Source organism: Octopus sinensis, linkage group LG1, assembly GCF_006345805.1.
Source record: "Octopus sinensis linkage group LG1, ASM634580v1, whole genome shotgun sequence".
In the NCBI taxonomy this organism is placed as follows: domain Eukaryota; kingdom Metazoa; phylum Mollusca; class Cephalopoda; order Octopoda; family Octopodidae; genus Octopus; species Octopus sinensis.
The window spans coordinates 153,690,145-153,802,644 of NC_042997.1; the positions used below are offsets into that span (position 1 = coordinate 153,690,145).

Sequence of the window (112,500 nt, forward strand, 5' to 3'; positions counted from 1 at the left end):
TATATACGCACGCGAATATACACTCGCGTGCAGAAGAAAGAAAGAAAGAAAGATGTTTGTGAAGATATAAACCTACTCCAACAAAGTATATATAAAGTATATATGAACACGTATGTTTGTATTCGTGCGGCTATCTGTGTATGTGCGTGCAATGCATTTAAACATTTAGATACTTGTTTATATTAAAAGTGGATAACCATTCAACAGTAGCTAAGGTTTTTTTGAACAAGTGTATTTCTCGTTCATTTGCTCTTTTCTCTTTCCAACTCTAGAGATGTCAATGTAGACGTTTACCTTAAATACATATGACAAAAGTGCTTAGGTTGATAGCAAAATGTCAGCAAAATATTTATTGCGTTTATGTTGAGAGCAAATCGAGTGCTTATGTTTGGTTTTGTTTTCGTTTTTATCATCAATCTTTATCTCCATAAGCCTTTATTATTATTCTTCAGCTAATATTAAAGGAATGAGCGGTAAAATAAATAAATGAATGAAAAAAAATACACTATACAGAAACAGAGACAGATGCCTACATGAAAGTAGCCTTTTGACATTTGCGTCATTAAAGTGTTTTATCGAGTTTCATCGTGGAAAATAAGTTCATCTATCCTTGAACTGCAATTTGTGGATTGTAAGCTTCTTATAAAAAGACAGCTTCAGATTCTTGATATAGCTATGTTATAAAGAGGAAACCTGGTATGAGCAAATGATATCTCCATTATATGTCACAGAACTGTGAAAGGTTAGCGTAGCGGTCACTCATGAGTTAGTATGACTTGTTTGTTCCTTCTCGAGCCATGCCTGGCTCATAAGGGCCGGTTTCCCGGTTCCATTGGCGTATAGGTTCCCCACCTGGACGGGACGCCAGTCCGTCGCAGGTGAGCTGCAAGATGCAGGAGGAAAGAGTGAGAGAAAGTTGTGGCGAAAGAGTCAGCAGAAGTTCGCCATTACCTTCTGCCAGAGCCGCGTGGAGCTTAGGTGTTTCGCTCATAAACACACACATCGGCCGGTCTGAGATTCGAACCTGGGATCCCTCGACCGCGAGTCCGCTGCTCAAACCACTAGGCCATGAGCCTCCACAGTTAGTATGACTTGGTAACTTGCATCCCGCTTCTGCTATTTGTTTTCGGTACCTATGTAATTTACGAGAAGACATTGGTACCGTGTTGATCCTCCCACCTTTGGTACATCAGAACATTGAGTATACAATTGGAAGGAGAGAGAGCTGCACCAAAAGTTGGTTGGTACTTATATTCAGCTAAGTAAAGTGGCATGAAATGTTGTGTCTTGTTTAAGGACAAAACATAGAGAAAGGTCTATCTGTAGGCGAAAGGTCAAAGTGAGAATTTGCGCTTTGTCCACCGTGAAATCGATAAATAAGTACCAAACAATATTTTGGATTTTATACGATAGACTCTTTAATGCAGGGGTGTGCAACAGTTTACATTGGGGGAGGGAGCCACTTTCAAGCATTGGAACAAAAATTAGGGCTAGTCACCATCAAAAATATGTGATTCAATGGCAGCTAGTATACTGGGTCACGAATATATTGTGAATACATTTTTAAACAATAAAGACAAATAAAATTAAATTTAGTTTTATTAATGTGAGACTTGGTATTTTGTGTTTTCGCACAATTTATCAACGTCCGCTCTTACTGATGGGCTGGCAATTGGAAGCTGACCGGTCAGATGTTCATCTGTGAGCTGACTTCGGTATCTCTTTCTTGTAAATTTCATTCTTGAGAACTTCTCACAATATTTGCTCCCAAAAAGGGATGTCATTTTCCTAGCATATTGCTCCAAATTTGGATGCTTTCCACATACATAATTTTTGCAGAAAGTTACCAAGCCATTGCTATCATATGCGCTTTTCAAGTCCATATCAGACTGCAAATCTATTGGCTCCACTTAACACCAATCAAGACTCTCCTCAGGTGCCATGTCAAATGACTGAGAAAATAGCTTGAACTCAGTTTCACATTTCCTGAAATCAGCAAATTTGCTTGTAAATTCAGCACACAACTTGCCGACGTTTTCAGCATATTTGAAACAATCCGAATCTGGCATTTCTGCTTTTCTGACAGCTAAACTGGGAAAATGAGTGAGTGCTGTTCTACTCAGCTCAGACTGAAAAAGTTGTAGTTTCTTTTCAAAAGAACAAATGTGTTCAAATGTCTTGTTCACCAGCTGACTTTTACCTTGCAGTTTAACATTTAAATCTGAAAGATGTTGTGTGATGTCAGGAAAGCAGTGTCATTTAACCAGTCATCATCATTTAAATAAGCAGCATCTTGCTGCTTATTTATCATGAATGATCCAATCTCCTTTCTTAGATTCCAAAATCTTTTCTGAGTAGCAGCTCTACTTAACCAACACACTGCAGAGAAGTGCACAACATCAGGATAACCCGAGTCAAGTTCTTCTGAGAAGGACTTAAATTGTCGATGATTTAGTCCTCGAGCACGAATGTAGTTCACACATTGAACAACACTTGTCATAACACCAGTAAAGTCAAGAACTTTTGTGCACAATCTTTCCTGTTGTATAATGCAGTGATTCACCACAATCTCTTGTGAACCGATGGTATCCAAAAATTTCTTAGTGAATCCATTAGTTCCACCTGTCATTGAGGGTTCCCCATCAATTGTCAGGCCACACAGTTTAGAAGGGTCAAGTTGAGACTTCTCCATCAACTTTAAGATTTGATCACTAATGGCTTGTCCAATGGTCGTTGAAGACATACTGGCCATGTTCAAAAATTCTTCACTTATTTCAAAATTGTCAGTAACTCCTCGTACAAACACAACCAATTGTACAATGTCACATCTGTACTTTCATCAAGAGCCAAACTATATGCTGCACACTTATTTATCCTCTCCTTTAAAGTCTCTTCGATATTTTCTGCAAGTTGATTTATTCTTTGCGACACAGTAAAACGAGACAGACTGGTTTGCTGCAATAAATGTTTCTTTTCGAGACATGCAAAATCAGTAAATATGAACCCTCCATCACTGAAGGGTTTTTCCTTTTCTGCTATTGATTCATAAATTTCGAATTTAAGCTTTGTTACAAGCCAGAGTCTTTCTTATAATATGTAGATACTCCTTGTTGCTTTTTAATTAACTTGGTCATCTGTTGTAGTTTGTCCACTAATGTACCATATATGGTTGAATATTTCGTTGTATAATGACGTTTAATGTTGTATTCCTTCACTACGGCTATTGTAGTTTCGTAGATTACACATACAACACCTTTGTTGAGCTGAACAACCAAATATTTGTTGCTCCAGTGATTGTTGAATATTTCCCCTCACCATCAATTTTCTGTTTTTTAGCAGCAGACATCTTTACCTGCATAAAATATGAAAAATATTAAAACGGTTTGAATTATCATAAAGGTGAAAGGGAAGGGATCAAAGAGCCCTTCCCTTTCACCTTTATGAATTTGAATTGATGGTTTGTCTTCTAGCAACTACAAGAAATGAATAATAAATTCAAAACAAAGTCTCTTTGTGTAGCACGCTTGAAAGTCAGAAATGAGGCGTTCTTGACATTTTGTAAGGTCGAATCGAAAACTGTAAAATTGGTCTTACGGCTACGAAAAAATTTCGAAACTAGCGTACGAGGTAAAAAAAAATAATAAAACGGTTAGCAAGGACTACACTGACTGGCCTGGCGAGTTGTGGCCCGCGGGGCGTCTGTTGCACATCCCTGCTTTAATGCTGTATCCCAGTGTGGCCGTAGTTCAAAGACTGGAATCAATAAAAGGATAAAAAAAAAACACCTTTAATAATTATTGATAATACACAAAGAATGAATGCAGGGCATGATATTTTTTCGCTGACGCAGACAAATACTAGCTTTATGGGAAAACAAAAATTAAATGCTACAGAATATAAAACAGAAAAATATTCGTCTTTCACCTACAAAATAGCATTAACTCCTCCTTTTAACCCAACATCGACAGAATAATGGAATTTAAAACCTCTATAGCCTCGGGGCTGACAAAATAGAAAACATACATTAAAAAAAAATCTGAAAGAAGCACTCTCATCGTCAAGGAGCTAAAACTACAACAATATTGTTAAACTCAAAACAATCTAGGGAAAGTTGATTCAAAACTTCGACAAAAATTCAGATAAAATAGCATAGTACGCACCCATCACTCTTCCATGCACACCCTCGAAAATTTTAGAAGGGCTCCTTGACACCACTAACCCCTGCAAACACACGTCACCAAATCACAGAACCTCTACTCCCAGCCACCACTCTACTAAAAAACCTGATATAGAAAATAGATAACGATTTCAACAGTAGCGAGAAAACACACACGCACACACCATTTTAACTACCATCGGCATCAGCATCAGCAAATTTTTCGAGTCCATCGCCCGTTATCTATTTACGCGCAAAACACTTAAGACATCCTGAAGCGCAACATAAAACGTTAGTTAAAAAATTGTGTCGGGTCGTCAAACCTGCGTAGCGTTCAAACATCTGCAAATTCCTGAACGTAGTACAACAAGGATGCATGTTCTGGACCATAATGTACCCTTCTTTTTAAGATAACAGAGCGTAGTTGGAGATTTGGCTGCTATTCCTTACAGTTTGGACGATGGCATAAACCCTCGCATCTAAACTGTTTCCTTATTTGTGTAGTGCTGATGCTTTGATTTATTTGAAGAGAAACAGGCTGCTATATGATTATTAGATGTGTGTGTGTGTGTGTGTGTGTGTGTGTGTGTGTGTGTGTGTGTGTGTGTGTGTGTGTGTGTGTGTGTTTTAGTCTCTGGGTTATACTTCTTTGTCACTCTATACCCATAAATCAGAAGGTGGAAATGATCTTAGGGAAATCATCTTAAAACACTTCATTCATCAAAAAGAAAACCTCGACATGAGACTGGAAAAGGAAACTTGTGTCATCAAGCCACAGAACAATAATTTTATCCGGTAAAATATTTACATCAAACTTGCATCTATACTTCTGGAATTGTAAAATCTCTATAGAATATAAATTTAAATTTCTGGTTATCGCCATTGACAGGAAGCTATAATAAAGTTGAACAACAGTTTCAAGCGCTACCGAAAATTGCAAACAAATTGGAAATGAAAGGAACAACCACTAATTTCATAGTACGAATCCGAGGCATCTTTGAGTATAAACTTGTCTATTGAGATTCATACAGCATTCTTCGGTCAAATCAAACTAATCCAAAGGAAAGCACTCAAGATAATCATAGTTGATAGATCTACAGCTTCTAAAAACACTTGCCATAAACAACACACATTACAGTAAATAGCTACAGCAACGTCACTTTATACACTACACAAAAGATAAAAATCCTTTAGAATTCAGACTGTCATCGCGCCATGAAAGTCGTTGTTGTTATTACTTAGCTTCAGGTCAATTTGCAAGATCAGACATACGATCAAAAGCATTCTTACCATCACCATATCGATTACGAAAGGGAAGAGGTCTCTCGCATGCCCTGCGACGAACCGGTATCGCGGAGTAAATAGGGCGGCGAGCTGGCAGAAACGTTAGCACGCCGGGAGAAATGCTTAGCGATATTTCGTCTGCCGCTACGTTCTGAGTTCAAATTACACCGAGGTCGACTTTGCCTTTCATCCTTTCGGGGTCGATAGATTAAGTACCAGTTACGCACTGGGGTCGATATAATCGACTTAATACGTTTGTCTGTCCTTGTTTGTCCCTCTCTGTGTTTAGCCCCTTGTGGGTAGTAAAGAAATAGCTATCGCGGAGTAAACCGAGAATAATGGTTGTCATAAACAATGTAGTATTCCCGGTTGAGGCTAATGAAATTGGAAAGTCCATTAAAACAATGAATGCTCACTTGTCTCCAATTGCGCACCAATAGCTGTATTTGTGATGCGGATGTGACTCTCCCATCTGCAATCAATCATATTCTAGGAGCAGTGTATTCTAATCTCAGTCACTTATCCACCAAAGAAACCGGATTGAGCTCCGGCTTTATAAGTTCTAGGGCTCATGACACACCAGTCTAGCTCTACATTCTCCAATGTGTCCTTCCCGTTTTAAATGATATAGAGAATGGTTTGATGGGGCTTTTGCAAATATTTTTAGCAGACCGAGCAAGCACGCGGCGGCTCTTCGATCAATTTATTGCATTATGAGGTTCATCGTTAGATAAAGACCAATCTTTCCATGTTTTCATGTCTACATCCCCCCCACTCTACATACTGGACCTTAATTTCCTGTTTCCTGTGATTAAGACAGAAAGAATTTTAAGATAATCAAACGAGAAACTTCAAGATACTTAACACATATAGCGCGACAGGCCACGATCGTGGCCCAGGTAGATGCATTTAATTTATGGGCGTTTGTTTGGGATCTAATATCACTCAAACGCTCCGATACCCCACAGAATGCAAGAGGACTAATAGTTCAACTAATGAATTTTTAGATGATGTAAAACTTGCCACCATTATATACTAAGAAGATATTTTAACTATCTTTCTTGTTTTTATCTTCAAACTTACAAAGTTTGACAAGTTTTAAAATTCATAACTTTATCTGTTTAATGTGATCGTCTCTATTATCGGTCGATCGGCTATAAGTAGCAGCCAAACATCTCTCAAATCAAACTCCACCGTTTCAAACGAGAAAAGTGCAAAAGTGCAAAAGTGCACGCGTGGACTTATGTGTATGTATTTCGGCATTTCGATGATCAGCAACCTTAAGTTTTACAAAATTTTAAAATTTATCAAGTTTTCGATTTTCCGATTTAACGAGATAGCATTTAAGTTCTCGCACAATCTGTTAAAAGTAGCAGCCAAATCTCCCTTAAATCAAACCTCACCGTCTGTCTGAAACAAGGAAAGACACACTGGATTATGTCATCCTAGATTCCTCTAAATAGACGGGATGGCCATGGCTGAAATACTTTTCATCATAGATTTAGTGCACCAGACTAGACGTAGTACCAAACAATGGCAACCAAGAATTTTTTTTTATTTATTTCTCTTTTATAGAAATTAATTTCTATGAGGTAAAAGTTAGATATACTAAAAATATAACATTTTGACAATTTTCTTGATTCTAAGTTTTACCGAAAACTAAAAGTTATACTGGGGTTTTACAACTCAAAGTGATTATAGATTTATGAGGATACCCCTTGCCAGAATTTGAAAATTATTTCCAAAAGCCCAAATAAATATTGGGTTGTCAGATCATTAAATTAACACTAAATTTTTTTCCATGGTCTCATGGTGGATTTTTTGTTTCGTTTTTTTTTTCTTTTTTTTTTGTAGCTCTGTTCTTCCTCTACAACAGTAGTTCTCAACCGGGTTCCATATAAAATTTTGTGGGTCCATGCAACAAAACAAAAAAACTGGGAATCCACAATCATATTTTAAGGGCCCATGAAGAAATTTTTCATTTGGTGTATTGGTATGTATTGCAAGAAACAGCTAGGTTTCTTCTCTAACAGTTTACCTAGTTCGAGCTACACAAGTTAATGAGTGAAAAATAAAATAGGAATTTTGAAAGAAGTTTCTATAAAACTAGTTTCGAAACATTGAATGGTTATGGGAAGGGGGTCGTAGATAAAAGAAAAAAAAATTGAGAACTCTTCTACAACATTTGTTCGTTGTTTTCGAAATTTGCCTTTTTTCAGACGTGCGACGAATGCGTAAAAAGAAAAGAAAACAAATTTATTTGACAACCTGATACATTTCGATCGCGAACCAACAAGGTAGCCTGCATGATCACTACCTACAAGAAATAGGAGCTAAATTATATTCAAATCACTATATAATATTGAAAAGTAAAGGATGCGTTTGAGAATGTAGCAAGTGATTGCTGATATTCTTCTGGAGTTTCTTTTGTACGTATACAAGTGTTTCAGCTTTAGAAGAAGACTTGGGGCCGAGAGTGTATATCTATTTCTTTATTACCCACAAGGGGCTAAACATAGAGGGGACAAACAAGGACAGACATAGGTATTAAGTCAATTACATCGACCCCGGTGCGTAACTGGTACTTAATCTATCGATCCCAAAAGGATGAAAGGCAAATTGACCTCGGCGGAATTTGAACTCAGAACGTAGAGGCAGACGAAGTACCTATTTCTTTACTACCCACAAGGAGCTAAACATAGAGGGGACAAACAAGGACAGACATAGGTATTAAGTCGATTACATCGACCCCAGTGCGTAACTGGTACTTAATTTATCGACCCCGAAAGGATGAAAGGCAAAGTCGACCTCGGCGGAATTTGAACTCACAACGTAACGGCAGACGAAATACGGCTACGCATTTCGCCCGGCGTGCTAACGATTCTGCCAGCTCGCCGCCTAAGCCGAGAGAGCATATCATTAGCTGATTCATTGAGTGACTGAACGATTAATCAAATAATCGATTGGTTAATTGGTTAAACTTTAACGAATTGACTTGTAATTTAAAAAAAATGAAATAGAACGAGTACATATGTTAATTATTGGCATAAGGGACCTCTCGAGATACCGTACAACCTGTTTCATCATATGAATTCCTATCAAGAATCTTACAAACTAAATGCAAAAACAAATTTACTTGTAAGTACACTTTCTATAGTATAGCATTGCAGGGAGATTTTTTTTTCTTTTCAAGTCTGTTTTGTGCAACCCAAAAATCTTCAGCCTGTCACTGCTGAAATGCATGTTATAGATTCGCCATCACGGCCCTAGATATACGCCTTTCACCAGAACAGACCTTGACTTAAATAACACCAACACCAACAACAATAGCGGCGTCTTTGAATCCCAGTTGTAATTGCTATCATTTTACAACGAAGCCACTTTTCTGATTTATTCTTTTACTTGTTTCAGTCATTTGACTTGGGCCATGCTTAATCACCAGCATTAGTCGAATAAATCGACCCCGGGACTTATTCTTTGTAAGCCTCTTCCGCAGAACCGCTAAGTTACGGAGATGTAAACAAACCAAAATCGGTTGTCAAGCGATGTGAGGAGGGGACAGACACAGACACACACAAATATATATACACAACGGGTTTCTTTCATTTTCCGTCTGCTAAATCCACTCACAAGGCTTTGGTCGGCCCGTGGCTATAGTAGAAGACACTTGCCCAAAGTGCCACGCAGTGGGACAGAACCCAAAACCATGTGATTGAGAAGCAAGCTTCTTATCACACAGCCATGCTGCGCCTATTTGAAAGAAATATTTTATTCTTTAAATTCTGTTTGAATTTCTGATGGGATGGTACTTTTTGGTGGGTGGTTGTTTGTGAGACTATTTCACTTAGCGGATCTCTCTCTCTCTCTCTCTCTCTCTCTCTCTCTCTCTCTCACTTCTTGTGTGCGGTTGTATTAAAACATCGCCTATACACAATTTTATTACAGCTCCTTTTCTATCTTCTTATTACTTAGCATTTGCACAAAAATATGGCAAATTTAGTCAGATCTAGCTGAATCTTGGTTAGCATCAAAAATGGCTAGTGTTTCTTCTTTCACTTAATTCTCAGTGTTTTTTCTCTTTTTTTCTTTTTTTTTTTTTTTTTGAGGTGGGGAGAAATTTCAGAGTGAAAAATAGCTTTCTATTTTTATTTTATTTTTAATATATTCTATACATAAGTATAAAAATATAAATTTTGAATTTCCTATTTTTTATATATTTATAAAAATATATAAAATTATTTCAGAACTTGTGATAAACCTTGCAACGTTGGCTAAGCTGTGACAACTGTATAGCATTCTAGTATACGTTTTATTATATTTGTTCAAGCAGCTAAGTAAACCTTGTTTATGTGTGTCTAAATATATGTGTGTGTATGTATGTATGTGTACATATAACAACATAGGTACAGGAGCCAACGAAGGAATATTTGTGTTGTTGTATGACTTACTAGCAGTAACTGCTAACACCCCCCCCCCCATAACAAAGGCAGTGAGCTGACAGATTCGTTAGCACGCCGGGCGAAATGCTTAACGGTATTTCGTCTGCCGTTACGTTGTGAGTTCAAATTCCGCCGAGGTCGACTTTGCCTTTCATCCTTTCGGGGTCGATAAATTAAGTACCAGTTACGCACTGAGGTCGATGTAATCGACTTAATACCTATGTCTGTCCTTGTTTGTCCCCTCTGTGTTTAGCCCCTTGTGGGTAATAAAGAAATAGGTATTTCGTCTGCCTCTACGTTCTGAGTTCAAATTCCGCCGTGGTCGATTTTGCCTTTAATCCTTTCGGGGTCGATAAATAAAGTACCAGTTACGCACTGGGGCCGATGTAATCAACTTAATCCCTTTGTCTGTCCTTGCTTGTCCCCTCTATGTTTAGCCAATAACAGAAATAAGTAACTGCTAAATCTCCCTCAAATTTGAATCTACTGTCTTAAATAGAAAGGGACACCTTGCAAAATGTAGTCATTGATGTTCGAAAAGATAGCAACGTCCCTGCAGAAATGTCTTTCATCATAGGTCTACTCGATAATGATACGCCTTGAGTAAACAAGAACAACTGGCAAGCCTGTGGGTAAGATTCTGTGTGATTACTCGACAAGATATATTTACCTAGGGTGAAAGGAAAATGGTCACCGCTAGAATGCCTTCTACTAATGGTCTGCTTACTTAAGGCTGACCTCGATTAAACAAGATCAAATAAGACATAAAAATATATGTGTGTGTGTTATGGAAACAATTAATACTAAAAGACAGAAGACAACAAAAGGGACAAGTTTTTACAAATGATATAATAGTTTAATGCCTAAAAGGTAGTTTTGGACGCAGGTCCTTCCCCAGACGAAACATAGAAGAAACACAAAGGACAGCGGATGAGACAAAGGAACTGGAGGAAGAAAGCGGGCGAGGAGGTTAGAAACCAAATGAGAATGCGGTTCTATGGGAGAGTTAAGAAGGGGAAAGGGCGATGGCGTGTGCAAATATATAGGAGTGTCGAAGCACTAAGATGGTCGTAGATGGGGGTCTGTGTACGTGGATTTTTTTAGGTTATGTGTGAAGACGTACGTGTGGGAATGTAGTGGCGTAGAATAGCCATGATGGAGTTGGTTGGCATGTAAGTCTACTCGTAGTGTGCAAGGAAAACGTGGATGTGTAGATGAGGCAGCGGGTGTGAGTGTGGCGTGAAACGGACGATAAGTGGAATGTAGAAAGCGGCGAGCTGGCAGAAACTTTAGCACGCCGGGCAAAATGCGTAGCCGTATTTCGTCTGCCGTTACGTTCTGAGTTCAAATTCCGCCGAGGTCGACTTTGCCTTTCATCCTTTCGGGGGTCGATTAAATAAGTTCCAGATACGCACTGGGGTCGATACAATCGACTTAATCCGTTTGTCTGTCCTTGTTTGTCCCCTCTGTGTGTAGCCCCTTGTGGGCAGTAAAGAAATAAGAAGGTCTGTGTGTACCCTTGAGATAATATCTAAGTTCAAATTTAATATATAAGCCCTTGATCAAAACATCTAATAATGTCCATTAAGACTTAGGAGCTGCTGCTCCTAATTCAAGCTCAGCTTACAATAGCATATTCATTCTTTTAATGAAAACGAAATCAGTATTTCAAACCGTGTACAAACTTTTTAAATATATGATATATAAAAGGGAAATTTTAAAAACGACAGCATGTCAAGAGTATACAGTAATCCCTCGCCATATCGCTGTTCACCTATCGCGGGTTTTTTTGGAATGTAACACTCGCGATAGTCGAGGGATTACAGTACTTTATATGTATGTGTGTGCGTATTTTGTATGCATTCATGTGTGTATACACACCTGTGTTTATATATATATATATATATATATATATATATAATATATATATATATATATATATAGATAGATAGATAGATAGATAGATAGATAGATAGATAGATAGATAGATAGATAGATAGATAGATAGATAGATAGATAAAAATGGTAAGACAGCAAAAGAAAGAGAGAGACATCGATATTATGTAAATAGAGGAATTTATCTGTAAATGTTAATATGTGACAATTATTCGGTAGCCATGATAAAACTCCGAGTTTCGGATGCCGTTATATATATATATGTGTGTGTGTGTGTGTATGTGTGTGTGTGTGTGTGTGTGTGTGTGGTGTGTGTGTGTGTGTGAGTGTGAGATTGAGTGAGCGAAAGATTAAAGAAAGACTGGAGGAAAAGAAAACTGAGTTTGGCGTGACAAACTGACAACGTTTCTGTAACTCATGCTAACATTCCCATTCTTCAGCTACTCTATCATAAAATTCCCTTCTCTCTCTCTCTCTCTCTCTCTATATATATATATATATATTATATATATATATATATATACACTTTCTTGACTCGGCATTATTTCACAGCAAAGTGTCTTTGGATCCAGGATGTTTTGATGCATTATTTTGGGCCGCATTAGGATCTGCCCTGTCAAATAATTTGGTTAAAGATTCCTTGAGAAATGGCATCATTGCTTCAAGAGAAACAAACATGATTCTTTGAGATATAAACGCACATGCAAATACACATCACACACACACACAACATATCTTCTACACTTGATAGTTTTCATAAACAATCCAATATTCCTGGTTGAGGCTAATGAAATTGGAAAGTCCATTAAAACAATGAATGCTCACTCAACTCCACTTATATACCCATAGTTGTATCTATGGTGCGAATGTGTCATTTCCATCTGCTATTAATCAGATTCAAAACTAATTCCTCGAAGCCCCGTATGTCTTAATAAGGTAGGCGTGTAATCGTTAAGTATAACTACACATCCATGAACAATGGAATTAAAATCGTTAATAAAAGCTTGACATCTGTTTAAAATCATAAAGACTGAATAGCAGTGTTTGAAGACGTTAGGTTGAAGTTCATTATATATCCAATTATTATGTAATTAAGTGGATGATACAATATTTAATGTGGTTGACTGAAAATAATTTTTAATCAACTGAAATTATGATTTTGAAAAATTCAATAGCTACCAGAGAATTACTCTCAAAAGTGGTAAGGGAAAAAATTCATGAAATTCAGTTCATCAAAATATAGAGATATGCAAGCGTGTTATGATATATCTGATCTGTGGTCGCTATAGTTACAACTGCGAACATGTTTCTCTCTTATTACATCTCCATGATTAAGCAAAGTCAACACAAAAATGCCAAACCCGAAAAATGTTAAGGGAAACTACCAAACCCGAAAGTGGCAAGGGAAAAAATTCATGTAATTCCCATTTATCAAAACTTAGAGATATGCAAACGTTTGATGATGTGTCTGATCTATGGTCGCTATAGTTACAACTGTGAGCGGGTTTCGCTTTTATCAGGTATAACCCATAGCTATATATAGGACAAATCAGACTCACTCATCGTCACTACAACTCTGTTTAATTTTTGTCTAATTGTAATGTAAAGGTTAACTCCCTTGCCCCTATTGGGATTAGTTTTCATTACTGCTCGTGGCTTTCTTTTATTTTTCAGTTATAATTTTACTTGATTAATAAGTAATTTCAGGTCAGTACATTAAATATAGTAGCCTACATTTAAGTATATATTCTTTGTGCAGAAGGCATTGTTGGGAAATTTTCCAGTGATACGATGCAGTACTTAAAAGACAGCTTCGACTAATCTTATACTTCTATGTCAATCCTTCCGTTTAATATAGATGCTATCATTGTCACAGTTGATGTAAAAATTACCAATAGTTTTCAATTCTTGTGCTCACAGTACCAAGCGTTTCGACAACAGCTGGGACCAGCTCAACCTCTTCCATTGCACACAAATGTTTAATCTCCTATGCCAGTAATTCTTATCTTTCAGTTTTCTTCAATTCTTTGTCACAAACCACATTGTCAGCTGGACAGGCAACATCTTGAATCAAACTCTATTTATTGACATGGTTAATCACCACTATATCTGGTTTGCAGTGTTCAATTTCATATTCACATTATAGCATAAATTCCCATAAAATCATGGCGGAATCATTTTCTGTGATTCCTTCAGGCTTGTGCACATACCACAGGCTAATACTATATTTTCCACCTAATCCCATGTCCCCAGCCAGTGCCCAAAGTTTGTATTCTTTCTGTTAAACTTTGGGCACTGGCTGGGGACATGCCATATAGTTTCTCTTTTTTCTCGCATATCCTACACTTTTCTGTTATACTTGAGCTGTCAATCTTGTGCTTAACAAAATTTGTTCCCGGGGCTTGCTCTTGTGCTGTACAAATTAAAGCTTCTGGTTAGTAGTAGTAGTAGTAGTAGTAGTAGTAGTAGTAGTAGTAGTAGTAATGGTAGTAGTAGTAGTAGTAGTAGTAGTAGTAGTAGTATCCTTATTATTATTATTATTATTATTATTATTATTATTATTATTATACACAACAGATTAGATTGTTGGAAAAGAAAAGAATCCTAACATCGAGCCACAAGAAGTTGCCTTAGATGCCAAAAACCCTCCTATCGGATTACAGTAACCTTAGATGCCAAGAACTCTCCTAAGTATCCTAGCTGTCCCTAATAACATTGTTTTCTGCTGCTGTACTAAACTAGATTTTATGTCTATTTCCTCTGTCCATCTGTTCAAATCTTTAGGGATAGTTCCCAATGCACCTATAAATATTGGGATACATTTTACACGCACTTTCCATAGTGTCTGTAATTCAATAATTAAGTCCTGATACTTTGCCATTTTTTCTATACTTCTGATATTAATTTTTTCGTCATTTAGGACTGTAAAGTCAATTATCTATTCTCTTTATCTACTACTACTACTACTACTACTACAATTGATCAGGCTTTCTAGCTTCTATTACTCTGTCAGTCTGAAAATGAAAGTCCCACAACATCTTGTACTTCTTACTTTCTAGTACTTTACTAGGTTCATGTTCATACCATTTATCAGTATGTTCAAATCCTAGCTCTGTCAAGACCATACTTGTTGCAAAGCGTCCAATGAACAATCCTTGCTATATTGTCGTGGCGTCTCTTATATTCCTTCTGGGCTAGTGGCGTACATTGGCTGGTAATATGCCATACGGTTTCACCATTTTGTCCACAGATTCTGCACTTACCACTTTTTGATGTGTTGTCTACTCTATATTTTATGTAGTTTGTTCTTAGTGCTTGCTCTTGGGCAGCACAGCTTAGAGCCTCCGTTTCCGGTTTTAAATTACTTTTAGTCATCCACAACCATCTTTTTTCTCTGTCTGTCTTATCTTCAACATCCCATGCATTCTTTTCTTTACCCACCTATTTTCAGTTTCATTCGTTTTCAATTTTGGTATAGTGCTTTATTTTTGCAATCTTTCATCCTACACAAGCCTTTCCTTCTTACTTGCGGTTCTGTGGCATTCTTTACATACCATGCTATACTGTTTTTTTTTTCTGCTTGGGCTTCATCTTTACCATAAAGTTTGAGGTCATCCATGAATAATAAATGGTTGACTTCTTGTTGGCGGCTTTTGAATACATACCCAGCTTTTGCTTTCCTCAGAATCAGTGTCATTGGTATCAAGCACAGTACAAAGATCGGTGGGGACAGGCAGTCCCCTTGGAATATGTCCCTCCTAATTTTTACTGTCTTTAAACCTCTTCCGTATGCTGTCAAGTCCGTCCTCCAATTTGCCATACTTTTTCCAAGCAATCGCTCAACATTCGATGCAATCCCATACAGATTCATACACTCCATAATCCAAGAATGAGGGATCATATCGTACGCCTTACGATAGTCGATCCATGACATAGCTAAGTTACTTTTGCTCCTCTTGCAGTCTCTGAGTATCAGGAGTTGTTCCTTGGTACCTCTGCACTTACGCTTGCAACCCTCCTGCTCATGTGGCAGGACTCCATTTTTTTCTAGATGTTCGTACATTGACTCTGCGAGTATTCCTGTCAATAACTTCCACATAAGTGGCAAACTGGATATCGGCCTGTAATTGTCTACCGTATTGCCTTTTTCGATGTTTTTCAAGCGCAGCACTGTCCTACCCAATGTTTTTGGTGAATAGATCATATTCTACAGGTCTATAAATAGATTCGGCAGATGGTGGAGAGGTCAGCCATAGAGACAAAAGGATCTTTGCACCTCTTCGGTTCAGCAGAGGTCAAATGTGTTTACTATCACCAGTGGCCGCTGACAGCGCTACCTTGAAAAGAAGCAATTCAACCTGTTCTGGTCCATCGTTCTTTGGTTGGTTTTGTTATGGTTTCGTTTTTACAGTATTTACTTTTATCATCATCATCATCATCATCATCATCATCATCATCATTATCATCATCATCATTATTATTATTATTATTATTATTATTATTATTATTATTATTATTGAATGTTACCACTCAGTCTCAAAATATTTTCTTTACACCGCTCTGACCTTGCCATATAACTATTAAACTATTGTTTTGAAAGAGTTCGTTCCTATTTACTTGGTGCTATGTATTGCCAATTGGAAATGCTTAGCAACACGTAAATAAAGAACGAACTCTTTCTAAAAGATAGTTTAATACTTATATGACAAGATTATAGAGGTGTAACAAAATGTGGAATTTCAACAACAATGCCAATAATTGTAATCTTAAAAATTGAAGACGCAGTGATTGTGTTTAAAATATAATCGAAAAGAAATAATTGAAATGCATTATAGTCTACTCACAGTACGTGAGATTCGAAAAATGTGTGATATATTCTTTTTTTATCGAAACTGTTTTTGCCTGAAGGTCGCAGTTGCATGAATCTTCAATCATAAAACACAATCTCAGTTTCATTTTTAATTAAAGCAAAAAAAAAACCCAGACAAACTGTATCTTCTACAAAATGTATTGAGCACTCTTCTCTCATTCGTGCGACATAAACCAGCGTACCTGTGTGTGTGTGTGTGTGTGTGTGTGGTGTGTGTGTGTGTTGAGTCTATGTATCTTGAGACAATCACTTTTTTTTTCGAATTGTGCTGCTCTATAGTGAAGTCAACGAACAGATTAATGTTTACAGAGGATAAAAGTTGTTTGTTATTGCTTTTGGTTTGCTAGTTTGACTGATTTATTTTGTTGTTTCGTTATCATGTTGGGATTCTTTTAATTGGATTCACTTGTTGTTCAGACTCTTGCCATCCGGCAGGCAATTGATCAAAGATGTTCTAGTTGTTCTTATCCAATCGTTCCGCATATCTACGACTACACTGTCCAATGTGTCCTTCTTTTTAAAAAACGTTTCATGGTGTATTTGAAAGCTATTTAGCTGCTATTTCTTGCAGGATGAGCGTCCACGTCGATACTCTGTCTTCAGTTTCCAGGTTAGATGACGCTTTTGTTAATGGAATAATGTCTTTGGAATATACCTCGAGTGATTCGGTATTGATACACGATTAGTCACTGCACAAATAACATTGGAATTAGTATGGTGGCAATAACTCGCCTTTTCTGTCCTCTTCTGACTGAGAATTTTTAATTAATTTCTTTGATAAGCAAATCAAATCTGAGTTGACAAGAAACTTTATGAGTCAATGATAGATGAAATAGTATTTGTTATACATTGAACATTAGTGACGGATTAGCAGAATCATTAAAACTTCGGCAGGTGAGTGGGGAGAGATCATCGTCATCATCCGGTGATACTGCTTGTACGGATTCCTGTGACTCTCCATCGCCACCCAATTCTATTATTTATATTTGAATTAGGAGCTTCACTTATAATGCAGTTACTCCCTTGATGGAGCTTTGTGATCTTGACCAATTGATCTAGGATTTTTCCGCTGAGCACCAATGTAAAAAGTGTCGTTGACTCAGTTGACCTCCGCTGCCTTTTCCCCATCTGCCAATCTACAGTCCCATGACTTTGCCATATTCTTGGTAGGATAGCTGAACGGATGCCATGCCTTGTCAAAGAACAGCCCGTAACTACGTAAGGCACGGTAGTCACTCCGTGGGGTATTTTCAAAATGCCTTCATACCCAAGGGGAAGAGACGTCCTTACAAACTGAGCTAAAATCCCACTGAGGACGACTTTGCCTTTCATTCCTATAGTCTTGAATCTAGTCTAAGTTGACTGGAAAGTTACCAATGGTGAATAAAATTAAGAGATCCAGGAATAGATTTGTTGACCGACAACAGTATTATAGAAGGCTTTGCTACAAAATTATTGGCACAATAGTTGACCAACTAAAAGCAAGATGTTCCTCCTTAGAAGAGCTTAAATTCATGGAAGCTTTCATGACAATTCGTTTACAGAGTGAACTAAATGTTATATATTCAATGGAAGACTTTTAAAAATAAAGTGTATGTAATTTAATGCATTATATTTACATCAATGACCTTATCAAAGCTATGCCACAACTCATCAATTTGATTTTGACATTTCCTTCCACTACTACCTTTGTATTGAAGAGAATTAAAACTTACTAAAGAACTACAACCGGGGCAAAGAGACTTTCAGGTTTAGCTCTTATGTAAATTGAAAAACATTTACTCCAACAACAATTAAAGCAGGTGTTTTGATGAGAATTTAATAAATATAGAGTGGTTGTATACTGTCAACTTAACGTGACTGTCGCGTTAAGTTGACAGTATACAGCCACTCTATCGCTCCACCACCGCACATATCTCTATGAGATATTTAGAAATTTAATATTAATAAATATATTTTTGCCGCTAAAAGTTACGGCTGAAAATAGATTTTTACCGCTATCCGCGGGTGCCTCGGGAAAAAAATAAGTTGACAATACCCAGATAGGATGTTGACGAATGTCCTAAAATTTGAGCGACATGCGTGCTAATTTGTGGATGTGCATAAACTACAATCACGTACACACACACACACACACGCACACACATCTTGCTGTATATATACACAGATATATATAAATATATATGTACTATTGCGTGACACCTTGGGCAAGTGTCTTCTGCTATAGACTCGGGCCGACCAAAGACTTGTGAGTATATCTGGTTGACGTAAACCGTAAGAAGCCCGTCTTATATATGTATATATATAATTATAGTATATTCTGTTAAGAACGTAGTAGAATACAGTATAAAGCTCACTCGTTCACTTTCACATTTAAACTGTGCTTTCCAGTAGTATATGTATTTCCAGGTTTGCGTTTGGGAATCTGTCGTGTGTGAATAGATAATTGAAAAAATTGGAGTCAACAAGAAGGGTACGGTTGGACATTTATTTTTTAATCACTACAATTGTTTGCACGCAACGTAGTTCTCCAGATGTGCAGGTACTTAATTAAGAAACTATTTCCCTGCATTATGAGGTCTAGTTGTGTTTCCTCAGGTGATATGTAAATATTGTCTCTGTAAATTTAAAATCCTCGGCTTCAAGAACATTCTATCTCTCTGTCGTGGCCTTAATTTAGTAGTAGTCACAAAGCCTATCAGGGTATGTTGTTGGTGAAGGGCCGTTGGCAAACTGCTTTGAATGCGTAAATGTAGTGGGATGGTGATTCTCATACTCTTAAAGTGGTTGCCGCTTTAAAGAGATTGGTATTTTATTTCTTTGTACTGTTGATTTGTTCTTCATGGTTGGTTACACATGATTCTCCTTGAATATTGAATGAATACATTCACCAATTTCATCCACACTGATTCCATACATATAAGAGTTGCCAATTGGAATTGCTGAAAAATAAAGAACCTTATTAGCTTATGACTGAATCCAAAATTTAAAACAAAATGTACAGAATTGTAATTTAAAAACCAAAAGGGAAAATATAAACAGGTGTTACACACTAGATATTTATTACCAAGTAACAGAGTTAATACCCAGAGCATTACTGTCTCAAGCCCTAGGGCACATGAGGCTAGTTTCCGGGCCCAAAGTTCTAAGTTAGTGTCATTAATATTCTTGTTTAAGAACTATAAATTTCGGATTAAAGTAAAATTGTTTTTATTATAACTGATCAGGAAGACAAACACTGGCCATGCTGGGGCACCATTTTGAAGAATTATTAATCCAATGAATTGATCCAGTACTTTGTTTTTTAAAAGCCTTGTACTTATTCAATCAGCCTCTTTTGTTGCATTGCTATGAGGTGGTATCAAAAAGTTACTGGACTAGTTCTATAGCATGCCAACAGGTGGCAGCACATGGTTGCGTGCGCAGTGAGAGCTAGTAGTGTACCGAGTGACATCATTGTGTTTACTTTGCAAGTTGTGAAACTTGTGTTTTTGTAATCACGTGTATACTGTAGTCTGCGATTTTGTCATGGATAGGAAGTTGGAGCAAAGAGCCAACATGAAATTTGGCATTAAATTGGCAAAGTCTGTTTAAAATACATTGAGCATGCTTTGGCAAGGTTATGGTAATGAGTTGTATGGGCACTTTAAAAGTGAAAGTATGTCCCTGGGAGACGATGAGCGAGCTGGAAGACCTGCCACAAGCGTTACCCATTGAAATGTGGAGAATATTTGACAGTTTGTGCATTAGGATTGTTGGAAGGTGATCAATGACATTGCTGGTGTTGGTCTAAATTAAGCATGTGATGAGTCTCTATCAAGTTTGTTGCCCTCCTGCTGACTACTGAGCAGAAAGAACATTGTGTCGAAGTCTGTCAAGATTGCTGTCAGTATGCTGCTGATGAACAAGCCTTCATGTCAACGGTCATCACAGGTGATGAGAGTCGGGCCCTGAGATGGAGCAGCAGTAGTCATAATGGAAGAGCCCTCCATTTCCACAACTGAAGAAGGCACAACAGAACTGCAGCTCAATCAGGAGCCTGCTCTTCGCTTTTTTTTTTTTTTTTGAGTAGGAGTGGCTGTGTGGTAAGTAGCTTGCTAACGAACCACATGGTTCCAGGTTCAGTCCTACTGCATGGCATCTTGGGCAAGTGTCTTCTACTATAACCTTGGGCCGACCAAAGCCTTGTGAGTGGTTTTGGTAGACGGAAAACCGAAAGTAGCCCATCGTATATATGTATGTGTGTGTCTGTGTTTGTTCCCCCGCACCAACATCGCTTGACAACTGATGCTGGCGTGTTTACATTCCCGTAACTTAGTGGTTCGGCAAAAGAGACCGATAGAATAAGTACTAGGCTTACAAAGAATAAATCTTGGGGTCGATTTGCTCGACTAAAAGGCAGTGCTCCAGCATGGCCACAGTCAAATGAGTGAAACAAATAAAAGAGTAAAGAGAGTATCCATGGTAGTGTGCATTGAGAATTCGTCTCCCAGGGCCAGACTGTCAATTGAGACTTCCACTGCAACATTTTGAAGTGTTTGAAGGAGGACATTTGGTGACAATGCACCTTGCTACTAACTTCTTCTCACTCGTTTCTCATAATTTTGCAATTCTTTAAATAAATCAACTTTACGCAACTGTGCAACTCTGTTTCCATGTGTGTCTATCTTATATCTTTATCAATCTATCTATCTAAACTAGCAACATGACCATACCCAAAATACAACAATATCTATCTATCTTTATCTGTTTATCTTCTCTATCTTCCATTCTGTTAGTATTGTGATATCAAGCTTGCTTCATCATATAGAACAAATTTATTAGACAAATGTTTTAAGTATGCACATGTATATATAAGTCTCTATGAATCTGTTTTCTCTTGTAACACAAACACACATGAGCAAACAATATGTTCTGTTGATGTATAAGCATGCTTTCATTTGTATGTAAAAGCAGGTAAGCGCTATGTGCGTCTTATAAATTATTCGAATGTATGTTATGTCTATGCCACCTGCACACTGAGTCAAATTTAAGGATAATTCTACCCAATACACTTTTACTGCATTTCTTGCTTAAAACAACATGGTATTGCTTCTGCACCAACCCTATTTGCCAGATTTAGCACCTGAGGACTTCCATTACTTCCCCAAGAGGAAAATACAGCTCAAAGGTCATGGTTTTAACATCATTAATGTGATCAAAAGCGAATCACAGAAGGTTCTTGACATGGAAAATGACTTCCAGGCCAGATTCCAAAAATGGCAAGAAGGCTAGGACAGGTGTATTGTGTAAGGTGACTATTTTGAAGGAGATTAGGTTAAAACTTAGGTAAATAAGTTATTTTTTATTAAACATAACTAGTCTGGGAATTTTTTGATAATACCTCATAAGTTATGTGGACATAAACACACCAACGCTGGTTGTCAAGTGATGGTGTGGGACAAACACAGATGCAAAGACACACATACAGAGGTAGATCCAGGAAGACAAGGTAGTGAAGCATGATCTTTGAATGTTGGGCCTCATGAGGCGATGACAAGTGACCATGACTTGTGCTTGGGAAGTCTCGTCAAGCCAAGTGAAATTGTAGTTGTGGACATTGGCTGTGTCATGCCAATGGCACTTGTGAAATTGTAATCATGACCAATATTAGAAGCATGATCTTCAAATGGTGAGAGTCATAGAGGCGATGACAAGAGATTGAGACTGCAATATGCTATGCTGAGAAGACTCATTAAGCAAAATGAAATCATAATTGTGGCCACTGCCTGTTAAGCCAAGTGAAATTGTAGTCATGGCTGTTGAAGGTGTCATGTAAATAGCACCTGTACTGGTGGCACATAAAAAGCACCCATTACACTCTTTGAGTGGATGGCATTAGGAAGGGCATTCAGCCATAGAAACCAAACCAAATCAGGCTAGAACCTGGTGTGGCTTTCCGGTTTACCAGTCCCAGTCAAACTATCTAACCCATGCCAGCATGGAAAGTGGATGTTAAATGATGATGATGAATGTATGTATGTGTATATATGTATATATATAAATATATATATATATATATATGTATGTAAGTATGTATGTATGTATATATATATGCACAATGGTCTTCTTTCATTTCCTGTCTACCAAATCCACTCACAAGGCTTAAGTCAGCCCAAGGCTATGGTAGAAGACACTTGCTTGAGGTGCCACACAATGGAACTGAACCATGTGGTTGGGAAGATCAAGACATCTTTTTCAATGTTGTTTCTCCATGCATAATATAACAGTTATTTCACTTTCCTATGCGGCTCTTTTTTAAAGCAACAGAGTGTAATTTGAGGGAGATTTGGCTATTGTTTCTAACAGGTTGATTGAACAACCCCACCCCTACTTTATTAGCTTGATAACTTTAAATCAACTAGGGATTTGGGGTTATTTTTGAGAAGTCTATATATATAGCTTTATATAGGACTATTTAATACTCTGTGTCAGGAAGGTATTCACTGCTACAGGAAAACCTTTTTACAAATTATTTTTTTACAGTTCCATCAGGGGAGAATCATTTCAGCATTCTCTTTTCATTTATTTCTCCACACCCAATTGTTAAAAAGTTCTACTGTAATTTTTATGCCTGGGTCATTTACAAAGAGATGTAGTAGAAGTGTCAGCATCCTGGTTACAAAAGCGAGACAGAAGTTTTTGATACTTCACAGCAGACAATATGATTAAGAAAAAAATGAAAATCATACAACAGTTTTTGTCTGTTCTCAAATGATTGCAACAATTGTTTTGCAATGTAACTGTTTCAGTTTGTCATACAGGTAGCCTAATTTTTCCCAATATTTTACGAGAACATGTCTGGCAATGAGGAAATATTGTCTTGCTTGGAAACAGGTGAAGGTTGGTCACAGAATGGATATTTAGATGTAGAAAATCTGTTTCAATAAACTTCATCCCACCCATGTAAGCATGAAGAGGTGGAGATTAAAGACGATGGTATTGTTGGGAAAAACATGACTGTCCAGTTATTACTTCAAATCAGTCATAGCCAAGAGAAGCTGAGCTGTAAAGTCATGGGGAATGATGGCTTTAAAGACAAGCAACGAAAGAATTGGGAGATCAATAGAAACACCAATATATTTAAAGACATGGAAAAGAGAAACCATGAGCTATAAGATATGGAATCTTTTGTTAATGACGTTCAGAACTGTAAAATAGACTTATGTTAAAATTCGACAGCCAAAGCTATTAGTTGCAATTGTGTATATTGGAGAAGAGGGAAGAGAAAAATTTTACAATCTACATTTCACTTGTGTTTACCATTGCAGTTAATGACATTGGCCAGGTTTGAAATCCAGTGCTTTTTTAGGTTGTGAGGAAGAACAAGTTATATGTTACACAACAAGTGATAGAGCAATCTTTTATATGAGCTTCTGTTGGGTAAATATCTACACTGGTACCACCTGACGACCAACAGAGGGGTACACGACAAGTCTTTGTTATTCTCAAACCTGGTAGCTAGCTTGAATGTTTGCAATAAGGTGAAATCTGTGATGGGTGCCTGAGGGTTGAGAGGTAGTATTAACCCTTCAGTGTTCAGATTACTCGGGCAAATGTAATGCTTATTTATTCACGTTGATGTTTTTAGAATGATATTGTAGGATAGGTGAGAGAAGCGAGATCTGACCAGTTTGTCCATAAAGCAGGAAGAATATTTGGGCTAGATATGGCAAGCTTAAATGACCTTAGACAATAAGTAAACATATTGAGTGATACAAATCTTTATACCATATGGCTGGATGTATAATCTTATGAGTTAACCTTTAGAATTCTCTGAAGAACCAATACCATTTACACTTTTTAATATACAGGCTTGTGTGAGGAGGTCCATCAGTTCATGGAAACAGCAACAATTACATGGTGATTATATAAATATAATAAAATACAAAACAAGAATAAAGAATTTTATAGCTGATAGGTTTTGGTTACTTACATAGTTTATACTTATTTTCTGATATTTTCTGTGGAGGAGTATTTTCATAAAGATTTTCATAATACCATGGTAGTCGTATAATGGTGTACTTATTAACTCCGCTATTTTTTACATATTCTTCAACTTCAGCTTTGCCATCAAAGTGATTGCACACTAGGCCACTGATGCGAACTGCACTTTCTAAACCACTGTAGACAACGTGGTTAACTTTTAGTTCACAACATGTGTTTATAATGTTCTTCCCCTGCAAAGAGTAACAATGAATTATAGAATAGATTTCTCTCGTTGTATCTTCATATATACATGAAACCATGGAAAAGTTAAATGCAAAATGTTTCTGAAAAATTTACTCATGAAATATTTAACATACAAAAGACAATCATCATCATTTAATGTCTGCTTTTTCCAGGGTTGCATAGGGCAGATGGAAATTGTTGAGACAGATTTTCTATAGCTGGATGCCCTTTCTGTTGCCAACCCTCACCTGTTTCCAGGCAAGATAACCAGACATGGTTTTCATGGAACACTGGAAACAAGCACCATAACTTGTATGATGGTGATGCTAATATATAATAATCATGTGATGTCAATACAAGGGTACATACAAATACATATATATATAAATATATATATATTGTGTGAATGTTTATGTCTGTGTTTGTGTGTGTTTCTATGTACTTGTCTTGACATGTGAGATATATGACAAGCGTCTTCTTTCTGTCTACCATATCCACTTATGAGGCTTTGGCTGACCCGTGGGTATAGTGGAAGACATTACTCCAGGTGCCACACAGGGGCATTGAACTCAAGATGACAAGGTTAGGAAGCAAGCTTCTTAACCACACAGCTACATCTGTGCTGCAAGGCAAAGTTAAATGCAAAAGGTTTTTGAATATTTTTGCATCAAATATTTGAGACATAAAATTTCTTCAAATATAAGCAGCTGTTATCTTTTACCTTTTACTTGTTTCAGTCATTATATTGTGGCCATGCTGGGGCATCTCCTTGAAGAATTTTAGTTCGAAGAATTGACTCCAGTGCTTGTTTTTTTTTTTGGAAGCCTGGTACTTATTCTATTGGTCTCTATTGCTAAGCTACTAAGTTATGAAGGCATAAACACACCATGGAGGGAGCAAACAAAGACATATGCATGCACACACACACATACAATGCGCTTCTTTCAGTTTCTGTCAACCAAATCCACTCACAAGGATCTGGTTGGCCCAAGGCTCTAGTAAAATACACTTGCCCAAGGTGCCGTGCAGCAGAACTGGTTGAAAAGTATTCTCCCTATCATTAACCAATTGAATCCAATAATTATAATTTTCAACTCCAAGAAAAACTTCTCCCAAAGGATGACTTAATACCATACAGTATTTTTACAGTCCAGTTCTAGGTCAGCCCCTTTAGAATGGATCTGTAATCAAAAGGTGTTCAGTCAGTGACCATAGTAACTTTCATCCATGCGTTATAATATCATATGGTCGAATGTTTCCTTATTACTTATTATTAAGACAGCAGATGTGAAGTGAAGGACATCTGGGTGATATTTCTAGCTGGTTTGAGTGACTACATAAAAGCTCCCACATACGCTTGTATTATGCAATGCTTTCAACAACACTGATCCTCAACAAAATGAAAGGAGGAGAACTGTATACATAGAGGAAAAGTTGATATTGCTTACTTGTTGCACTTCACAAGATTTATCCATTGTTTCAAAGTAATCTGTGACAGCAAAACACCCCCATGCTCCTTTTAGACAGTCTCTGATCAGGTCACATTCTTCATAATCTCCTCGACTACTTCACAACCTGTGAACACATGCAAAAAAGGGAAAATATTTAAGCTTTTGGCATTCTGATAACTCTCAAATGTAAAGCTAATTTATTCACATTGTTTTGAATTAGTCATGCATCATCTCATAGCTTCAAGATTTCAGCAGAATTGGAGAAGAAATTCCAGGTATGGAAACAAAATCTGGAATCAAACGGCCTTAAAGTTAACCTAGTGAAGACCAAAGTTGTTGTAACTAAGAAAGAAGATAAAACTCTTTTTCTCTCAGGTAAATGGCTCTCCTGAATATGTTGGAAAGGAGTTGGAAGAAATTCCACTCGCTGAACCCAGTATAAACTATGGACATGAGGTGCAGTGGAATCATAGGTAGATTAACAGATAAGTCGTCTTAATGCCCGGGAGGCTCTCTTCAGGTTGTAAATCGTTTTTCTTACCTAGGTGACCAAATTAGCAATGGTGGAGGATGCTCTGAAGGTATTGTTTCTAGAATAAGAATTGGGCGGAGGAAGTTCAGAGAACTATTACTTCTGTTAGCAACAAAAGGACTTTCTCTCAGAGCGAAAGGTAGACTATATGATGCTTGTATGCAAATGGCTATACTCCATGGTAGTGAGACATGGGCTCTGAATGCAGAAGACATGCGTAAACTAGAGAGAGAGAGATGAAGGTAGTATGTTCCATTGGATGTACAACATCAGTGCATATGTACAACAAAGTGCAAATGTATTGAGAGAAAAGTTGGGCATAAGAGGAATCAAATGTAGCATGCAAGAGAAAAGACTATGTTGGTTTGGGTATGTGATGTGTATGAATGAGGACAGCTGCATAAAGAAGTGCTGATCACTGAAAGTGGATGGTATCTGCAGAAGATATCTGCGTCTGTATGATGGATACCCATCAGCACCTGTGTGAGTTTCTTGTAGGAATCTCCTTGGAAATCTTTTTGAACATATGCTGTCCTTCAAGCATGGTGAGTTTATGTTGAATCCACGCCCATATGGACCATGTACCATGTTTGCTTTAACTATTTTGTATAGTTCTTTGTCTAAAGCTGGATCAGGAAGCTCTACAGAGATTATGCTGTCGATGTCATTGGAATTGATCTTCGCTGAGAGCCAAAGCAGGATATGAGCATGTGGAAGGCCCATTTTTTCCCACTCGATTGTGTACATGTCACATTGTATGGGCCCAAAGACTTTCCCTTTTTGTATGAGCTCCATGAGAGAGATTAACTTCAGATGGAAAACTCGGGCTTTGAGATTCCGGTTCGAATGTAAGGCAGGTTTGAAAGTGTTCCCAACAGTTATTAGTTGTAGTGATAGAGTGTTTATGCCGAATATGTACGTATGCATGTATATATATGTATGTATGCCTGTATATATGTACAAAATCCACTGAGAAGGCTTTTGTTGGTCTGAGGCTACAGCAGAAGACACATGCCAAGTCACCACACAATAGGACTGAACCCAGAACCATGTGTTTGGAACGTAGTTTGTTACCACACAGCCACACCTGCCCCAATGTATGTGTGTGTGTGTGTATGGGTAGATACATTATGTATGTATATATGTGTATATATATGTGTACATATTACATGTACATCTATATATATACATCTACACATAAAATACAAAATACAAAGTTATATCTTGATATCGCAAGTGATAACAATACTCAAAATATATAACACACTGGAATTGTAGGCCCATCTCTCGCAATTTCGATCAATTGGATCTTGTCCTCCCTCTTGTATAGAAGTGTACGGCTGCAGCGAAATTCATTCTATCAAAGGCATTTTAACAAAAATGCTTCCGTAAAGACGGTGAAAATATTGTCAATTTCCCCAAACAGGGACAATTCAATTTTTAAACAATAACCAAAGCCTCTTCTCCGAAAAGGGGAGGGTTACGGTTTACAATTATTTAGCAAATGCAACACAACAACGTTTCCCTGACGAGGAACCAACAAACGTGATTACAATAGTCAAACAGTAATAATAATAACAAACCTTTTTAATTTATCCCCATTTATGTGAAACCACTTATTCAAGTTCAAGTCATTGATGCAATTTTATATGAATTGCTAATACACACACACACACACACACATAATAAGGGTGAAAAATTGAATATTAATTTGATTAATATGAATTGAAAACCAGTGGTGTAGCATATAAGACCATAGCAGATCTTCTGCTAGCAAAATGGATGACCATTGTTAATGGTTCATCCCTGTTATATAATACTTTCACTTTAATAGTAAAAGTGTCTGCATTACAAAAGAGAGATGTTTTTGTTTCACTTTTAACACGTAATACTGAAATAGTGGAGAAGATATGATATTGCTGTGGGGTCGCCCTAGGGAAAAAGTTAAGTTTTTTTTGCTGATGACACTCCCCGGACCTTAGGTAAGACATGTGTAAAATTTGAATGAAATTGGTTGTGTAGTTCTCAAGTTTTAGGGAAACACACAGACAGACAGACAGACACACATTCTCAGTTTTATATATAGAGAGATTATTTCACTAATGAAATATGCTATCCGAAACTGAGCAGGAGTGGCTGTGTGGTAAGTAGCTTGCTAACCAACCACATGGTTCTGGGTTCAGTCCCACTTCGTGGCATCTTGGGCAAGTGTCTTCTGCTATAGCCTCGGGCCGACCAATGCCTTGTGAGTGGATTTGGTAGACGGAATTTGAAAGAAGCCTGTCGTATATATATGTATGTTTGTGTGTTTGTGTGTCTGTGTTTGTTCCCCTAGCATTGCTTGACAACCGATGCTGGTGTGTTTACGTCCCCGTCACTTAGCGGTTCGGCAAAAAGAGACCGATAGAATAAGTACTGGGCTTACAAAAAGAATAAGTCCCGTGGTCGATTGCTCGACTAAAAGGCGGTGCTCCAGCATGGCCGCAGTCAAATGACTGAAACAAGTAAAAGAGTAAAGGAGTAAAGTGTCTGAAGTAGCTAAATATATAGGCTAAGTCTTCTATCGCTTTCGGTAAATTAAATTCAATGCAAAGGTCTTCCTGAAAGACCGTTATATGGAGTTTAATTAGGAAGCCATTAAAATAAGCAAAGTTTTCCTTTATTAGAATTCTACTCACGACCAGAATGCATTATGGAAGGTCAGATTGATCCTGTAATTTGACAGGTCAAATATTTTATGCTTAATTATTAATGATTACAGGCAAAGTAAATTTCGGCAGGATTTCAGCTACATTTTATATTGTGTACAAAATTTTATGAGAATAAAATCATTTTCAAGATTTTATTGAGTAATAATTTTTTTTTTAAATTAATTGATTTTTTTAATTTTAAAGAAATGATTTAAGCGTTCTCATAATGTTTTAACTATATCAAAGGGAGACTACTGATAAAGCACTTGCTAATCGTCAACTGTCACTTCGCCACCGCTCATAGTGTTTTCATTTAAAATATTCCTTAAGCGGCTCATTCCAGCGTGTGTGTGTGTGTTTTTATCTTTTTTTGAATGCTAATAAACATTTGAAAATTGCACTTATTTATATCAACATACCACTTATTTGAGTTGTAAAAATTCCACCCAAAAATATCAAAATTATGGCGGAGGAAGCTGAGAAAGAACCTGAGACAGCAGAACCCGAGACAGAATCAGAAAATGAGACAAAAATTATAACAGTTTTTGGTGCCACTGGTATGCAAGGTGGATCTGTTGTTAGAGCCCTGTGCCAAGAAAGTTCAAAGTTTAAAGTAAGAGCAGTAACAAGACATCCAGACGGAGAAAGAGCCCAAGAATTAAAAGAGTTAGGTACGTTATTGTATTTCATTTCGATAAATTTTCGACCAAATTTAATGTGTATATTTGAAACAAGCTGTTCAGTTTTTTTTTTTAATTTCGTATCTTTAACTAAATTCGAATAATGGGAAAATGTAGTCAAAATACTTCTTACATATATCAGAAAAGACTGAACTTTAAATTTTTATAAAGTTTTAAAGGGTAATAAATAACTGAACGAAAAACATTGATGTTGCAAATGAAATTTTAAATCTATTTACACTAAAACCGTTCTTTGTTTCCTGCAATATCTTTATTCGGGATATTCTTAATATTAAAGAACACAGAATAACGTCATTCATCACTAGACAGAAAAACAAAAGCTTTTAATTATTAATTTGAGATATGTGAATGTTTACCACTCTATAATTATTGTAGAATATTGTGCAATTTATATACAGTTTCAAAGTTACATATTTTAATTTTTTTTTCTCGTCCAAGTTTTACATTTTCCTCGCTTTTTTTTATTTACCACGATAAATAAATATTTTGATACAGGGGATACAAATCTGGTGAAAATGGTTTACAAGTGCGAGTTAGCTTGTCAGTAGAGATATATCGACTTCTAACGGAAGGCTCAATGCCACAAATGTTATACGTAAAAAAGCAATCAATTAAATATGACCCAAAAGTTGACTAGTATTTGTTTTATCGACCTCAGAAGTATAAAGAACGGAGTCGACCTTGGCGGGAATTGAATTTGAGCGTAAAAGGAAAGTAAACAATCGTTTCTGTGGCACATTTCCCTAATCAGGATTTGTTTTAGGAAGATAAATATTGAATGTTTTAGATATTTCCCTAAATCTCAGTTCCTATGTTCATAATAAGTTGATAATTAAATATTATTTCCATTTATTTTATCTATTAATTAATACCATATAACTCAGGACAACCTTCCCCGTGATCGGCGATTGAGCTGGGTTATCCTACCCTATTCGCTTAGTAAGGAGAGGTGTGACAATGAAACCTGTCTAACGGGCAAAATCCCTCGAACAGAGACACCCAACGGCCCACCATGTTTGGGGTGGGGGACACTACATGATGATGCAGATAAATTATTTAAGAGAGGGGACATTGGAGGATGTGATCTTGTGTCAGATGATGAAAGGTTATAGTGAGGCAGAGAGACAGAAACAGGTGTCTTGCTGTAGAGGTGGTACAAAGTTACCCCGCCGGAGAGAGAGAGAGAGATCAGGGATGAAGGCAGAAACAGGTGCGCTGCTGCTAAGGAAATACATGGTTACCTAACCAGAGGAACGTTCAGGAGAAGGAGAGAGAGGGAGACAGCAGGATAGAGATGGTGGCAAAGTGCTGGGAATACACAATGATACAGTAAGACAGAGCATGGGTAGAACAGGTCGGAAGCTTGCAGATAGCAGTGATACAATTGCACAGAGCCAAGAGGACAGGATAGGGGAGTGGGAAGTAAGCTGAGCGCATGAAGTGGAAATGTGAGGAAAAGAAGAGATGTAGTTTGTAGTGTGTGAGAAATTTTCTTAAGTGTGTATGGGACACACAGGACTTCTAGAACTCAGTTTCACTGACGTGGATGGGTTTTCTCAAGAACTTCAGGTGTCTTCGTTTATTGTCATTTCCTCCGTGAGGCCCGATATCCAGAGATCAGTCCTTACTACTTCATCGCATGTCTTCCTGAGCCTCCCTCTTCTGCAAATACCATCCACTTTCAGTGATCAGCACTTCTTTATGCAGCTGTCCTCATTCATACACCTCACATGTCCAAACCAACATAGTTTTCTCTCTTGCATGCTACATTTGATTCCTCTTATGCCCAACTTTTTTCTCAATACATTTGCACTTTGTTGTACATACGCACTGATGTTGTACATCCAATGGAGCATACTACCTTCATCTCTCTCTCTCTCTAGTCTACGCATGTCTTCTGCATTCAGAGCCCATGTCTCACTACTATGGAGTATAGCCATTTGCATACAAGCATCATATAGTCTACCTTTCACTCTGAGAGAAAGTCCTTTTGTTGCTAACAGAAGTAACAGATCTCTGAACTTCCTCCACCACCCAATTCTTATTCTAGAAACAATACCTTCAGAGCATCCTCCACCATTGCTAATTTGGTCACCTAGGTAAGAGAAACGATTTACAACTTGCAGAGAGCCTCCTGGGCATTAAGACGACTTATCTGTTAAACTACCTATGATTCCACTGCACCTCATGTCCATAGTTTATACTGGGTTCAGTGAGTGGAATTTCTTCCAACTCCTTTCCAACATATTCAGCAGAGCCATTTACCTGACAGAAAAAGAGTTTTATCTTCTTTCTTAGTTACAACAACTTTGGTCTTCACTAGGTTAACTTTAAGGCCCTTTGATTCCAGATTTTGTTTCCATACCTGGAATTTCTTCTCCAATTCTGCTGAAATCTTGAAGCTATGAGATGATGCATGACTAATTGAAAACAATGTGAATAAATTAGCCTTACATTTGAGAGTTATCAGAATGCCAAAAGCTTAAATATTTTCCCTTTTTTGCATGTGTTCACAGGTTGTGAAGTAGTCGAAGGAGATTATGAAGAATGTGACCTGATCAGAGACTGTCTAAAAGGAGCATGGGGATGTTTTGCTGTCACAGATTACTTTGAAACAATGGATAAATCTTGTGAAGTGCAACAAGTAAGCAATATCAACTTTTCCTCTATGTATACAGTTCTCCTCCTTTCATTTTGCTGAGGATCAGTGTTGTTGAAAGCATTGCATAATACAAGCGTATGTGGGAGCTTTTATGTAGTCACTCAAGCCAGCTAGAAATATCACCCAGATGTCCTTCACTTCACATCTGCTGTCTTAATAATAAGTAATAAGGAAACATTCGACCATATGTTATTATAACGCATGGATGAAAGTTACTATGGTCACTGACTGAACACCTTTTGATTACAGATCCATTCTAAAGGGGCTGACCTAGAACTGGACTGTAAAAATACTGTATGGTATTAAGTCATCCTTTGGGAGAAGTTTTTCTTGGAGTTGAAAATTATAATTAAGTTCTGCTGCACGGCACCTTGGGCAAGTGTATTCTACTAGAGCCTTGGGCCAACCAGATCCTTGTGAGTGGATTTGGTTGACAGAAACTGAAAGAAGCGCATTGTATGTGTGTGTGTGCATGCATACATATGTCTTTGTTTGCTCCCTCCATGGTATGTTTATGCCTTCATAACTTAGTAGCTTAGCAATAGAGACCAATAGAATAAGTACCAGGCTTCTCAAAAAAATAACAAAAAAACAAGCACTGGAGTCAATTCTTCGAACTAAAATTCTTCAAGGAGATGCCCCAGCATGGCCACAGTATAATGACTGAAACAAGTAAAAGGTAAAATATATCAGCTGCTTATATTTGAAGAAATTTTATGTCTCAAATATTTGATGCAAAAATATTCAAAAACCTTTTGCATTTAACTTTGCCTTGCAGCAAGATGTGGCTGTGTGGTTAAGAAGCTTGCTTCCTAACCATGTCATCTTGAGTTCAATGCCCCTGTGTGGCACCTGGAGTAATGTCTCCCACTATACCCACGGGTCAGCCAAAGCCTCATAAGTGGGTATGGTAGACAGAAAGAAGACGCTTGTCATATATCTCACATGTCAAGACAAGTACATAGAAACACACTCACAAACACAGACATAAACATTCACACAATATATATATATATATATTTATGTATTTGTATGTACCCTTGTATTGACATCACATGATTATTATATATTAGCATCACCATCATACAAGTTATGGTGCTTGTTTCCAGTGTTCCATGAAAACCATGTCTGGTTATCTTGCCTGGAAACAGGTGAGGGTTGGCAACAGAAAGGGCATCCAGCCATAGAAAATCTGTCTCAACAATTTCCATCTGCCCTATGCAACCCTGGAAAAAGTGGACATTAAATGATGATGATTGTCTTTTGTATGTTAAATATTTCACGAGTAAATTTTTCAGAAACATTTTGCATTTAACTTTTCCATGGTTTCATGTATATATGAAGATACAATGAAAGAAATCTATTCTATAATTTATTGTTACTCTTTGCAGGGGAAGAACATTATAAACACATGTTGTGAACTGAAAGTTAACCACGTTGTCTACAGTGGTTTAGAAAGTGCAGTTCGCATCAGTGGCCTAGTGTGTGATCACTTTGATGGCAAAGCTGAAGTTGAAGAATATGTAAAAAATAGCGGAGTTAATAAGTACACCATTATCCGACTACCATGGTATTATGAAAATCTTTATGAAAATACTCCTCCACAGAAAATATCAGAAAATAAGTATAAACTACGTAAGTAACCAAAACCTATCAGCTATAAAATTCTTTATTCTTGTTTTGTATTTTATTATATTTATATAATCACCATGTAATTGTTGCTGTTTCCATGAACTGATGGACCTCCTCACACAAGCCTGTATATTAAAAAGTGTAAATGGTATTGGTTCTTCAGAGAATTCTAAAGGTTAACTCATAAGATTATACATCCAGCCAAATGGTATAAAGATTTGTATCACTCAATATTTTGACTTATTGTCTAAGGTCATTTAAGCCTGCCATATCTAGACCAAATATTCTTCCTGCTTTATGCGCAAACTGCTCAGATCTGGCTTTTCTCACCTATCCTACAATATCATTCTAAAAACATCAACGTGAATAAATAAGCATTACATTTGACCGAGTAATCTGAACACTGAAGGGTTAATACTACCTCTCAACCCTCAGGCACCCATCACAGATTTCACCTTATTGCAAACATTCAAGCTAGGTACCAGGTTTGAGAATAACAAAGAATGTTGTGTACCCCTCTGTTGGTCGTCAGGTGGTACCAGTGTAGATATTTACCCAGCAGAAGCTCCTGTAAAAGATTGCTCTATCACTTGTTGTGTAACATGTAACTCTTTTCCATGTCTTTAAATATATTGGTGTTTCTATTGATCTCCCAATTCTTTCGTTGCTTTTCTTTAAAGCCATCATTCCCCATGACTTTACAGCCCAGCTTCTCTTGGCTCTGGTTGGTTTGAAGTAATAACTAGACAGTCATGTTTTACCCAACAATACTATCATCTTTAATCTCCATGTGTTCATGCTTACATGGGTGGGATGAAGTTTATTGAAACAGATTTTCTACATCTGAATATCCATCCCGTCACCAACCTTCACCTGTTTCCAAGCAAGACAATATTTCCTCATTGCCTGACATGTTCTCGTAAAATATTGGGAAAAATGACACTACCTGTATGACAAACTGAAACAGTTACATTGCAAAACAATTGTTGAAACCATTTGAGAACAGACAAAAACTGTTGTATGATTTTCATTTTTTTCTTAATCATATTGTCTGCTGTTAAGTATCAAAAACTTCTGTCTCGCTTTTGTAACCAGGATGCTGACACTTCTACTACATCTCTTTGTAAATGACCCAGGCATAAAAATTACAGTAGAACTTTTTAACAATTGGGTGTGGAGAAATAAATGAAAAGTGAATGCTGAAATGATTATGCAAATGATTATACCCCTGATGGAACTGTAAAAAAATAATTTGTAAAAAAGTTTTCCTGTAGCAGTGAATACCTTCCTGACACAGAATGTATTAAATAGTCCTATATAAAGCTACATACATAGACTTCTCAAAAATAACCCTAAACCTCTAGTTGATTTAAAGTTATCAAGCCAGTAAAGTAGGGGTGGAGATGTCCAATCAACCTGTTAGAAACAACCACCAACTCTCCCTCAAATTAAACCCTGCCGTTTTAAAAAAAGCTGCATAGGAAAGTGAAATAACTGTTATATTATGCATAGAGAAACAGCATTGAAAGATGTCTTGATCTTCCCAACCACATGGTTCAGTCCCCCTGTGTGGCACCTCAGGCAAGTGTCTTCTGCCATAGCCTTGGGCTGACTTAAGCCTTGTGAGTGGATTTGGTAGACAGGAACTGAAAGAAAACCATTGTGCATATATATATATATATATATATATATATAACCCATGCTAGCATGGAAAGCGGATACTAAATGATGATGATGATGACATACAGACATTCATCATCATTATTTAACATCCACTTTCCATGCTGGCATGGGTTAGATAGTTTGACTGGAACTGGTAAGCCAGAAAGCCACACCAGGTTCTAGTCTGATTTGGTTTGGTTTCTATGGCTGAATGCCCTTCCTAATGCCATCCACTCCAAGAGTGTGATCGGTGCTTTTTATGTGCCACCAGTACAGGTGCTATTTACATGACACCTTCAACAGCCATGACTACAATTTCACTTGGCTTAACCGGCAATGGCCACAATTATGATTTCATTTGGCTTAATGAGTCTTCTCAGCATAGCATATTGCAGACTCAGTCTCTTGTCATCGCCTCCATGACTCTCACCATTTGAAGATCATGCTTCTAATATTGGTTATGATTACAATTTCACAAGTGCCATTGGCATGACACAGCCAATGTCCACAACTACAATTTCACTTGGCTTGACGAGTCTTCCCAAGCACAAGTCATTTATTGTGTAACACCTGTTTATATTTTCCCTTTTGGTTTTGAAATTACAATTCTGTACATTTTGTTTTAAATTTTGGATTCATTCATAAGCTAATAAGGTTCTTTATTTTTCAGCAATTCCAATTGGCAACTCTTATATGTATGGAATCAGTGTGGATGAAATTGGTGAATGTATTCATTCAATATTCATGAATTCAGAGAAATACCATAAGAAAACAATTGGATTGGCAGCAGATCAGTTCCTTATACATACTTGTTGTAAGATCCTAACAAAGCATCTTAGTCCACTAGAATTCGTCCATGCCCAGGTGAGTGAAATTAAAGATTTGCTTTCTATTTTATGAGCTTCTCAGTCAATAGAAAAACTACAATAAGGTGTCTTAAATATTTCATTATAGCCTGTAAGTCATTTCATTTTCTTCCAGTGATGCACTGATGTGTGTGTAGGTGAAAAATCCCTTCAGTCATGAATGACCATGGGATTGCACCTAGGAAGTTCCCCTCCAAGGAACAAGTCTGGGTAAGGTTGTTTATGGAAGACCGGCAGTTTCCCATGCAGACAAGCCTCTCCTCTCCATGCCAACAATGTTATCCAAGGAAAGGCAGCCTGGCACCAGTGGTATCACAACTCATTCCTACAGCTGAGTGAACTGGAGTATTTTGCTCGATAACTCAACACACAGCCCTGTCCAAAAATTGAACTTGCTACCTCATTATATATATATATATATAGGCACAGGAGTGGCTGTGTGGTAAGTAGCTTGCTTACCAACTACATGGTTCCGGGTTCAGTCCCACTGCATGGCATCTTGGGCAAGTGTCTTCTACTATAGCCTCAGGCCAACCAAAGACTAGTGGAATTGGTAGACGGAAACTGAAAGAAGCCCATCGTATATATGTATAGATATATATATGTTTGTGTGTCTGTGTTTGTCCCCCCAACATCGCTTGACAACCAATGCTGGTGTATTTACGTTCCCGTAACTTAGCGGTTCGGCAAAAGAGAGCAATAGAATAAGTACCAGGCTTACAAAGAATAAGTGCTGGAGTTGATTTGCTTGACTAAAGGCAGTGATCCAACATGGCCACAGTCAAATGACTGAAACAAGTAAAGAGTATATATATTGGGTTGGCAACTAAGTTCCCGCCGTTTTTTTAAATTTAAACTTTTTTAAAGGTTTAATAAAAAATAGCAACTAATTAATCAATAATGTATTCACCCTTGTTTACAACATCTTTCCAACATTGAACAAGATTTCAGTACCTCGAAAAATTGATCCAACCAAACTCTCAATTCTGCATCAGTATTGAACGAAACTCCATGCATAGCACTTGAAAAAGATCGAAAGGGGTGGAAATCCATTGGTGCCAAATCAGGAGAGTACGGCAAGTGCGGCGGCATTTCCCAGACATGCATTTGAATGGCTTCCTTGGTCATATTGGCGATATGAGGCTGGGCGTTGTTGTGGAGCAGCAGAACTCCATACTGCTGCTGAGGACTTTTCTCTTGAATAGCCGTGTTGAGTTGTTCTATCTGTTGAACATAGTTTCACGTTGACCATTTGGTTCTGTTCAAACAATTCATACGCACATCGTTTTACATCGATGAAGATCTTGTTTCATATGTGGTGTTGCTTGTTTACCAGGGCTAAGCCATTCCTTATGCTAACAAGCAAGCAAACCAGCAGAGATTGTGGATCTTTGATTTTTGCTATTGTCACTTAAAGCATGCGGAAGCCATGCTCCATACTTCTGAACCTTCCCCATCGAGTGAAAATGCTTCTCTATGTGGGAGCATTCCATTTTCTCTGCCAGTTCCCTTGATGTTTGAAGAGAATTTTCGTGCAAAAGTTGGTTTAATTGCTCTTCATCGAACTCAACTAGATGGGCAGAATGAGGTGCATCTTTGAGGTCAAAATTTCCATGTTTAAACTTGGCATACCAATCACAAATGTCACGAGCAGCTTTTGCAGCCTTAGAACTTTGATTAAAAGCAAAAAGGTGTCAAAAGTGCTTGCTTTTCTTAACTTGACATTTCATTATAACGATCTGAAAATAATTAAAATTTAACTAGACAAAAATATAAAAAAACCGTGGAAACTCAGTTGCCAACCCAATCATATATATATATACTAGCACCTGGCATTGAAATTTATTCTTCAATTGGGAAATCAGTCATGCATTCATAGTACAAAAACAAAAAGTAATAATTTAAAAAATGCAAACTTTTATGAAGGGAGATTACCTAATAGCTTCTGATTTGGAGCATAGACAAATAAGTCTTGCAAACTACCAACATAAAGTTGACCATGAGAAAAGCAAGGCTCAATTAAGTGCAAGCCAGTAGATTTCAGTCTGACTTCGAGCTTTATCAAGACACTGCAAAGCAAAGTTGCACTGGGAATTGTATTCATTTGAACTCAAATGACATGTTTGTTGGTTTGATTGGAATTCTTGGAATAAAAATGTCTTCCCGGAAGCACATCCAATAATGATAATAGCTTCTATCACATTAGATAACCTTCTCATTGCATAATTTAGGAGGATTTCTTAACAGTATTAGGACTCCTACCTTCAGAAAAAGTTTATGCAATGGAGTTCCAACCATGTCTGTAATGTCATAATTTGTCTCTCTTGCCATGTCACTTGAAATTAATTCACAAATTTGACAGTTTCTCTTTGGCAATCGAAAGTTAGACTCTTGTAAATTTTTGCTTCTCATGGCCAAAACTTGATCCTCAATTTCAATCAGTGCTTGGTTAGAAATTGTTTCAGAGAACTGAATATCAATATCTAGGTTTGTCTATTGAACTGCATACTTTCTTTTAGTGTTTAGATTGGCCACAACCGACCGAAAATTACTCCCCTTTATTTGAACTGGCCAATTCCAGCTATATCCGATTTCTTTACATAGTCGCTAAGAAAAATATAATCATATTGAATTCCCGTAGCATTGAGATAATGCAAGATAAAACCCTTTCCACCTTTATTCAAGTGAAATTTTTGAGACTTCTTAGTTTTTGCAACGTTTGAAGAGTGTATATCTTAGTTTTTAAAGAAATGGTGCCAGCAAGTAGCAATTCAGGCTTCAAAGATTTTCTTCTTGATAATAAAGACCGATTTCTCTTTGGATTCAGGTCGCAATGCTCATTTTCTAGAAAACCTTGTTGATAGCACGTTTCTATAAGTTTCACACACGACCATTTACCCTCCTTGATTCTTTGAATGATTTAGGACCATATACTTCATGCAAAAGGAACTGCAAGTAGTAGCATTCTACTTGGCGGTGGGGGGGAGGGCTTTTTTTCTTCAGGTGTAATAATTGGGTAAAAGACTTGTCAGCACTTGTTCTAATAAATTACGTTTATTCTTAAAGTGCCCCATTACTGTTACGTCGACTTTCCACATTATTTACTACCATTGCTTTAGTAATAAGCTAAGAGACATCAGTTGTATTGTGCAAGTATGATAATGACGTATATGGCTGAAGACAGCTGCATAAGTGCTGATCTCCAATTGTGAATGCTGAACTTGTTTTAAACGGGGCCACATTCATTGACTTACGTTTCAATAGAATTGTCAAGCAAAAATAAGCACACAGTTAACAAGCATAATGACTAGGCTATTCCCCTTGGACCTGTGCTTTCTCTTTTTAGTTGAGTGGCTACTGCTCTCTTTGTGGGACCATCATAGCTAAATTTAAAACCTTTGTCTACTTCCAGATTTCTTGTGACGAATATGAAGATCAGAATCAGAGTATTCCAGGTGTAAAGGAGCTGTCAAATATGTTCCGGTTTTATAAACAGGCAAGAAGTGACCGTAACATAGAAGAATCACGAGAACTGAATCCTAAACTTGCAAATTTGGATGATTGGGTGAAACAGAACAAAGAAAAGTTGCTGAAAGCCCTAGAAGAAAACGATAAACTAACTGCAGAGAGCTAGTTTAATCACCTAGACTGGTTCTCAAAAAGAAAAGGCATGTAAAAATATTTTGCGATGCCAATAAAAAACCAGAAGTGTTTTTATAAAAAATTTTATAGCTATTTATATATACAAGTCCAGATCTTATCACAGAACGGAATAATTATTCACTTTCAGGCTCAGATTTAATTTTTTTCTTTTTCTTTTTCTTCTTTTTTACTTCTGTTGTGTCATCTTTATCTGTAAAGTAAAATATATTACATATTAAAAGAATATCGATTCATAGAACAACAAATATCTGAATATTAATAATAATACAAATAGCTTTGAAAATCAAAAGGTTCGCCATCAGAATAGGGTGATGGATAAGTGTCATCATGAGCTTAACACTTCAATGGATAAATTCATCATCTGACGACCTTTATTACAAAGCTACCTTCCAAGATTGAAATATGAAGTAACTTTTAAGCAAATATACATACCGGCCTCTTCTGGTTCTGATTTGACCTCTTCCTTCACTGCAAGTTAAAAGAAAGTAAATCTATTATAAATCATCATCATCATCGTTTAACGTCCGTTCTCCATGCTAGCATGGGTTGGACGGTTCGACCGGGGATCTGGGAAGCCAGAAGGCTGCACCAGGCTCCGGTCTTATCTGGCAATGTTTCTACAGCTGGATGCCCTTCCTAACGCCAAATCAATGAAAATAATTCATTAGCAGAATGTAGCACTGCCATGGGGTAAATTCATCTTGGAAATGTAAGACCAAGTTTCACTCCAGAAATATTAAAAGAATGTCTACAGGATTCAGAACTGAAGTTATTCAATTTATTTGTATTACTAGTGTATGCCTCACCCTAAAAATTATCAATTCAACTGAAAATGTATTATGTACACATTTCTTGCTCTCTTACGTTTTGTGTTGTTTCAAAATAAACAGTGCAGTATCTCATTTTCACATCCATGACAGCCAGATTGCATGTGTCTATTTCAGTAACCTATTTCTTTATTACCCACAAGGGGCTAAACACAGAGGGGACAAACAAGGACAGACGACCTCGGTGGAATTTGAACTCACAACGTAACGCAGACGAAATACCGCTAAGCTTTTCGCCCGACGTGCTAACGTTTCTGCCAGCTCGCCACCTTTTCAGTCTATTTCAGTAACCTACATACTCTTCTCTTATGAGATTGAGGCACACATGCCTCACCTCTAACCCCTACATTCCTCTGCTAATGCTTATTTTCTCTCTCAGCCTGCCATTCTTTATCATTTCTGAATGATAGAACATGTCTAATACCTGTTTGTTACCATGCAACTTCACACACAAAAATCTGATTTTATTCGGTGGATTCAATGTTCACAGAGATCACAAGCAGTCAAAATGCAACATTCATCATGAGAAAGACATACCAGTTGACAGGTCCATTGCTGCCATCTAGGATCTAAATACTTAATTGACTTCACTCTCTAACTAACCCTTTAGCATTTGAACCGTCCATACCTAGCCAAATAACTGCATGTTTTATGTTCTAACTGGCCAGATCTGGAATCTCTCATCAACCCTATGTGATTCAAAAAATTAAATTATCATATCATCAATTATCTCAAAGCGACAGAATAATGCTTGATTAATTAAAAACAATATAAATTTACAAGTATTACATTTGACAATGATCTGAATACTAAGCAGTTAAACCAACCATATCCAATTCAATGAAATATACTGTTTTAACCCCTTAATGTTCAGATTACTGTCAAATGTATAGCTTATTTATTCACATTGTTTTGAATAAACCATGCATTATCTTGTAGCTTCAAAATTCCAATGATGTGGTATTTTAAAAATAAACTAACGTTGTAGGGTACATGTAAGAGGCCAGATCTGGATAGTTTGAACATAAAACAGACTATTTTGGCTGGTTTAGGTGCTATCATCATCATTTAACATCCGTCTTCCATGGGATGGTTCCACAAGAGCCAGCCGGGTCGAAGCTTGCACCAGCCTTCTGTGACTGTTTTGGCAAGGTTTTTACAGCTGGATGCCCTTCCGAACACCAACCACTTTACACTGTAGATTCTGAGTGATTTTAAGTGGCACCTGCACTGATAGGGTCACCAACTACTTGCTAGACCAAAAAATAAAGAGGCATCGGTTTAGGTGATGATGGAAAGGTTATATAGTGAGACAGATATAGGTGTCCTGCTGTAAAAGAAGTACAAGGTTACCTGGCCAGAGAGAGTTAGGTCAGAAATGAAGACAGAAACAGGTGTGCTACTGCACAGAAATACACACTTACCCAATCTGGGGGAAGTGCAGGATTTAAATATCTCATTATCAAGCTAGCCCTTCGAAAATGAACTAGAATTGAATTATAGAAAATTCTAATTTAAATCACTTTAAAACGGTGACTTGGTGATCTCAGGTGAGTTTATATGCAAAATGCTGACGGCTTTTAGGCAAATTCATATAGGCATGTATGTATATATATATATATATGTAATAGTATGTTTGAGAGTTTTCCAGCGTGAAGTACAATAAAACTATACTCCCGAGGATAGCAATCAAGGCTTTTCTTTTGGCATTTCAGTGTCACAGTTGACAGAATCTTCAACTGTTAAAAATAGAAATGCACCCTATTAAAAGAATGTTTTTGCAATTTTATTTTGTGGTGGAGTTTCTGCACTATCTTGACAATATCCCCAAACCTGAGCTTAACCCTTTAGCCTTCAGATTACTTTGTCAACTGCAATTCACATGCATTTTATCTTAGCTTCAAAATTTCAAAGATGCTATTGTATAATCTTTAGAATGATGTGGGATAGTTGCAAAGAGCCATATCTGAAAATGAAGTAGACAGAATATTTGGGTTGATTTAAATGCTAAAAGTTAACATCACATTTTTCAAGTCTTTTCTCACCAATTTCTAGAAATTGGAATTACAACCATTATTATTAACAAGTCTCAAACATAAATATCTCTAAATGAAGATTATATACTGAAAGAGAAATATCTCAATTACCAGATTCATCAACTTTTCTCTTTTTGGAAGATTTGCCTTCTGTCACAGACTCATCTAATTTTCTCTTTTTGCTCTTACTCAATGTGGAATCTTGGCCTTCATCATATTTCTTAACAACACTGCAAAATAGATGCAAAATTTTATAACCTGAGGTTAAAAAGTGCAAAATGGAGATTTAATAAAATGAATTTTTTTTTTTAATTAAACTTGTTTGCAATTTATCTTATTTTAAAATTTAAACAAGAGCCAACTTGTTTCAGGTGATACGAAAAGGATGGGAGTCCTTTATTTCAATACAACTGCCTCTTGGTTGTGTAGTGGCTACAAATAAATCGATGTTAGAAAACAAGTGCCGTTCCCCCATCATTTGATGATGGAGAGGGATCACTTAGCTATGTGTTGAGAGTATTTTGGTTACATTCCAAGTTTAAACAGCAGCCAAATTTACTTTTTCAATTCTTTTAAAGGCAGTAATAAAACAAATGCCAGTCCTGAATTAAAATGTTGTCCAAACAATAAGGTCAATATATTCAACTATACACTCTAAAAGTAGTGTCACAGTAAAGAAAATATCCTACTAATAATTCACATCAATTCTGTTTAGACACTAAGGTCAATATAACCTAAAATCAACTTACCTTTTATTTTCATATTTATCAAATGTCTTTCCTTTCCCATGCCCACTCAGTCTCCGTGACTGCAAAACAGAAATAAAATAATGAAAAATCAAAATACTAAAGGCTTCAAAAAATTTCAAAGAGAAACAGAAATTCATAATAAAATAAGCACTTACATTGCCTTCTTCCATTAACTTTAACCGTTTTTCTACTTTCGCTCTCTGTGCAATTCCTAATTCAGCACTGTCATCTTCGCCAAGTGCATCATATCTCACAGCTAAGGATACCTTAGCAGCAAGTGAACGTGAAATCTGAAATAATTAATTTTTAGACTTGAAATATAACCAAAGACCAAGTGTATGTAAAGAATAAATTTACTGTTATTTCAAAGAAAGCCAATGAGTATTTCAACATCATTTAACCTTTCACAACCCCAACCTACCTCTGAATCCCAGATATAAAACCAACAATGATATATTTAACTTTTTATCATGTAAACCAGCCATATCCAGCCCAACAATTTTACTTGAATCATGTTCAAACTGGTCAGATCAGGCCTCTCATACCTACACCACGTTATTCTAAAAATAAAGAGCCATCACCAAAATCTCAAGCAAAGCGAGATTAATTCAAAACAATGCAAAAAGCACTCAGTACACTCAATAAAGTGATAGATCTTAGGAAGAGCTTCCAGGTGTAGTAACCAAACCAAAAGTTCAGAATTTAGTGCAGCCCCTAGCCTTGCCAGTTCTTATCAAGCTGTTCAACCCATGCAAAATGGACTTTTATTGAAAATAACAATTATGTGAATAAGCACTACATTCGACAGGGTAATCACCATCATTTAGCACCTGTTTTCTATGCTGGCATGGGTTAGACAGTTCAACTGGAACTGGTAAGCCAGAGAGCTGTACCAGGATCCAGTCTGATTTTGGCTTGGTTTCTATGGCTGGATGCCGTTCCTAATGCCAACCACTCCGAGAGTGTAGTAGTGGGTGCTTTTTACGTCACCATCACAGGTGCCTTTCATGTATCGCCATCATTGAGGAGGGGCTTGACTGCTAAAAGTCTAGATTAGGATCTTTCATCATAATAAGAATAATTTTCTAAGTTATTTACCAACACCTATAAATCAAGAAACAAGTTCTTTCAGAGTGAAATGGTGCATTTTATTTATTTAGTTGCCAACAGCAGGTGGGATGACTAAAGACTTTACCCCATATTGTCTCCATTTCTCTTTGATAATATAGGTTGCATACTCATTCTTACACATGTATAGAATAAGAGCGATGGTCAATCATAAAAATTGTTACTAAGGTGGCTGTAGCCAGCCAAGAATTTTACTTGCATGTGTCACCAAGCAACCACAAGTGGTTGAAATAATTTAGTCATATTTTTCCTGAGAATTTCAGTGCAAATCTCAATAGGACATTTGTGAAAACATGATGTCACTATGTAAACAATTGAGTTACACTGTTCAACATCTCAAAATGTAATTCATTAAAGCCCTACACATACCAGACAAGTACTGGGATCAATTTAATGGGCAAACCTTTCCTCCTAAATCTGTAGCCTACATCTTACTGAGCAGCATAGAAGTAGAATTGATGAGACATTTAGCAAAATGTGTGGCATTTGTTAATCTCGTTACATTCCGAGTTCGACATCCAGGGTCACTAAAAGTGCCAATTAAACACTGGAGTTTGTTGTTAAAGAATTCCACTTCCCACAATGACCTGTACCTACATTAGATTACTGCAGTCTTTATATTCAAAAAGATATGTTTGATCTCGCTCATTTTCAACCCCTTTCCATCTTCTGTACCCAATACAAAATACAATAAGACAACTTACCCTTCCTTTTAGCTTCGCATTTGTCTGTGAAACAAGTGCAGCATGATAGATAAGTCCATATTTCGGGGTATCATGCATAGACTTAATTGCTTTAAATAAAGCTTTCTCAGCTCCTAATATCTGTACAGTAGAGGATGGATGTTTTGCCAAGGTTAGAAGAGAACCTGAAGTAAATGTAGAAAAGAATAAAAACTATAACACTGTCAGAAAGTCATTGCAATCTCAAAAGAACTCACTAGTTTCTTGCAGCATTACATAATTAGATGCAGAAGAACGTTCAAATGAAACTAAGCAATTTTAACCCTTTAACATTTAAACTTGTCACATCTGGCCTCCTGCTTTATGTTCAGACGGGATAGATCTACTCTCTCTCACCTATTCTACAATGTCATTCTAAATATAGATAATAACATTGTCAAAATCTCAAAACTATGAGATAAGACACGATTAATTCAAAAAAATATGAATAAACAAGCTTTACATTTGTCATGAACACTAAAGGGTTAAATATGAATTTTTTTATTAAGTTGTAAAGAATATATTGGTGCTCAAAATTTGTATAAGGCTATTTATGACTTGCATTGTAAGAAAGACAACATAGAACAAGCCTGATTAATGTATATAATCCAATAAAAATAGCAGCCATTATCATCGTTTAATGTCTGCTTTCCATGCTGGCACAGGTGGGATGGTTTGACAGGAGCCGACCAAGCAAAAGCATGCACCACTTCTGTGATTGTTTTGTCAAGATTTTTACAGCTGGATGCCCTTCCTAACACCAACCGCCCAGCAGAGTGAATGTAATGCTTTTTATGTGGCACAAGCACAGGCAAGGTCAGTTTTGGTAAGGTTTTTGCAGCTAGATGCCCTTCCAAATGCCAACCACTTTACAGTGTGGGCTGGATGGTTTCTAAGTGGCACCTGTACTGACAGGAACACCAATTAAGTCCCAGGGTCAATAAATTAATGCTATTGTATCATAAGACCACATTGGTTAAGGTGATCCAAGAAACACACTACATGGTAAAAAGATATACTGGTCAAGGCTTGAATCACCATAACCCTTTTGCATTCATATTACTTTATCAAATGTGATTATTATTTCTTCACATTGTTTTACAATAATCATGCATTACATTCTGGCTTTGAGATGATGGATTTAGTTTTTAGTATGAGATACCAGATCTGCCCACTTTGAGCATAATGCATGTAGAATATTTTGGCCTGATGTGGCTAGACTAAATGCTTAACAACAGAGCCCAAATTTGGCAAAAACAACCTACCTGCATGAGCTATTAATCTGGCACCAACATGTTCACCTACAAGGACTGTAAGATTCGGTGCAATTGCCACCATGCGATTTTTTAAATAATCAAACAATGTCGTTCGATATTCAGAGATTTCTATGATCTGAAATACAAAAAAGACCAATATTAATAAAGAGAATGAAATAAAAAAAGAATACTCGAAATGCAGACAGAGTAGCTGATAAATTGCAGCTAAATATTGACATTTTACAAACTGGTTCTTAGGCGTTTCATCATGGTTACAAACAGCTAGAGCTTTTACTGATTGCAATAACTGGGTGTTTTTTTCTGTTTGGATGTGATTGATATAGCATAGTGTTTCCAATACAATACTGTCACAGTATTATTTTTACTTTTGTCATGGTGAGAGATGGCATTTTCCTGAATCTTGCTTTTAGCTTAGGGCAAGCCTTTTTTTTTTTTTTTCTATTTTCTTCTTGCAGTAAATTCATCTCAACCAAGACACAAAGTATTGGACAAGTCCCCAAGACAGAATGAATAGATATATGTGAGTGCTTGCATATTTAGCCAGACATGTGAAATGAGAAGCTTCTTACACTTGGTGTTTTTTGTTTTTTTTTCGGAGCTGTACTGTTGGTCTCTGCGACTGGTTTTGAGAGTTGCTACTGAGAAATGTGAAATATAAGCCGCTTGCTCAAGAAGCTTCCATTTGTGACCTGAATACTCTAAACTATGTGCCTTCACAACTACCATCTAAGGACATAAATGGTCTTTCCAACAGACTTCTGCAGTTTCTATTTGCTCAATTCAAACCTATAGTGGAAGGCATTTGCCCAGATGTTGCACAATGGTACCAAATATGAAACCACATAATTATAGACTTAATTTCTTAACCACATAGCCATACCTAAGCAAAAAAGTAAAATCTTCACCTACCTGTTTACATAACTCTTTAATATTTCTAATATCCTCCTCTGTTATTTCTGTGCCCATTGATATTTCTGCTGTTACCTTCAGTTCCTCTTCAACCTCTGTTGGGAGAATGGAAGAAAAGTCTAAATTCACAGCATTGGTCCTATCACCTAAAAGAGAAAAAAAAATTAAGAATTTCAGTCAACACCTAGTACAATAGTGAAACAAAGTTATCACAAACTACATAGAAGAAAAAAAACTTACCCATTAAATCAACAGTTTTAGCAAATGCAAGATTATCTAATACTATTTTAGATAATTCTGGAAAATGCCAACCATACCATTCTTTAGCTCTCATTACATAATTATTGAGTTCTTTGTCTAAATCATCAAGGAGTGCTGCAAGAAATATAAAATTCTATAATTAATTTCAAAATATACATTTCCAAAAAATTCTATATGTAAATCAACACTTAACACATCCATTCTTATTAAATTTTTTGTTACCATAATTCTATTTAAACACTTTGTTCCAATAAATGTTCAAAATGAAAAAATTTAATAAAACTGCTTTGTCATTATTAATCTGGAATTAACATGAAATTAATTAGGGGAAGAATTTAACTTAGATCACTTAGGAAGTTTATATCGGAGAATCAAGGGTGGTCTCAGGTTAGTATCAACTATTAAAAAATTAAAAATACCTGATTTCTAAACGTCTAAGTGTGTTGTTTAACATTTTTGTTACCACTATTTCTGTTGAAATATCATTCTTTTAATTATTTTGCAATTAATGAAGAATTTAGTAAAATAACTGTCACTAAGCTGGGGGTCTGGATCAAATAAGGAATTTTGATGGAAAATTTTAATTCAGATCATTTTAACACACTAAGTTTGTATTGTGGAACCAAGGATGATTGCAGACATGTTGGTATGAAAAAAAGCTAGACTAATATTAAGTAGAATACTATCAACTTGGTCATTTGTCATAGTCAAAACAAACTGGTTTAATATCTACTTACTAATTGCTTGAACAATCATCGTGTCAACTTTATCAGGACTGAACTTCAGTTTATATCTTGAGAGGCTGAAAAGGAAAATTAAAACAATAACTACCAAGACAGGAATACACCTCTATTGCAAATACATCTCCATGGAAACATCTAGTCTTTACTCAACACCTAATTTTAATTTATGTATCTCTTAATATTGTGTAACTTAAGAAAAATTAATGAAAGTGTTGTAAAGTCAGAACATTAACCCTTTCAGTACCAACACAGCTGAAACCGCCTCAAGCTCTATAGTACAAAATGACTTGTTTTCGTAAGGTTTGAATTAAAATCTTTCACCAAACCTTAGTCACAATTTATATTCCTAACATCAGCTTAATAATAACTAAGTTATTTTACTAAATGCTTTGTTATATTTAAAACTAATTGAAAAAAGCAGAGAATCTCAAAATCAATACACTAAGAAAACATGTAACAAGTTTAACATTTTAAATATTGGAATTCTTTCAAGATTAAAAAAAATAACCAAAACTAAAGATCCAATCAAGCTCATCATACGACTGCTAATTTGTGAGTTTGTTACAAAACTTTCTTCATAACCATGTAAAAAGAAAAACCTTTCGTTGTGCCTGTTTCTCAAAATATAACCCACAATCGGAATTTGGATCAATTTCCATCTAAGTATTAAGCCAATGTCTCAGTGGTAGTGACGAATAACAAATTCATCAAGGTATATATGTTCATTGCCTTCATCATAGACTCTGGCTTAACAACTTACAAATGACAAACACAGGAAGGGATGATTAACCCTTTCATTACTGTATTTATTTTGAGATGCTGTTTCTTTCAATTAACTTTAAATATAACTAAGAATTTAGTAAAATAACTTAGCTATCATTAAGCTAGTGTTAGGAACATAAATTGTGACAAACGTTTGGTGGAAGATTTTAATTCAAAAGTTATGAAAACAAGACATTTGTAATACAGAGCCAGAGGCGGTTTGGTATCGAAAGGGTTAAATAGAAATTTTTTTAAAAAAGACAAAATGGAACAAGAACAAGAGATGTGGGATGTCACAGAATGTGACAACAGAACTTTGAGAAAGAAACTATAATAATAATAAAGCTGAAGACCAAATATACAGTGCATGTGTTTAATTGGCAAAATGTGACCATCTCCAAATATATCAAAAAATATAAACAAATGTAGGAATCTACCACATTTACTCAACACCTATTCTGCATAAACCCTTTAGCATTTAAACTGGCCATATCTGGGCCCAAATATTCGTTTTTCTCGGTGGTGAAGCACGACCTGCGAACTTTAGGTCTCACCATGGAAATGACTAGAGACCGAGACCTATGGAAGTATGCTGTGCATGAGAAGACCCGGCAAGACTAGTGAAGCCATAACCCGTGGCCCCTACCTGGGACGTAGTCAGTCCACCTGTGCATACCTTCCTTCTTGTGACACTTGTGAAGACCTGTTGAGGCAAGTGAAAATCAAATCAAAATAGATGAACATCAATGGAATTTGTATCTTTGTGGTACCAGTGCCGGTGGCACATAAGAAAACCATCCGAACGTGGCCGTAGCCAGTACCACATCGACTGGCCTCCGTGCTGTGGGCACGTAACAAACACCATCCGATCATGGCCGTTCGCCAGCCTCGTCTGGCACCCGTGTCGGTGGCACATAAAAAACACCATCCGAGCGTGGCCGTCTGCCAGCCTCGTCTGGCACCTGTGTCGGTGGCACATAAAAAAACACCATCCAAGCGTGGCCATTTGCCAGCCTCGTCTGGCACCTGTGTCGGTGGCACATAAAATCACCCACTACAAATTCGGAGTGGTTGGCATTAGGAAGGGCATCCAGCTGTAGAAACACTGCCAGATCTGACTGGCCTGGTGCAGCCTTCGGGCTCCCCAGACCCCAGTTGAACCGTCCAACCCATGCCAGCATGGAAAGCAGACGTTAAATGATGATGATTTTTGGTCTTATATTCCTATTGAAACACTGCTTTTATTACAATTAATCCTGACTTGGAAAACTGTCATTATTAAGCTGGTGTTTGGAATGTAAACTTGCTGGAAGGTTTTAATTTAGACCACTCTAAATCAAGAAGTTTGTACCATATAATCAGAGTCAGCCACAGGCAAGTTGGTATCATAAAGGTTTGAACTGGTCAAATCTTTCCCCTGACACACCCTACAATGTCATTGTAAACATAAATAATCACGTCATTGAAAGCTTGAAGTTACAAGATAACACATGATTAATTCAAAACAATGTGAATTAAATAAGTATTACATTTGACAGTGATCTGAATGCTAAAGGGTTAAAGAATATAAACTAAATCGAAATTACACAAAATATTGGAAATGAATGACACGGTATGACAGTGACACTCATTAACAGCTCTCATGCAATGCCATGACAAGGAGATACAAACACATGACAAGCTTCTTTCAATTTCTGTTAGCTAAATCCACTCACAAGGTTTTGGTTAGCCTAGGGTTACAGAAGACACTTGTGCAAAATGTCTCAGTGAAATGAATCCAAAATTATGTGGTTGGGAAGCAAACTTCTTAATCATAAAGCCAAGCCTGCATTTCCTAACCACAAATGCTTCATTGAAGGATTTCCATATCAAAGACATTGAATCACCTACCACCAAGGATTTTAACCTTTTTATGGATATTTCTAATATGTAGGCTGTTTAAGTTTCAATTTATTTTCACTAGACTGAGTTAATAAAATACCTAAAACATTATATAATTAGGATTTTGTTAGTGATGTGGGTCCTACAAAACCTTTGAACTTAGAAGCCAAGCTTGATGAGTATGTCTGTCAAATTTTTGTCAGAATGGAAAATGTCATGTACACCAACAGGATAACACTGCTACATTATGGAAATGGAGCTTTAACCACTACAAATTGATAATTACACCCACATTTTGTACCAAAACACCAGCAACATAGTGTATTCTAAGTATAATGCTACTCGCAATATTGATCTTGTTATTCTACAATCAAGTTTTCATCTTTATAAATATTTAGTAACATTAACCCTTTAGTATTTAAACAGGACATAGCCAAAATATTTCACCTGTTTTATCTTCAAACTGGCCAGATCTGACCTTTTACACTTGAACTACAATATCATTCTAAAAACATTCATGTCACTGAAATCTCATAACTTTGAGATAATGCATGATTAATTCAAAACAATGTGAATAAATAAGCATTAAAGTTGACAAATCTGAATGCTAAAGAGTTAATATTCTAATGTCTCAACAAATCAAACAGTTGCTGTCTTTAAAAATAAGAAAATGAGCTGGGTTCATCAATGAAGAAGTTCATTGTCTTCTTCATTGATCCCCGACTCCATGTTTTCAATCTTATTAATGATCCACTAAGATAACTAAATCTAAAATAGTCTATGTGCACTTCCGTTTATAAACTACACCACTGGATTTAAATATTACAAATTTGTACAGAAATAAATTACCTGTGAGCTAAACCTATATTCATAGCTGTTACCTCTTTACTCGTGACACCAGTCAGTAAATTATCAGCTTGCATCCGAATGCATCTAAACAATTCAACAACACTGGAATTGCAGACACAAGGGATATCAAACTTTTCCTATGGGCAAAGAAAACAAAAACAAAGAAATAAATGCATAGAAACAAAATGTGATGTTGACATTGTCAAAAAAAAACATTCATTATGATAGTTTTAATTAACCTTCTTAGGAAAAAATTTATTTAACAATATGATGAATCAGGAAAAAATTTACTCGAGTTTCAGGAAAATTATCCAAGATACTTAAAGATTGAATTTCTGAATAATCATGGGCCTCTGTTGATAATCATTAGTCAATAATGTGGAAATCACTACTCTTCCCCCAACGGAAAATGCATTAGTTAACAACAGAACAGACATTACCAAATTACATCAAGGATAGAGAATTATGAACTAAAACAACGCTAAAAGCTTTAATCTCTAAGTGTCAGAATTACCTTGATGAGATTACCAATTTTGGCATCAGCAACAATCAATTCTTCTGTGGCATCTTTCACAAGTGTTTTCTTGAGGAATTTCTTTAAGTCACTGCCTAACTTGCTTTCTACAGAAGCAGTAATTGCTGAAAGAGAAATATCACGATCAACAGCTGCAGAAACCCTTCTACAGTATATAGCAATTAAAATTGAAATTGTTTTTATGTTAAGACATTTATTATCTAATTGAAATAGCCAGGAAATGAAGTTTTAAAAAATAATTCTGAATGACAAGAGACATTATAAATTGAAATTTTGCGTTTAGTTAATTCACAATTATGTACCAAATTCAATTCACAAGGGAATTTAATTTGTTTAAAAGAGAAACACTTACAGGCTCGATAAGTGGTAGTAATGATTGTGATTAGTTTTAGCAAGAATCAGTCAGAGAATACAGAAATTTAGTTCCCACTTCTCTCATTATCATTGAGATTGATTGAATGAGTATGTAATTGTAAGACACATTGGCAATAGCCACCAAATCTAACTTGAATCACATTCTATCGTCTTGAAAAAAAATGTAGTAGCAGTGGCCTCTCAGGAGGAAATGATATTGCAAATAAACTTACCAGCAAGACCTTTAGTAGTATCTTCAAATTTCTGGAAATATTTTAACTTTAATCTACAAAAAAAAAAAAATTCCAATAAGCCAAATATGACTTGATTACAAACAACAAATTATACGGCACTGTCATTACTACTTATACACACATACAATAAATACAGACACACACACATTAGTCAGACATATAGCCACATATACACACACTGCAAGAATATATTTATTTATAAAGTTTAAACAGCATGACAGTGCCGATAAGGCGTAAGTTAACGAAGATATAAACCTGACGTAAATAGTAAATACACGAAGTTGACGACTTTCACTTCTGACAGCTAAAAGCATGACAGTGCCAATTATACACTCAAATTTTAGATCAATAGGAAAGACCAAATTGAATTTCATATCAAACCAAGCAATAGAGAAAACATTTTAATTTCAGTAGGATGAAATGCTGTACTTACATTTTGTTTGCAGAATCAGAAGTCTTAAAGTCGTGAAATAAGTTTTCGGATTTCGATAATTTGCTCTCATCTAATAGCTGAAAAGAGAAAAAACAACATTGCACTCAAATATTAAATTGACTGAAAATGTACTTATTGCCTTTTGCTAAGGTCAACTGCCTCAGAAAGCTCGTTTAAAATCTTTTTTTTTTTTTTTATCATGAGGACATTTAAAAATTGATTATTGATTTAGCACACAGATCTCAGATGATTCTAAAAAAAATTCTACCCAAAGGTTCCCCTCCCCTACCAACTCCAAGCAAAGTATATTTAGTGGGTATATCAAAATCTTTTCTCCTACCCTAATCCTTTCATAATTTCCTGTGCCTCTGGGGTGCTTTTACTGTCTATGTCCACTGTACTACTTACCATTTTAACACGAAGAGTTATCTACCAAGTTCTAAGTATCGTATGTAATACACACACATTATTGTTAAAGAATGAAAATTTCTCGACGTCTATTGTTTGCTTCAAAATATTCCTGCTTAGTTGGGTTCCCAATAACTTTCATCGATCGACTTTCTGTCACTGAACCGCGGTCATACTGGGGCACCGCCTCGCACCCAGCAGTTTTGGTAAAACTAGATTACCTCTCCGTCATATCGTTACGAAGATGCATCGGGACCCGTTTCTAAGTAGTGCCCGTATTTCTTCAAGTCTGGTAGTCGGTTCTTTTGACGGTAAAATTTTCGAGTATTTTACCCTTTTGATGAACCGCTAGTTACAAAGACGTGAACAAACAAACTCCGGTTGTCAAGCGGTGAGGACAGGCAGACTCACATATATTACACGAAGGACTTCCACACGTTCCGTCAATCAAATTAATTCATAAGGCATCGACTAGCCTGGGACTCTGGAGACACCTAAGACGTCGGGCAGTGAGATTGAACATGGAACACACTTGCCAAGGGAATTTAACCACACATACAGAATTTCATATAACTCAGTCGCAATTTTAACAATTTAAAAAATTTATTTCAGATACCTAACTTTTGATAGTACACTCGATCAAATTGAGAAATGCAAGTAAAACCACAATAAAAGAGAATTTTTTTTTTTTACCCTCAACACTGGATTTAAATCCCGAAAAACAGAGATCAACTTTAACTTTCCCCTTTTTGCGGTCGAAAGAAGTATTAATCTTGTGTGATGTACTGGCGAAGCAGTTAATGAGTCGGGGGGTCATTGCGTCGTCCGCAACGACAGTGACTAGCTGCACCGGCACACATCAGTAGTGTAGAGATTTGCATGTATGTGCAACTAAGTCTTGCTCAGGCCTACAAATACCTGTGCAAATGGACGATGGCCAACCTTGATCCATGGAAGACGAGACGATTATGCCTGGAACGCATTCGATGATATTTTGGAACTAATCAAAGTTTACTAAGTTTAAGCAACCCATGACCGGAGTAATTGATGCATGTCTTCCTGTATCAATATTTAGTCGTGCCCGTGATTTATTTGTTTAAAAATTAAGGTGCCGGCTTTATTTAAGTCTCCGATGTACGCGTGGAGCGGGTAGAAATGAAACACGTGATGACATTAAAATGATGGAATTATTTTAATCACAAAATATCAGGAAAAAACTTGTTTCAGATATTTTCAACAATTTGAAAAAGCACGAGGAAGATTTGAATTGTCGAAGTAAATAAAAAAATAACTTTTTTTCAAAGATAAGATCAGAGAAATTAGTTTAAGAAAATTTAAAATAAAAAATAATAAAATTAATAAATTATAAAATTAATTGTAAATTACATTTAAAAACATTTTCTAGTCGATTTATTTAACAACAGATAATTACTTCCAAAGGACCTTATTTCGTCACCACGTGGACAAGGCATGGAAGGATCACGTTATGTAGGGCAATGTTAAATAATGACCAGATAATGCGGCTTTTAGTTCATAGAAATGCACAAAAAATGTTAATCAACATGTATTGCACAATATTTATTTCATTTAATTGTTATATCTTACCTTAAATATGGCATAGCCAGTGGCCGTGTCGAATAAAACCAACATGCTTGACGGGAGAGACGGCCTCACGACGAAGCAGTCAACACCCTCGTGGTAAGAAAGAAAGCAAAGCGTGCTTTACCGCTTTCTCCCACAATTCCTAACTTCCGTTAAACTGAACATCATTACCATAAACCAATGGATTACTGTCGTCATTTCATGCAAGTGCTCGCTCTCTCTCTTTCCCTCTCTATCTCTCCCCCTCTCTCTCTCTTTACGTAGCACTTAATAAATATTAATAAATACCGTGTTTAGGCCAAGTTTCAAATTATTAGAATGTTGTATATCAAATTTGTATATATTATATATATAAATATGATGGGTCAATTATTGCTGAAATTTGGCGGTTATAACGAGTTGGTTTACGGCCGAATTCAACCGGTGTAGCATATTTGCACTTGCGTGCAGTAATCGAAAGATTTCATTATTTAGGAGAAATAAATGATAAGATACTTATTTTATTAACATAAAATGGAGAAAACGTTAATTCTATCAAAGGAAATTAAACCACATAGACATGTCATGAGCGATAATATACCATAAATAATAGTCCCAGTAATTAAATATTTTAAGATGACTAACTGACTAAAAGTGATTCCTATTACATAATGACAACATAATTCACATTATAGCATTTCAAGATACGTAGCGGAGAGGCCGCATTTTATTCAACGTGTTTAAAGGGTAGATAAAACCAGCTTTTCCAGTTGAATTTGTAAATTAAACTTCTCAGAATTCTTATTCAGAAAGTAAAGGGACGTAACTAAGTGTCATGTGTTCTATAGTGTAAGCTGCTTTCTAACAAATCAAGAGAACGAATGATGGCAAAAAGTTGAATGTGAAATATTAATTGAGTGATAGAATAAAACCTTGCAGTATTTAGATACAACCTTTATATATTTTATATATATATATATATATATATAGAGAGAGAGAGAGATACTGGAGTAAACACATAAAGGCGAAACAAGGTGGGAAAGTAGTACCCGAATACCAGAGGTACAGTAATATGCTTTATTGAAAAGCAGCAGAAATATCACAAAAACTTTTACTCAGAGTTTCACGTTTCCGTTCGTCGGACAGTTTTGTTTAGATTCTAAACGGGAACGTTGAAACTCTGAGTAACAGTTGTGATATTTCTGCTGCTTTTTATAAAGTATATATATAGTGAGCTCAAACTCACCCATGTCAACTTATCTATCCTCTGGGATCGATTAAATCGACTGCGCCTGGACGTTATATCTGTGGTCTTCTGAAAAATCATTTTGTTACCAACAGATCTATAGCAGTCGAGTGAAACTTCTTTCCTTGTCATTCCTTTCACATTAAAAATATTTTTGAGAAGCATATCAGATCTTATTGTCCAAACGGAAAACTTGAACTTGGAGGGATTTGAATTTGGAACTTGAAAAAAAATTAACAACTAACAAATATCATTTAATCTAGCGATCTATGGTTTTTAATTTTTAACTACTCTAACATCTTTGGAAAATAATTACAGCCGTAACTGATATTTATTTTACTGGCATTTCATAAATGACAGGCTAAATATATAAATGAAATCTTTATTCAAAATATGAAAAGGAATATATTCTACAAAAGAAAAAGAAAATAAAAAAGAATGAGAAAGAAAAAAATATCAATGCAGCACCAAGTGCTTCCATTGGTCGCACACCACAAGGTTCAACAGGGAACCTACAGAAACAAGAGGCGATGGCGAAGCTAAGGCGCTGGAAAAGCCAACCATCATCACGGACATCACTGACACCTCGGTAAGGCGAATTGCCAACTTTGACAAGAACTTCGTCCTTAGTTGTCCAGTCCCTCCAATCGTCACGTGCTGGAAGACATAGTTCACAACAGGCCCCGATACTTCAGGGTTTTGTTCCGTTCAAGCTAAATATGAATTCAGTTCGGTGCTCAATCGTTCTTTCAAAAAGTCTTCATACCCTACATATCAAAGCATGTGCTTAAGTGCTCCGCTATTAACAACCTCAGTTATAGGAGACACGAAGATAAAACCGAAATATTTTGACAATGAAACCAGTTCGAGTGTTAGTCTTTCTAAGCTTAAATATGGAACGAAATCGAAGACATAATTTAAATCTTTAGTCTAAAGAAACAACGGTATAAAGATATATATGTAGGTGGAATAATATCAGAGATGCAGGAGCTACCCTAAAGTTTGCCAGCTCTTCTAAATCCATTGCAATGCTGGAAACCCTTCCGTATTGTCAGCGAGTATCTCAAGGTCACAAGCGTTTCGCCCCTTAGTCTGTACGCTTTGCCTGAGTGAGGCAGCAAGGATTGAGCTAGTCTTCACCTACGGAAGGTTCCATTTGAGGTCTTTTATCAACCATAGCCACCTTGAGCTAGTCTCAGCTGCTGTGCATAAGTCCTTGATGGGTTTTTTCAGTTGTGTGTGTTCCATACCTATCTTCTGCAGGAAATAGCACACTGACTTAGGTGGAAAGCCACGGCTGCCGACTTCAATTGGAGAATGAGGCTGCATACTAGCCCTTGACAAGGGTCATGTCGACTAAGTCCTGAGATTTCGATTTCTTAACCTGGTGGGAAATATCAAGTATGTCCTACCAGGGCACAGTGAGTTCGGCCACAATGATCGTTTTTGTATTCCCGGAGAGCAGGAACATGTCTAGTCGGAGTTATGCTACCACTATTTCCTTAGGTGCATTTGCATCTCGCCTCGGGAGCTTTGTCCCCTTCCTTTAGGAATTTCATACCCTTTGGTGGCGGTGGTTGGTGTTTATTAGCTTTCGTCCTTAGTAGATCAGTCCATTTGGCAATTTCTGCAAGAACCTTGTCATGCATCCACTTATATCGGCCTTCTCCCAGTGCCCTGGGGCATCCGTTCAAAATGTGGTTCAGAGTGCAGAGTTGCTTCGTACTGCTTGCAGGACGGGTGTTCTTTTTTTTTTTTACCCCATATTTTATAAAGATATATAAATTTAATGCATCAGAATAAAAATAAAAACATTTATAAAACCTGCAGTTTTCATGGGACCCGTAGCTGACTGTAATACAAAGGCAGTATGCCGGCAGAAACGGTTAAAGCCTCTCTCTCTCTCTCTGGGTGCGAATTTCACATGAGACAATTATGTTATGAATCTCTTGGTTCATAAAATAAATACCAGAATCGAATAAATCTTGTACAAAACCTATTATTAGATATGTAAACACATAATGACCCAGCAAGAACAAAATTATAAAGAGACTGTATTATCTTTAGTAGGAATGCTGCAATTAACTGGAATACTCAGAATATAGGCTACTGATCCTCTACCTTCACATGTTATAAGTCAATACTTAATTCTCTGTACATTCTATGTTCAAATTCAGATGCCTTTCATTCTCTAGAGTTCGATGTGATCACTTTCAGATGAAGCTTTCCTTTTTTCTATAACAATAACTAACTGACCTACCCTTGCTTGTCAATTCTTAAGCTACTGTATTTCCTGAGAGTTAGTCCCTCTTATAGGTTCTTGTCGTTCCTCCATTACTTTGACGACCTAATCTTCAGGAAACTCGAATGCTTGGTCAATGTCAAACTCTTCCCCAGAATCCTGCGACCAAGCTGCTTTGCCCAAACGGTTTGGAGGTCTAGGTCAGCACAAGCTGCTCGTCTCTCTCTCTCTCTCTCTCTCTCTCTCTCTTCCCTGTTTTCATTCCTGCATGCATACTTGCTCTCCTTTGGTAGGCAACATCCTCTCCTCTCCAACATGGACTAATTCCAAGAGGGAGATGGATGAAACTATATCACAACGGAGAGAGCTGGGTTTGTCAGTTCCTGTTACAGTTGAAGATAGTCAAAAACAGAGAGTATGGGATAACCTGCATTCAGGTGCCACTTTCAACACTCTCCTTGATCAATCTGATCAATTTTCAAGGTGTCGCCCACTTTCAGCCATTGCAAAATTCTCGGGGGACTGGATTGATGCTCTGCCTGTAGCCAATATTTGAGGTCTACTCAGTCTAAATGAACTCCGCATCTCCATCGCACTCAGAGTGGGAACTGAGATGCCGCTGTGGTAGGCCCCTCAACCTTACAGGTCTTCATAGTCTGTCTTGCTGCCTAAATACTGGTCGCTTCGCTCGTCACACCGAGCTTAACATAATCATTAAGCGGGTCCTAGCTCGGATTAATATCCCCTCAGTTCTGAAGCCGTCGGGGTTATCCACAAGTGATGGAAAGAGACCAGATGGTCTTACCCTCTGTTCCTGAGTGTAGATGTCTCATTTGGGACGCCACAGTCTGCGACTCTTTTGCTCCCTCCCACATCCTCGATGCTGCAGTAAATGGGAGGGTCACTTCTTCCGTAGCCGAACGGGAAAAAACCTGAAGTATGGGTTTCCTGAGAGTGAACTATCTCTTCCAGCCTGTGGCATTTGAGATGTTCAGAGGGATTGGGCCACTAACCGCGAAGTTCTTGTCAACGTTGGCAGTTCGCCTCACCGAGTTGTCAGGTGATGCCCGTGAGGGTGCTTGGTTTTCTCAACGCCTTAGCCTCGCTATCGCTCGTGGTAATGCTGCGAGCGTGCTGGCTTGCTGGCTTGCTGGCTTGCTTCAGTAGGTTCCGTTAAACCTTGAGGTGTACGACCAGTTGAAGCGCTTGGTGCTGCATTGTTTTTTTTTTTGGTTTTTGGTTTTCTTTAGATAAATATATTCAACAGAAATGGTACACTAATAAGCTGGAGCTGCAGAATAAGTTTTGCTTGGCTATATTTTATTTTCAGAGTTAAAATAGTTAACAATTCAAATTTTGACACAGGGCCAGCACTTCCGGAGAGGGGATAAGTCAATTTCATCGACTCCAGTGTTTGACTGGTACTTACTTTATTGAACTCGGAAGGATGAAAAGCAAAGTCGACCTCGGTGGAATTTGAACTCAGAACGTTACAGACAGACGAAATGCCGCTAAGCACTTTGCCCGGTGTGCTAACTATTCAGCCAGCTCGCCGCCCAAAATGCATTTGATATCCATCTGTTGTACCAAGTGTCTAGAAGGTCGTGAGTTCATTAAAAGAATACATCATATTCAACAAGTGAGCCTGCCCCAAAGTAGGAAATAAACGGTGTTGAGGTACAACGTTTCGTCCTTTTTGTCTTGTAGGCATTATAGTGTGGTTTAAGGAAGATCTGGCAGGACTTCAAGCAAGTCGGGAGACCACGTAAAGGTCTCGTGTGGTCTGATCTCAATGGCAATGGAGATCAACAGACATGATATGTTTACAATGGAGGTTTTCGACTGGATAAAATTACATAACTTTACATGCTCGTAACATCTTTATTATCAATTTCTAGAAAAGAAAAAAATTAAAGCGATTTTTGTCATCAGTTTACCAGGCCACATTTTATGAAAAATAATTTGGTGAAAATTTGAAAAACTTCAAGAGGTTGGAAAAAATTTAACAAGATCCAGATCCCGGGCTCCCACGCAGTTTCCAATCTCCCAAATTAATTCATTACGCATTAGTCGGTCCGGAGTTCCAGGTACTACGTATTGGGACTAAACCCGAAGCCACGTGGTGTCAAGGCGAGCTTCTTAACCACAGCCATGTGGAGGGAAAATAGATATGTTATGTTATAAATGAACTTATATCAACATTTCTTATTGTTAAAAATGCAGGGATAACTACTTTAAAACTTTTTTTTTTAGTTTAGCATTCAATGTTTCGAAGAGAAAATATGCCAAATAAAAAGCTTGTTTGCTGTGTTGTATTTTGCTTGTTCGTAAGTCATTTTCAGAGTATCAATTTTTAACTAAACCTTTTGCTGTGTACTGTTTCAGATAGATCCCAGAACAGTGAAATTAATTTATCATTAATTATAAACTAAAATCTCACTTAAAATTTAGGAATTTAACATTATTCCTACGGTCAATCTTTTTTTTTTTTTTCGTAATAGCGGCTTTGAATTGTTAACTATTTTAACTCCACTTTACGAAATCCAAAATGGCGTCGTCTTCAGTTAAAATCGGCAAGAAGGAACCAGAAATTGTAGTGTTTAAAGATCCCTGTAAACAAAAAAAAGTAAGATACTTTTTGAAATAACAATTTGATAAATTTTTCACGTTTTCCTATAGGGATTAAACATACATTATGTTCTATATATATATTTCATGATTCGAGTATGTTTAAGGGGTAGGGTGGGGCAAAATGAGGTCGTTTGGCTGCATTTTTTACTTTGAGACAAAATATATCTTTTACAAATGTTCACTACCTTACAAAAACTATATCAACTAAGCAATTGGTCTTCCCTAAATGCATTAAAAGCTTATAACATAATCTGATCACTATTTCAAAAAGTTACCGCCGTTCTCTTTGAGCATATGAAAAACAAATTTTGCTGGGGCAAAATGAGTAAGACAAGATAATGTAAATTTGCTATTTTAATTCTCCAGAAAACAGACTCAAACACATCAGTATTCATCCCTATACATCTGATATTGATCAGAGATGCAAGAAAAAAAATTAAATATCTAGATCAAATGAAAGAGGAACAGGGATGAGTAGCACATGATGTGAAATTAAAGAAACTCGACTAAATTTTAAAAGATCCACATCAAATATTCTCTGTTGCTTCTTCTCAATCTGCTGGCGTGTCCCCTTTGTAATATATTTACTCACCATGCGATTAAAGAGAAGAAATTATTGAAATTACTCATTTTACCCCGTTTTAAACATTAAACTTGAAAATGATCAAACTAAACATTAGTGCTGGTAAAAATTGACTTGGAATCTAACAGAGGAAAGAATATTGATTGCTAAGCAACTCTCTAGTGGATGTCCCTTAACTAGTGAACTGCTTATGTATTAAGTGTAATGTTACATAATGAAAAATAATTTTAACACCTGCCATTAAATAATTTTAACATGGGTAAGACAAAGTTTCTTGAGGCTGATTTTCTATGGTCAGCTATGTTTTCTACAGGATTTTGGAAATGAGATAGCCTTTTTTCAGTTTCTGTCTACCAAATCCACTCATAAGCATTTGGTTAACACAGTGCTATAGTAGAAGACACGTGCCCATGGTGCCATGCAGTAGGACTGAGGCTGAAGCCATGTGGTTGAAAAGCAAACTGCTTAATCACACAGCTACTCTTTTACCTGAACATGAACATTAAATATTGGGTATAGACAAAAGCTTAAAAGAAATGAGGCTTGTATGCTCTGTAGACATGTAATGTTAGTGTGTATGAATGAAGGAGTATAACTGAGGTGAGAGGAAAAATTGGTGTAAGAGGAATTGAGTGTAGTGTGCTAAAGGGAAGACTGAGTAGGATGACCGTGTGATGCATATGATGGATGACATTTGGGTGAAGAAGGGCCAAATGACCCAAGTAGAAAGAACCTGTTGAAAAGGAAAATCAAAGATATGGAAAACAGTGCTAAAGACTGATATCTTGAAAGAGATTAGGCCTGACTCAAGCAAGAAAATAAACAGTGCTGTGGCACAATGTTTCATACCTTAATGCACATATTTCCCCCCAGCACAAGCTAGTAAGAGCTGTAGATCAAAATATGAAGTGCAATATCATATTTTATCTAACAACTTTTTGTTACCCAATGTTTCAGTCTTCATTCACCTACACCTAGTTTACCTTCCTTGCTGTATCAATTTCTTTTTTAGTTCTTAGTGTATTGCATATTAGGATATTACAACAGAAGATATCACATATGTTGTTTATTGTGAATGTCAGTATTATATTTATTTTCATAAAAGATCACAATAAGTGAGGAGATCAAATGCTAGAAAAGATTTGTCTAACCAATGCAGGTATGGAAAAATTAACATAAAATGGTGATAGTGATGATTAGCTTTCATATGGTTTTTTTTGACCTCCTAGAAATATTGCTAAGATCACACCATTTAACTTTAAAATATAGGATACGTTGAATATTGTAGTCCTAGATGCACTGAATACAAGACAGGATAGTCATGGCTAGAACTCTGCTGGATCAGGGCTGAACTGGTGCTAAACAACCACTCTGCTCTATCATTTAACACCCTGGCATGGGTTGGGTGGTTTGGCCAGAGTTGGCAAGCCAGAGATCCTCACCAGATTCCAATCTAAATTGGCTTGATTTCTACGACTGGATGCCCTTCCTAATGCCAACCACTTTACAATGTGTGCTGGGTGTTTTAAGCGTGGCACTGAATATGACATCAAATTTATATTTTTGTGGATCAAAGCTAGGGTGTTAGAAAGCCAGATAGAAAACATTGCAGAATTTGTTCCAACATTGAAGGTTGTGAGCTCATTAAAAGTTTACATTCGTACGTTAATACATATATTATTTCCCCCAGCATATGCTAGCAAGAGCTGTAGATCGAAATATGAAATGCAATATATTTTATCTAAAATTTTGTAGAATATAGAGTACTTAAAATAACTAAACACTTACCCAACGTTTCAGTCTTCTGCTCACCTAGGTTACCTCCCTTCCTGTATCACAATTCCTCTTTCAGTTTGTAATGTATCATATATTAAGATATTACAACAGGATATCGCAAAATTGTTTATTGTAAATGTCACTGTTATATTATTTTCATAAATACACATTAAAACAAGATTTTTTCAGTTTTTGTTTGCTAAATCCACACACAAGGCTGAATAGTTATGCTCACACACACACACGCGTTCAGTCCATACCAGCATGGAAATAATGATGATGAGCATGGAAGGTGGAATAGACTATCGTTATGAATATTTTTAACATTTTACAACAATGCTTCAAATATGCCATGACAGTTAAGTTAAGTTTTGCAATAACAGATAACTCTGACATAGCCAGTATCTAGTCTTAATAACTTTTTTTAGACTATATTATAGAATTTTCAAAAATTCAAAGATAATCATATGTGCAGTGAAATTTCCAATATATATATGCATGTGTATGTATGTATGCGCGTGCACATACACGCAATGCCATTTCACTGTTTTTATTTGTCAAAATGTGGTGTAATGACAAACACTTCTAAAATATATTGTTTTTCTTTATTTCCAGAATTTTCATAAGCAACATTCTAAAAAGAAAAATGAAAAATCCACAGAGAAACAAAAACAGATAGAAGATTTTAGATATGGTAATTTAAAACGAGAAGTTTCCAAGTTAGCTCTGTCAGCTTATACAGGAAAAGAAAGAGAGCAGGCTATGGAATCTTATCTCATAAAACTTGGAGCACATGTAAGTCTTCTGTTTACTTCTTCATTGACTTCTTCATTATCATCATTAAAAGTCTACTTTTCCATGCTTGCATGGGTCAGATGGGGTATATTTGAAGCAAATTTCTGATGCCAAGCCTCTCCTATTTCCAAGTGAGGTAATATTAGTCCATTGCCAAATATATTTTTGATGAATATTGGAAATGAATGACATTGCTTGCATGGCAATGGCAACACACACACACACACATACGTATATATACATATAGTTATGATGATCTTCTTTTGGTTTCTGTCTACCAAATCCTCTCACAAGGCTTCTGTTGGCCCGGGGACTATAGTAGAAGGCCATGCAGTGGGACTGAACTCAGACCCATGTACTTGGGAAGCAAACTTCTTTGTCTAAAATATGCATGAGGAATAGTAATGGACTGGATAGTCATGTCACACTGCTTGTACAGATTCCTGTGATCCTCTGTTGACACCCATTTCTGTTGTTCATCATGTTCTGCAGGTCAGAGGGTTTGCAGTTTATGTTGTCACAAATCTGCTTGATATAGGTCTTGGTTTGCTGTTGCCTGCCAGCTCTTGTGTAGGCTCCTTCACACTGTCTACAGCAGGCATAAACAAGCTTCCTCTAGTGGTGGTTCTTTTGAGATATTGCTCACCACAAATTGGCCACATTGCTAAAAGAATAATTTAACAAACATCTTATACAAGCAAGGTACACCATATATTATACTTAGAAAACTATGAAAATATTTTAAAAAATTTATATAGGTTTTGCACTGGCATGGGTGTTTGGTTAAAAGTAGGCACAGATGCGGTTGTGTGGTAAAGGAGTTCACTTCCCAACTGCATGATTTCAGGTTCAGTCCCACTGTGTGGAAACTTGGGCTAGAGTCTTCTATTGCCCTAAACTTTGTAATTATATTTGGCAAACACAAACTGAAAGAAGTCCACTGTCTGTTTGTGTATGTATGTGTGTGTATGTGTGTCTTCTCATCTTGATGATAGTTGTAAATGTGTGTCATCATCATATGTGCTGTGTCATTTATTTCCAATCTTCTGTGGAAACATGGCCAATATTGTGAAGGATGGCAAGAGAAAGGGCAGGCGACTGCAGAAAATCTGTTTCACTGAGAACTGTCGAATCATGCAAGCATAAAAAAGTGAGTATTAAGACAACAAAGATGATGATGATAATAGAAAAAAAGAAATTACTTGAAAATTTTAATATGTAACTCGATGATGCAAAACTTAGTTTCAGTTTTTGGAAATATTTGACATAGTCAACTAACAAATTGTTTTCAATATCATTTGTCTATAATTTTAGATGTTTTTGACTTAATGGCTTTCATTCAGAGAAAATCGTACTCATATTTGTAGGAACTATGGAACATAGTGACGTATCTACTAGCAAAGCATGTTTTTTGTGGGGTAGGATTCTTCAGGAAGAAGTATATAAAACTGTATTAAAGGATTCGTTTTGAAATGTTAGGCTCAAAAGTGGCTCTCTCTGAATTTCGGTTATTTCCCCTTGCACTTATTTTTTTTGTTTTACTTTTTGCAACAATATTAAATGGACTTGCAAAATACAGAAATCATTAAACCTAGATCACGGTTCTGTTTTAAGTCATTTTCACTCAGCAGCATGAATTACATATTCAGACTTCTTGTGGTTGGTTAATGTCACCAGTCCTGTGTTCATTTGTTTTACAGCCATTTTTCAATGCTAGCATGGGTTAGGTGAATATTTATTGATTTTCCTAAGCTAGATTTCAAAAGCTTTGGCATGATGATACAGTTCATAATTTACTAATTTTTATTTTACAATTTTATTTAAGAATTATTATTTGGGTTATAATATCCATGTGAAATGCAAGATCGGTTTGGGAACAATTTTTTTTCATCTCCAAAAGGCTGCATATTTCTTCTTTGAGGCAATAAAAGTGTTAAAACATCTTCTCTTTACACAGCCAGTGATCTTCACAATAATGTACCAGATTCCCAAATTTATAATCAATTTGTGAAAAGTCATTAAATTGTTCATTAAATCATTAAATGATCAGCTGGTCTCAGTCCTTAACTTCGGAAACATGTTACTGTAATAATCATCTTCAAGAATATTAACTTCACTGCCATTGTTGATGTTGGCCTAATACTCAAACATCATTGTCAACATCATCATCGTTTTAATGTCCACTTTTTCCATATTAGCATATTGTTTGATATTTCTGCTCAGCTTTCGTTAAATTTAATGCATTGTAGGGAAAAATTTATATAAATATTTCACAGTTCTATATTTAAGATATGAGGAATTATGTACATTATTTACATTAGATGGATATTTGTCCTCATCTTGTTTGTTGTTAACACAACGTTTCGGCTGATATACCCTCCAGCCTTCATCAGGTGTCTTGGGGAAATTTCAAACCTGGGTTCTCATTCCTTAGGTATTTTTCGACGTGGCGTAGTGGTTAAGAGCGTGGGCTACTAACCCCAAGATTCCGAGTTTGATCCCAGACAGTGACCTGAATAATATAATAATAATAATAATAATAACATCGAAAAATACCTTAGGAATGAGAACCAAGGTTCGAAATTTCCCCAAGACACCTGATGAAGGCTGGAGGGTATATCAGCCAAAACGTGTTAACAACAAACAAAATGAGGACAAATATCCGTCAAATGTAAATAATGTACATAATTCCTCATCTCTTAAATATTTCAGTTTAACCCAATTTGTTGTTCTAAATTTTGCATGAGTTTCTTGTTGTAAACTTCCTTGTTTCTTTTAGATTAATTACTTAAAAGTATGATTCATTATGTGAAATATAATAACCAGTTGGATACCACAGCTGGCTAACAGGAAGAAACTTCGGAATGTTTTGAGGCACTTTCAGTAAAACTGGATGACTGCTCTCTTTTGTTACCAACCCTACTTGTTTCTAAATAAAATACTGTTTCCTTTGAGCTTTCATTTGATAAGCTATTGAATGGTCAAACATGTTTCTGTGACTGATGTAATTAATAAATAATACAACCTACACAGTGACATTGCTTTTGCACAACATGCAAACAAGATCAAGACTATAGGAATACAGACTCACACACACATATCATCATCGTCGATTAACGTCCGTTTTCCATGCTAGCATGGGTTGGGCGGTTCAACCGGGGTCTGGGAAGCCAGGAGGCTGCACCAGGCTCCAGTCTGATCTGGCAGTGTTTCTACAGCTGGATGCTCTTCTTAACACCAACCACTCCATGAGTGTAGTGGGTGCTTTTTACGTGCCAGCGGCCACGATCGACATATATATGTGAGGGTACATGGCCTTGTGGTTTGGGTGTTGCACTCATGATTGTGAGATTGTGGTTTCAATTCCTGGATTGGGTGGTGTGTTGTATTCTTGAGCAAAACACTTCATCTCATGTTTCTCTACAATCACTTCAGCACCTGATGTATAGTACACCTTGTACCTGTTCAGGCAACATTGATTTGATGGAGGGAGCGAGCACAAACGCTTGATCACTATAGACAACTCGTTTGTGCAAATATGTTTGGCAAGAATTTGCTAGAGCACTCACACTATTCAGTCTATTTGATGTCATCCACGGTTATGATATAATTGTTGCTGGATCTATAATTATAATGAATGAAGGAAATGAAGTATGGAGTTGGCAAGAATTTTTATTCAACACATCCTGCATTTGTCCCTTCCGGGTGGGATATTGCACAGCTAGTTGTGTTGCTTCCATATTTGCAGCTTGCATCTCATCAGATGTCGCATTTTTAATAAGATACTTTGTTACATATACTGAGTTTCGCTTGGCATGTTGTAGTCCCTTGTAGGATATTGGCTATACTGACAGTGAATAGAAAACATTTCTGGGTTATAATTGGTAAATGGATTTGGCTATAGATCACAGTGAATACATAACATAAAGTAATACAAGAATAAAACATGACAAAGGATCTCAATTAAAAAATAAAACGAAGAAGGATGGGTCTACACGTGTTAACACATATATAGATGTACACACACACACATCTTGCCCACTCATGTCATTGTTTATGACTGTCTTTCAGTGACATCAGAATGCCAAAACCCGATAATTAGCACCCCAGAGGTCTCTTACTGACAATAATATTGTTTGCCTATTCCTATCTTGTATCTTTACTTGTTTCAGTCACTTGACAGTGGCCATGCTGGAGCACCACCTTGAAAGATTTTTAATCAAACAAACTGACCCCGGGAATTTTGTTTTGAAGCCCAGTACTTATTTTATCAGTTCTTTTGCTGAACTGCTCAGTTACAGGGTCGTAAACACACCTACACCAGTTGTTTAGTGGTGGTGGGGGACAAACACAAAGACACATATATACATATATGTATATACATACATACACACACACACATACATACACGATGGGCTTCTTTTAGTTCCTGTATACTAAATCCACTCAAAGCTTTGGTCAGTCCAAGTCTATAGTTGAAGACACTTGCCCAAACACAATGACACACATATATACATACATACACATTATACACATACATATATATATATATACATAAATATGTGTGTGTGTGTGTGTGTGTATATATATATATACACTCGTACATAATGGGCTTCTTTCAGTTCCTATATAATAAATCCACTCAAAGCTTTGGTCAGCCCAAGTCTATAGCTGAAGACACCTGCCCAAGGTGCCATGAAGTAGGATTGAACTCTGAACCATGTGGTTGGGAAACAAGCATCTTACCACACAGCCACTATACAAAATAGATTAATAAATAATATGTTGCTTCTGCCTTGATGCTTGTTTAAATTTGGACATTCTTTCATATTTATTCAGAATAAGCATAAAATAAGGTTAAAAACAATTGATTTGATTCTTTAGGATGATTATATGCTTTGAATGACTAACTTTGTGAATTGCTTTTACTTTTTAAGCTTAACAAATTTCTGACTTTCTTTCCTATTCTGTTTTATGTTTGCAGCCTGTCAAGAAAAAAAAACCTGAAAATTATAAATTATTTCTTGAAAGAAAGAAAAATGAGAAAGATGAAGAAAAGACTAAGAACACTGAAAAATTCCGAGTGAGTATAAAATGTCTTCTTTTATTATTTAGACTGTGGCCAAGCTGGAATACTACATATAAAAATTTTAATCGAATGAATTAACTCCTGTACTTATTTTGTTTTTTAAAGCCTGGTACATAATCTATTGGTCTCTTTTGCTGAACTCTTTAGTTACAGGGATGTAAACGCATTAACACCTGTTGTCAAGTGACACTGGAAGACAAACACAGACACATACACCCTGTGCTTCTTTCAATATCCATCCACCAAATCATATCACAAGACTTTGGTTGGCCCAAAGTTACAGTAGAAGACACTTGCCCAAGGTGTCATACAGTGAGACTGAACCCAGAAACATGTGGTTAGAAAGCAAACTTCTTACCACACAGCCATACCTGTGCCTGTCTTGATAAAGATTATAAACTTTTTGCTTGGAATCATCAGATGAATTTTTTATGTTAGGGTTCTCAACTATTTTTTGCCTATGGACCCCTTTGGTTTCTATTTTACTTAGGTGGACCCTCATAGCCATTTGATGTTTAAAAAATTATGATTACATTTTTGTAATTTGACATTATTGGGAATTGCATAAAAAAGTTGTTAAAATACATTTAGCAGGCGCAGGAGTGGCTGTGTGGTAAGTAGCTTGCTTACCAACCACATGGTTCCGGGTTCATTCCCACTGCGTGGCATCTTGGGCAAGTGTCTTCTACTATAGCCTTGGGCCGACCAAAGCCTTGAGAGTGGATTTGGTAGATGGAAACTGAAAGAAGCCCGTCGTATATATAATGTTTGTGTGTCTGTGTTTGTCCACCCCCACCCCCCCAGCATTGCTTGACAACTGATGCTGGTGTGTTTACAGCCCCGTAACTTAGCGGTTCGGCAAAAGAGACCAATAGAATAAGTACTAGACTTACAAAGAATAAGTCCTCGGGTTGATTTGCTCGATTAAATCATTTTATTGACCCTGAAAAGATTAAAGGCAAAATTGACCTCAGCTGCATTTGAACTCCAAGCTGGAAGAAATGCTGCTAACTAAACATTTTATCCGGCATGATAATGATTCTGCCAGCTCACTACATTATAATAGTACCAGCAATCGCGAGATCATAATTTTGATTCCCAGATCAGACTATGTGTTATGTTCTTGAGCAAGATACTTCATTTTACATTGCTCCAGTCCACCAAACTGTAAATGGGCAGTCTTGTGATTGATTAGCTTACAAGGATGAGATGGTGACTCAGGAAAATCACCTGAATGGAGGTCTTGTGAGCCACATTTTGTATTCAGCAATCAAAAGGATGAATAGTACAACCCATACTGTGAATCTAAATTGGTTGGGATTGGTTGTTGAACTACATCAAAAGATAAATAAATAAAAATGTACATGGGCCAACATTAGAAAATCTTACATCATAAAACTTAGTTAATGAAGCAATTTGTTTCTTTTGCCTTTTATTTTGATCTTTGTTGTTGCAACTCATCCTTCTTGTCATTTCTGTACTTTCTGTAGTTTGGAGAGAAGGCTATTGCAGAAAGAATTTCAGTGTTCAGGACTAACATTGGTCAAGAGGCTGAAGATGGTCTCAAAATATTTACCATTTTCTGACATTATCAGGGCTATCAAAATCATGACCAAGTATTTGAAAACCTTCTGTAGAAAGTTGTACACAATACTTTTGGTTTTCTTTCATGTATAGATTGAGATAGATCAAGTTACCAGCTGAGAAAAGGACTTCTGGTAGCTGCTCACATTTCAGAGTATAAGCAATTTCATTTCTGTCTCAAGTTATATTCCTTGTTGTTGCACAAAGTAGAATCAGTATTGCAATAATGTTTTTGTCTACAGTTAATCAATAGATTTCCAAAAACTTTCTAACAAATGTCATAGGTATTAAAACCACCTCTGACACCTATTCACAGTTGCCGGATGTATTCAAATTATATTTTATTGATGTAGATTTTCCATTTTCATTTTCGCATATAGTTTATAAAAAACAAAGTGGATAAACTCATTAAAGAGGTTTTCTTTTTTTTTCTAGGAAGAACAACTGAAGAAATTAATTACAAGAGCTCATAAGTCAATAACACAGTATAATAAGATGTGCAAATTTAAGAAGAAAACAAATAAATCAAGAAAAAAATAAATATATTTTTGTAAATTTGAACATGAGTTACTGGTTTTATTTGTAAATGCTCTAATTGCTGTAATAAAAACTAATATTCTAGAAATTTTAAGAATGTCATGCTAAATTTTGTGGCCGCCAATCTTCATGTCAATGAGTTGATCTAATTTTAATATAAATGCTTTCAAGCTTAAAATACTGGTTTATTTTAAAGACAGATTTGTAGAGGAAGGGAATAATAATGCCGTGAGAGAAAACAAAAATAAAATTGATCTCACTGTGCAGCACCTTGGGAAAGTGTCTTCTAACATAAACTCAGTGTATGTATATGGCTTATTTGTGTGAAAACCAATAAACCAGTTTCGTCTTTGGATTTGGTTTGCAAGATTCTTTATATGAGTTCGTGTGTTGAAGCATACTCTGTTGTGTCTGGGGAGAGCCATTTTCTTTTTGTGCCTTATAATGTAACACACTCACCAGTAAAATTTCCACTTATTTCTTATTTTTATTTTCCTAAAATTTTCATTCCATCTTGCAATAGTCAAGACTATTGAAAAGCTTGCAAGATGCAACAAAAATTTTAGGAAAATAAAAATAAGAAATAAGTGGAAATTTTACCGGTGAGTGTGTTACATTATAAGGCACAAAAAGAAAATGACTCTCCCCAGACACAATAAACCAGTGTTCAGACAAATACCTTGTGCAATATATTTCACATAAGTTGCAGGCACCTACCCACCATAACAATTGATATTCTAAAACCAAGGTTCCACATAAAGAGCATTGGTGCTGGTGCCACGTAAAATGCACTGATGCTGGTGCCACATAAAAAGTGCTAGTGCCATGTAAAAAGCATGTGCTGGTGCTATGTCAGAAGCACCCAGTACCTTCTGTAAAGTGGTTGGCTTTAGGAAGGGCATCCAGCTGTAGAAAACAAGTCAAAACAATATGGAACCTGGTGTGGACTCTGGCCTTGCCAACTCCTGTCAAGCCATCCAACCCAGGAAAATATGTTTGAAGATGATTATGAGGGTACAAAGAAATTCCCGTCAGTCTTGCAGTCAGAAAGGCTGTGAACCAGTGATTAATCTGTGGTAACCAAAATGACATTATTGGTTCACAAAATGCATAATATAGAAAAACAACTAATAAATATATAGGTGCAGGTGTTGCTATGTGGTAAAAAGCTTACTTCACAACCACATGGCTCCAGGTTCAGTCCCAATTTGTAGCACCTTGGGCAAGTCTCCTTTATATTTTTCATTGTATAAATATGTCTAATGTGTTGAAGATCCATTTTTCCCCAGTGTTTTCATTTTCAGGATGTTCCCTCTCAAGCCTAGCATTAGTCTAGGGTTGACCAAAGCCTTGTGAGTGGATTAGGTTGAAGGAAACTGAAAGAAGTTTATCATATATATGTGTGTTTATCTTTGTATTTGCCCCCCTCCACTTTACAACTGATGTTGGTGTGTATTTACATCCCCATAGCTTAGTGGTTCAGCTAATGAGACTAATAGAATAAGCACCAGGCTTTAAAAAAAGAAGTACTGGGGTCAATTCATTTAACTAAAAGAGAAAAACTCCTTAACCTTTTAACATTTAAACTGGTCCAATATTTTATCTGTTTTATGTTCAAACTGGCCAGACCTGGTCACTCACACTCACCCTACAATGTCATTTGAAAACTATACAACCATATTGAAATTTGGAAGCTATAAAATAAAGTATAATTAATTCAAAACATGAATAAATAAGCATTACATTTGACAGAATAATCTGAATACTAAAAGGTTAAGTTGGTGCTCCAGTATGGCCACAGTCTAATGACTGAAACAAAAGATAGAAGACAAATATATCATGCCTATAATTTACACTATCAGTGTAAATTATGGCACGTGAAAAAACATTTGAGCAAGGTCGTTGCCAGTGCCGCTGGACTGGCTCCTGTGCAGGTGGCACATAAAAAGCACCATTTGAGCGTGGCCGCTGCCAGTACCGCCTGACTGGCCCTCATGCCACTGGCACGTAAAAGCACCCACTACACTCTCGGAGTGGTTGGTGTTAGGAAGGGCATCCAGCTGTAGAAACTCTGCCAGATCAGATTGGAGTCTGCTGCAGCCCTCTGGTTCACCAGACCTCAGTCAAATCGTCCAACCCATGCTAGCATAGAAAGCAGACGTTAGACGATGATGATGAGTGTGTGTGTGTGTATGTGTATGCTGGTGGCATGTAAAAAGCACCATTCGAGTGTGGCCAATGTTAGTGCCGCCTGACTGGCACCTGTGCCAGTGGCATATAAAAAGCACCGGCTACACTCTCAGAGTGGTTGGCATTAGGAAGGGCATCCAGCTGTAGAAACCTTGCCAAATCATACTGGAGCCTGGTGCAACCTCCCGGCTTGCCAGTCTTCAGTCAAACTGTCCAACCTATGCCAGCATGGAAAGCAGATGTTAGATGATGATGATGATGATTTTCTTGGAAGTGTAAGTAAATATTCATTAATGTATTTTATTACTGAAGATTGATATGATAATCAGCTTTTTTTTAATCAAATTTCAAGGACAGAGAAAATTATTCAAATATTTCAGTTTCACCCACTTTGTTGTCCTTTGAATGTTCCTTGTTGTAAACTTCCTTGTTACCAGATAGAATTAAATATGAGGGTGTGCTGAAAAGGTAATAGGCTGACTATGAAAGAGTTACGCTAGAGCTGTGAAATCTTGCATGCATTAATTTCGGCTCTTCTTAATAACTGTTTTGTTTCTTTCCAGGTAAACTGAAAGTCTTCTTTGAACAGACATATCTGACTGTTCGAAGAAGACTTTCAAAAGTAACTAATTGCAACTTCTCTTGAAAATGGACAAAATTTGACATAATGGTGTTATCAAGTACCTGTAGTAAAAGGGTCTAACCCCCAAAGACATTCATGCTGACATGGTTGCTACATTAGGGGCTGATACTTTAGCTTTATCAACAGTGCAAGAGTGGGCAGCTGAATTTAGGAGGGGAAGGGGATCCAAGGTCTGGATGTCCTGCAACCATCACCACCAAGGAAAACATTGTGTTCACCACATGGTGATGGATGACAGGTGGTTGACTATAAATTAAATAGCCAATGCTATTAGCATATCCCATGAGAGAGTCGAGAATATTCTACATAATGAACTTGTTATGATGAAGGTTTCTGATTGGTGGGTGATTACAACATGGGAAAATTTGACATTGTATGAAGCAGGCCCAGCTGGTTTTCTTGAATATTTCCTAAGCCAGGATGAGTGTTGGGTTAAGCCAGAGACAATCCATGCAGTGGAAACACTCCTTCTCACCTGCTCCAAAAAGGCCAAGGTCATTACATTTGCAATGGGCTACACTGTCAATGAAGAGTACTATGCCAACTTGCTAAGGCAGTTATGGAAAGCTATCAAGACCAAACACCCAGGAAAACTGGTGAAAGGGGTCTTTTTTCATCAGGACAATGGTCCAGCACTAAAGTCCTTGGTTTTAATGGCTGCTGTGCATGACTGTGGCGTTGAACTGGTTGATCACCCTCCGTATTCTTCTGATTTGGCTACATTTGACTATCATGTGTCCCAACATGAAAAAATACTTGGCTGGGAACCAGTATCACAGTAATCTGCTGTTGACTACTTTTTGACCAACAGGATGAAAACGCTCTTACCAATTTGATCCAAGCACTGTATCACCAATGGAAGAAGATTGTGGAATGTAAGGGGGACTATGTTGAAAAATAAGTCACATTCCATAAGAGTATCTTGGTTGGTCTATGAATCTTTCAGCCGAACCTCATATTTTGTCTAACAGCACGATACTCTATTAATAATGAAAGACATAATAAAACTTAACCAGTTGAATACTATGGTTGGTTAACATGAAAAATTTTTGGAATGTTTTGTACAATGCTAGATGTGATCAGATTTTAAATTTTAACAAGTGATATATTCAGTTTCAAATATTTACACATTAATATACTATTGTTTATGGTTAACCTATATAAATAAATTTTCAAAAACTTTCCAACAAACTACAAGTGGTATTAAAAATACTTCTGACACCTAATAATATTTGTTGGTTGTCTATTTCTAAATTAGAATAATTTATATTTTGATACAATTCTATTAGGGATATATACTAAATTGACAATACAGTAACTGTGTTGAAGCTCATGGTAATCTAATGCTAAGCTTGAGAGGGAACATCCTGAAAATGAAAACACTGGGGAAAAATGGATCTTCAACACATTAGACATATTTATACAATGAAAAATATAAAGTGTCATCTATAAAGTAAAAATAGCAGACAAATTTCCCCAAAATCATACATAATTTTTTTAAAAGAGAGGACACAGTGGACATCTATTAGGGCTATCTAGGATTGTACATTGTTGAAATGTCATTGACCTGGTCCTCACCAGGGGCCAAACAATAACTTGCAGATAAATTTCTAAAGTAATGAGTGAGGATATGTTTTATTACTTGCAAAGTCTCTCCTAATAAAAGCATGAACTTGCATGGAGAGGGATGTTCCTTTTACTTACTCAAGTAAACTGGAATAAGCAGTGTTAGTTACCTTGCTATATACAGAATGTAATGACATCTGGTCCAGCACATTGTGAGTGAGAAGACTCCACCAACCCCAAACTTCTTTTTCTCTCTCTCTCTCTCATACAATCAGTCATCCAGACAAAAAAATGTATTTATTATTAATGCCATTCCAACCTTGAACTATTTTCTGCTTTAGTTCCATTTTTAATTTACCTAATTTATGACTCACTTCTGTTTAAAAACTGCCTCCATTGATGTAGACAAAGGAGTCATTTTTTTAAACAGAAGTGAATCATAAATTACATAAATTAAAAATAGAACTAAAGCATAAAAATATTTTTGCCCACAATGCATTGGTTTCAAATTATTTCTCAAGGCCAGTAATTTCGGGGGAGAGTATAAGTTGATCATATTGACCTGTGTTTAACAGGTACTTATCTTATCAATCCCAAAAGGATGAAAAGATGAAAGGCTTGATTCATCAAGACAAGGGAAATCATAATCATGGTTACTGCCAATGACATGTGAATGGCACCCATAAAATCATAATTGTGACCATTGCTGGTATAGTGTGATCTTCGAATGTCAGGCCTCACAGAGGCGATGACAAGTGACCAAGACCTTTCGCAATCTGTTATGCTTGAGAAGACTTATCAAGCCAAGTGAAATCATAATTGTGGTTATTGCCAGTGTTGTGTGAATGGAACCCGTGGAATCGTAGTCATGGTCATTACCAGGAGCATAATTTTCGGATGCTAGGTCTCACGGAGGCAATAACAAGTGACTAAGACCTTTGGGGATATATACAGTGCTTAAGAAGACACAACAAGCCAAGTGAAATTGTGGCTGTGGCTGTTGCTGGTGTCATGTAAATGGTAACTGTGCTGGTGGCACATAAAAAGCACCCATTACACTCTCAGAATGGTTGCCATTAGGAAGGGCATCAAGCCAAATCAGACCTGGTGCAGCTCTCCGGCTTACCAGTTCCAGTCAAACTGTCTAACCCATGCCAGCATGGAAAGCAGACATTAAATGATGATGACGATGAATGTAAAGACAGATGAAATGCCACTAAGCATTTTGCCCAGTGTGCTAACAATTCTGCCGGCTCACTTACATATGATCTTACAATGCTTGGCAGGTGGCTTGATATGATCTTATATTTTGGCAGGTGGCTTGATATGATCTTATATTTTGGCAGGTGGCTTGATATGATCTTATATTTCTGAAACATGTTCAGAGCTGCCACCACACTTATCAACGATCAGACTCACTTCCTCATTGCGTTATCTCAATTCAATTTGTCATCATTTTGAATTGAGTTACCTCCCTTACACAAGGCCAAGAATTTTGATAAGGAGGTTCCAGTAGTAGACAGGTTCAAGTATTCCCCCTTGTACCTAAATCAGAAACAATAATTAAAGGAAAAGCAAGGTTCTTGACTTATTATTTAGGCCGAAAGCTTTTGATATTATTTTTATGTTCTCTTCCAAATGTTGGACAAGACCTATTAAGGAAGTATTCTACTAACACTCTCGGTGTCATTTTTATTTTTTGGTTAAGGAGTGAGAAATTAGTACACTAAGTACATTAGCATCCACTTAACTGTACTCACCAAAAGTACAACACTAAGTTTCCTCTTATCTTGTAATCAGCTGTGCTGACAAATTTTACCATTCAGACATGGTATTAAAGTTTTACATATGAAAAATCCCCCACAAGGAATAAATACTTTTGCTTGCTATTTTTTATTTCATTATTCATACCTTCCTGAATGGGATGTTTGTTTTTACAGTGTTTTACTGGAATACTTTCTACTTTTAAATATTCTAGTTCAGCTTGAATAGAACTGTTTTGTTAGAGAGTTATCAATGACAACCATGGCTATAAGTTAATAAAGGTGCCTCTACATCGTCACTTGACCTATAAAGAAATAATAGTAAAATCTCTCTCAAACTACATGCTATTGTCTAAAAAGCAAAAACTATGTTAACCCTTTAGCATTCAAACTGACCATACCAGGCCCAAATATTCTACTCTTTTTATGTTTAAAATGGCCAGGTCTGAAGACACCTCTGGAAGTGGGTGGGAGGCTGCCATGTCAAAACGGTAGAGGAGTAGGGGCCGAAACCGGACATGGTTCCTCCTGATGATTGTCTTGAGCTAACTGGATCCTATAAAGGAGCTGTTGTGGTAGCAGACCATGAAATATGGTTGAAATTCCTTCTTATACCTTCCTTACAATATGATTCTAAAAACAAACAATCACATCATCAAAATCTCAGAGCCACAAGATATTGCAGGGTTAATTCACACACATGTGCTGCTAAAACTAGCACAGGTTCAAGGATACTAACTGTCCATCACCTGACTAACCTAACACAAAAAGACCAAATAAGTTTTTTTTTAGTTTGCTGGATCTGGAGGAAGAGGCAGTATTCATGTCTTTTGCTGGCCATCTGGAACCAGTGAGATTGATTCCTTTTATGTTCCACTTAAATTGCCTATCCTTAACTTCATATAATGTAAGGTCAATTATTTCATGCTACTTTTAAAACACCTGCTATTACTTCTGTCTTGGACACATTAACCACCTTTTTAAATGTTTTGAACTTATTCTTCCGCCTTCTTTATTTCTTCAATAGATTTTGTAATAAGAACATGATTGTTAGTTTATAAGCACTCCCAGCACTTTATCATCATCATCGTTTAGCGTCCGTTTTCCATGCTAGCATGGGTTGGACTACACAGTGTTTCCATGCCGGGAATCGAACCCGGGCCGCCTGGGTGAAAGCCAGGAATCCTGATAGGAAGAGTAAAGAGTTGAGAAAAGAACTGTAGGGGATACCACTACTCACCCACCTACTATTATATGCACTGCATTCTACACCCAGTACACTCATTCTGATGCTGCTTTTATCATTCCTAATGTTATTTTCATTCCAAAAATAGTATTCTTATTGTCCACATGTAGCCTAATAACAGACTTCTCCAAAACAAATGCCAAATAGAGCTATTTGCTCTCAGAATGGTTATAACACAGATGTTTGTGTTTTATGAAAACTTATATTTGGAAACACAAGAGCTGTACAGAAGAAGAAGAACCATTAGTATAGTTGATTGGTTTGCTTGAAATCATAGCCAAACTTGCATCCAAGTACAACCTATCATTTAAAAAAACACATTGCATTTGCTTGTGACTTAATCAGGTCCTTCATGAATTGTGGAGAAGAAATATGGCCCATAGCTAGTTGCTGTGAGAAGCAGCACATTAGGATAGCACGTTATTGTCAGACCCAGTCTGAATACTAGTATAAAAGTATAATTGACTGAATGCACAGGAATGCCAGGTGGTGATGTTAAACTAGGTGACAGATTAGATTACTACCGACACATAAAAAGCACCATCTGAACGTGGCCGATGCCAGCGCCGCCTCAACTGGCTTCTGTGCCGGTGGCACACAAAAAGCACCATCCGAATGGGGCCGATGCCAGCGCCGCCTTGGCTGGCCTCCGTGTCGGTGGCACGTTAAAAGCACCAACCGTTCGTGGCTGATGCCAGACTTCCCTGGCACCTGTGCCGGTGGCACGTAAAAAGCACCCACTACACTCGCGGAGTGGTTGGCGTTAGGAAGGGCATCCAGCTGTAGAAACACTGCCAGATCAGACCGGAGCCTGGTGCAGCCCCTGGCTTCCCAGACCCCGGTCAAACCGTCCAACCCATGCTAGCGTGGAAAACGGACGTTAAACGATGATGATGATATATGTGGGAACATGTGGATTAGTGGCTAGGATATTAGACTCATGATCATAAAACTGTGATTTCAATTCCTGGACCTGGTAATACATTGTGTTCTTGAGCAGAATACTTCCTTTTACATTGCTGCAGTTCATTCAGCTGGCAAAACTGGGCAATCCTGCATTGACTAGCATCTCATCCAGTGGGGAATATGTGCTATGGAAACCAGGAAACTGACCCTATTTGTCTACATGATTCAAGAAGTAACTCTAGATAATCCATGTCTCAACACTTTAGCATTCAGATCATTTTATCAAATGTAATGTTTATTTATTCACATTGTTTTGAATAATCATGCATTATCTTGTAGCTTTGAGATTTCATCGATGTAATTATTTTTAGAATGACATTGTAGGGTAGGTGCAAGAGGTTGGATCTAGCCAATTTGAACATAAAAGTAGTAAGATAATTGGGTTGGATATGGCCAGTTTATTTGCTAGAGAGTTAATAAAAGGGGAGATGATCATGACTGGAACAATTCTGCCAGTTCACTTGCTCATGAAGTGAGAAAAAGCACAGTATCAGTTCATTCAATTTTAACAGAGGATTTGTGCATTTATAGAGTGTCAATGAAATTTGTCCCCGAGGTGCTGGCGGAACAGCAGAAACAACATCAGCATGGAAATTGCTCAGGACATGCTGAACCATGACCCAGAGTAGTTGTGAGTAGTTACTTTTGGTCACATGGGTTTATGATCTCTGCTAAATGTGTTCAGTCATCTAGTGTGTAAACGAAAATCTGATGAGTGCACACTACATGTCTGTACTGTAGGCATAACAGCCAGAAACTTTTGTTTCATGTCTTCTATGAAAACAAGTCTGGCCATGAGAAAACATTACTTTCTTCAGAATAAGTGAGGGTTGGCAGCTGGAAGGGCATTTGGCTGTAGAAAATCTATATTAACAATTCCATTTGTTCCAAGAAATTTTTGGGGAGAGGGGTAGGGCAGTTGATTACATCGACCGCAGCACACAACTGGTACTTAATTTATTGACCCCAAAAGAATGAAAAGCAAAGTTGGTCTCAGCAAAATTTGAACTCAGAACGTAAAGACGGATGAAATACCGCTAAGCATGCTAACGTTTCTGCCAGCTCGCTGTCTTTAAACATAGGTAAAATAGACATAGAAATGATGATAATTTTTAATGGGTTTGAAAGGCTATAATACTGAACTAAATTATTTGACATTGCATATGCAAGTAAATAGAAGTCCTACCTCTTCATTGCTATTGCGCCTATTAACTCTTACTGAACATCAGCCCACCACCCTGTTATATATTTTATAGTTGGCGTTAGGAAGGGCATCCAGCTGTAGAAACACTGCCAGATCAGACTGGGCCTGGTGCAGTCTTCTGGCTTCCCAGACCCCAGTTGAACCATCCAACCCATGCTAGCATGGAAAACGGGCGTTAAATGATGCTGATGATGATTGCTCCGGCCCTCCTATAAGGAGCAGCCATGTAGCTCTCCTACAGCAACAAACATGTTCTATGCTGGCCCCTTCTCACATACCTTGACTGTTTATCTCCTAGTATAAAGGCATCTATCTCTACCACTCACTTGAAAGGGAGTTTTGTGAGCCACTTGGCAATCCCTCTAGTGCTGGGAGCATGAAAAAAGCACTCAGTACATTCTGTAAAGTAGTTGACATTAGGTAGGGCATCCAGCTATAGAAACCATGCTAAAGGAGACACTAGGCATGATGCAGTCCTCGGATCTATCAGATCCTCTCACACTGCCCACCTCATGCCAACATGAAAAATGGACATTAGATGTTGATGATGATGATTTGCAAGAAAGGAACAGGGCTAATCTCTTCAAGAATATACAATTCTTATATTCTGTTGAGATTTTATTTATTTATTTATTTATTTATTTATATACAGAATTTTAAACATTAACATGCTGGTTATTTTGGGGTTTAGGAAAAATGGCTATCATCTTTCTTGTAGATAATCAGTAGGCCTCTAACATTAATTAATGATGACAAAATAATTCTACGTTTGATTAATGAAGCCAATATCAATATACTTTTACTGGTTTCACTCATTTGACTGCAGCTATGCTGGACTATCACCTTCAACACTTTTAGCAAAATCTATGTATTGAAAGGCTGTTACAGATTTTACATAAAGGAACACAACTTAACATACTGGTTAGCATAAACTCAGCCATAAGCTTAGTAAAAGAGCCTGTATGTGGTCACTCCAGCTAGAAATAGCAACCAAATTAGTCTCAAATCACATGGTATTAGCTTAAATAATAAAAGGACATATTTAATAATTTATTCTTCAATAATCCCCACCAAAAATGCAGGATGGCCATGGCTGAAACAAAATTAATTACAATTCTGTTTGATCAAAACTAAACAGCAACAACAGAAGTACACACAAATATGGACTTGATTATACATATATAATAATAACAAACTTATTGTACACAGTGTTCAGGTGCACTACAACTCATTAGGAAAAGTAACCAAAACTGCAAAACAAGGGTGGGAGGCATCAGGTGTACTGCTGGGTAATTTCAGGAAGCATGGAAGTTTTGAAGGATGTAATATCTAGACAGATATCTGATGCAGGTATTTTATTCTATGCTTCAGCAATTCTGAGGGTGAAAAAATGTTTCCAAAATTCATGTGTAGTTTCCATCAGCATTAGTTAATTTGAGGCTTCAGGAGAAGAAACTTGTTCAAGAACCATGTGGCTGCAAAGTAAATCTCTTTACCACACAACCACATAGCCATACTTGCATCTAAAATAGAAGAATGAGTTTCTGTAATAACTTTAGTGATTTCCATTGCTAACCATTAGTAGATGAGATAAAAAGAGAAACACAGGAACATACAAATATATATATATCATCATCATCATCATTTAATATCCATTGTGCATGCTGGCATAGGATGGATGGTTTGACCAGGGCTGGTAAGCTGAGGGGTTGCACCAAACTCCAGTCTGATTTGGCATGGTTTCTACAGCTGGATGCCCTTCCTAACACCAACCACTCTGAAAGTGTAATGGGTGCTTTTATGTGCCACAACAATGATTTCACTTGGTTTGATGGGTTTTCTTCTCCAGATTGGCATATTGCCAAGGGTCTCGGTCATTTGTCATAAGGTGCTTTATATGTGTCACTGGTATGGGTGCTATTTACGCAACACTGGTACCTTTTACATGCCACCAGCATGGGCACTAGTTACATGACACCAGCATGGGCACTAGTTACATGACACCAGCATTAGCCATGACTACAATTTCATTTTGGCTTGACAGGTCTTCATAAGCATGGCATATTGCCAAAGGTCTCGGTCACTGGTCATTGCCTCCATGAGGCCCAACGCTTGAAGATTACGCTTATATACATACATACATATATCACCGTGATCACCATGACCAACCAGGCTATTATATGTTGCTACACATCGCTGGTCACAATGCGCTTCGTATTGTTTTAGCCTTCAAATGATGCCACCCTGCTGGCTAAGTGAGCAGGCCAACAGAAGAAAGAGTGAGAGAAAGTTGTAGCGAAAAGAGTACAGCAGGGATCGCAACCAGCCCCTGCCAGAGCCTCATGGAGCTTTAGGTGTTTTCGCTCAATAAACACTCACAATGCTTGGTCTAGGAATCGAAACCGTGATCCTACAACTGTGAGTCTGCTGCCCTAACCACTGGGCCATTGCACCTCCACATATATATATATGAAATGCTAAAAACAAAACTGAAGCAGAACAGTGTTTTCACAGATAGAAGTTCTGAACTTTATTAAAATAGTATAATAAAATAAAGGTAGTAATAAGTAGGCTTATGAATGAAGAAGATGAGTTTAATTGCAGTTTTTGAAGCATGACTAATATTGTTGATCCAAATGTGATATGGAACTAAGTACACTGTTGAAACACAAGTATTTCATTAAAGTTTGTGAAGCTTTGTAAGGAAACAATATATCTGATCATGAAAGCTTTATCTATCTAGGCTTTCCCACCTTACGCATAATCACATCAAATTATATTTTTCTTGCTCAAAGCATCTGTAATAGAAGTTTTAGAATTATCTCTTTGTTTTTTTTTTCCAAAAATCTTAGAATTATAAAATCTAACACAATTTTGAACGGGGGAAAAAAAATTAGCTTTTATAAAAGTTAGGTATTTACAAGGAAATATTCTAAAAAAGTTATTTGAAAATCTAATTTTTAAAAATATTACAATAGTACAACCAAATCAATATTTCCTCCAATTTAAGGAAATCTGGCAAGCTGGCAACAATAAAATTATATATGAATTTTAAAATGATTTTTGTATTTTAATATATTTCTTTCATTCAATTTAACACATGAAGGAGTTATGCCATAGTTTGTCAAATACAAACAGAAAATCCAGTTTGTATGCATTAGTCTGCTAATGCATCAAAATGTAAAACTCATGGTATGTAATTATGTATTTCAATACCAAATATATAAATATAATGGAAACTGATGCTCAGAAATAAAGAATGTCATTATCAAATATTAAGTTGTTAGACACTTTTTATGTAAAATATATTTTATAATAGGTTTAATGTAAGCTTAACATTACCAAACATAGTAAAGTTTAATGAAAATTAAATAATTGAGAGATGCTATCTGTATGAAAAACAATAGGTAAGCAAGTGTTTCATATTTATTTAATTAACAGAGCATTAAAAAGCCAATGTACATGCCACAGTAAGTGTAATCCCGAGCCAAGTTACCTGTGCACAGTTTTTTTTTAACAACTACCATGAATTAGACAAACTTTTATATGGTAAATTAAAAAGTTTTAATATTCATATCTATTTTGTTCAGTTTGAGCTCTGATCATTATTAGGCATCTTATTCATGGATGTGTACATAGAGCTGGATTACATTTGAACTCAGAACCCTTGCTGATTTCTAGGCTCAGAATAATAGTGACCTTATTTACTAAGCCACTGATGCATGTACATACAGATCAGAGCATCAAAACATTTTTCTTCTCAATTTTAAATATGATATTAATAGTCAGAAAAATTTTAATTCTGTTAACAGTAGTAACTTCAGCAATTTGACTTTTAAATATCAGTTTTAGCAATAACCAGGTTTGGTATTAACATTTGTGACATGCAATGTCAGCTGTTTAGAACCTTCAATGACCTCAAATTTAATTTCTCTTTCTTTGAAATTTTCTCCAACTAACACCATTTTATTGTAGTGTACAATTGTGAATAAAAATAAAAATAAAATTTAAAAATAAAAGCTGGAACACACCTATATGTGAAGTAGCAATTAACATTTTATCATCTTTTTTACAATATAAAATTTATAATACTATTAGTATTTTTTTTTTTGAGTGGAAAAACAAAACAAAATGCAAAGCTTTTAAATCTGCAATAATTGTAAGAATTTAACATCAAAACATATTTCATGTTATTTAAACATTCTCAGCATTTTAAATTACATTAATGATTGTCATTCAACACAAATTGGCTTTGTTTCATTTATGCAGTTATAAATACTACAGAAATGGTATGACATAGAAACTCTATTGAAGGTAACTTGATATCACTTCAGGCTGAGGATAATTCAATATTTTGTTGCACTGCACCTTCACTTGTGTAGCACAATTGTTTGTTAAAAGGATGTGGAAGTTGTTCTCTGGCAAAGGTCTGTCACCAGATACATGGGCCTGACCTTATGACTAATGGCTCAGGATGTTGACCTATGTGCTGGTAGGCCCACCAGTGATAACTGACTTTCAGACTTGATGCTTACAAAGAGCAATGTAGAGGTTACCATAAGTTGTGACTTCTTCTTCTCAATCTCTCATGAATGTCAGAAGTGTTACCCTTAGGTCAAAATAAAATATATATATATAAAAAAAAAACAACCTTTTCTTTTCCTCATCCTGGAAGCATATTTTCCAATACTCTAGAAATAAAACTACCACTTCATAGCAATGGCTCCAGTTGCTCATCATTCAATTTGGAGACACCTAACAACAATGGATTGAATCTTGCAAGCTATCATAAAGATAAAACACAAGATTAAACACATTATTTTCTCCAGTTGTTTATAGATGATCAAATGGATAACTGTTTGACTGGTTTAATAGTTCATGTTTGTTACTCCTATCATATTTGTGTAATGTACGAGATGCTATTAGAATGGTTCTGCACTGCACATGCTGTGTGTATACAGTTCAATGGAGTTGTGTGCATAACTGATGATCATAGGTAGCCAGCCTACAAAACAGGCTTCATGCTACCCACCTTATATTCAGTTATTACGTTAGGCTTTATAACATTGTGTTGGAATGATGAGGCAATTTTTACAATGACTGACAAATTAGTAAAAAGATTTTGTTTCGTGCTAAATAAAAACTGCATAGAATTTGGTAAATCTGATATCAAAACCTCTGATATGCTTCACCAAGATTTTGCTGAACATTCTTTAAGTCAAGCAAAAACTTTTGAATGGCACCTGTGTTTCAAGACTAGTTGGTTGTTAGTTTAAGATAACGGTTGTTCAGGACAACCAATCCCTAGAAACTATGGAACAATTTTGTGAACTCGTCCAATGACAATCACTACAAAACAAACTGTCAACTCTATAACTGGAATCATTTACAAAGTTTGTTAAAAATTTTTCTTGGAAAATATGAACATGCATTGCATGTCTACAAAGTTTGTTGCTAGTTTCTCACAAAAGTAATACTGTTTTTGTATGTGCATCATTAGTCTTCTGAAATATTCTTGATGTTTTACCAGTGATAGGTCACTCTGCTCATTGTCTTGATCTAACCCAACAGTCAACTGTCTCAAGACACACACAACACTCAAAAACTAGTGTTTAATTAAACGAACGTTCGTTAAAGGCTCAAGAAAGCATTTTGAAGGTCTTGATAGCAGATTTGCCGAGCTTCACGCAAAATTTGATGCAGTCATACTGCTTAAATTTGTCAGGCATTGTGAGAATCATAGAGCTGCTGTTCTAATACGATGTTGCAAAACTTAATGTAATAATTGAACACATAAACAGCATGAAGCTAATTTGTGACTGAAGGTTGGCAACTAAGGATGATCAACTGCACAAGCATTTTGGGTGAAAACAATTCCATGACGTGCAGTCCAGAACTTTCTGATAACACATTGTACATACAGGTGATTATATCTTTTTTTGTCTCCTGTTCATTGAGCTAATTAGCTGTATAGCTTCTAGGTCATTATCTTACTTCCTGGTTACTACAATCTTTTCTATCCCAAACTGTAATCCTCTGGACTTCCTCCTTGCAGATGTGAAAGCTGAACATTGACCTCACTAATCCAGAAAATCCTGCAAAGATCATGTTTTTCATCTGACAAACTTATAAATAACAGGACATTCAGTATAATAGAATTTACTTAAAAGGTTTAGTCAGAGGAGGAAGGGCGAAGCTATAATTTCTTCTCTGCTTCTGAGAATGGTGGGGAGAAAGAGAAAAAAACCGTGATTCATGGGTTGCAGTGCATCAAGATGATATTGAATTATTCTCAGAATGAAGACCTGGTCAGAATGCTTGTGAAAATACTCAATGACTAGGTGGTGGTGTTAAACAGGATGGGTGACAAATTAGCAACTAATCAAATAAAATTTAAGTCCACAGTTCTTAAAATGTAAACAAATTTCTCATTAACTAAATGAAATTTAATTAATGAATTTCAATTGAACACTTAAATCATATAATTTTTTTTATTATGTATATATTTATATATACAAGGGGGGGGGGGGCTGAAAATTTCCTGGCTTTGGATAAAAGAAATTACAGAAGGATCAGTTAATTATGATTTTATTCAAAATATTTCCCTCTCAGATTCACACACTTATTGCAATAATCCTTCAGCTTTTGTAAGCCCTGTAAAAAAAACTCAGAAGGTTGGACCTCCAACCAGGCCTTTTGTAATCTCCTTAAAGCCAAGAACTTTTCAACACCCCTTCATTTATAGAAATACACACCTATATAGTATAAATATGTCACCCACAAATAAATTTCATGTGTAGGGTAAACAGGAATTACATTTCTGGATCAGTTTTGTTTAAATTGTACATATCTGTGAATGTGTAACAGACTAAAAGGCCAACCAGACAAAATTTTGGCCCCGTTTATAAAACTCCACATGTTTCTAGTACAAAATGATATTAAACACTTTTATGTTTTTGAACAAGATAGACAAAACCATATATATATATAATATATAATCATACTTGGGTGACATTTATATATATATATATGTATACACACACACACACACAGTCATACATGTTATACAAGATAGTGCCAAAGTGATCATCTGTATTTGTATGTTACACATTTTTAATTATCTCACTGAAGATATGAAATAAAACACTTAACAGCAGTCACTTAACCTACAATGTAAAAAGAAATAAAGAAAAAGCCAAATATCCTTTAGATAACATTCTATCATCTTAAGAATCTTGGGCTGCCTCCAACCACAAAAAATATAACACCAGAAAATCATGACTGGAATGCTTCATTATCATTGGTCTGCTGAACCCGGGATAAACAACAAAATAACAATTAACATTTTGATATGGCACTGTAGTTGCAAAGGTCATTAATTTATGTTCAAAATAGAGATAATTAACAAAGTACTATAACAGTAATTAAAGCATTTTGATCCAAAAGATACTGGAATTTCAATTCTCAAAATTGGGTGTTCATAGGTTGAAAAAAAAAAAAAGCAGCTACAAATGGTACACCTCTTTAGAAATCATTTAATGTATTTCTTATTCAATGAGCTAATACTTTATCACTTCAGATTACTGCTTGTGAGATTATCCCAAAGAAAATACAAGTGTATATATATATATATATATATATATATTAGCAACAGAGGCAGTACTTATACCAAGAGGTAATATTTATCTCTACTTAAATGTGGATGTTCTATTAGAACAAACTACACTGCAGTAGTTAGCATGAGAGAAACTCTTATATTGGCTTTATATATATATGCGTATAATAAGGGATGACCACTAAGTGGACATCCAATATGCTAGAAGAAGATCACCTACGATCTAACCACAAAGAAAATAATGTTCTCTAGAGATATTCAGCAATTTTCAATCTCTATATTGGATGTCCACTTAGTGGTCATCCCTTATTATATGCATGTATTACAATTTATCTGAATTTTCAGATTTTTCTATATGCTAGGCTACAGGTTTTAGATTGATGTTAATTAAATTAATATTCAATTTATCACCCTCATTATTTAAATATATATATATATATATATATATATATATATATATATATATATATATATATATATATTCTAAGGGGTGACAAGTTCAAAAGAAGTTATGTCTAGCCACTTACAATAAAGAACTCAAAGATAAGTCTGAGAGTAGACAAAATATTTAATCCATAATTGACAGTGTGACAAAACAAATTTTGTTTCGCTTGCGGCTCTTCGATTATGGATTGAATATTAAAGTTTGCATGGCTTTGGAGTTAAAAACTGGCATTATCTAAGAAATTAAGGATTTACCATCAAGACTGAATGAAGATGATGGAAAATGCCATTGAAATATTTCAGTCAAATTTGTGGATGTGAAGCAGGTGATTCTTCTCGACATATTATTTTGATTAAAGTAATTAAAATCTCTCCATGTATTGTCATTATTATTCTATATTTTGTGCATTTCTCATATTCTAAAAACCACCTCCACAAATGAAATAATTACTTTTGCACCATCTTGTACATGAACTAAGAAAGCCATTCTGTACTGCCAAATGCTTTTAGTTCCACATGTACCCATGGCAAACACATTCTTCAAATTATAGTAGCCACATTAACACATAGAACTAAACAATATGAAACTGGCAGAACAGAATAGATAACCAAGTTCTTACATGCACACACACCCAAAATGATGGTGAATGTCATAAATATCCAATGCAGTGTTGCAGTACTTCATACACTGTATCTTCTAAAGCAAGTTGGTATTGTAAGGCTTTTCCATCTCCATGGTACATTGATAACAGGTCTTGAATTCATTATAGCAAGCTAACAAAACACTTGTTAAGTATACAGTGCTCACATTGTTTAACATGGTAGGTTATGCCTCCTCATGGCACTTGTTTACAGCTTCATGGTAGCTCTGCTTTTTTGAAAAACAAAAACCCACACACCAATATGTGTGTGTGTATGAAGTGTGAGTTTGTGTGTGTGTGTATATGAGTAAAAACACATACACACACATATTGTACAATTCAGTGTCTCACAAATATCATTGTTCACAAAACATTATGTAAATATCAATATTAGTGAAATTATGAATAGTTGCAAAGAATAATCCCAGTGCTACAAATATTTATTCTCTACATCCATATTCATCTTGGTTTCTAAACTCAAATGTGTAAACAAACACACACACACATATATATATGAATGTGTCTATGTATAATGTCTGCATGTATAAATATATGTATGTACATATATATATATGTGTGTATGTACACACTAATATGCATTCATTGCTGTGCTGAGACTGCTCAGAGTTTTTTGAATACCTATCACTATTGATATAATTCTATGTGAACAGTGATACATATTTACAAAACTCTGCACAGCAAGAGATAGTAGTCTCAGCACTGCAACAAATATTTATGCTCTACTTCTGTATTGAGTACTTTCCCCTCTTATTTATTAAACATAATCAGTATCAAATAAATATGTGCGTGTGTGTGTATACATATTGTGGAAAGCTGGCAGAATCATTAGCAAACTTTTTTTTTTTACTCTTTTTTATTTGTCTCAGTCATTTGACTGTGGCCATGCTGGAGCACTGCCTTTAGTCGAGCAAATCGACCCCAGGACTTATTCTTTGTAAGCCTAGTACTTATTCTATCGGTCTCTTTTGCTGAACCGATAAGTTACGGGGACGTAAACACACCAGCATCGGTTGTCAAGCGATGTTGGGGGGACAAACACAGACACACAAACATATACACATACATACATACATACATATATACAACGGGCTTCTTTCAGTTTCCGTCTACCAAATCCACTCACAAGGCTTTGGTCTGCCCGAGGCTATAGTAGAAGACACTTGCCCAAGGTGCCACGCAGTGGGACTGAACCTGGAACCATGTGGTTCGTAAGCAAGCTACTTACCACACAGCCACTCCTACGCCTGGTCAAAATGCTTAGAGGTATTTTGTCTGACCTTATGTTCTGAGTTCATATTCTGCCGAGGTTGACAAAATAAGTACCAGTTCAGCACTGGGATCAATGTAATTGACTTAACTACTCCTGGGTAAGAGTATAAAAAACTGCACTCCACTACCAAGCCACGATGAGCCAGTGCAGCAGAGCAGGCTCATTAAACCAATATGATCTCAAGCCCAAAATTCATGGCCTCACATCAGACCGCAGTTAGTGGTGAGAAAATGCTGAGGCCTTTGTCCTGCAGTGGACTGAACATAGGCAATCCGATCCAATATATATATATATGTGGGTGAAGCAGTTTGATAAGAGGAGGACTGAGGACTTGATGGGGATGCTGGAGTTAGAGGAATCGGTGGAATGGCTGGCAAGGGCAAATGGAGTTCAGTGGTATGGGTATGTGTTGAAGAGAGTATTTGTGTTTGAGGTAAAGGGACTGCGAAAGTGAGGTAGACCAAGGAAAAAGTGGAGGGGACAGGTGGAGGAAGAGATTGGGAGGGTTGGCTTGAGAATGGAGGACGCCCAAAACTGGGCAAGATGGCGAGATGATGTGAGGGCAGTTGCTATGGCATTAAGGTAGATTCAGCCACCCTGTTAACGGGGACAAAACCCAGATTTAAAACACTGGATGATGATGATGATATACATACCTACATATATATTATCATCATTGTCATTGTTTATTTCATGCTGGTATGGGTTGGATGAGTCGTATTGCTTAGTATTCTCCAGGAAATGCCTTTCTGTGATGATGTATATATGTATACGTGTGTGTATGTAGAAATATATATATATATAGATGGATAGATACACACACACATCTACCTGTGAGTTTGTATATACTCAATGATATATAAGACAAATATATGATTCTTTAAAATCATGAATAACGAAGTTTTTAATAAATTTTAGATTTTATTTTATTTTCTTTGGGGAAGGTGTTGGGGGTGAGAGGCAAGAAATAAATAATTGAAGATCGGTTTCCTGTTTGAAAGAAATTGTAATTAAGATTAGATATAATTATCTATGAAATAACAACCTTATTAAAAACAACAAATTTCAGAGAGTTAAATCTATTGCACTTAGTTGTTAAGGACTGGACATATAAATGGTACAGTCCATTTCTAAATACCCATATCCTATATCATTTCATCAACTAGTTTTATCTAATTGATATTTTAAGTAACTGTTTTGTTCTAGGTTATCTTTCACTTAGTACTTCTCATACCAAGTTTCCACTGATTCAATATCTTTACTCTTTTTAACTTTGAATGTTACTGTTGCTGCGAGCTTCTTTTGTTTTGGCATCCATTGAGATATCCATTCTTTGTTCACTAGGTCACCCAAGACAATAAAGTGGTTTTGAAGTTTTTGAGGGAGCCTATAAATGATTTCTTGAACCAATACAAAAATCATAGCCGAATCTCTCAAATCATATCGCTATGTTGTCATTGTTATCATCATTTAACGTCTTTTTTCTATGCTGGAATGGGTTGGACAGTTTGACTGGAGCTGGTAAGGCCAGGTGCCACAGCAGGCTCTGTTGTCAGTTCTGGCATGGTTTCTATGGCTGGATGCCCTTCCTAATGCCAATGAGGACCTAGTTTTTTTATCTTTCTTTTTATGGTTTAGTCAGAAGAAGGCAATATCCGTGATTTTTTGTAGGACCACTAAGACCTTTTTTTGAATACCAGCAATGAAATGGACACTGGTAAAGACACCTAAAAACCAGGCAAACAAATTACCTAACACCCCACAACAGAGGCATTTCATTAAATGTGATACCATACACTTTCTTTCTACTCTGTTTCACATCCAGAGTTTTGGCAGAAGACACATGCTCAAGCTTTGAGATCCAACAACTCTCAAAGCTGAGATAGTTTCCAATAGTCCAGTCATTGCATTTGTGGATTGTGCAAACACTTTTTACTTGATGTTTGATATAGTGGAGTATCATAGATGTAGCTTGTCACCAGGTCTTTCTCTCATGACACTGGCTGAAACCATATCAAAAATTAGAGTGAACAAATGAGATGTGGACTCCACAAGCCACATTGCAGGCTGCCCATCTAAGAGAACAATAACTCTGATTAAGAGTTGATACAGGCTAGATGGGTGAGGTGGGCAGGGTCTTCAGCTCTGCCACAGACAGCCTCTCTAGTACTAGTAACATGTAACAGCCCACACTGTAAAACATACACACAAAAAGTTGATCAATTTCTATCGATGTGTGAGCTAGATGACAGAGACTGTGATGAGAGAGGAAATGCAGTGAATTCTGTCTCTGTCTAAATCAAAACAGCATGAAAAAAGATATAAAATGATGATAATAATAATTTCAGTGCATTGACCAAAACACAATGACACAGACCTTAATTATGCCAAATATGGCATTTTCAAGCTTCTGTTACACTGATGAACTCATTAAGCTTTTAGGAAAGGTTACATGAAAGTTGATACGATCAAGACTAAAATCCTGTCAACTAAATTTCAAACAACTGAAACATGTCCTTTCAGTAAATGATATCCAATAGCTTGATGTAGATGAATTTGTTTACCAGGTGTAGGGGGATGTTCTCCCTACTTTCTGAAGTGGTCCAAAAAGGAAATCAAACTAGTTGCTTACGGTCCTTAAAGGATTATCAAGCTGCACAGAGAGATCTGTATATTCCAGGTACAAGCACAATTCTTTTCCATGGTTGTGAAATGCGGTCCTAAGGGGATTCTCTAATTGTAGGATTTCCACTCTGATCAAGTACAAGTGTATTATCAGCAAGCATGTGGCTCTGTGAGTCTATTTCAGTTGCTTTGGCTTTAAATGTAATCTGTTGGATGTATTGAGTTACTGAGGCAAATACGTATGGTCTTCATTCATGGAATGTGGACTTGCCTCACCAACAGTTAACAGTTGCTTGAGACAACTTGAATAAAAGGAGCCATTTAAGCCTGCAAGGTAAATACAAATGTAAGAACAAAGTACATATACTCTTACTCTTTTACTTTAGTCGAGGAAATCGACCCCCAGGACTTATTCTTCATAAGCCTAGTACTTGCTCCATCGGTCTCTTTTGCCGAACCACTAAGTTACGGGGACGTAAACACACCAGCATCAGACATCAAGCGATGTTGGGGGGGACAAACACAGACACAAACATATATACATACAAATGTACGATGGGCTTCTTTCAGTTTCCGCCTACCAAATCCACTCACAAGGCTTTGGTCGGCCCAAGGCTATAGTAGAAGACACTTGCCCAAGGTGCCATGCAGTGGGACTGAACCCGGAACCATGTGGTTGGTAAGCAAGCTACTTACCACACAGCGCGTATCTATCATCATCATTTAATGTCCATTTTCCATGCTAGCATGGGCTGGATGGTTTGAAGGGAGCTAGCCAGCTGAAGAATTACCTGGGCTCCAAGTCTGTTTTAGTATTGATTTCTACAGCTGGATGCTCTTCCTAATGCCAATCACTTTATAGAGTGTATTGGGTATGTTTTCACAGCACTGGCCCAAGCTTATTATGTAAGTCAGAGGGAATTCATGAAGCAGATTTTCTATGGCTTGATGCCTTTTCTGTTGGCAGCCCTCACTTGTTTTCGAGTAAAGTATTCTCTCCTCATGGCCAAACATATTTCCATGGAAAACTGGAAATGAACAGCATCATTTGGTGCATGCAGCAAATATTTCAGAGAAAGTTTAAGCTTCACATTCATCTTCCATCCTCCCTCCATAACAGATCAAAACCAATTATCACACATTCATTGTTTCATTTCACACTTGGGTGGTAGATTTTAAACCACTGTCTAGTTTAGCATAACCACCCTGACCTTTGAATGTTGACAAGTATTCAGGCCAATTCTTTGGCTTAACAATAAAATCCTACCATCAGTCTTGGAGGCTCTACAAATGGTCATGAGCACTACCCTTACACTTCTGATGAAGTCAAAACAAAAAAGAAAATGTTCCTATATTTCTTTCATTCATTCAACAACTCAAATGTGTCAGGCCTGGTATTAATTAGGTCATGTAATTACATAAAACTTGACAGCAATTTCAAGCAATCCATCTGAGCTGTCTTTATCATGCTGTACAGTTGATGGCTGGCTGCCACAATTTATTTATTGCTGTGTGGGCTCAGCATGTCAAAGAATAGACCTGATGTTTCTCTGTGTGTCATAAAAGGTAACTAACTGAAAGAGGTTGCGATATGATTTGCAGTCTGACCTCATAAAACCCTCACCCACAACAACTACCCAAAACAGAAATGGGATGGAAGGTTGTTGCCTGAGTGGCACAAAGGTGTCATCTGCCAGGAGTAGAGAATGACCAACAAATGATGGATGCAGTGATGAGCTGTTACAGCACGTGCCCCCATACTACTACTAAAAGTACTGAGAGAACTTCAACAAGGTCACTTGACTTGCAAAAAATAACAGCCAAATCCAATTCAAATCAGGTTACCACCTTAAAAAAAAAAACATTGGATGATTTGATCTAAGACACATTGTATTTACAAAACCAAAAAGATGGAGAGAGATGGTCTTAGCTGGAATGCCCTTGTCCTTGAACAGAGCTGACTTGAGATTAAACAACAATTAAAAATTTCCAACACTTGTACATAAATTAGTTGTATATACATACTATTTGATACTGTGTGCCTACTTTTCCCTTCCAATATAAACATTTCTATGATCCTGTGGTTTAAAGATTTCTTGGTAAGTATTATGTCCATCTTCAGACAACTTGAATCAATTAAACAATTATGAAATGCAAACAAATAAATTTATAAGTGTTTTAAATTTTGATACAAGATAAACAATTTTAGGGGAGGGAGTAAGTTACATCGATTCCAAAGCTCAACTGGTACTTATTCTATCAACTGCAAATGGATAAAAGGCAAAGTTAACCTCAGCAGCATTTGAACTCAGAACATAGAGCTGGAAGAAATGCTACAAAGCATTCTGTTTGGCATGCTAACAATTCTGCCAGCTCGCCGCCTTAATAATGGTTTCAAATTTTGGCATAATGCCAGTAAATTTAGAGGAAAGGGCAATTTGATTACAATGACTCCAGTGCTCAACTAGTACTTATTTTACAGTCCCCGAAAAAATGAAAGGCTAAGTCAACTTTGGCAGAATTTTCACTCAGAACGTAAAGATGGACGAAATGCTGCCAAGCATTTTGCTCAGGAAGCTAATGGTTCTGCCAGCTTACTAATTATATCAATAATAACAATAATTGTTTTTAACATAGGCACTGGGTCAGAAATTTCGAGGTGTTAGTTGGCTAGACCAACCTCAGTTTATGGCTGATACTTTATTTCGTTGAACCTGGAAGAATGAAAGGTTAAGTCGACTTTCAAAGAATTTGAACCCTCTGAGCCAGAACACAGCAAGGCTTTGTTTTTGACACATTAATGATTTTGTTAATGGTTGCCTAATAATAACAATAATAGTCCTTTCTTTTTCTTATGACTAAAAAAAAAGATACCCATATATAACAGAAAAGCATTATGTGTGTACACATATTTGGATGTATAAACGAGAAAGAAGTACTCAACAGATGCAGGAAATTTCATGTATTTGAAGTTGAGGTTTCATTGCATTGCTGTTCCAAGTTTCCTATTACTATAATGTTCTCAAAGTGTCTCTAATCCATGTATCTTGCTGAACATGATAATAACAAGAAACTCAGAGTAGCAACAAAGCCTTAGCTTCAAATATATGAGTATATATACATACACACATGATATTTATGTAAGCTAACACATTTTTCAAAAATATTGACATTTATTTTTCGAGTAGTTTCTTTGGTGGTATAAGTTCATATTTCATTGTTGAGCCACCACTTTCCATGATGTGATTAAACAACTGACAAGGATTTCGTTTCCGGCTGATAACCAAATATCTTGATGCCCCAGTGCCACGACTAACACTCTTAAGGTTCAGTTTGCGAGCTTCTTTGTGCATAATAGCCCTTTCTTGTTTAGAGAAATTTGTGGCAAAAACAAGATCATTTTGGTTCTTACTTTTGACATAATTAACAAGTACATCATGGATAGAACTGTCAAACTGAGCAGACACACCTGACCGACAACCAAGACCTTGTCGATCAATAACTTGATCAACAGTGATAGGGTCTTCAATTCCTTTGTTGCCCTCTGCGCCAATCCCCCCACCAACCCAACCCATTTTCCTTAATAACTGATTCCCAACATTGTCAGATGGGATGGCTTGAGGTTGTTTTTTCTGTATTTCATTCATCAGTTCATCTCTAGAAAGGCTGACATCATCACTGTCAGCTGTTTGCTTAATGTGAATTGTCCAACACCTCTCCTGCAGCCAATCCAATGCTTTTTTAGAGACAGCTGTTTTAGCTTTAAATTTGCTTTCAGCAACACATTCCATGATGGATTCTTCATTAAGAAGAATACGGCAACATGTTCCATTTACAGCAGGCCGATACACATATTCTATAGGCATCTTGTTAAAAATTGCACTCCTCCTAAGAATGGCAGTGGCATTGACCATAGTGTTAGACATTATGAGAAACTCAATCCAATCATTGATTGGTTGTTTTTGCATTGGTTTGTTGCCAGCATTCTGACTAGCGTTTTGATTGCGTTTAGTTACACGAGATTTTGTAGAACTTTTTGCTGCTTCTGATTGGCTCAAAAGACTAACTATAGGTTGAGGGGATGAGCTACCAACTAACACATTCTGACCATTGTCCAAAGTATTAATTTTCAAACAAGACATACTAAGCACTTCAATAGCTTTGTTGTAAGCTTCATGCTTCGCAGCTCTTTTGTTGGGACCAGTTCCACTGACTATGTGGGTGTCATTAATACAAATCTTACATATAAATAAAGTCGCTGCACTAGCAAAGCAAGGAGTAATGTCACATTTTATTGTCATTTTTGTTTTATCTGCTGCAACGTGTATAACTTGGATGGAATTGGCTGATGGTAGTGCTTTTTTTATAGACCTTAGGTTGTGTGAGAGAGAATAAAATTTCATTTCTAAATTAGTGAGGAGATTCTTAGCAGATTCAGTATCATTAGTGGTGGTTTCATTAGAAGCTTCGGCATTAACCGAAATGTTCTGTTGTCGACCTTTCGTTTTGACATTATTTGATGAAGATTTTGGCTGTTTGGTAGATGTTGTGTTTGAATTATTTCCATTTCCACTTTCTTTCTCAAATTTCACTATATTTAAATATTTGTTTGTCACCGGGGGACCCGAATCTGATTCAGGAGCTGATGCAGAATTTGCGAGGCGAGGATATTTAGTAGCTGGCTCAGGAGATAGCAGAGGCTTTAATTTTTCCGTCTCAGTTGATTGAACGAAATTACTATATTTTCTCTTTGCCTTCACGGAATCATTGTTGTTATTCGTTAGGTCGTTAGCTTTCACAAAATTACTGTAACAGGTACTGGCCTCAGCTGATTTGGTAGTGGGTAGAGCATTATCGTCAGATTTTACGAAGCCAATGAAAGTCGATTCTTTAACAACATCAATGTGACGAGGAAGACCTTCAGATAAATGTTTGACAAGTTTCATGACACCAGCCGGATACGTAACACCGTAACTCACGTGGTTGATGTAGCACATAGACAGACATATTAGTCGATCGACAGGGTATTTGTTTTTATTATTTTCAATAAATTTCCGCCGTAATCTCCATTCCTTGTCGCTTTCTACTTCATTACGAAAAGATTCGATATTCATGATGAATAATTCAAAGTGAGAGAAGAGATATGAGGTCTTGAAAAGAAAAAAAAAAAAGACGCAGTGAAGGTAGAAATCAAGAAACTATCTCCAAGATAACCTTGATTTCTAGCAGTGATGTTAATAATGTTTCAATACAACACTGTGTATTAATATTTTGTTTGGAATAATTGTTCACTATCCAGGACAACGTAATATCAACACACTGTATTTAAATCAAGCAAACAAAGAGTGAAAGTTAGTAAAGAGAAATGTGTATGTATCTGTATGTATGTAGAGACCACATGAACACAAATGTCTGACGGAAAAAAAAAAAAATAGATGGGAGAATGAACAGGAAAACAACACGTCTCCGGACGCTCAGGATAAATATAATTAAGTGGAAAAGAATCTGTAGGATCGTGATTGCATCATCATGATTATAGATTTAATTACTTACTTAAAGGTAGATTAAAAGGTTGAATGATACATGCCGAGTCATACTTTGGTCGGCGAGTCGATTTGTTTGGTCTGGCTAGAAAAACATATGAAGATAGACACATATTTAGCCACATTTTCGTAATTTCTCTCATTTTTTTTCTCTTCCCTTTCTTTGTTTTATATGTTTATCTTTACGAATGTATTCGCTGCACTACTTATTTAAACTGTTTATTAATATATGAGTTTCTTCCTATCTTGTGAGTAAGGGTTCTGGTAAAATTCACATGTACAAACAGAAGACAAACCTATTCAAATTCGCAAACTTTCTTTATCTGGCAATCCATTTTAAAACTTTTCTCTATTTATGTATTTATCTATCTTATCACACTGAATGTACTTTAAAGTGCTGATAAATTTTGGATTTTTAAAAATTAATTTCCTCTGTTAAAAAGTGCTTAAGCCACTTAAAAAAAAATCACTGAACAAATTCATTTTATCTGTCTCTCACTTTCTCTCTGTGCGTGCGTGTGTCGCCAGGGACATTAAAAAAGTAAATAAAAAGAGGGTACTACATGAGAACAGCGGTCCCGCTGTGCGCACACGTGTTGTCACGCACCCGCGTTAGCTAGTCGTGACTAGTCGATCCTACAGCGACTACCTAGCATAGTAAATAAAACACAAAATAAATGGCCCGGTACTTATACCGTAAGATCGCCATATACTATATATATCAAAAGGATCAAATGTCCTTCCCGAATGACTGGCTCATAGGACCAGTTTCCCGGATTCAGTGCATGCACTGTTGCAAGATAACTAATGTTTACCCGCTGAATAGAGCAACTGAAATTAAATGTTTTGCTCAACAACACAACGCATCACCCGGTCTAGAAACTGAAATAACGATTTTACGATCTTAAGTGCGACACCCTAACCATTAACCCACGGGCTCCACACACATAGATCGTGTCTATTTATGTATCTGTCTGTCTGTGGTTGTGTGCGCGGTTCAATACTTTTTTTGTTTGTTTGTTTTTAAGCAGTATATAATTTTCAATAGAATAAATGGATCTTTTCCTTTTGAACAGCAGTTTTCAACACAATTTCTAGTTAACTAAACACTTTTAAACTTCGTATACTGGTAGAATGTGTTTATAAAACATCATTTTTTTCTTGGCTTTATTGAGAAAATTCTATAGTTTGTAAGATATTTCCACTTTAAAATCGAGCATTTCGGCAAATTTAACAAATCGCTGGAGTCCATTTGGGGTGAAAACATTCCGACGGGCTTCGTTCAGTTTCTAGTTACAAGGTCGGCCTGAGGCTATAGTAGAAGATACTTGCTCAAAGTTCCACACAGTAGGACTGAACCCAGAACCATGTGGTTGTGAAGCAGGCTTCTTACCACACAGCCATTCCTGTGATATATATATATAGATATATATATATATAGATATATATATATATATATATATAATATATATATATATAATATATATATATATATTATATATATATATATATTATATATATATATATATATATATTATATATATATATATTATAATTTTTTTATCTGTTTCAGTCATTAGACTACGCCCATGCTGGAGCACCGTCTTGAAGAACTTTTAGCCGAATGAATCGACTCCAGTACTTTTTTTTTCTTCTTTAAGCCTAGTATTTATATTGTGCACCTTTTGACGAACTGCACGTTTACAAGGACGTAAACCAACACCGGTTGTCAAGCGCGCGCATACACACACACACACACACACACACACAAGTTAGACCCATCTAGGCCAGTATGATGTTTGTTCACCTAAGCGAGAGATTTAAATCAAAGAGTAGTATGACGCCAGTGAATTAACCAGGAAGAGAAAAACAAATATGCATAATAATAATAATAATAATAGTAACAAAGGAAAAACAAAGAAAGATCTCGTTTAGCAGATGTTTCGATGACTGGCCACCTCGCCAATCATTGAACTAAAGGTCACTTAAATATCTGTATTGGTAACGTGATCCTGTACAGCCTGTTATATCGGAGTGTAGTTGCCGTCTAAACCAACATCTGTGCTAGGTGAGAATGCCAGCTAGAAATTCAGTATGACGAAAACTACAGCTTGTTAGAAGGTCATGTGAGCACATGACTTGCACGTGGTCAAAGGCTATCTAGAAGCACTCAAGTTGATGGAATGAGGAAAAAAAAAACCATTGGCAGAGTCAAACCGTTGAGTTCTAATTGGAATGTCCGGTAGGAGATGGAAAATTCCAAATTCAGTCTTCACTTCGTTTGTGGGAAAGACTGTGTCACATCTTTTGTTGTTGTTGTTGTTAAGCAACAAGACGGGTAAGGGTGATTAGGTGATGATCTAGGGCTTAGGGGCGGGAGACCCCAGACCTTGGAATAAAAAAAAAAAGACTTTGGTCGTTTTGTTGTAGTCGAGGGCTCTTCGTTGACGCTCGACACCACTGGAAGGTGGCCCTCGAAGTCGCTGGAAATGGAGATCTCCAGGTCCAAATTCTTGAACGGCTGTGTCACATCTTGCTACTGACATGCTTATTAAACAAAGTGTCAAATAATCTCTCTGACTTGTGAGAGTTAAGGACTGGAGAAGGGTAAAAAAAAAAACTCTAACAGAAGTGTCGAGCTTGACAAAAAAAAAAAAAAGAAAAAAAAATCTCAAACGGTTCCTTGTCGAAATTTGCTAAATTTCCGATTCTCTCTCATCTCCGACATTCCTGACTAATGTCTAGCTACCAGATCCTTCTTGACTTCAGAACCCAAATGAAGCAGGCATCTGCAGTGGACGAGCTATCACGCACATTTGCAACAATGAAATGCTGCCACTTCTGAAGTTTTCGCAATCGGAAGTTGCGCATAGAAGAGAGTAATAGCAATTCTCCAGTCCCCCATACAGCTTAAGTTTTGTGTAGACAAAGTTATAGTCTTCGCCAATCCCCGTTGGACGAATACAATAAATAGTAGTTGTTGTTTTTATGAATGAATGATATTTAAATCAATATAAGACGGTCAAAAATGAACCAAGAGGTCACGCTATATATCAGCGAGAAATAATAATTGTCTTTGATCTTCAGAGAAAACGTAAGTTGGGGCGCTAAAATACATGGCAGGAAGTATATAGTAGAGAGACGCTGACGAACTTAGCAATTCACTTGTGTAAGCGAGAAACTTAATGAGTGAGAGTGCACAACGACACAAAGATGTTAGGTACTATGACTATGCCGATTCATTTGATTTAAACAAATGAGAAGGAAAGAATGGAGCTTTTACTTGTTTCAGTAATTTGACTGCGGCCATGCTGGAGCACCGCCTTTAATCGAGCAACTCGAACCCGGAACTTATTCTTTTGTAAACCCAGTACTTATTCTATCGGTCTCTTTTGCCGAACCGCTAAGTAACGGGGACATAAACACACCAGCATCGGTTGTCAAGCAATGCTAGGGGGACAAACACAGACACACAAACACATACACGCATATATATATATATATATATATATATATATATATATATATATATATATATATATACATATATACGACGGGCTTCTTTCAGTTTCCGTCTACCAAATCCACACGCAAGGCTTTGGTCGCCCGAGGTTATAGTAGAAGACACTTGCCCAAGGTGCCACGCAGTGGGACTGAACCCGGAGCCATGTGGTTGGTAACAAGCTACTTACCACACAGCCGCCATATATATATATATATATATATATATATATATATATATATATATATATATATAGGTATGTATGTATATATGCGTACATGAATGTATGCATGTATATATATATATCCGTTTTAGCCGATTGACTAAGTTAACCGATGTTAGAGATTAATATATACGTATACGATAATGAAAATTTATGCACAGTTGGTTGCTTATGATAAATCCTTGCAAAATTAAAGAAACTACTAAGAACATCCTATAATTATATAAAGCATACTGATATATACATTTTATGAAATTTTTAACACTATAATATGTACAAATTTAAGTTAACACCATAATTGATAATTTCATTTACCTTTAGTAGATAGCAGATGCGGTGCAAGTGGTAACTGAAGTAATTGTGAATTAGCAGAACCATGATGTTCTTCTGATCCTTGCATCTCATTTGTAGAAGTCTGAAGTGACGGAGAAGCTATTAGTAAACAGTAGGTTAGTCATTAATACCATCAGAAGGCTAAACAGCTGCAGCGAGGTTGGAGCAAAATGGCAAGAAGATTGAGCTGAGTTTCAGTTTTTACATTGCTGATGTTGCATCCAAATAATGAGTTCCTTTAGGACTCTGAGATGCTGATATTGCTGAGCATCAGTTTCTATTGACAAGTACTATATGACGTTGTCAAGGAATTTTCTCTCGTACATCTGAGAATTTGATTTTTGGGGAAATAAGAAATAACTGGAAATTTTACCGGTGAGTGTGTTAAATAATAAGGCACAAAAAGAAAATGACTCTTCCCAGACACAACAGAATATGCTTCAACACACGAACTCATATAAAGAATCTTGCAAACCAAACCCCAAAACGAATTACAATATATCTATTTTAAATCGTTCATCTTTCTCCCCACTCTCTCTCTCCCACACATTACTTTGGGTGCGAAAGAGTTTTGTTTTTATTTTACGCCGAGTAAAAAAGTGTTTTGTTGACAATCCATTTATTTAACAACAAAGAAACAAAGAGGTGAGTAACAATTTGTCAGTGAATTACAGAATATAAACGGGTACAATTTGCGAGGCTTCCACCACACCCCACTCCGTTTCACGGTCCACAAAAAGTGTTTTGAGGCCAGAGTAGTTGATTCCACGCAAAAAAAAAAAAAAAAAAAACGATTTTTTTTCTTAGTGAAAATCGTGCGAGTGTTAATCTACAAATTTAACATTTTTTCCATTCATTTCTGTTTATGAACATGTATGCGTGCACAAAACATGCTATAGATGTACGTACGTACGTACGTGTGTGTATGTGTGTTCGTGTCTGTTGCCCATATATATTTATATTATATTATATATATATAATAATATATATATATATATATATAATACAACTATTTTCAACGGATTTCGCCCAAATTTGACGTCTATATTACTTAGTTTGGTTTGAAATAAAGAATTTGATTAGCTTAATAATCGTAACTTAATCCCGGGCAAAGCCTGGTTATACTGCTAGTAATAAATGAAAGACTAAATGTAGATAGAAAGAAGCAGGGAGTGGAGAAGTGAATGGCGGAGAGTGCAGAGCACTATAGAGAAAGAGCATATTACTTAGATAGGAGTGTAAAAGCTATAATAGGATGTGCACAGATGAAACGCCGTACATCTTTGGGGATTACTTTTGTCACTCTCCCATGGTTACGGCATTCACCCAATTACATGACGCAGTAGAGTTTATTGTGGCGTACGTGATGCTATCTTAGAAGAATTGCCATATTTCATAAAAAGAAAGATGACAAGCTGGCAGAATCGTTAGCATGCCGGGCGAAATGCTTAGCGGTATTTCGTCTGCCGCTACGTTCTGAGTTCAAATTCCGTTGAGGTCATCTTTGTTTTTCATCTTTTCGGGGTCGATAAATTAAGTACCAGTTACGCACTGGGGTCGATATAATCGACTTAATCCGTTTGTCTGTCCTTGTTTGTCCTCTATGTGTTTACCCCTTCGTGGGTAGTAAAGAAATAGGTATTTCGTCTGTCGTTACGTTCTGAGTTCAAATTCCGCCAAGGTCGACTTTGTCTTTCATCCTTTCGGGGTCGATAAATTAAGTACTGGTTGCGTATTGGGGTCGATCCAATCGACTGGCTCCCTCCAAAAAAATTTCGGGCCTTGTACCTAGAGTAGAAAAGAATATTTATATTTAATTTATTCTGCTGAGGTCGACTTTATGTTTTCTCCTTTCGGGGTCGATAAAATAAATACCAGTTGAACACTGAGGTCGATGTAATCGATTTATCCCTTCCCCTGAAATTGCTGGCCTTGCACCAAAATTTGAAACCAATATTTATATAGAATCTAAGGTGGTCAGGAGGCAGAATCGTTATCGCGCCGGACAAAACGCATAGCAGCATTCCGTTCGTCTCGGCATTCTGAGTTCAAATTCCTCCGAAGTTGACCTTGCTTTTTATCCCTTCGGAGTCGATAAAATAAGTATCAGTTGAACACTGGAATCAATGTAATCAATTTCATCCACCCACGGAAAATTTCTGGTCTTGTGTCAAAATTTGAAGCTTATATTTATATTGAATTTACCATTTATAGTGGGTGTGCAGCATTTACCTAGAACACCCAAATAACTCTGATATTCAAAGATGATGGTGGTAGTCAACACTAACAATTACTTTTTTGTTTTACATGCAGTCCGGTAAATCCGATATACGGTTCAACGGGATACAGATTAACATGTGCTCACCAGAAAATTTAGTGTGTCGACTGACTGACACGATTGCACTTCCTGTATTGCAAACTGGAAAAATTATTCCTGCAGAAACGATGAGAATGTAAATCATTTGTATAATTTGGTTTTCTATCCAATATTTTCATTGGCATCATCAAATATTTATGATGAAAAATACGTTTTATTTGTATTTATATCACGTTGATCTGCATGAAGGAATTCCCTACTTTTCTGGTGGGTTCGGCACAAATGGTATTCATCAAGAGGTCGACGGTTGCGGAGAGGAAATTCCAGATGTCTGACTTTCAGGGGGGAAAAAAAAAAGAAGGAACTTGGTGATGTGGTTGGTGCAAGATCGGTGGGGGAACAATATGAGTTTAGAGGGGAAGAGAAACGCGTTAGTCTGGTGGGTCGAAAAGGGGCAGCATGGGAACAACTGGAATGAAGGAATAGAGGCCACTGTGGTAACGAGAGTCTGGGTTGTATTACTTTAGTGATCAATTTTATGACAACTAGTTATTCGTTCCATACTACGACACAAAAATCCTACAATCAGAATTTAGATAATCATAACTATTCAAAGTCACATGGTAAACCTTAGAAAAGTTTTGTTTATGTTTTACCATCCAAATTTACTTATTGAATTTTCGAAACAGGTTTTAAATATTTTCTTATTTTTTTAAAAACTATTTTCTTAAATTCAACTGTCTCCAGATCAATGCTTAACCAGTTGGGTAATATTGGTTTCAAATTTTGGCACAAGGCCAGTAATTTCAAGGGTAAGGATAAGTTCGATTTACATCGACTCTAGTGCTCAACTGGTACTTATTTTATTGACTTCGAAAGGACGAAAGGCAAAGTTGATCTCCGCGGTATTTGAATTCAGAATGTAAAGTCGGAAGAAATGCTGCTAAGCATTTTTATACGGTGAGCTAACGATTCTGCCAGTTCGCCATCTTGCAGCTAAATAATATTTTTTCTACTCTAGGTACAAGGCTCGAAATTTTTGGGGGAGCGGTGCCAGTCGATTAGCTGGTCTCCAGTACGCAACTAGTACTTAATTCATCGCCCGATGAGCTAACGTTTCTGCCTGCTCGCCGCCTTCCAGCTAAATAATATTACTAAATAATATTACCAAGCAAACCATTTCTTGGACTACATTATTATGTATGTTAACGCCTTGTTTACTGATGGCTTGATTCAGACGTGAATCCTATACTCAAAATATAGTAAGTTGTAGTAAATGCAATTATATCAATCGATATATATACAGCTAAATATAGAAATATATCTAATAGCTATTTTTTTAGAATGTGTACATAGTGAACATTTGCTAAACTCCAATCTTTAAACCGGATATTTGATAAATTGGACAATTTCTGAGTTAAGAGAGAGATAGTTAGTGTTGACTTCCACCACTGTCTTTGAATATCAGTGCTGTTGGGTGTGTATATTCTGGTTGTGTTTGGTGCAGGCAGGGTCCCTGGAATTTTTCGAAGGGAGAGCACAAGGTCAGAAGGGAATACAATTCGAGGAGAAAATGGCGTAATAGCATTATTTAGAAGGGCGCACTTCTTTTCTTGAGCGGGGCACGTGCCCCTCAGGTGTCACTTTGCGTCCGCTCCTGTGGTGAGTGTAATTCATTCACAAAAGAAAGTAAATTTTAAGCTCAATCAATAATATAACCATAGATCATAATGAGAAGTTAATTTAAGTAATTTTTAAAAATGAAATATAGTGGCAGTTGTTCTTAGACACCACTTCCATCCTACAGCTAGTTGTCTCAGTATGTAAATGGGTGGATATGGCGGTCTCATGGGAAAATGACTAAAATAGAAGCACAAAGAGAGCGACATTTCGTCAGTTCTGTTTATTATTCGTTCTTTACACTCCTTACTCATTCATTCAAACTCCTTTTCCTTGATCTTGTGTAAGGTGTATATAAAGCGTAGTTGATTTTCCAGTTATCAGATGACAATATCGGTCTTGCTGCTTTGAATTTTGGTGAGGTTTCGATTGAAATATTCCATTCATTCTTTGAGCTGAAAAGCGAAAATGTACTCTGTACCAGTAATAGTTTTATTTGCCAGGTTGGTCCTTCATTTTTTTATTGCTTTTACAAGAATGCGTTATTTTGATTACATTTTGGGACTACAACTGCGTGATGTGTGATGTCTTTTACAGAAGTGGGACCCAGTCAGTATCTAGTTAGAGCTTAAGGGGCAAAAGAACTTCACTTTTTGGTTTCGTATAGTATTTTTAAAATTATTTCATGCTCTTTGTGAAGGTTTGATATTTCATGAGTAATGCAAAGACGTATCCTGTAAACATTCCCACGAACTTTTGCTCAACATTTTACTGGTTGGCAATGTAAATTTCTTTCAGTCCTCTCTCAGATTTATCTCGCAGTTCCGTTGACAGACGAGACACCATTTGACTTTTGAATTGTTTTTGAGGAGTCAACACCTGATTCATAAGATGTAACTTCAGGATGTTTTAAGTCACGTTTCCTCTATCGTCCATTCCAGTCTCACACTATTGGTGCAAACACGTAAAGCTGCAAAAGTATAGCAGGATCTTATACAAGGAAAATCCGGCTTCCCTTTTGCCCATTGCACATTGCCAAGCCTGTATGTCTGTATAGTACCATTGTGTGATATATTTTCATCAATGTAAATATATTTATAATACTTACATTATTCATTGTTTGGAAAAGGGATATAAAGAATCTGCTTATGTAGATTTTTCCAGTTTGGAAAGCAATTTTACTGTGTTGAAACCTGAGATACAAAATATTTTTATTGGGTAAATTCCATCACCGTATCAGTTAAACGTATAGTTAGTAAGTCTCACTTTCTCTTAGTAAATAGCTTCTATTGTTATTTAAACCTATGTCAGCTCTGGTCTAGCAAACTTATGGGCATAGGCGTTCTAACCATGATCACCCTGTTCTTGTCTTGAGCATTGAGTATGTATGTATGTATGTATGTATGTATGTATGTATGTATGTATGTATGTATGTATGTATGTATGTATGTACTCATGCATGTATGTATGTAAGTATGTGTGCGCGCGCGTATGCATGTATCTATGTATGTATGTGTGTGTGTATGTGTGTGCATTTATATCAGTGTGTAAATATGTGTATACACATGCATTTCTGTATGTTTATCAACTGAGGTTTGCAGTCTCAGAATTGTAAAGTAGATAAAATGAAAGTTTGTGTAATTCATAAATTGCTTTGTAAGTATTAACGATGTTAATAAAACATTTATGATGAATAACAGAAACTTACCGAAGACGAACGTTCGCACGCACATACACACACACACACCTCATATGCTTTTACAAATACATATTTGCACCTATACATACACGATATAGACTTTGTGCTAACGCAATCCTAACGGTAGTGCGATCTCATTTAATCAAAGCTTTTTATTTTCAGATCACTATGTGATATCTTATTTGTATTAAATAAGCAAAATGCTCTCTTGAAGGATTTTCTCTGGATATATTGTTGACAGAATTTTTGTGGGTCATTCTTTACCTTTATTATAGTTGGTTCTGACCCGTTCCTTCTAAATCACATTCTGTCAACTTAGGTGTATTCAGCGATTCGATACGGCTCCTATACTCGTCTTTAAGGTATATCATTGTTCCAATATCGAGGATGCCGGAGATCTCAATAGCGAATGGCGAACCTATTCATCAATGACTCACACTCAGTCATCGAAATGGCCGAAGTGACAGGGGTAGTAGCGGAGAAATAGATACTTGATTACTGGCACCCAACTATCTCGAATCAGGATGTCTAAACGAAATCGACTCCATTAATTGTTCGTGTGCGAATTTATTTGCTACGTCATTTCCCATAACCCTGGTTGGTAGCCGGAGTCTTCTCACTGAGGTTCGGCAGCTCGGAATTCGCCGTTCAAAATGGCATTCCCAGCCCATATCTCGTTTATTTGCTTTCAACAATGCAACCTTCCACGGAATTCTCAATAACATATCCAAGACTAATATGGACTGCGTGTACGAGACAGAGAAGGCGCTTGGGTTTACAATGGCTCTTTTCCTACCTTGACTGCAGCTAAGCAATATGACTGGATTAATATCAAATGTGTTTTCACCTGAATGAAGGGGCAGTCACTCATCGACCAACGCCATCACGCCACCTATCTTCGGATTGTCCCCGCAACCAAACAGTGGTATCGGTATCTGGTTCGACACGGTTCTCTCTTAGCCGACCGTTACTCTTTTCGACGATGAGTGCACACTCGTTGTAATTGCCTTGCACTTCGGTTTTTGCGAGTGTGTACTACATAAATACCAGACGGGAACTACTGTCGACAAGTTTGAACTACACCCGCTCGTTTGTCGTACATCGCAAGATGGTTCCTTTGCCACGTCACACTGAACGATATTGTAACAAAAGGTCATAAAATTGCTGGTTTCCAGTTTCAACTGGAACATGTTAGCCTCAACCACGGTGACGGTTATCATTTCCATCTATGACGGGAAACGGAACAATACTTTTTTTTTCCATCGACGAGTGGAGAGAAGTCATTTATATGGCACACCAAATGTTATAACAATTTCTCCGCTACTACCCCTGTCACTTCGGCCATTTCGATGACTGAGTGTGAGTCATTGACGAATAGGTTCGCCATTCGCTATTGAGATCTCCGGCATCCTCGATATACTGACATCTATCAAATTGGGAATTAAGGATCGTACTTGAGGAAAGAATCTAATTGGTTGATGCAAGGGATATTGCAGACTGTAAATCCTGGCAACACTTTTGTTATACTAACCGCGGAGGCATAGAGGAAACAAATAATTTTTTTTTAAAGTAGGATTTGCTTATTTCAATAACTCGAAGATTCATTAAAAATCAATTGGTAAGTAGTTTTTCCACTTTGTATTAAAAGGTACAAATATTCTTATAGGGCCCAATCCAATCTCTATAATTAACTAAATATTATATATTTAGTTGATTATATAACTCGATCCCTTCTTCCATTGTGTAAATAGTTATTGTTCTTTAGTCCTGATTTACCTCATTTTGGAAAACAATAATAATTTAAAACAGTACAAATTAAAATATGATGCATTCTCCAATCAATCCTAGATTAATAATATTAACATTACATACACACACACACACACACACACACACACACACACACCACACATATATATTAGAAGGTTTGGAGATGATGTACAGGTATTATATATTAGAAGAAATGAGGTACTCAGAAATCTGGATGGTTTTATATTTACAGACATTTATTAGTATGTTACATGTTTTTATAAATCATATATCTTATATTAGCTCTTTCGTCCACTCTAGTGGAGTTGTCAAATTGAACTTTTACAGGAATTTTGTCTCTTTTTATAGTATTATTGAGAGTGTAGGGGTGGGGAGAGATATAAGATAGTACA

The 112,500-nt window shown here is 36.6% G+C and overlaps 6 protein-coding genes, 1 long non-coding RNA gene and 1 other non-coding gene across 10 annotated transcripts; 2 read left to right on the plus strand and 6 right to left on the minus strand.

The window, feature by feature from the left end:
- Window positions 1-2,215: 2,215 nt before the first annotated feature.
- Window positions 2,216-2,752, minus strand: LOC115225736 (general transcription factor II-I repeat domain-containing protein 2A-like). Its single transcript, XM_029796715.1, has one exon. It carries the CDS (start codon window positions 2,750-2,752, stop codon window positions 2,216-2,218), a length of 537 nt encoding a protein of 178 aa, XP_029652575.1.
- Window positions 2,753-19,244: 16,492 nt separating this feature from the next.
- Window positions 19,245-26,410, minus strand: LOC115225824 (nmrA-like family domain-containing protein 1). Its single transcript, XM_036505691.1, has 3 exons — window positions 26,305-26,410; window positions 24,621-24,864; window positions 19,245-19,587 (listed from the first exon to the last, which is right to left on the minus strand). Exons 1-3 carry the CDS (start codon window positions 26,329-26,331, stop codon window positions 19,496-19,498), a joined length of 363 nt encoding a protein of 120 aa, XP_036361584.1. The 5' UTR covers window positions 26,332-26,410; the 3' UTR covers window positions 19,245-19,495.
- Window positions 26,411-29,775: 3,365 nt separating this feature from the next.
- Window positions 29,776-40,793, plus strand: LOC115213917 (nmrA-like family domain-containing protein 1). Its single transcript, XM_029782904.2, has 5 exons — window positions 29,776-30,200; window positions 32,747-32,874; window positions 34,284-34,527; window positions 36,857-37,050; window positions 40,465-40,793. Exons 1-5 carry the CDS (start codon window positions 29,993-29,995, stop codon window positions 40,684-40,686), a joined length of 996 nt encoding a protein of 331 aa, XP_029638764.1. The 5' UTR covers window positions 29,776-29,992; the 3' UTR covers window positions 40,687-40,793.
- On the minus strand, window positions 40,762-56,608 carry LOC115213909 (nucleolar protein 58). Its single transcript, XM_029782890.1, has 15 exons — window positions 56,449-56,608; window positions 54,436-54,512; window positions 53,982-54,034; window positions 53,374-53,498; window positions 52,860-52,996; window positions 49,362-49,426; window positions 48,604-48,738; window positions 48,364-48,509; window positions 47,443-47,569; window positions 46,160-46,323; window positions 44,483-44,617; window positions 44,328-44,386; window positions 43,690-43,808; window positions 41,148-41,183; window positions 40,762-40,905 (listed from the first exon to the last, which is right to left on the minus strand). Exons 1-15 carry the CDS (start codon window positions 56,491-56,493, stop codon window positions 40,829-40,831), a joined length of 1,500 nt encoding a protein of 499 aa, XP_029638750.1. The 5' UTR covers window positions 56,494-56,608; the 3' UTR covers window positions 40,762-40,828.
- Window positions 41,009-41,081, minus strand: LOC115220698. Its single transcript, XR_003882590.1, has one exon. It is a non-coding gene; the product is annotated as a small nucleolar RNA SNORD83 (small nucleolar RNA).
- Window positions 56,609-61,470: 4,862 nt separating the features above from the next.
- Window positions 61,471-72,931, plus strand: LOC118764722. 3 transcript variants are annotated; one of them, XM_036505694.1, is made up of 5 exons: window positions 61,471-62,239; window positions 62,414-62,538; window positions 65,518-65,697; window positions 70,682-70,780; window positions 72,806-72,931. In XM_036505694.1, the coding sequence occupies exons 2-5, from the start codon at window positions 62,461-62,463 to the stop codon at window positions 72,908-72,910; spliced, it is 462 nt and encodes a 153-aa protein (XP_036361587.1). In that variant the 5' UTR covers window positions 61,471-62,239; window positions 62,414-62,460; the 3' UTR covers window positions 72,911-72,931. The 3 variants fall into 3 exon arrangements, with proteins under 3 accessions (XP_036361587.1, XP_036361590.1, XP_036361592.1); XM_036505697.1 differs by having other exon boundaries at window positions 61,471-61,664; XM_036505699.1 differs by having other exon boundaries at window positions 61,485-61,589.
- Window positions 72,932-86,585: 13,654 nt separating this feature from the next.
- LOC118764740 lies at window positions 86,586-101,157 on the minus strand. The gene is made up of 2 exons (XR_005000539.1): window positions 100,655-101,157; window positions 86,586-88,580 (listed from the first exon to the last, which is right to left on the minus strand). It is a non-coding gene; the product is annotated as an uncharacterized LOC118764740 (long non-coding RNA).
- On the minus strand, window positions 98,255-100,719 carry LOC115216311. Its single transcript, XM_029785522.2, has one exon. It carries the CDS (start codon window positions 100,213-100,215, stop codon window positions 98,275-98,277), a length of 1,941 nt encoding a protein of 646 aa, XP_029641382.1. The 5' UTR covers window positions 100,216-100,719; the 3' UTR covers window positions 98,255-98,274.
- Window positions 101,158-112,500: the final 11,343 nt, after the last annotated feature.

Excerpts from the sequence above, each read along its gene's own strand:
- LOC115225736 (XM_029796715.1), bottom strand. The coding sequence starts at position 2,752 with ATGGCCAGTATGTCTTCAACGACCATTGGACAAGCCATTAGTGATCAA.
- LOC115225824 (XM_036505691.1), bottom strand. The coding sequence starts at position 26,331 with ATGGATAAATCTTGTGAAGTGCAACAA. Across the intron at positions 24,865-26,304 it reads AATCTTGTGAAGTGCAACAA|GGGAAGAACATTATAAACAC; the intron begins GTAAGCAATATC and ends TACTCTTTGCAG. Across the intron at positions 19,588-24,620 it reads AGAAAATAAGTATAAACTAT|CAATTCCAATTGGCAACTCT; the intron begins GTAAGTAACCAA and ends TTTATTTTTCAG.
- LOC115213917 (XM_029782904.2), top strand. The coding sequence starts at position 29,993 with ATGGCGGAGGAAGCTGAGAAAGAACCTGAGACAGCAGAACCCGAGACA. Across the intron at positions 30,201-32,746 it reads CCAAGAATTAAAAGAGTTAG|GTTGTGAAGTAGTCGAAGGA; the intron begins GTACGTTATTGT and ends ATGTGTTCACAG. Across the intron at positions 34,528-36,856 it reads AGAAAATAAGTATAAACTAC|CAATTCCAATTGGCAACTCT; the intron begins GTAAGTAACCAA and ends TTTATTTTTCAG.
- LOC115213909 (XM_029782890.1), bottom strand. The coding sequence starts at position 56,493 with ATGTTGGTTTTATTCGACACGGCCACTGGCTATGCCATATTTAAG. Across the intron at positions 49,427-52,859 it reads AATATAGGTTTAGCTCACAG|CCTCTCAAGATATAAACTGA; the intron begins GTAATTTATTTC and ends TTTCCTTTTCAG. Across the intron at positions 44,618-46,159 it reads ATGCGAAGCTAAAAGGAAGG|ATTTCACGTTCACTTGCTGC; the intron begins GTAAGTTGTCTT and ends TAATTATTTCAG.
- LOC118764722 (XM_036505694.1), top strand. The coding sequence starts at position 62,461 with ATGGCGTCGTCTTCAGTTAAAATCGGCAAGAAGGAACCAGAAATTGTA. Across the intron at positions 65,698-70,681 it reads TCATAAAACTTGGAGCACAT|CCTGTCAAGAAAAAAAAACC; the intron begins GTAAGTCTTCTG and ends TTATGTTTGCAG. Across the intron at positions 70,781-72,805 it reads AGAACACTGAAAAATTCCGA|GAAGAACAACTGAAGAAATT; the intron begins GTGAGTATAAAA and ends TTTTTTTTCTAG.
- LOC115216311 (XM_029785522.2), bottom strand. The coding sequence starts at position 100,215 with ATGAATATCGAATCTTTTCGTAATGAAGTAGAAAGCGACAAGGAATGG.